A 144,179-nucleotide genomic window follows, 5' to 3' on the forward strand; every position below is an offset into this window, starting at 1 on the left:
TATTCCACTTATGACAAAGAGTTATATGCCTTAGTGAGAGTCTTGCACACTTGACAACATTATTTGCTTCCTAAGAAATTTGTAATTCATAGTGATCATGAGTCAACTAAATACATTAAAAGTCAAGGCAAAGTAATAAGAGACATGCCAAATTGGTAGAGTTTATTGAACAATTTCTTTATGTTATAAAGCATAACAAGGCAAAACAAGGCAAAACAAATGTTGTAACTAATGTCTTATCTAGGAGACATACCTTATTGTCCATGGTTGAAACTAAAGTGCTTGGCTTTGAAATGCTTAAGGAATTGTATGATGATGATCAAGATTTTAGCCAAATTTATAAAGATTGTGAAAAAAGAGCTTTTAATGATTCTTTCAGGCAAAATGACTTTCTTTTTAAGGGAACTAAGTTACGTGTGCCTAAAGGATCAATGAGAGAATTATTTGTCAAAGAAGCTCATGAAGGGGGGTTAATGGGACATTTTGGAAATCAAAAGACGTTGGATATATTACATGATCATTTCTTTTGGCCTTACATGAAACATGATGTGTTTTCCTTTTATAATAGATGCATTATGTAAGCATGCTAAATCTAAATCTATGCATCATGGAATGTTTATGCCATTACCTATTCTTGAATCTCCTTGGACCAATATTTCTATGGATTTTGTTTTGGGACTTCCACGATCCAAAGGAGGAATAAATTTTGTTTTTGTTGTGGTAGACAGGTTCTCAAAGATGACTCACTTCATTTCGTGCCATAAAACTAATGACGTCAACCATGTGGCTAATTTATTTTTCCGGGAAGTGGTGAGGCTACATGGTATTCTAAAGAGCATTGTGTCAAATAGAGATGTAAAATTTGTTAGCCATATTTGAAAGGTATTATGGGGTAAGCTAGGTACAAAACTTATCTTTTCTACGCGTGTCATCCCCAAGAGGATGGACAGATGAAAGTGGTAAATCGAACTCTTTCTCAACTCCTTATATGCTTTGTAAATAAAAATTTAAGAACTTGGGAGGAATGGATACCTCATTCTACTACTTACATGTCTCCATTTAAGGTAGTCTATGGTTTTAACCCTCTAACTTCCTTAGATTTGTTGCCTTTGCCTAATATTGATTTTATGACTAATGAAGATGGTCTTACCAAAACTACTTTTGTTAGGAACTTGCATAAGGAAGTGAAGACACAAATTGAAAAGAAGATAGAGAAAATGACTTTTAAGGCTAACTAAGGGATGAAGAAGATGACGTTTGAGCCCAAAGATTGGGTATGGGTACATCTTAGGAAGGAAATGTTTCTTTCCAAAAGGAAATTGAAGTTCCTACTTAGAGGAGATGTACTCTTTCAAGTTCTTAAGAAAATTAATAATAATGCTTACATTGTTGATTTACCTAATGATTAAGGAGTAAGTTCTACTTTCAACATTAATAATTTGTCTCCATTTAATGCAGGTACTAATTTGGGGACAAATTAGCTTCAAGAAAGAGGGAATGATAGAGGATTATCCCTTGATCCTATAGAAGACACTTACCTTCTCTACAGCGTGGCGAATCTTCACTTGACTTATCAATCTGCTAGACTGTAGTCTCCACATCCTTGTCCTATTCCACGTTCTTCTCTTATTTATTTTTATCATGCCCCTCGAGGATTCAATTTCATAAAAGATCGTATTCTTTCCTAAACAGGATTGTATAAAAAGTGATACTTCATTTTAACCATAAATATGTTACAACATCAATTCTAGTATTTATGAAACCTATTTGATTTATTGGATGAGTCATAGGTGCAACCAAATTAGAAAAATCATGTCAAATGTCAAAACTGATAGGGATAATCGATTATTTCAATCAGAATGTTGTTTTTTTATACAAAACTCTCTGAAATAATTGATTATAAGGTGTGATAATCGATTATTTCAATCAAAAGGTCATCTTTGTATGAATTTTCTATAGCTGCTTTTGTTTTTAAGTTCTTATATGTTTTCTTTGTTTTGGATTCTTTATTTGGGAAAGTTAGTTTATAAATTTGATATACCTAATTGATTTGAATAAATGGATATTTAAGGTTTGTGAACATGTTTATGTATTTGTTTTATGGTAGACGAATATGGTGGTATGCATGATGCTTCATGAAATGAAATATTGAATATTAATATGTATGGTAGTTGCTCACAAATATATGATGTCTTGAAGATGATGATTACGTCTTGATCATGTGCATGGTATATGGATGTAATTCCATGACGCTCATGGAAAGATTCCATGGTGGTGTCTTATAGTGTATGTATTATTGTAGGAACTCTAATTGTCATTCATTCTCAAGTAGAGAGGAGTATCATGTGGTGAGAGTAATAGGATGTCATAGTCTAGGGGCCAATACCATGAGCAAATGGCGCTTTAACGGACTAATCTTGTGCGGTAACTTAGGGACAGTTGTTCCACCACTACAAGTGTACAACCTGTCATAGTTCGACAATAACGCATGTATATGTATTTTGAGTATATATGTCTTACATGTTTAGGTGTTGTGTTTAGATTGAACTGAAAATATAATATGTTACTTTGTGAATGTTATGTGTTAGTCTTTCTATATTAACTTACTATTTTATCTTTGTCTGTGTTTTTGTTTTATCTTTTGCAATGATCACCTTAAATGGTGTGAGCTTAGGGGGAACGTCCTTTCAATTGATTCAACGCGGGGTGCGTAGCGGAAGCAGTGACATAGTTAAGTTTTAGTTGTCCAAGTATAAGTCTTCAAAATTAGATTTCTCAAGTTTTTCGTTAGTTATCATATTTGTAGCACTTATTTTAGTAGTTTTATATTAGTAAAATGGGATGTTACACATCATCTATTTTCATATTAGTTATTAATCACATTCAAACTTCATAGTTAAATATTTAATATAAAATAAATTTAATTTTTGAAGAATACTTGAATAAAAGCATGATTTTGTATTAATTAATGAATTTATACTATATAAATAGTTAACTAGAAAAATGTTTAATGTCTCCGTAGGTCCTTATTTTGGTTCGGAATCTCAATTAAGTCCCCTTTCTTTTTGCCGTCTCAATTGGGTCCTCATTTTTGTAAAATTGAAGCAATTAAAGGCCTGCCGTCAAATTGGACAAACGACCGTTTAATTGTGCGTTACGTGGCATGGACAGTGTTTTCACTAATAACACGTGGAATTAAAAAAGAGTTTTGTATTAAAAATTTGGACTGAATCAGATTTAGGGAAGGGCAAAGTGGAGAAAATGTAAAAAAAATTTAAGTGCAGCCCCAGGGTCGCGTAAGGGAAAACTCTTTCCCATCTCTTCTCTGTTCCAGTTAAAAGTAAAACTCCAGAAGCTTGAAGCTTCTTCCCTTTCTCCTTTGAAGCAAACAGACTCAACGTTGGGGAAGAGAATATTCTGCATTTTCAAGCACAGTGAGAGACCTTGTGGAGGGGCAGCGGAGGCGCGACGATAACAAATCGATGGAGCAGCAAGGTCGCGTCGACTGCACGAGCACATTGGTCCGTCCGCTTCGTGGTGCAAGGAGGGAGGGTTCGTTTCGGCATCTCAATGGCCGTTCTCGTGGGTGGTGCGGATCACGATCTAGGTTGAGTTTCAGATTAGGGTTTTTTTTTAAAATTGAAATTAGGGATTTGATTCATCTGTTTTCTCTGCAGATTGATTCATTTGGGAATTAGGGATTTGATTCATCTAGGAAAGGTCAGGACTTGGGATTGAACCAAGAGGCTTATGATGAGTCAACCATGCCATTGTCTGTATGTTCTTGTACCGGTGTCCTGAAGCAGTGTTACGAGAATTCCATTCATCTGTAATTAGTGGATTATTTGATTATCTTCCACATCATTGTAGCATTTGTGGCATTAGACTTAGATGGTAAGACTTGATTTCATGCAAATTTCTTATCAGATAACTTGATTTCAAGTGTCCCTGAGATGGTAAGACTTATTACTTAATATTCGTGGACAGAAACGGGTTTTGTTTAAGTTCAATGTAACACACCTTTCACTCACAGCATGATGATGGAACATCAGAAAAGCTTGGATGAGGGAGATAAATGCTCCAGAGATTAATTAACAATATAAAAACCATAACTTTAACGAATGAGTTTTCCCACTTTACCCTTCCCTAAATCTGATTCAATCCAAATTATTAATACAAAACTCTTTTTTAATTCCACGTATGATTAGTGAAAACACTGTTCATGCCACGTAACGCACAATCAAACGGTCGTTTGTCCAATTTGACGGCAAGCCTTTAATTGCTCCAATTTTACAAATATAAGGACCCAATTGAGACGGCAGAAAGAAAGGGGACTTAAATGAGATTCCGGACCAAAATAAGGACTTGAAGAGACATTAAACCTAAGAAAAATAATTTATAATTGCAAGATCTAAACATTTACAATAGAAATAACATCTTATGTATAATTGTAAACACCCTTTATGTTATGTTATCTTAATTCAAGTTTTTTATTTAAATATGTTCTTATAAGTAAATTGAGAAATTATGAAAAAAAATTTTGTAAAAATCTAAAGCATGATTTTGAAGTGCCAACTTGTTCCCATTCCTAAATTATCTCGACAAAATTGTGATAACAATCTCATGAACCATTGTATTAGACTGCAATTTTTATATTATTGAAATATAGTTATCCATTATGATCAGTGGGATTTACAAATGGAAGTTTATGGTATGAGAAATAGTTTCCATATTTCAATTTAAAAGTTAGGTTTCACATATTCTCTAGTTTTGAGTTGTCTTGGTAAAAAATTTATTCCTCTTTCAATAACAGTTAGATCTGGATGAAATTTTTATCTCGAGTTTATAAGACATAATGCTTCATTCTAATCGTTGGGATTTCCATTCAAAGGTTTGGGTTAGAGAAAAAAAAATTGTTGCTTGAACTAGCTGTGTAAGACCCTAAAAATTAGAAGAAATAGTAAGTTTTGGGTCATTAGGAGACTAAGAAACTCAAGATGTAACAAGTTGTAACAAAAGTACGAATTATAGTACAAAATACAATGCTGTCAACTTTGACACGGTTTAGTATTTTAATTATTAATTTTTGTTAAAATTAAATCTTGAATTGATTCTTCTTCCATTAGAAAGTAGACTCGAATAGCTTCGATTTGAGTACTCATACGCGTAATTCCGACATCGGGAAGGGGTTCAACCAGACTGACAAAGTTGTCCGAGTGAGTGTACACGTTTTTGACGCGTTTTTGACTGTTTAAACGCGTTTTACTGTTTAAACGCGTTTCTGGCCAAATGTTTGGCTATTTAAGGACGTCCCAGGGGCTGGAATGGTTCCTAAGTTGAACCAGAGGCTAGAGTACGAAGGTTTTGGAGCAGAGGGACTTTAGAGCTGTGATTTGAGTCGAGGGAACGTTCGCAAAGTGGTTTCGAAAAGCTAGCTAAGGAGAAAACAGTAAGGGGAGCTAACCTTGAGTCTTTTTTTGTTTCTGTATGATTTTAAATTTGGTATATGTTTAGGATTTTGATTCTCTTTATGATTTTAGAATGAAATTATGCTTTTGTTGTATCTTTTGAATTGATGTACGGTTTGAAATTAGGATATACTTCTGTTTTGAGGATTTTAAAGAGATCTTGTTTGTATTAAGTATTTTGAATCGGTGGAAGTTTTTAGGTATACGTATAGATCGAAGATTTTGAATCTGTTTATGGATTTAAAAGGAGACTAGGTTTTTGATAGTAAACTTTGGATTGTACTAATTATCTGCTGCCTTTTAATTATATGTTTAGTTTAGATGTTTATAAGATTTGGATGAATATGGGTTGTTGATAGGAGATAAGTTTTTGGATGTCTAGAAAGTCTGTATGATGAAAGGAATAGTCGTTATAGTCCGGGAAGTGAATTTTAGTGATTTTTGAATAGTAAATTCGCTTGAGTGAATGAGTTAACTCGCTGGAGCGAGTTATGCGTAACAAATTTAGTGTTTTGATGTTTTTGACGTTTTGGGAGTTCTGGATGTCCGTTCTATGTGGTGGAGAGTGGGAAATCCTTACCGAAGATCCACAATGGGATGGACAGAGTAGGAAGGATGTAGCTTCAGTGGTTTTATTCATATCCGAAGATCCAGTTTGGGGGACAGAGTAGGATAGAATAATTGAGTTAACGAATAAGTGCATCCATATCCGAAGATCCAATTTAGGGGACAGAGTAGGATAGGATGTAGCTGAGTAAAGTACCATTGTAAGTGTAGAACTAGCTAAGAGTTCAATATTCATACGATTATTCGAAGGAGTGAGTTTACGATGAGTATGGTATGTTCTTTGTATTATTGAGTAATTTAACTTTTAAATTGGAAATTTGGTTATCTATTTAATTTACCATAACATTTTATGTTGCATTAGCTCACCCTTGCTTTGTCTGTTGTGTGGTTGTTATTTGGTGTTATGTATTTTGTCTGGCGATGATCATCCGGTGGATGGGAGCAGAAGTTGGTGATGTGCCAGTGGAGCAAGCTTTAGATGGAGGATCGACAGAAGCTTAGTTATAAGATTGAGCCTTATAATTTTTGTCTTTGTTTTAAGTGTGAACTGTATTTTAGTTTGAATTTGAGTGAGGGTTTGTATAATAATGAGGAAAACTGTTATTCCTCCTCCTATCAACTGTTCTATTGTATCAATGATGTAAGAACTCTATTATAGTTTAATGCTATAATAATTTGGGATGTTACAAGTTGTGCCTATTTCCTATTTCAAATTACTTTAGTAACAATTCAATTATAGCTTTGTTAACCATTGTATCAAGCTCAAAGTTTTATAGCATGATCTTAAGATAATATTCTTTAGTATGACCATTCAAGTTTACATGAAGAGGTCTATAATAAGAAATATTATTTTCTCATTTGGGGTACGAAATAACTCTTCTAAAAAGTCAACAAGTTTTCTCCTAATTACCATAAGTTGTTAAATGTGAAACACTATTATAATATTTAATTATTCAATTATGGTTTTACTATTACATGTTTGAAAATGTATAGAAACAAAATAATATTAAAATAATTATATAAGAATAGGCTTAATTAGTGATTTAGTCATCTTATTTGTTAGTTTGGTTCAGTTCTGCTTATTATTTTTTGGTTAATTTAGTCATTCAATTTTTTAAAAAGGTTCGATTTAGTCATTGACATTAATGATGTTAAAATATTTAACACAAAGTAAGCTAGAGTGTTTATATGGAATCTATGTCTTTGCAATTACCTAATGTGGATTATTGGTTATAAATTTGTAATTAGGATGAAGATGAATAAGGAAGGACTCCTCATATGTTCAAGCCCAATTTTCTATTTTTCTTCCAAAACCCTAAGACACCAAAGGCTCCTCCTTCTTTCATCTCATGGTGCATTGGTTGGAGGAAGAAAAATGATGTTTGATGGTGGTTTGGGATGAATGGGAGAAGAAGATGAAAGTGAAGGGTGTGTAGGGAGTTGGTTTTTTGTGTAATGTTGTTGCAGTGAAAGATAAAAATGGAGTGTGGGGTTAATAAGAGGAATAGAGTGAGGTTCAATCTTTTGGGAAGATAAATTTGTGGTTTATAAAGTTTGTGATGGTTGAAGGTGAAGGTGTTGGGGATAGTGGTGATGATGAGGGCCTTGGGTCATGAGGAGAAAGATGGAGATGATGAGTGGTAGTGGAAGGAGAATGGGTATGAATAATGTAAAGATGGAGTCTGAAAATAAAGAAGATGAAAGAAAAATAATATATCCATAACGGGACGTTGTTGTTACTTCATCTCGTCCAATCGCATTCGAAAATTAATATATTTGTCATGTTTATACTCCTGTATGATAGATGAGCACCATCTAAACGACATTTACGCAAAATTAACTACAATGACCAAATTGAACATTTTTTAAAAATTGATTGACTAAATTGAATAAAAAATAAAAAGGAAACCAAAGCAATTAGTTATATTACTAAATCACTAATTAAGCCTATAATAATAATATAATTTTTTTATATAATGTTTAAAGGAGATGTGAAACAAAAAAGTTTTTATTCATCCATCTTTTTTTCTAATTCTTTTCCATTTATATTTTCTTTCTCTATTGATCAAGAGTTTAAAGTAGTTTGGAGAAATTACTCAATCTATAGAGAAGTAAAGTTTTACTTAAACAAGTTGTTTTGAGGTAAAGGAAGCAAAACATTTATCATTTTATATATTTTATTTATTTATTTTATTTTAGTGTTTTTATTTTTATTTTATTTTTGTATTTATTGCTTTTTAACATCGTGGTGATTAATTGTTGATGGTTAGACGCCATGTTCTCAATTAGTTGCCTTACATCAATTTGCGTTTTGTCTATCAACATCTTTCTACTCGTAGCATCTATCAATTACTTGTCCAAGAAATTCAATCCCTCATAAAAGTATTGAATGAGGAGTTACTCGTGTGTTTGGTGATGAGGGCAAGACTTTCTCTCCCAGTACACATGAAGACTTTCTCTTTCTTGTTGCCTTATCGTATAAATTTCTTAACAAATAGCAACCACCTTAGAAGCTGGGATTTAAAAAAAAATAATAATCTTTTTAGAGTTTCGCAAGTGTTAACAGATATTAGTATAAGGTAGTATAACCACTCTTTACAACATCTTGTAGTGAAAATGGAAAAGCTTTAAGCTTGATGTATTCCTCAATCATTGTTGTAGGCTCACGGATGAAAAAACAACATGAAATTCCTTTAAATGCTTGTGTAGGTCTTTTCCTACTAATCCATGGAACTTAGGTAAAAGGTGGATTAACCCAAATTTTAGCTCGCATTCTTCATATGGGTATTAGATGTACATGTTTGGTGTAGTCACATATGGTGCAACCAACTATCTCAATGTTCTTTCCGCCATTTTATTTTCTTGAATTTTCTGTTGGAGCGAAGGATCATAAGATATTGGTGGTACAATTTCATTGGTATCTTCAGATGTTGAGGTGCTCTCTAAGTAAAACACCCAAAATGAAATCTTCTACGAGCTTTATGCAAGTTCCTTTCAATTGTTGGATCAATTTGATGGAATTCACCCGGATTGGCGAAAGTCATACATTATGCAATTTATTGAGAGTTCTTTGTTTTTTTATTACTTTTTCTTGTTCTTGCTTTGGAGAAAAGTTTCTAAAAAGGAATAAGTTAAGAGGTGGTTATTAAGTTCACTCCCAAAAAGAGAGACAAATCTAAATATCAAGTCTTTCTTAGCAAAAGTATTACCCAACTAGTTTGAAATATTTTCGAAATTTTTTTTTAATGAAAGCAAAAACAATATTTTTTCTAGAAAATTTAAATAAATAAAGACTACAAAAACACAAACTAAATTAGATGCAATGTGTTAAAAGAATCAAATAAAATAAATAAATAAATAAAATTTTAACTCAAAGAAAATAAATAAGAATCAAAATACTAAAAATACTAAGTGTATTTGTTGACAACAATGTCAAATTTGATAAGGTGTTGTTTATATTATCAAATTAACATTACTTGACTAAAGCATGTTTAGTGTCAAACAAGTAGTTAACAATTTGATATGGTAAAGTTAATCATACATAGTTTTCCAATGAATACAAAATTGATTTTTATCAATTTGATTCTTATTAAAACCTATACAAATGGTTAGTTTATCAATTTGATTCTTATTAAAACCTATACAAATGGTTAGAATAATACGATACAAATAATAAAAGATAAATATAAAAATCTAACGTAATGCAATTAGTGTAAAACTCGTGAAAACTATTTATAATAGTAAATTTTAGGATTTTCTTAGTAATAATAATTTGATGGATAGAAAAAAATTAAATTTTTGGATATAAAATTATAGTAATTTTAGAAGGAGAGGTTCAAATTTTTGATAACTTATTTAGTTTTTTTTTTAAGAAAAGTGAATAGTAAATAGTGAATAGTGAATAGTAAAAAGTGAATAGTAAAAAAAAAAATAAAATAAAATAAAATTGTGAAAGGATAAGAATTCCTACGTAGCATGGAAGGAGTTGGGATCAGATTTGATCAAGTTGTTGATTAGAATATTATTTTTAAAATAATATTAAAATAATAAATAATATTAAAAAATTAATGAATAGTAAAATATTTTACCTATAAATAGAGATCAGAGGAATGGAGTTTTTGCACCAAGAAGTAGAGAGAATTATGAGAAAAGAAGAAATTAGGAAGTTTTTGGAGTAGGAAGAAATTTTAGAGTAGAGGTTCTGAAGAGTTTTCGGGAAAACAAATTAGGAGCAAGAAAAGTCTGGAATTGAGGTAGGGGAGCTAACCTTTCTAAGCTTTTATATTCTGATTTAGTATTGTTTTATTACTATTCATGTTTTGAAATTCTGCGTGAATACTGTAAATGCTTACTGTATATTTTTATATTGAATTTCTGTGTCAATATTATATGCTGTTATTTTGAATCTGTAAATAAGAAATTTGTTAAAACTAGTTGAGGAACACTTTGGCTAAGGAAAGACTTGGTACTTAAGTTGTCCATTGTGACGCACCTCTCTTTCCTAGAAGTCTACTCGACAAGCTTTTAACTTAAATCTTGTTGAACAGATTATGTACTGTTAAACTATTGTGCAATATATCTCGTTGGAATGAATTCATGTTATTGTGGTAGATACGAAATTATGAATTTTAATTGTGATGATTGTAATTTATTATATTGGATTTAAATTTATGCGTCTGAACATGATATGAGTATTATGGGGAGATTTCGTAATGGTATAATATGAGTTGAAGAATGTGAGCATTGTGTATATGTTGATGTTGAGGGTCTTGTAGTTGGAGGTTATCCTGATACTCTAATAATCATCTAGTCTCAAGTAGAGAGGGATGAATTATGTGGTGAGAGGAGCAGGAGGTCCTGGTCTATGTGCCGGTTTTGGACATAGTGAGGGGACTAACCTTGTGAATGGTATGAAGTATTTTGGAAGTATATTTGTAAGAAGAAATAGAAGTCATCACAAGTGCATAACCTCCCGTGACCGCTCATCAACGTATCATCCGGATGAGTGTCTTTTGGGTATTGTGGTGTTCATTGGGTATTGTGGAATGAGTGTCTAATAGGAATTATGATATGATGGTTTGAGGGTGTCTGACATAATTATTATATGATGTTAGTATCAAAGCAATTATGCATGTTTTATAAATGATTTGTTGCATGTTAGCTCACCCTACTTGTTTGTGTTTGGGTATGTACGATGATCGTATAATTCGTTATACAGGAGTAGATGAAGGAATGTCGTCTGATCTAGTACCAATGAAAAAAGAAATCGAAGAATAAGTTAGAAGAATTCGAGTTATATTTAGAAGTTTATAGTTGAAATCTGAGTTTAAAATATGTATAGACATATATCAACTGTAAATTTTTAAGTGTGAGATTACGGAATGTTACCGTAAATGTAATGTTACAATATATAAATTATAAATTATCCAGTGTGAAATATTGGGATGTTACAATTAGTTACTATGAATTATATTAAAAAGAAGAAGATAATATGTCTAAAAATCTATAAAAATGTATTTAAAACAATTCACATACAAATGCTTATGTATGATAACATGAAAGTGTCTAATACTTTTATAAAAAATAGATGAGGTTTTGATATGCAAAAAGTAAATGAAAGATTGTAAAAATAATAAGAGTAAAACAATTAAGTTTCACTCTCTTTTCAAAATATATTCATCATCCATTATTCAAAAGTTATTATTAAATTAATTTATTATTGAAGATTTGCAAATTAATCAATATAAAATCTCAATTAATTATTGTCATTCTTACTTTGAATCAAAGTACACTTTCAACTAATAATAATAATAATTTTTAGAATATTTAGAGTAATTTCAACCCAAGTATACTTTCATCATGACCGAACTAGAAAATATTTTCTTATTTATAATTTTATTACCACGTCAGTTATTATATCGATAAATCTCAATTGATATAAAAATTCATTATAAAAAATCAATTTTGTTACTAAGTGTTTTTTTTCTCATTTAAAGTTTTTTCAAATCTGCTTAATTACTGTTACGTATCTTTTAACTCCGGTAAAGTAACCTAGACTCTATTTGCAAAAAAAATAATTTAAAACACTATTTAGTTTCTCCTAGTATTTTCTTATGTTTCGTTACGAACATGTTTTTAAATCTTCGTAGCTTTATTTAATTATATTCATATTAAAGTTTCCATATAATGTAATGAACGAGTTAATTTTATCATTGAAGTTTGGTTTTGTCATTCTTATGGTATCATTAGTTTTATCATTAGGAAATTTTGTCATCTATATGTATAAGATGGTAAGATGATAATAAGATTCACCATGTTACGAAGGTGAGAATTGAGATTAGATAATTAAAATTGAAAAAACAACAATACAATTATATAATTGACATATAAAGAAAACTAGTAATTTTGATTTATCCACATAATTATTCTACATTAGTTATATCAAATTAATTACCAAACATTTATTACATATTTTATAATAACAACTTGTAAATCATTAAATATTAAATACATTATATCGAATATAGATATAGTAATTATTGGTTCATATTGAAGATAAAATTTAGTTACTATGAAAACATATTATCTCTACACAACAAATCAAAGTATTTTTTTTTTCTTTAATACAGATCAGCATTGAATTTTTCTTTATTATAACACATAACTTTTGTTGTTATTGTGTGTGATTAAAATTGGTTAATAGAATTTCTCGTGCCTCCAAAGGAGGAAACTTTGTTATAAATAAATGAAATGACCATCTTTTTTATATTTTTATAAGACTTTTATATTATTAATTTCTTATTCGAAATAATTTCCTTATTTGAAGTGATTTTATTATTATAAAATCTACTTTATAATTACCGCAAGATTATTATATATATATATATATATATATATATATATATATATATATATATATATATTAGTGGAAGCAATGTGTTAAGTATAAATGTTGTGTTTATTTTTTTCATAACAAAAAATAGTACAAATATAATTATTAAAATAAATATAAATAATTTTTATTTAATTTATAGATATATATTTTATCATTGATAATTATTTTAGTTTTATAAAATAATTAAATTTAAAAAAGAGTGAAATGAAATACAATTAATATCTATATTTATATATATAATTGCCTTTTTGATGTTGACATTTATTTTCTACTTTTACCTTTTGAATAATATTAAAATAATTATTTTTGTAATTTTTTGAGTGACTATTTTTTTTAATTTTAATTAGAGTTGTCAAAACGGGTAACTTGGTTAAACCCGATCCGGCTCATCATGGGTTGATTACTTAGTGAGTCAACCTAACCCAGCTTACTTATTAACGAGAGCTGAAAAAATTCGAATCCGACTCGACTTATCTCGGGTTGACTTATTGACTTATTTAATTATAAGTTTTTTTTAAAAATATAATAATTACAAATTTTTTTAATTCAATTCTAAATAAACCTCACACTAAAATAATGTTAAACTCCAAAGAAAATTTAAAATAAATACATATCATCCAAGAAACATATAGAAAAGACAAACAAATAAATTTTTAATATTGATAATTTTTGTATCAGTTCCATTTATATCAGTAGAGTCTTGAATAAATAAATCTATAATATTTTTCTTTTTTGAAACATCTTCTTCTTTATTACCATTTACAATGTAATAAAAAAATGCTAACTAATAATATTTAAACAAAAAGTAATAAATAATTAAATTAAATTAGGTCATCACGGGTTCAACCGTTGAGCGGGTTGAAATCTAGCTGCATAAAAAATATAATTTTTTTTCAAACCTAAGTTACATTCAATTTTGACAGCACTAATTTTAAATATTATTTTAATTTGACCTTTTTTAAAATTAAATGCTTTCTAAATAAAATAATTATCTACAAAATAAATAAAAAATATTTACAATCTCCTTTATATAATTACACACACACACACACACATATATATATATATATATATATATATATATATATATATTTCCATCAAATTATGATGTCTTAAATATTTATCAATTTAATATATATGCAACAAATAAAAAAAATAGTAACCATAAAAAAATGCACATTTAAAAGACCGTATGTACTGCTACTTCAACTTCAATAGAGTTCTATTTTTTTTCTCTGTTTATAGTAAATCTTTAATTTATATTGTTGTTTCTTTTAACACTATTTTTCACATGAATTATAAATTACGTATATACATGTGGAAAATAATAACTCATATTTCTGTTTAAATAAATATGTAAAATAAAAATAATTTAAATATGATATTTTAACTTAAGATAAGATGTATATGTAATTCCTTGTGTTTCACCTAATTCACTATAAAAGTATTTATTAAGCCACTTTATTTTAATGAAACAATATTTTTATTATAATTCATATATTGATATTTGAAGATATGTTTTATTTTTTGTGTGAATAACTTATGACACGTCGATAGTTCATTTAAATTACACTAATTTGTGGAGAATAAAAAATAAATTGCAATATTTGGATAAAAAGGTCTTCCCTTCATGTTACATAGTACAAGGATTATTAATTAGTAGCATCATTAATATTATTAATTAAGCAGATTATTATCATATAATAGAGGATGCGCCTGATCAAATAGAAAGAAAAAAATATAGAGTTTATCTGTAATTAATCATTTATGAAATTAGAAAAAGAAGGATATACTAATTTTTTATTGCTGTGTTATTTATTGGGAGTGGCTTATGCATTAGGAACCCCAAGTACAGTTTTTGACCTTTCGTTTTCCGGATCTAGGGTTTCCCTCTGTGATCATCATCATCTTCCACGCGCACACCCATCATCAAACCCTAGCTACCACCGAAACAATCGCATTTCTCACGCGTAAAGAAACCTTTTGCCGGCCTCTGCGTCGGAGATTCACGATCCACACACCCCAGCCAGAGTCGCGATTCGATTTTTTGGAATATTATTTTTTATCTACCATCACCTTCAATCACGGATCTAAAACTTTCTCCTGAAACAAAATGCCCTAATTTTCATTTTTGTGTTATTTTATATGTACATTCCCTTTCTGGTAATGCAAAAATCAGACGAATCTTTAAAGCGTTGTTGACACGGCCATGATGACGGTGATGATGATGATGTTGATGAATACTTTTTCCCTTACTTACACGGAATCTTGACAGAATTTTCATAGACTTTTGTGTGTTGTGGTGATTTGATTTGAAGGAACAAAAAAAGAGAATGTATAAATCGGTGGTGTACCAGGGGGAGTTGGTGTTGGGTGAGGTAGAGGTATACCCGGAAGAGAACAACTACAAGAACTTCCATTTGAAGGAAATCAGAATAAGCCACTTCTCGCAACCAAGTGAGAGGTGTCCCCCACTTGCTGTGCTTCACACTGTTACCTCATGTGGTGTTTGCTTCAAAATGGAGTCAAAGACTCAGCAGCAGGACGGCCTCTTTCAATTGCACTCCTTGTGTATCAGAGAGAACAAGGTATATAGTAACACTTCAAAAAATTAAGAGGGCACAAAATAAATTAACTATTAAAGCACTATCTTCCATGACAATTTGACTCTGGACTTAATTAATCTCAGAGGACTGCACTCAAATCTTTGGATAACCCACTTATGACATGTGTGTTAATTTTGTAATAATTTGCCTGGGCTTAATGAATCTGCTGTTTTGAACCCAGATGATGAAGGAACTGGCTAATTGGTTCCTTAACAGGGACCCATGATTAACATTACTTCTGAATTGAACTGAGTTTCATGATCTTCAATGAGACTCTTTTATGAAAGACTATTGTTTCTGGTTAATCTTATGACAATTGCTGCTAGGGTTGGTTTTCAAGAAATGTATGTGAACATAGTGAAATGTAGTATCTATGCTGACTTGGGTTTTAGTTGAAGAAAGGATCTTAAAATCTTTGAAGATTACAATTGTGGTCTAGAGTGTATAAAGACGACCTTTATATTTTGAACAGAGTTGCGAATATGTTAATGCACCATTAATTTAAGATGACATGTAGTTTTTTTATCTTTTTGTGAGCATTGACTATTCATGTTTATCTCTTAAATATGCCAGGTTAACAGTTGTATATTTTTGTTTCCTACTAGTTCTCTCTGGATTTTAACTATGTTATGATGTTGGACCCTGCAGACTGCTGTAATTCCACTAGGTGGGGAAGAAATACATTTGGTTGCTATGCATTCACGAAATGATGATAGACCATGCTTTTGGGGATTTATTGTTGCTTTGGGACTTTATGATTCATGCCTCGTTATGCTAAATCTTAGATGTTTGGGTATAGTGTTTGATCTGGATGAAACACTTATCGTAGCAAACACAATGCGGTCATTTGAGGATAGAATTGATGCACTCCAGAGAAAAATAAATTCTGAGGTAGATCCACAACGAATTTCTGGCATGCAGGCAGAGGTCAAGCGGTACTTAGATGATAAGAATATATTGAAGCAATATGCTGAAAATGATCAGGTTGTTGATAATGGGAGAGTGATAAAAGTTCAATCTGAGATTGTCCCGGCATTATCTGACAATCATCAGCCTATAGTTCGGCCACTTATACGGTTACATGATAAGAACATTATTTTGACACGCATCAATCCACAGGTATTTATTATTGTATCCACTACTTTTGTTGTATCTACTGCCACATACTAGGGTTTTGTATTTTCCTTTTAGATTTATTATTATACTTCAGACCTGTTTTAAAATGTTTTTTTCTAGACATTAACTGATTTCTTCATTATTGGTTCAAGTAAACACTTGATTGAGACACTTTCTCATTTTTAAGACTGCTGCCTGGTTTGGATGAGTAAAGTGATTTTCACATCAGAGTGCATTCATTATGCTATCCCCTGATGTTTAATTCTATGATATAGACATAGATAATCTGTTTTTATGTATTTTGTCTAATATATGCAAGCTGATAGATTTGTCAGGATCATCAAACTAACAAAATTTTGTGTTTGAAAAGATTCGAGATACAAGTGTTCTTGTGAGGTTGAGACCTGCATGGGAAGATCTTCGGAGCTACCTGACTGCAAGAGGGCGCAAGCGTTTTGAGGTTTATGTGTGCACGATGGCTGAAAGGGACTATGCACTAGAAATGTGGAGACTTCTTGATCCAGATTCAAATTTGATAAATTCTAAAGAACTGTTAGGTCGCATTGTATGTGTTAAGTCTGGTAAGTTGCATTGCATGGCTGTTTTCTGTACTATTAGTTTTTGTTTTCAATACAAGCAGCATATTTGTAATGAAGCACCTAAAAGAAGCAAACTGTGAAAGTGAGGACAGCTTGTATGTAAAAGTTAACATATCTGAGACTAATGTGCAGATTTAATTCACCGCTGTTTCATTTACTTGTAATACTTCTAATATGGTGTTTGAATAATGCAATATAGGTTTGAAGAAGTCATTGTTTAATGTCTTCCAAGATGGTTTATGCCATCCAAAGATGGCGTTGGTAATTGATGATCGCTTGAAAGTGTGGGATGAGAAGGATCAACCTCGAGTGCATGTTGTCCCTGCATTTGCTCCATATTATGCTCCTCAAGCGGAAGTAAGTTTTCTTTCTTGTGTAGTTGGAAGCCTAATACCTTCAATTGCATCAATGGAATTTTACCCTTTTTTTCACTATATGAACTTATTCAACCTGTTTGTCTTGTAGGCAAGCAATACTATCCCTGTCCTGTGTGTTGCAAGAAATGTTGCTTGCAATGTTAGGGGTGGCTTCTTTAAGTAAGTTAGAGTGTTAAACCTTCAGAAGTAATTTTGACTTGTTATCTCTACACCTTAAAGAAAGAGATTTGCACAGATTGACCATTTTTCTTTGCCTATCTGGGGGACAACTCTGTTTAATGGTTATAGGTTGCTCTTAGAGTAGTTTACTTATCTTAAATCAGTATAAAGTAAAATACTCAACTGGATTTTTGAACCTAATTAAGTTTTATGATTTGGTGCAGAGATTTTGATGATGGTCTTTTACAAAAGATTCCTCAAGTTGCCTATGAAGATGATATCAAAGATATACCTACTCCTCCTGATGTGAGCAATTATCTAGTCTCAGAGGTTAGTGTATATTGATGTACAGACATATTTGTTGCCTCTTATCAGTTAGGCAACTTGTTGATGTCGAAGTAATATTTGTATCATGTCATTGTGTTTTACTGTTTATGTTTTTCTTGAACTCAGGATGATGGTTCTAGTGCCATTTCCAATGGAAACAGAGATCCATTCTTGCTTGATGGCATGGCAGATGCTGAGGTAGAAAGAAAATTGAAGGTATCAACCCCAAACTCTGAATGAATACGTGAGAACTGTGATATATGTATGATTGAACTTGAAGCTTGTCTCATTATTTATTTCTTTTTTTTAATTGTTCTTGCTGCTAGGATGCACTATCAGCAGCTTCAACTATACCTGTGACAACTGCTAACCTAGACCCCAGACTCACTTCTCTTCAGTACACAATGTCTTCTGGTTCAGTTCCTCCTCCAACAGCACAGGCATCTATGATGCCATTTACCCATGTACAGTTTCCTCAACCTGCAGCACTAGTAAAGCCAATGGGTCAAGCTGCCCCTTCTGAATCTAGCTTGCATGGCTCTCCTGCCAGAGAAGAAGGTGAAGTACCTGAATCAGAATTAGATCCAGATACAAGGCGAAGGCTTCTCATATTGCAACATGGACAAGATACCAGGGATCATGCATCCACTGAGCCTACGTACCCTATCAGACATCCCATGCCAGTCTCTGCACCTCGTGTGTCATCACGAGGGGGTTGGTTTCCTGCAGAAGAGGATATTGGTTCGCAGCCACTAAACCGGGTAGTATCTAAGGAATTTTCGGTAGATTCTGGTCCATTGGGTATTGAAAAGCACCGGCCTCATCATCCATCCTTTTTCTCTAAGGTTGAAAGTTCCATTTCATCTGATAGAATTCTCCATGATAGCCACCAAAGATTACCAAAGGAGGTAATGGCTGTGTTTTGGTCTATCATTCTATCATTGAGGTTTTACAGTAGGATTAGACTTTTGGCTTATTTAGTCAATTAATTGTATTAAGATAATTTCTGTGCAGATGTATCATAGAGATGATCGCCCAAGATCAAACCATATGCTCTCAAGTTATCGATCTTTATCTGGTAAGGTTTTACATTTATGATTGTTTCTTTCTAGTCTGTCCCTCTCGTACTCTCTTGTAAGGATTAGTGTTTGGGGGCAGTTATTTGGATATCCCGAAATGTAATTTAGAACTTGAGTTTGTTTTTTTGTCTCACTATTTCTCTTCATAATAAACATATCTCTTGATATGATTTCCTTTGTCTCACTATTTGGATATCCCAAAATGTAATTTAGAACTTGAGTTTGTTTTTTTGTCTCACTATTTCTCTTCATAATAAACATATCTCTTGATATGATTTCCTTTGTCCTATTTCATTTACTTTTTAACTCCATATTTTTTATTAATGCTTCACAGATCTGTGTTTTTGGTTCCTATGTCTATTTTTTCTTCTTCCATAAAGTATCTCGAGAGGATTGCCTGTCTTCATTCATTTTCTATTTAACTGGACATAGTAAGCATTCAAAATGCATTATATGAATTAGAAAATGTTTTATTGGGAGTTGTTTGTCTCAAGATATATGGTTAGATTCCCAAGATCACTATAGGCAGGAATGTTATGACTGAACACCAATGGATATTTTAGAGAAAAGTAATATTAAATCACATAGAAGACACAAATAAAGCAGAATTTTCTGTCCGGAGTTATGGACTCCTGTAGAGAAGAGTTTTCTGTCCAAATTACTCAAAAACACGACACACATACCCCCATTCCTTGTTACACACATTTTTCAAAATATACAATTGCTCCTAACTTTCCGCCGTTGGCTGGCAACATGACATCACTATTCAACTAATTCAAATAATACTCTCTCTAATATTTATAGAAGACATTGGTAACTGATTTACACAAATCAGTAAATATAAGTCAGTTGGTTGGTTTTTTAAAGTTATAACTAATGTGCCAATTTTATCATTGTTAATTATCATTAATGTGAAGACATCTGAAAGTACCACTGTCAATAAAGGAAAACAGAGAAGATATAATAAATGCTTCTTAGCACTTGTAAAATACGTTAGACAAATGATCATTTATATCTTCTAAATGATGCCTTGTATTAAGGAGCGAAGGGAGGGTACAAATACTAATGACAGTTATTATTTATTACACCTATTTAATATCTAACTACTACTAGTTTCTGCCAATAACTACCTCTGATTCTCTGTTGCACTTATGTTATTATTGGGTTAATTACAAACTATGGGTTAGCATTTAATGTTCCAGAAATGTTTTCCTATTTTGATTAGTCAAAACAAAAAGGATAATTTGGTAGATGGAAACAGGGAGTTGAAGTTAATGGTTGTTGGGTTTCAGAGTGACTTCTGTTCCCCTTAGAAAGTAATATGTCTAGTGGGAGTAAAATGCTAGTAAAACATAGGCATAATAACGATCATGCATACCAACCATATTTTGCTACTTTTATTGGAGTTTTCCTACTAAACTTGAAACAAACATGCCTTCATTGTGCTTTTTGTTTTGGTATGAGGTTTATACAATTTTTTTTCGTGTTCTATTTGTTTTAGTTTAACATTTGAATTACATAATTTTATTGTTGTTGTGAAGGTGATGAACTCCCTTTTAGTAGATCATCTTCCAGCCACAGGGATCTTGACACTGAATCTGGCAATTCTGTTTTTCATGCGGATACTCCAGTTGTAGTGTTACAGGAAATTGCACTGAAGTGTGGAACTAAGGTGAGTACAAATGTGTTTATTTGATAGTAAATAATTAGAGGGGCATCATTGGAGATAGTAATTTCTCGGTGTGATGTTTCAAGTTTCTAAGGTTTAATGTGGACAGGTGGAATTTATGTCATCTTTGGTTGCAAGTGCAGAACTACAGTTCTCCATCGAGGTATCTTTCATCGTGACTATGATTCCTTGTTGATTATTATATTTGCATGCATTTTTCCATTTTATATTTTCTCCAGGGATTCCGATTTATGAGTTAGTTTAATTTTTCATTCATTGGATATAGTTTTTAGAATTGGTTACTGCGTGGGATTTCTATTTTCCCCTATTCTTTAATAACAAGACAAAATTGATTTTGCATGCAAAGTGTACGCATACCAATCTTTTGAAGTTTACTATTAAAACACAAGGTTGGGTAACCTTTGTGAATGGATGTTGTTTCTTCTAGAAACAAGTTTACAAATTTAACGTGATCTTTAGGTTAGAGACTCAGCTGATTTCATGTTGCTTGTTGTAGAGTGAAGTGACTTGTTGAATTATGTTTTTGGTTCTATTTTATCAGAATTTGATGATTTGTCTGTGTACTCGTAATTGTCATTTTTATTTCTAGGCATGGTTTTCTGGAAAAAAAATTGGTCATGGATTTGGAAGAACTAGAAAGGAAGCCCAACATAAGGCTGCTGAGGATTCTATCAAGCATCTGGCGGGTAAGATGTTCTAGTTTTTTTTAGTGACTTTATCAAAAAAAAATTTTGCATTGTATTTTTGGCGACCCCCCACCACTGCAAAATTGAAAGAAGAGCCTGCCTTCTTAGCAAGTGTGTTGGCTTGATATTGACCAACTCAATGGTGTATTAAGCTCGTCCATGGCCCTGCTATCAATAAAAGTTCGGCGTAAATCATGTCAGAGACAAATCATTTTAGGGTCTCCTCCTTTCAGTTTGAGAGTGTTGATCTTTTGAACCAAATGGTCAATAAGCCGTGTTGCCTGTTCTTTATTATTAACTTAAAATTCAGTATAAGGTGTGATGAGCCTATGCAGTATCCATGCTTCAAGCTTAGAAGGCTCTTGGATTAGGATATATTTAGTGATCTAAAATGGTAAAACCATTGTCCTTTCCAACAATTAAATCTTTTACAATAGTTGGTTCAAAAGATATTGTGTGAACAATCGTTTTATTTATGATGAAAGAAAGTTTGTTGGTTGCAGTACATGAATAAGAAATTATGATTTATAATTTGATTTAGAAATTTTAACCAGGTTCTAAACCGCCTAAAATCTCTTGCTAGATCCCAATGTCAGAAAAATAATAGCTGATAATGATTATACAAGTTTTTTTTCCTTTTTTCTCAATTTTGTTTTCATAATGTATATCTTGATCACTTTGGCTGTTTTTGTAGATATATATTTGTCTAGTGCTAAGGATGAGCCTGGTTCTACATATGGGGATGTGGGTGGGTTTCCTAATTCAAATGACAATGGTTACATGGTTATCGCCAGCTCTCTTAGTAATCAGTCATTGCCTAAAGAGGATTCAGCTTCCTTTTTAACTGCATCTGATCCATCAAGGGTTTTAGATCCTAGGTTGGAGGTCTCTAAGAGGCCAATGGGTTCAATCTCTGCCCTAAAAGAATTGGTAAGATTTTTTAAATTGACCTACCTATAGTTAAGTGCTTGTGTTATTGATATGCTTGCTATAACTTATGCACTCAATTTCTTCAGTGCATGATCGAGGGTCTTGGTGTCAATTTTCTATCTGCACCTGCTCCAGTGTCAACAAATTCACTTCAGAAAGACGAAGTACATGCACAGGTTTGTAATCAAATACTTTAGTGGTCTGAACCAGTTGAGTTAAAAATATTGGCTTCATTGCATTGCAAAAGGATTATACTTTGTTTCTGAACTGTCTTATTTATTTATTTATGTTTTAGTTCTTTGTTATTTTTTTATTTTTTTTATCAGCAAAAAATGAATTAATTAAAGTAGAGCACTTGGGGTACTCAACACTTGATGTTTTTTACTTAAAGAGATAGTTCAAGAAGAGACATTATTTTACACTTCCATTCTATTTATGTGGTTTATGCTTATACTTTCAAGGGAAGTTAAAGGATGTGTTGTGTAGTATTCTGAACATTTCTGTCACGTTGTTTGTCCCTGCATTTTGACCTTTCCTCTTTAATTCCGGCATTTTTTGAAATAGAAAAGCTACGGCAGTATCTGAATATTTCGTTTTTTATATTTAGGTCGAAATAGATGGCAAGGTCTTTGGTAAAGGTATCGGATTAACATGGGATGAAGCTAAAATGCAGGTCTGACAATTTTTTTAATTATGAAATAATATTTATGAATATATTTGTGTTCTTCCATTAACTTCTTAACATATGGTGTTGGAGCACTAAAGATGCATTCTTTTGTTTAGGCTGCCGAGAAGGCACTAGGAAGTCTAAGGTCAAAGCTTGGCCAAAGCATTCAGAAACGTCAGAGCTCTCCCAGGTCCGTTAGTTTATATTTAATATTCTTCACATTTTCTATTTCATAACGAATGGAGTTTAGTTTTGTTCAGCTTTCTTGATCAGTCGGGTTGTTTGCACCCATTTGATTTTTGGGGCTGGCTGCATCTTTACAAGCTACTATTGGTAATGAAAAACCTACCATAATATGAAGCCATATCCTCTTGCAAGCTTATTGGTTTCCTTAAAATTGATGTATATATGGTGCAGTGTGAGATGTCTTATCTGCTTTTGGTCAAAATCATAAAAAAAATAAAAAAAATAGACAAATCAAATACATGTGGAATTGGCCTCCATGTTCTAACAAAGTGTTGGTTTTCAAAATTCATTGTTTCTTACCCCCTTTCTTGGCTCCTTTTAATAACTTTTTCTTACATCACATCATTTTTGTTTTGTTAATCAGGTCACATCAAGGATTTTCAAATAAACGTTTGAAGCAAGAATACCCTAGAACAATGCAGCGGATTCCCTCTTCAACTCGATATCCCAGGAATGCTCCACCAATTCCTTGAAAAGAGTACTGGACTTAGATCCTGATATGACTGTTGTTGGGGCATGTGTATATGTTACTGATTCAACAATACGGAGAATGGTTGTTGGGTTGGACCATTTCCATTTAAGTGGGTGCTTGGCCTCAGTCATTATGATACTGAGCCCAAAGCCAAAATAGAAGGCCCACTTTTTGTACCAATAGAAGTTCCTCACTGAAGTGGGGTGCTATACTGGTCAAAGATGTTGTAAGAGTCTCTCATCTTGGTCCCTCCCAACTCCCAAGCAATGCAGTATTGGTTGTGTATCCTGGAAATGCTATGAGACCGGTTTCACAAGACGAGATGATGAGGCAAGTCCGATGGTCACTTGCATTTCTGTGGTTTATATACATGATGCAGCATACTCAGACAGAGTAGTAACCTTATTGAAATTGAGAATTGATTCACCTTTTTTCTAACTGAAGTAATGGTACAATGATTTAGTACAGGTCTTCTTTTTTTCTTTTCTTAATGCATGGAAGTCGGTTTTCGCTAACCTATCCGGCTAATAGTTTTTCATTGCACTAATTCTGTCACCATTCGCTCCTCCGAGGATTCTGTTATTTGCGGAGTCTGAGGTTGGCGAATTTGCATAGTATTGTAACTCACTGACGATGTAATACACAATTGTGATTATCTGTGAATTTTATTCCCACTCATTTGAGGAGAGTTGTGCTGCTATAAACATCTTTTTTAAAAGAAAAGTGTTATATATATACAACACAGAATAGAAATGGGGAAAGGTGTGTGATATGATGAGTCCTAGGATAAAGAGAGACAAATGTTGCATAAATGACAGTTCTTTGAAAGAAAACAGAGATGTGTGAGCTATCTGAATGGGATAATAAAGTATGCTAATATAAGAATAAATACTCTAGATTTAGGTGATGGTAGCTGTGGAGTCTCCACAGATTTTGCTTGCCTAAGAGTTGATGAACGATCAAAATCTTGAGATATTACCCTTTATTTTCTAATATAGTATTATGTCATAGATTTCACAAACTAGACATTAAATAAGAAGATTTAGATTTATACGAAATTTATCTAATAGTGGAATGTTTAAAAGAGGAGATCAAAGAATGTTGCACTTGTTTTCATTCACATGTATATATTTTTCACAATCACAGCGTGATGAGAGGACTAGGTAAGAATAGAAGAAAATAAAACGAATAAAATTCCTCTTGTAAACATGAGTGACCAATTAGCTCGGGATTCATAGAGTCTTAGTTCACTACAAAGGAAGAGAAGGGAAATAAATGAATAGAGTAATATTTGAATCTTTAGTGTTAAGTATCTTTGGTCAGAAATATCCATGAAAGATATTATTGATTAAGAATTTAACTGTTAACATTTTTTTTATCTTTTCTCAGATTAGATAAACGTATATATTTGTAATTTGTAGGATAGGTTTTGTTGTAGCTAAAAGTATCTGAATATGATTCTTAGTGTTTCTATCTAGAGTATTCATAATTGATTGAGTTTGTTCATGGTGAGAAGTGTATTTGTAAATTTTAGTTAGTTGCTAAGTTATTTTATATCTTAACCAATATCATGTAATCTTTAATTTTTCTTTTCAACCGATTCAAAAAGAGATAGTGTTCCGTTTTTAGATGTTTGACAATTCGTAACAAGACAAATCTATTTTTTGAAGTCTTTGTTTATTTGTAATGCAATAAGAGTTGAAGTATTCAAAATACCAATTTAAATTTAAAAACTAGGTAACAATAATCGAGAGTATCCATTTGATTTCACAAGACATGCATATCAGTTTCCTATCATTGTCGAATTGACGAATTTTACAAGATTATCAGATCATGTACTCATCACATGCTCTTTAATTTTGTGTCTATTCTCCTTCTACTACTAATTTATCCGTGTTTTCTTTCTTTCATTTTACTGGAACACAAACTTTTTTATTTAACAAATATTTGATGTAGATCAATGTTTATTTCAACATAAAATGTAATAGCCATGTGAAAAATTCTCGACAAAGCAATTTCTTATTGAATTTTTCTCATCCTTCACTTCACTCAACATATACTACAGTTATTTATCAAAAAGAAATCGATAACTACTATTATGGAAAAAAAATAAATAAGTACATGCATAAAGTCAGTTGCAATCTTAGTCATTGATTTTTAATTCCACTATAAGTATATTGATTTTCGTAAATTGACTTCACCAATTTATATATTTATACTATTATTTAAAATATTTTACAACTTATTTTGGATTTTAATTAGATAAATTTATTTTTTAATAAATATAAAGTAATTTCTTTATTTAATAAACTAAGCAATTCCATATTTTTTTTTGGTTTTTAAATAACTAAATAATTTTTTTTTAAATAACCATTACATAAGATTTTTTAATATTATTTTAACAATATATATAATATATATATATTTTTTAAATAAATTTAGGAAATAAGAATGTCCAAACATAATTTGTAACCTACTGTCCATTGTTGTTGGTTTCCTTGTACCAAGCCCTAGGAAATTGAGGATTAGTACAAAAATGAAGAAAACATAATAATAACGCGGTAACAATCTGTTTCTCCTTCGTGTTCTCTCACAGTCCACTCCATTGCAGTGCAGCAACTTGAATTGAGATTCTGAGACACCACCATGTTCTTGAGTGCTTGAAGTAACTACTTCGTGCAGAGATGATGCACCTCAAGAGCCTGCAAAGCAAGACCCTTCTGTTCGTTTTCTCATCCAATAGAACTCTCCACCCTCCTCACTACAGTCCCCACTACCCTCTGATCCCCCTTAGAAGATTCTTCTCCCCCAAAGATTCGATTTTGATCCCTCCCATGAAGACCCATCTCTACGCTTCTTTCTTCTGCACACTCATTCGCCTCTACTTGGCTTGTGGCAGGTTCTGCATTGCATCTCACGCTTTCTCTCGCATGCGTGCCCTTTCTCTCGTTCCCTCCTTGCCCTTGTGGAACGACCTTTTGTATGAATTCAATGCCTGTGGCTTGGTTTCCCAGGTAAAAGTGCTGTATTCTGAGATGGTTTTTTGTGGGGTTGTGCCTAATGTTTTCAGTGTTAATGTGTTGGTTCATTCGTTGTGTAAAGTGGGGGACTTGGGTTTGGCTTTAGGTTATCTCAGGAACAACAGTGTTTTTGATCATGTTACTTATAATACTGTTCTTTGGGGATTCTGTAAGCATGGATTGGCTGATCGGGGTTTTGGATTTTTGTCCGAAATGGTTAAGAAGGGTGTGTGTTTTGATTCAGTTACTTGTAATATACTTGTTAAGGGGTATTGTCAAGTTGGATTGGTTCAATATGCTGAGTGGATTTTGGACAACTTGGTTAGAGGGGGGGTTCCACTAGATGTTACAGGTTTGAACACCTTGGTTGATGGGTACTGTGAAGCGGGATTGATGAGTCGTGCGTTAGCATTGGTGGAGGATAGTTGGAAGAATGGTGTCAAGCCTGATATTGTTACTTATAATACTTTGCTTAATGCTTTTTGTAAGAACGGGGATCTTGCGAAGGCGGAGTCTCTTATCAATGATATTTTGGGCTTTCAGAGGGGTGAGGAATCTGGTGTATTAAATGACTGTGGTGTTGAAAGACAGGATGAGATAAGAGATTTGCAGCCAACAGTTGTTACGTGGACAACCTTAATTTCTGCTTACTGTAAGCATCGCGGAGTTGGAGAATTCCGTTCTCTGTATGGGCGGATGATTATGAGTGGAATCATGCCTGATGTGGTTACTTGTAGTTCTATTCTTTATGGACTTTGCAGGTATGGTAAATTACCTGAAGCGGCAGTAAGGCTGAGAGAGATGTATAAAATGGATTTAGATCCTAATCATGTTTCATACACTACAATTATTGATGCTTTATTAAAATCTGGGAGGGTGATGGAGGCTTTCAGTTTTCAAAGTCAAATGATGGTTCGAGGTATTTCTTTTGATCTAGTTTTGTGCACAACTATAATGGATGGACTTTTCAAAGTTGGGAAATCTAAAGATGCTGAGGAAATGTTCCAAAGTGTTTTAAAGCTCAACCTTGTCCCAAACTGTGTCACATATTCAGCATTGCTAGATGGTCATTCTAAGTTAGGAGACATGGAATCTGCGGAGTTGGTGTTGCAAAAAATGGAGAAAGAACATGTTCTTCCAAATGTTGTCACCTTTTCTTCTATTATAAGTGGATATGCCAAAAAAGGAATGCTAAATAAAGCGGTTGAAGTGTTAAGGAAGATGGTCCAAATGAATATTATGCCAAATGCTTTTATTTATGCTATTTTGATGGATGGCTATTTTAGGGCAGGTCAACATGAGGCTGCCGCTGGTTTTTATAAGGAAATGAAATCATGGGGATTGGAGGACAACAATATTATACTAGATATTTTTTTGAACAATTTGAAAAGATCTGGAAGCATGAAGGAAGCTAATTCATTAATTAAAGATATTTGCTCCAAGGGTATTTACCTAGACATTTTTAACTACACTTCTCTAATAGATGGCTACTTTAAAGAAGGAAATGATTCTGCTGCTCTTTCCTTAGTTCAGGAATTGACAGACAAAAACATTCAGTTTGATGTTGTTGCTTACAATGCTTTGATTAAGGGGCTCTTAAGGCCAGGAAAATATGAACCAAATTCCGTGTTTTCAAGAATGATGGAGTTGGGTTGGACTCCAGATTGTGTTACATATAACTCTGTAATCAATACGTACTTCATACAAGGTAAAAAGGAAAATGCCCTGGCTGTACTGAATGAGATGAAGAGCTACGGAGTAATACCAAATATGGTCACTTATAATATTCTTATTGGTGGTCTTTGTAAAACAGGTGCAATTGAAAAAGCGATGGATGTTTTGGATGAAATGTTGCTTATGGGGTATATTCCTACGCCAATTATTCACAAGTTTCTGCTTAAAGCATATTCAAGGGATAGAAAAGCAGATGCAATTTTTCAAATTCACAAGAAGCTTTTAGGTATGGGCCTCAAGCTTGACCAGATAGTGTATAACACGCTAATCACAGTATTATGCAGATTAGGGATGACTAAAAAAGCAAATGTGGTGCTTAGGGAAATGGTCACGATAGGAATTTCAGCTGACGTTGTTACTTATAATGCCCTTATTTTTGGTTATTGCACAGGCAGTCATGTAGAGAAGGCTCGTGATACTTATTCACAGATGTTGGCAGATGGAATCTCTCCTAATATTTCTACTTACAAGATCCTTTTAGAAGGTTTTTCAACTGCTGGTTTGATGAAAGATGCAGATAAATTAATTAGTGAGATGAGGGAAAGAGGACTTGTCCCAAATGCCAGTACTTATAACATACTAGTTTCTGGCCATGGTAGGATTGGAAATAGACAAGAGTCTATAAAACTATATTGTGAAATGGTAACCAAAGGTTTTATTCCTACAACAGGAACCTATAATGTGCTTATTCAAGATTATGCAAAAGCAGGAAAGATGCACCAAGCTAGAGAACTTTTGAACGAGATGTTGACAAGAGGAAGAATTCCTAACTCTTCAACATATGACATTCTAATCTGTGGATGGTGCAAATTATCTTGTGAGCCAGAGATGGACAGGGCACTTAAATTGTCATATCAGAACGAGGCAAAAAAATTGCTGAGAGATATGTGTGAAAAAGGACATGTGCCATCTGAGACCACTCTCTTATATGTCAGTACAAATTTTTCTTTGCCGGGAAAAAGGGCTGATGCCAAGAGGTTATTGAAGGTATTTACCCAGAAGAAGAACTTATGACAAATGCTCTAATGGATGATGAGATGATACAAAACTCAAACTCTGACCAATCCTATAAAAAGCGACTCTTCATGTCTTACAAAGTCCAATTGGGATGAGGAAATTAGTGGGGACTATAACCATCTTCTTTGTTTGGAAATGAAGGTTATGGTGTTTTAAGCAATAACACATAGGTTTAACAAAGACAATCCACATATTTATATGATAACTACTGTCTTGTGATGCTAAACTTTATGTGATTGGACTTGGAAATTATGGGTGAAGTTCTTATCGTAACAAATCCATTACATCACTGAAAGATTGGAACTCATGAGAAAAATCAAGGGTGAGATGGATCAACAATGAATTTTTAATGTGATGGTCGTCGTCAACTGCTACTTCTTTGCCAAGAATATATTGATGTAGCATACTCAATATGATCAAGTCATTGACAAACCCATCAATCTCAGACAGTCATTGGGATATATACACCACCTGAAGTAAGGGAGAAGAGAACACAATTCTGCTGCGAACAGTTTTTTAGGTATGTAACCTTTATCCATGTATTTGATTGTAATATTGTATATGCACTGGGATATCTTGAGGATTCTGTACCTTCTCCTGGAGTTATTATCCTAGGTTGATGTTGGTTTCTCTTAAATCATATACGTGTAGTTATTTCTTTATTTGGTGTAGGAAATATGTTTCAGTCTTTAGTTTCTTTTAGTGCAAAGTATGGCTTCATGGTTGTTCAGAAGAAGAGACTAGCTGAGCAGAGTGCTATTTCCATAATAGTTCTTTGTTGTCTTGTAATGACCTATTAATGTTTTCATAATAGTTCTTTGCTATTTCCTTGATGTCTGGTTAGATGTTGTAAATGATTTTATTTCTATCTGATTTCTTGACACTGACCTGTCTACTTTTACTTATTATTTGTTCAGGTACTTTTATGAGGCCAATTCTGGCATGGAAGTAAATGCTATAAGTAGATAAGGTTTATTTTATTCAAGTTACAGAAAGCGAGCTTTCGCCAGAAACTTAGGCATCTTTAAAGCTCAATTCTAATAGAAGTTACAAGGAAATGTCAGATAAAATTGTAGTGTCTAGTGTGGTAAGTGGTGTTCCTATTTTACCATCTCTTTTTCCTTTTGCATACATCAATGATGGAGCAAAAAAGTCATTGTTTAAAACCTGAAACAGATAATTAGTGTTAACCCCCACTCAATGATAAACAAAATTACAGACCTATGAAATCATGGTTATCACATTAAAAATATTTAAAATAGTAAAAGGGTTCTAAAGCAATATTTTGATATAATATTAGAATGTGAGCTTGGGCACGGATAGTGCTTACCCGCAACCCGACCCGATAAAAGAAAATACACCCGCTACTTGACCCGCTATCTGCACGGATATCCGCTTAAAAAATATCCCTGGGTATTTTAAAATCCGCGGATATCCGTGGATACTCACAAAAATGAAAAATCAAGAGTGTGTGTGCAGTCCAAGCCCATGAGAATAGGGGTGCAACAATGAATTTGTAGGAGTCCTGCCGGTGAATATTGGTCCAAGCCCAAGGCCCATTTTTTTGTTCAATTCAGATTAGAGTTTCTTATTTTCTTCATCCATCCAGAAATGAAAAGAGAACTTAGGTCTCTTCTTCATCTCCATATGCGGCCAGCCCTGCTCTTCTCTTGACCAGCGTCGCCGCGCCTCATCGTGGCTGGCCGAAAGCACCGTCGACGAGGTCAACTGTGCTGGAAGCGTCGCTGCTCTCCGCAACGTTCCTCCCTTTGCGCATTGCGACTACCAGACTGCGCCAACCTCCGCGACCAAGGCCTGCCACCAAACCGCCACACTACACCGCTGAGTGCTCATCGTCACGTTGCCACCGGGAACTCTGGCTGTCATCGAAGGTGTCACCTGTGAGGGCCAAAACGCACGAACCACCTCCCTTACGGTATGTGAAGATAAAATCATGTCAGCCTCTGCCCGAAATCCCCACTCGCCACCGACGATGCCGACGACGTTGCCGCCGGTGATCATCTTCCTTAGACGCGAAAGCCTCAAGTTTTCTTCTTCCCTCATCCAAACCCGCGAAGGCCACTCCTTCTTCTCCCCTCTCGACTTCTTTGCCTTTGTTTGAATAAATCTGAGAAAAAGACTTTGCCTTTGTTTGAATGAATCTGAGAAAAAGACTTCGCCTTTGTTTGAATGAATCTGAGAAAAAGACTTTGCCTTTGTTTGAATGTAATGGAGAAAAGAGGATGATGAACGAATGAGTGGTCTGAATCAATGTAATGGAGATGGAAAAATGAAGAAAATGATGGTTTATTTGTTTATTGTGTGTCTTAGTGGATGAAGGTGGTATTAGGGAACATAAATGGTGAATGTAGTAGGACGTGCGTTTTTGGTGATGGAGAAGAAGGTCCATGATGGTGGAATATGCTTCTTTGGTCCGTGAAAGAGGTGTTGGGATTGTGATTTTGAAGGAAGATCAAAGATGTGTAAAAAAAAAAAAAGAGCGTTGCCTAGGTTTAACTAAAATAAAATTTTAGTTAACTTAAATTAAAATTATTTTATAAATTAAAATTAAATTTTTATTTTTATTTTTTTCGGGTAGCAGATAATACTCGCACCTGATCCGTTTAGAAGTGGGTATTAAAATATCTGCTACCTGCAACCCGTAGGTAGTAAATATCCGCGAGTACTAACTATCCGTTGCGGATTTTATCCGTGGATATCCGCAGACGAGGATTTTTTTATCATCCCTAGTTCGTACCTTAACAAAACCATCCCGCCTCTATTCACACTCGTAACTATTATAAATTTGATACATATGCAAGATACATTTGTATTAGTTATTAGTTATGTCAAAATAGATTCAAATTCATGAACTAACTCGGTTCACCACGAATTCAAATCATATGTCAAAATGGATTGGAATTCATAAACTAATTCGGTTTACCATGAGTTCAGGTTATATTAATTTGAAAAAAAAAATTTGATATGAACCAACTTTTAGTTTGGTGAATTAATGGCTAATTTATCTAATTTTATTTTTTGTGTTTGTTTTTTAATTATATTTGAAGTTTATGACTATTTTTATTGTATTATATTTTTTTATTTTGAATTGTTGTTGGAGTTTAACATTATTTTATATTAAAATTTATTTAAATTTAAATTAAAAAAATTAATTTTTTTAATTGAAAAAATAATTTATAATTAAATGAGTTCGTTAGTCAACTTATTTAACTTATAAATCCATGGTGAGTAGAACGTTTAAAATTTTTTTAGGATGATCAATTTTGACGGTATTAGTATTATTATCTTTTTACACATTTTCACTCTAAAAATAAATCAGAAACTACCACATCCTTTATATTATTTTTTTTACATATAGCAAACACTTTTAATAGATTTTAAATTGGTAATATCCCATGCATGATTCATAATGTGAAAAAATGAAGCATTGTTAGTGGATAAAAAATAAAAGTCTTTATAATTTTTATTTGGGAGGAGGTGATCGTGTTTTAGTGTGTATATTTCACTTTAGTATTTGCATTGGAAATTATTTTCTTAATTAAACAAAGTTTAAATATGTTTTTCGTTCTTTAAGTATCACACGATTTTGGTTTTAGTTCTTACTCGAAACTTTGATGTTTTTAGTTCTCATAGTTTTGAAACTCTTATTATTAGTTCTTAAAATTGGACAACGTTAACTTTTAGTAGATGTGGCTAACGGTCAGCCCACGTGTGATGCCACCTTCCCTGACTACTTTTAATTGATGTGGCAGTAAAGGTATGGTGGTCGGTCAGCCTGGTGGGTTTTGGGCAAAGACCGAACGATGTTGGGTAAAGCCCGAACGGTTATAATGACGTGTGGAGTGCAATATATGAAAGATCGAATCGTGTTCCACAAAGACTGAGCGATGTTGGTCAAAGACCGAACGGTTATGGTGATGGGTGGAGTGCAATATGTGAAAGACTGAACGGTATTGGACACAGACCAAACAATTATGGTGACGGGTGGAGTGCAATACATGAAAGATCGAACCGTGTTGGGAAAAGGCTGAACGGTTATGGGCAAAGACCACTATGCCGACCACCAGACCGAGTGGTCGACCACCCACTAGGCCAACCGACCACCACACCTTTACTGTCACGTCAATTAAAAGTAGTCAGGTGGCATGACACGTGGGTTGGCCGTTAGTCATATCAAACAAAAGTTAACACCATTCAATTTTAAGGACTAATAGTAAGAATTTCAAAACCATCAAAGTTTCGAGTAGGAACTAAAATCAAAATCGTATGATACTTAAAGGACGAAAAACATATTTAATCCATTAAACAAACTCTGAACTTTTTAAAGGATTTAAGCAAACTATTTGTTTTACATGTAACACATGATATTAACTTTCGTATGCATTCAACTTTATTTTTCAATCTTTCATACTATAAATCAAAATATATTTTAAATTTTTTTTATAACTTTTCGGTTATATTATTTTATAATAATTATATTATTTTTTAAGATTTAAAAAATGGAAGATAATTATCATTACTTTTTAAAGTTATGCTCATATTAAAATTGGCGTGTCCAATCACGCTCTATTGAATAGGAGACTAGGAAATTCAATTTCATGTGAACTAATATAAATTTTTAGTAATGATTATAAAGGTTAATAAATTCATTAAATAACAATTTATAGTAAAAACAATAACTCATACTTTCTGTTAATTGAACGATAATATAATTGATAAAAAACATTTCAATTTAATTCCAGATTAAGGCAGATATTTTGGATACTTTTCTTTTCACCGTTAATTATTTGAAAAGTCAAGCAAAAGTAACAAAAGTGTTTGCTTCTCACTGATCTCTATCTATTCCGTTCAAAGCGCTTCACAGAACGGAGAAAAAGAAAATACCCATTTCTTCTGAGAGAAAAATCCACGAGACATGTCTTCCACCTTCGACGTTTTCACCGTCGACGACGACCACTTCGCCGCCCCCGCCGCCGCAGACACCTTCTCCGGCTACGGCGACTTCTCCACCTTCCCCGCCGAAGACGTCCCCATCGACCATGTGGCGGCGGCTTCGCCGGAGATCTTCGGCTTCAGCGATCCCGATCCAGGCTACACTCAGTCTCCCTTCGACGTAGTCGAGAATGGGAATGAAAATGGCTCCGAAAACGTCTATAGCAACGGCGTCTTTGTCTCCGACGGACCGGTGCTGCCGCCACCGGGAGAAATGGAGCCGGAGGAAGGCTACGTCCTTCGGGAGTGGCGCCGGTAACTCTCTCTTTGTCTAAACCTTTTTTAAGTTTTAAGAGTTCGGTTCGTTTTGTGAATTTCTCAGATCTTGTTTGCGCTCGCTTAGATCTATTCGGTTAGGATTGGGAATAGGAAGATGCAAATTGATGTAGTTGTTTAATCCAATTTTACTTGGAATGGTTACTTGAGTGATTGATTTGCATGATTCCTCTTAGTATAATTTTGTGCTTCGGTGGGAGTAAATGATTTGCATTCAACGGTTTTTATCTGGCATGGTCGCTTACTGGTAATGTGGACGTTGGATCTAAGTGGTTAGTGTTTTAAGAGTAAATTGTGTCGCATTAAAATATAAGTTGTTGGATGCTATGCAGCTTGGACTTCAGTCAGAGCTGATTCTACAGTTTGGCTGATCTGAATGGTGAGCTCATTTTCTTGCATTAATAAAATAGTGGAAGGATCGAGTATCTTTGTTGAGCGGTTGAAGTGATATGATCGTATTCCAGTTCACTACCTTGAGTGTTCCATTTTCCATTATCGTCTCTTCCCCAGGGAAACAATTTACAAATGACCTGATCTGATGATGATCAAACTTGGGGAGAATTGTGTCAAGTCGCCCCAAGCACATTTTTCTAGCGGAATTTATTTATTTTTCCCCATTTCCGTTTCTTCTGCTTGTGTAGTAGTTCAGGGAGTAATATAACCTAGTGTACATAAGATTCATCTTGTATGAATTTTGATACTTACGTAGGTTACATTGACACTGATTCTATCTATTTATAAGTCTGGTACATTATTTTGCATTTCTAATGTCTGATTTCTCTCTTTATGTCATGCATTGAGCGTCTACTGTAGTCTCAACGAAGATAAACTAACGATTTTTTGATTCATAAACTGCAGAATTCAAGTTTACCTTTAATATTAAGTAGCCGATGGTGAAATTAGGATTCTAATTTAATGTGAAATATTCATATTTGCGTTAATTTTTATGTGGTGAGTAACTTTACACGCAACTAAGGTTGGGGGTTCTTTTTCTAAAAGTTATTTCATAAACTGCTGTCATTTCAATTTCGTATAATTTCAAGTTCATATTCTTAAATAACCTGAATTTGAAGTTGGTAATTACTGAATAAAATCAGAGAACCAGATAATTGTTGACAATACAATTTTTCTTTTATGAATATTGGTATCGGATGTGTTTTATTTTGCATGGTGCATCCTGGAAGATGACAAACAAATAGAATGCATAAAAAGGAATTTTAAAATATAGTTATGTTATTAATTAATATACTCAATATAAAAATGTTAAATGTGTCCCTTATTGTTTGATTTTTTGACGAAAACTATTCTTGAATCTACGGTAACACTGTGTCTTGCTTGCACTTTGATCTTTTCCAATTAATATTTAAGATCTATTGCATGTTTCCCGAAATCGGTTAACAAAAGTGAATTCATTGCAGTCAAAATGCCATTCAGCTTGAGGAGAAGGAGAAAAGGGAAAAGGAGTCGAGAATAAAGATTTTTGAGGAAGCCGAGGAGTATAAGGTGGCTTTCTATGAGAAAAGGAAGCTTAATGTGGAAACCAACAAGGTTCAAAACAGAGAAAGGGAAAAGGTAATTTCTACACCCAACACATAGTATATATTCGCAATTATCATTTTATGTTCCTATAACTTCAGAAATAAACTTATGGAGCAGTTATACCTGGCTAATCAAGACAAATTCCACAAAGAGGCTGACAAAAATTACTGGAAAGCTATAGGGGAGATAATTCCTCGTGAGGTTCCCAACATTGAGAAGAAAAGAGGCAAAAAGGATCAGGATAAGAAGCCATCAATCACAGTTGTCCAAGGCCCAAAGCCTGGCAAACCCACAGATCTTTCTAGGTTGAGGCAGATATTGTTGAAGCTTAAGCATACACCACCACCTCACATGATTCCACCTCCCCCTGCACCAGCTAAAGACTCCAAAGATGGGAAAGATAAAAAAGAAACAGCACCTAAAACAAATGGATCTGCACAAGAAGGTACACCTGAATCACAACCAAAGGATGCCACCACTAATAACGGTTCTGCGGATTTGCCCCAGAAAGAAGCTTCACTATCCCCTGAGGATCAGGCTTCTACATAAGCCTGATTTTGCACACTACAGTCCTAACAGTCTTTCTTTTGCTATCCTTATTCACCTGGCAATTCGTTACGGATCCTAATGTCATGCTTCTGTGGCTTTTTTGGTGTGCAATTTGTTTTCAAGTTTGAGGTTTTGTATCAATTGTATCTTTTATTGACTATTATTTGACCTTGGAAATTCATATCTTGATGGGTTTAATACGTCATTTAAAAATAAAGAGTATTTTTTCTCTTTTATGATTATTGCTTCGTATTCTTATTTTTCATTGTTTGTGTGTTTGATCCCTATCTTCGTATAATTTTATTCTCGAGCTTAGATGTATTTTTCTTATCTTAGTTCTTCGTCGATAGTAAACAATTTTGACGAATATATTATATATAGATCAGCATTTGTTATATAAGGAATTCTATTTTGTTTGACTTCCATTGTCATGTGAAATTAAATGGCAAAATTCACAATTTCGTTAGTCTAATTCTGGTTTCACAATCGATTGGACTTTTCACAACTGAGCTTGACATTGTTTATAGCTTGAATATGAAAGATTTGGAAAATGTTCAACAAAAGAAGGAATAATTTCTTAAATTAATTAAACCAAACACTAAATATATATAATCAATTATTTTTCAGAATCAAGTTACCCAAACATTGATATTTTCTTATCGTAAGTCAAAAAAGCAATTGCTTCGAAATATCTATTACAAAAAAAAAATCATAAAACCCTATTTTCAAAAAAGAAAACTTATCCAAGCCCACCTTATAAATTAAAATACATTTATAAAAAATAATATACAAAATGGAGAAAAATGTAAAAAAAAAAAAATCCCTCTTTGTTCTCTTTCTTTCCTACTACTTTTTAACTCTGCAATTGACACATCAGACGTTTAGTTTATGGTTCAACGTGGGGCCAACTGAGTAATACTGGAAGGGTTAGAGCTAAATTGATAGCTGGTGGATTCAAAGGATGACTTCTTCTGAGAAGATGTTCCTGAATCCTGGAAAAACCCTGGTGCAGTTAGTTCCTTTTCATTCAGCCTCGTGTTCTTGGACAGCATATTCAGAACTTGGGACATCATTGGCCTTCTACTTGCTGCAGCTTGTGTGCAGAAAAAAGCAACCTTCATGTACCTAATTACCTCTTCCTCAGGGAATTCAACCATGTCTGGATCCACAAGTTCCAATAGTTTCCCATTTTCATACAGTTGCCAGGCCTGTGTTGTTGCAAAAATAAATATCATTAAGTCCACACCAAGTCACATTGAGAAGAATGAACACATAAGTTGCATATATGTGGGAAGATGAAATATACACACCCATTCCAAGAGGAATTTGTTGGACCCTCCCCAGTTTGTCCTTGCACTGCTTTTGCCACTGATTATTTCAAGAATAAGAACACCAAAACTATATACATCAGCCTTCAGGGTTAACTGGCCACCCATTGCATATTCTGGTGCTAAGTAACCACTGCATTTTCAATCCAAAGCAGGTCAGAACACTATTCAGATCCACTGTCCAAGTATAGGTTGAACAATTTTGAAAATGCATCTAACTGTCCTTCTTGGTTCTTTGTGAAAATTGTAGAACATTGAGTATAAACATAAAAGTTGATGTTGTAGAGCATATGTGGAGGAACCAGTGAGCAGTAATGCTCAGGTCTAGGAATGTTTTGACCTACATTTCCATTACAACTGTGAAGAAATTGGATATGCTATCAGAGTTTCTTGCCAATAATACCATCCAAGTTTTAGTTAATTCAAACAAATGAGGTTGTGAAGCTCTTCACTTTTCATAAAAACTACAAATAAATTTTTCCATGATCATATCTATTGAGATACAAGATCCTGTAAGGTTAGGATAAAATCTTTGTATATATTCAGATTATATTTATAAGGTTTAATTATATTTTTAATCCCTGAAAGTTGGGATAAATCCTTATTTAGTCCCTCAAATTAAAAAAAAAATAACTAATTTAAGTCTCTCAAATGTAGTAAAATATGTTTTTAGTCCCTAAACACTAAATTAAGAGACTAAAAACAGTTTTAAAAAAATTAATTTTAGTTTCTTATTTAGTGTTAAGGACTGAAATCATATTTTTTCCATTTTGAAAGACTAAAATGAACTTTTTAAATTTGGATGACCAAAATCAAAATTATCCTAAATTTCAAGAACTAGAAACATAATTAAGTCTATTTATAATAATTAGGATTTACTTTTCATATCTTTTGTCTTACCCTTAATAGGTTTAGCCTATTCATACTTTCCATCTTTCCCTTAATAAGTTTAGCCAATTCATAGTTTCTATCCTTCCTTTAATAATTTAGCTTTTAAACACGGATTAGATCTTGTATTGAGAAATCAACTAAAAATATTTAGTACTTCTCTTTTCCAGTTCCAGCTTTCAGTTTAGTGACTGATGTCAAGAATACAACATAGGCATCCAAGATCCATACTAACTTTATAGAACATGTGTCACTTGAATATTGTTTGAGTCATCTGCAACTAAATTCAACTGACTTACGAATATTCTATAACAAAAGTGGCACCTAGTAACGTTCAGAAAACATTAATTCAGATAACCTGATAGACCCTGAAGTTTTATCACTAACATTGCTAATTCTGCAGTCATATCCAGATGGTGATTGGTGAAGAATCACCAAATATGAAGAGTTTTTTCTACTTCTAATATCTTACTAATTAATATTATCTCCAGAAAACTAGATAGTAGCAAACAGAGAGAAAGAAAACTAGGTGATATCTTCCAATGCAACAGAAAATTAAAAAACATAAAATATAACCATGAATCTGAAATACAACATACGTTGTTCCAGCAATCCTTGTGCTAATGTGAGTGATGTCATCTGGAAATAATTTAGCCAACCCGAAATCTCCTATTTTTGGCTTGAAATGTTTGTCAAGTAGTATATTGCTTGCCTTGATGTCTCTATGCACAATGTGTGGCACAAGTTCTTCATGAAGAAACGCAAGACCTCTAGCAGTACCCATGCAAATATCAGATCTTTTTCTCCAGTCTAATCTGATATTTGAACCTCCACCTACAAAAAGTAGAATAAAAGAAAAACAAAAGGTTATTGTTTCATTCTATCATCTGCACATGGATTTCAATTAGTGATTCCATAATTCACACCAAAGCATTTGGAAATTTACCAATTAATGCACGATCAAGGCTGTTATTTTCCACATATTCATACACTAATATGCGATTAGTTTCTTGAACGCAGCAACCAACCAATTCAACAAGGTTTGGATGTTTAACATTTGATATAGTTTTAATTTCAGATAAAAATTCACGAACTCCCTGCTTTGACCCAGCAGAAAGTGTCTTCACTGCTACTTGTCTTCCATTTTTTAAGGTTCCCTGGCAAATTTCAACATGGCTATTTAGTACAGGCTTAACAATCAAGAGGAGAATAAAATAATAAAAATGTGATGTTATTTCTTGGTTCCTCAGCTTAACTAAGCTAAACTAGTAAAGAACCCTCATAAATTCTAAATTTGTCTTTCTATGACAAAGGAGGTTTCATAAGGCTTCCGATGAGGGAAAGGATAAGCTGAAGAAAAATCATTTCTTTTGTACCCAATTCTACACATCCTTCAGTTTTAAGATTTTAGCAAATATAAAAGAGTGGTAAGGTTTACGATTTAATGCTAAAGTAATATTTATTTCTGTTGAGTAAGCACAAAATAGAAGCATTGTTTGTACCCACATCAGAAAGCCTCTCTCACTGTCTCAGGGAAAATTGACAGTGCTCAAATCTTATAACTTATAGTACAAAGCATGAAAGCAAGATTCTATGATGTCAATAAAGGGGTACAAGAAAGAAATATGATGCAATGTGTGTGTGCCATAGTAAGTGGAGCATGTCAAGTGAGAGGAGCAAACAATTCCATTGGATCATGTGTGCGAGTTCAAGATAAGATACAAGTCACATGAATAGTAATGAATATCTAGATCATGGAAATGGGGTTTTGAACGTCATGATGGTTTTACTGCCACAAGAACTATCTAGTAATGTCTTCCTTTGGATAATACCCAGCTGGTTTAAGATTGGCACTTGTATAACAAATGAAATCTTATTTCAACATTACATAAAGATATAAGTGAAAAGAGAAAATTAAAATAGCCCTCTTGTACCACAGACACCTCTGAAAGAATTTTTTGGGTAATGTTACAACTGATGAACAGGCATATTACTTTAATTCGCATAATGGTACAACTTATACTAGAGTCTGTGAGTTAAATACCTGGTAAACAGTTCCAAAACCTCCTCGTCCTAGCTTTTTGCTTGGATGATAGTTATCAGTGGCCAGTCTCAGGTCTTTATCAGAAAAATTCTTAACATTATCAAGTGGAAAGCCTGAGAAACAAAATATTATGTATATCACAATCAAAATGGTGATAAATATAGGAAAAACAAAAAAATGTAGTTATAAAAGTATTCCTAAATATACACTAGAACTCTTAAACATCATTATTGTACCACATATCAAAACCAACCAAACTAGTAAAAATCCCCAAATTATGCCTGTGTTCCAACTTCTGAGATTAATTTGGACCTATGTATGAACTAAATGGACACATTTATCTTTTGAAGTCTACAACTTAACGAACTGTTGCTCTTGTCAGACCTGCCTACCATAGTGACCAAAACGCAACTATGCAAGATGGTTTGATTAATAAAACTCAAGCCGAACCAATATTAAATGTATCACTGTTCTATACATTAATGATCAAGGTAAATTGCCAGTCAGAAAGTGCAGGCTCAATGGTAAAGCTAAAGCCAATAAAAGGAACAGGAAACATGCAATCAATAGTGTCTAGCTTATCGAAAGGCTGCAAAATATCGAAACAAATAATCAACAACCACCCTCACCATCAATCTCATTAGGAGTACGAGAAGGATTGCTTTTCTTCTTGAGAGTTGAGGCTCCAAAGCAGCCACAACTCATAATGATCCTGGGATGTGACTGCTGCACTCTGCACTATTCACCATATTTCAACATAAGTGAAAAGTGCCATTTATACATTTTAATTGCAAAAACTATAGATATAGCAATGCAAAGGCATGGAAATCAAGCACACACTTTAACAAGCTAGAATAAATAACACGCTCAACTGAAATGATTCACGACTTTGTCCAACAACCTGACACCGATTGCTGAACTTGGTAAATATCACGAATAGGAATATTAAAATTCTCACAAACCGAACCGAATCGCATGGACTCAATAACAGAAATTTCAATAAAAATCAATTGCTTCAATTTTCATATCAATCGTTCCATTCTTATATTTCTTTTCTGCTGAATCGGTGATCAAACTTAGATCCTTCAGACGACTCTATACAGACAAAAAAAAAAAACACCGAACTATACTGAAGGATAATTCCAAGTTTGCAAAATTTTCCAATTTCACCAAACCAAAAAAAGAATAAAAGAACAGAAGAGAGAATGAACTCCCAAGATAAAACCCCATTTCCAGATCAGCTCATAATCGCAATCTGATTTGAGCATTCAGCTTATCATCGAGAAAGACTGCACCTTTAACATGTAAAAGACAGGAACTCCATTTGGGACAAGAACCCCTTTTGGGAAACAAAGGAGAAAAGTAAAAGAAAAAGTATGATCACCTTTGGGAGCCAAGAGAAAATGCTCAAGTCTAAGGAGAGTTAGGTAGCTAAATAGGAAGGAGTTGAAAATTAAAAAGATGGAGGGGAAAGAATGGTATTAAAAAGAAGTGGTTTATGTTGTGTGCTTGGTCTTGCGGCTATAGCGAGTAATGCGCGTTTGTGTGTTCGTGTTTCTTTTCTTTTCATGGTTGCGTTGTTGTGTTGTTTTGTATTGTATTGTATTGTATTCTCACTTGCTTTGGTCCAACTCCGTGCACACAAATGACCGTTTCTTCTTTCGGTTCCACCAGGCTGCCAAAGACTGTCTCCAACTAACACCAATCACTCTTTCTTTCTTTGCATCCAAATAAATGTGTTCCTCAATGCATTCCTTCTAGTATTCTATGTGGTCTTTTTTTAAGGATTTCTCCATCTCATGTGTTATGTTTGTTCAAAATGCTTAACTCAATAATCTAATTAAGGTTCTTAAATTAGTATCCTCTAACATTTATTTGCATGACTTTTTCATCATTCTTCTTAGTGTTTACTTTTTCACGTTTTAACCTTTTGGTTTTAAGTTATGGAAGAAAATTTGTCTCATTACATAATGCTTTCCTATTGGGTAGTATTTACAGTCATACAAACTTTTTTATTTACTTTCTAATTTAAAAGTTGTTCTTTTTATTGCCATGCTACTATTTTATCCTCTTTTAATCATTGTAGTTAAGAGTATTACTATTATAAAATTAAAAGTAACATAGATATTGACAAAAAGTTATATCATGAAAGTGGGTAGTTAAATAGGTGTATTTTATTTTAAAAAAAAAACAAAAGAACTAAAGAGCTCAATCTTATTCAACCAAACTATATGACTAATTAAGTAACATTATTTTTTTTTGTTTTATAAATAGTGATAATAAAACAAGATTTTTCAAGAAAAAATGAGTTTGTATATATAAATTAAAAATAGGGTTTTAGACAAGTTAATTTGAAAACGTCTGTCTGTCCCAATGGAATCATATATATAAATTAATTTAATGGTTGAGAAAAAAAAGTTTTTAGTAAGTCCCGTAAAGAAAATTATTAACAGGTCTTAACTTTTAAAAGGGTTATAGACTCAAAACTTGTTACATGTCAAACATATGTAATCTTATCTTAGTTTATTTGACCAAACTCTGTCAACTCTTTGAAATTATTTAAATTGTTATAGAATTTCAAATTTCTTATACTGTTCTTTTTTCTTTTAACAAGGTAATGATTAGCAAGATTTTGTATGTTAGTTACGTAAAAGAAGACAAAGCAGTCTTAACTAACTAGCTGTTAAATACTCTATTATAACACAATATTAACTTTTGCTGAAAAAAATATTAACTAAAAATAAGAAGAACTAATGTTCCATAAACAAAACAAAAAAAAAGCATTTCAAAAAGTTATTGTTTAATAGTTTGAATTGTGTTGATATAATATTCCGTAAGAGTTTAAAGTTATTTCCTTAACTAAACACTTACATTCATTCTTAAAAAAGTAATGGCAGACCCTGGAAAATTTAAGAATGTAAAATTATCAATTTTAAGGCATTAGACATTTACCATTGTTAGGTTATAAGTGAAGAAATTACTGCAAAATTCGATTCAAGTTAAATATTTAAGTAAACCACATTTAAATTAGAAAAATTAAGGAAAAAATATTTTGTTGGGTTAGTAAAATAATCACAAAAAGAAAATACAAAGAATAAAAAAAATGATTGTATCAAAACAAAATGTTATACATAGAATATGTTTTCATATAATGTTTCTTTTATTTATTTATATATATATATATATATATATATATATATATATATATATAAAAGAAATAATCCAAAACTCTAAGATAGTTGAAACAAATCATTATAAGATAATATATTATAGATAATTTAACTAATGAAATATTATTTGATATGTTTTATTAGATTGTTTGTTTATACGATTCATAGGGATATAGGGTTAATACATTACCATTATTCACCTTAATTTCAAATCATGAGAGAATTTTCTTATAATTTTTCTTTATTTTTAAATGAAAATTTAATTTGTTTCAATAATGTTTGAATCTCAATCTTGGCCAAGTCTTCATAAATGCTTCTCTTACTAAGTTACTTTCATAATTATGATTTTTCTATATATAATAACATCTCTAATGAAGTGTAATATAACACTGATGTGTTTAGTTCTCTCATCATATATCTATCTAATGATCAACTAGAAGTATGATATTTTGGCTAGCGCAAAAAGTAGTCACGTATGCTCAACTCTCTTGTCACCCCCTTTCATTCCTCACTTTCTCTAAACAATATTGTTTGATGAATGTTTTGGTTTCTTCCTTTACGCCTTCCTTTTATTCATACTCTTTGACTTTGAAACATTCAAACTCAACTTTTATCATTTATCTTAGATTATTGAAGCATATGAAGCTCCTTAATTTGAGGGTTATACCACATCTAAACTAATTACTTTTTCTTTCCTAGAAAATAAAATATCTTTAAAATGCCAAAGTTTCTTAGGCAAGACACTAAGAAGAAGTAAAGACTTATCTTCTTCTTTAAATTTCACGTCAATATTTTCAAGATCGTCTAGACTCTTGTTAAAATTTGTCAGTTGTTTTATCTCCAAGTCCCAAAATTATTGCATTTTTAACTTTATTGATCATGTTAGTCTTCTTTTTTTGAGACAAAGACAATAACATGTTTGTCTCATCCTTTTTGCATAAACACATCCTTATTTATCAAAAGAGATCATCATAATCTAAAGTACTTCTTATTAGAAAACTTCTCAATATCAAACTTAGTATCATATATTCAAATCTTACTCTTTTTTTACTATCATTCTCTTGCCTCCACACAAAAAAGTGTTAATTGAGATTCACATACCAATTACAACAACACAAATAAATAATAATAATTGTGTTATAATAGAAGACTCTACATACACGGTATAAGTTTTAATACAATGTATATCACATGCTCAAAAAGTTTCACATGTTCTCTGTATATAGAACTAAGGAAAAGGAATAACACAAAACATTAAGATAATTAACAAAACATTAAGATAATTAACAAAACATCATCTAATACAAGTAGTAAACAATAAATGATTACTTAAACTTTACACTATTAAATGTTTTCTAGTAGACTATTTTTTTACTCTTCATATTAAAAACATAATTTAGATTCAACACATCACATATTTTAATATTAATATTGAGTAATATTGCTTTAAATTATTAATTATACATGAAATTGTAAAATCTAAAAAATTAAAATAAATGAATTATTTAAATAATAATGTATTATGATTTTTTAATAGTATTAGTTTTTAAAAAAAAAACTTACAAATTAATGAGTTTTGTAGATGATTACTACTCAAATAAAAAAAATAAGAATAAATTTTTTGTTTTTAACTACTTTCTTCTAATTTAACTTTATTTCCACTATCAAGCCAATATATAATAAATATGATAATAAAAGAAAAAAAAAACAAAAGAAAAAAATTAAATGTGTCAAAAAAATAATGGATGACGTGACACGTTGTTGGTCACATAAAAAAGAAAAGTTGATACGACTAATAATTAATTGAGATTAGATTCAAACATTTTAAGGTTAAGGATATAAGTGGATCAAACTTACTTTGCTTTATAATTTAAGAAGAAAAAAACATAATTAATCCATAATAATTTAATGTCTGCAAAGATAACAAATTTGATTAAATTTTTTAATTTCATATAACTAGTAAAATTAGTTAAAAAGATACAATAAAGTTAAATTTTATGTTCATAAAGATAAGTATAGTTCTTTTATTTTTTTCTGTATTCTTCTTTTGACCTGTTCCTTATTTATTTTTTTACTTTTTTTTCATCTCTTTTATGTGACTTCTTTTTTTATTTCTAAAAAATGAAAATTTCATTTAGAATAAGTTTTCTTTTGTTTTAATTCTTTTAATCATAATTATTTAATTTTACTAATGAGTATTTTAAGGCTTTAATGATTCTCTCAATTGAGAAAGGTTATCAACTTATTTATCTTCTCTTGAATGTTTTAGTTATATTAGGTTCTTAAACATTTGGTATTTTTAATTCTTTTGTCGACATAACTAATTATTAGTAAAGAAAAATATTGAGTTATGTTTTCGATATGGGTTGAAATTTATTAAAGTACATGAAGTTGTTTTTAAGACCATATAGCTTTTTAGTGGTTCTTCATCATTTAAGTTACGTTGTTCGTTTTCCTTCCTTCTTGTCCAAACCGTGTGGGTGAGCACCTGTCATAAGCACTCTGACGCTCAAGTTAGTAATGTAAACGAACGGTTAGCACAAAATGTGATACATATATTATGCATAATAATCCTAAAGTCATACTTGAGACCTTTATTTATACTAGTTGTAATGGACTTTTACCTTTCGTGGGCCTAATGACGCCCAATAACACCTTAATCTACATTAGAGGCTTAATGAGTCATTACAGCTGATAATCTGACTATATTAGTAGGTCGTATTGGGCATAACCTATGCTAGGGTGGATGACCCGGGAGGACGACCTGGGTGGATGAACGGCATGGGAGGACGACCTAGGTGAACGGCCTGGGTGATGGGCCTGAGTGTTACTTGGTCCCTCGGCTAGACTGTACGGTACACACCAGACCGTACGGTACACAAGCCCCTCAAGCCCGAGCATGATGTTATTATGCGAAGGGGTTCTACAGATGTCATCTCGATAAGGACGGGTTCTCTAGTTGACCTTTGTCTTTGTGCCTTCTTTATTCGTCGATTAAGGTAAGTGGTTGGAAGACTAAAACAGGTTGTGCCTTTGACGCCCAAGCCAGATAGGCTATTGATCATGCTTAAGTGACATGTCGTGGAGATCTATAGTCATCAAATTTCAATGAGGCCAGCAAGGACTCCTTTAGTGAAGAAGATCCACGATCACCGACCTTCAATGAGGTCGACCGGGATTCCTTAGGTAAAGATCCAAGGTTTCTGACCTTTAGTGAGGTCGATAGGGACTCATTTGGTGAATATTCACCGTCGCCGACCTTCGGTGAGGCCGTACAGGATTCCTTAGGTGAAGATCCATTGTCGCTGACCTTCGATGAGGTCGGTCGAGATTCCTTTAGTGACAATCCACGGCCACCGACTTTCGGTGAGACTGGCCGAGATTCCTTTGAGACCTTGGGTGGCCGAGTAGTTGAGGCCAAGGAAAGGCCGAATGGTTGAAGCTGAACAGTTGAGGCCAAGTTTGGCATCAAGCAGTTGAGTCTAAGATATGGCTGAGCAGTTGAGGCCAAGGTATGGCTGAATGGTTGAGGCCATGGTTGGCCAAGTACCTATAAGGTTATGGTTGTTCAAGTAGCTCTAAGGCCATGGTTGGTCGAGCAGTTGAGGCCGAGGTATGGCCGAACAGTTGAGGCCAAGATATATTATTTTCATCAAATCAACAATCTCTACCATGAGTAAAATAAATACATCCTATACTAGCAATCACACTCCACCATAAAGAGTATACTCATTTGGAATTAAATCATCTCAATAGTTTCATTTTCACTGCACACTTGCATCAAAGTTAACCAAGGATAGGTATAATCATCACACACCCTACATCAATATTAGCCAATGTCCTTGCATAATTACCACACATCCTACATCAAAGCTAACCAATGCATGTGTATAATCATCATACACCCTACATCAATATTAGTCAGTGTTGTGTATAATTACCACATCCTGCTTAAAGTTAACCAATGCCCATGTATAATCACCACAAATCCTGCATCAATCTTAGTCAATACTCGTGTATTACTATTGCCAGAAAAGAGTCACTCTAACATTTAAAATCTACAAAACTAAGAGTTGTCACGTGTCACTATCCTCTACTTTCAAATTTGACCAACCAGGAGCTACCACATGTCACAATCTTACTTTTATATCTAACTAACTTGGAGATGCCACATCATCATCTTTTTCTTCTAGTAGATCAAGCAACACAGCTAGCATTCCTCCTTGTTGCTCGCCAGGAATCATTATCCACCACTAGACCATTATGCAATCATTGGAGCAGCCACAAAGACCTTATGCACCCTCGAAGCAATAACAACCACTGTGAACATTTTTTGACGACAAAAATCTCGCACCAACAACCTATGATGCAGATCTGCACTCACCGGAGTAACATATCACATGTTATTATAGCCTTACTATTTGACACTCGTTGGAAAACGCACAACAGCAAGATGAGCTAGATCTCATTAGCACAACACAAACCACTACAACTCTTCCCTACGCACTCGGTAAAAATTGTTGCACCTCACCGCAGCTCCATCTCCAACCTTCTTCTACTACGATACAACAACAAGGAAGAAGAATTGCGAGCCACAAAAAGTTGAAGATCCACAAACACGGTCGCTAGATAACATACGCGAGCTACCATAAGCTCAATCCAGTTGCCGATCCAAACTCAACAACCCACCAAACCTCCAAGCGCATCACTGGAACTTGCTACAACATGTAGAGTGCGATGACCATGAAAGCCCAAATTGCACACCATGAAATCATAGATCAATGAGCTACACCGCATAAGAACCGAAGCATATATGCAATCCGATAAACACCTCTTACATAGACCTACCGCAAATCGCCACACACAAATCATATTTCCATCGCGCCTCACATGACATAACAACATGAAGATCTTAAGTACGCCAACATAATGCAATCCACTGAGAGCACTCATTGAGACACATGAGCATCAACTACGACCTCCTCTATGACCTCCTCTACGGATCCAAGAGCACACTCGCCATAAAATGCGACCTCCACTACAAATCCAACATCACCATCTTTGCACTTCGTCGGACCTCCAGAAACCCTGCTACAACAATATTCCTTTAATCAAATTTCTCTATGTCACATTTGATAGAACTTTCAAATTTCATTGCAACTTCAATAGCCAAGGATGATTCTCCAAAAACAAGAAACTAATATTTTCTCATGTGGAAAATTAGACTAAGTTGCAACCATAAAGCATATTAAGAATATCCTATTAAATCATGAGCTCTTAATACCACTCTGATGAGAAAAAATACATCATCATGAAGAACATCAACGTCTTTTACCCTCGAAAATCACCTGACCAATAAAGAAATAAGATCAAAATAATCAACACAATAATATAACATGGAAACTATAAAACTGGAGAAAAACCTCAATCGTTATCTAATGACAACCAGATAATAATATTATGTGAAAATTTGCACAACGCATAGGTCACTCTTTCATGCTCTTTGATCCCAAGTACACCTACACTCTTCAAAACAAAAATTTAATCAAAATCACACAACACTTTACTACTAGAGTATAATGAAAGTTAAATACAAGCTTAAAGTGTCTTTGACTTGGGGCAACTAAAACTGTGAACTTAGAGTTCATTATATAGTCATTAACACTCACTTCATTGCTTATCCTATGTGATGTGAAACTTTTCAAGATGTATTATTTTCATTAACTCAACATGTTAGTGGTCGCTTTTCGTTCTCTTAGAGGTCGCTCTTGTCAGCTTTGGACCTTAATATGTTATTGTGTATATTGAGTCTATTATTGGTATTTATTGTGTTTCTTAGGTCAATATCATATTGTGTTTATTGTGTTAGATATGTCGAAATCGGAGTCTAAAGTCTTATTGGTGAAGAAGTGAATGATGATAGTGGTATTTGAGGCGAAGAAACGGTAAAAACGAAAACCTTGTAAACAAAGAAAAGAAAGTGAAATAGAAAGTGAATGGAGAAGAGGTGAAGAAAGTGGAGTAGAAAGTGAATACAACTGTAGTGAGCATGAAATTAAGATAAAGTATATTTTTTATGGTAAAATTAAGGTTTCTTTGAAAATTTTGGAAATGGAATAATAATGAGACTCTTCGTATCAATTATAGCATAATCGGCAAGTAAAAACTTTATATATAAACTGTATTTATATTAATTTGAGAATTAATATAGAAAACTTTTTATAACCGTGATAGAAAGTATCTGCTAGTAGTTTTTAGTTATATATGCTGATATATATTAATATATTTTTATTTATCTTTTAAATTACATTAATTTTAAATTCCTTTATTTGGATATGTCCTTGATACATTTTTATGTGTTGCATATATAAGTAAATAAAGGGTGTTATAAAATGGTTAGCCGAAACATATTCAGTAAAATTAGCTTCAAATTAAAAATAAAAATAAATATATAATAAATTATTTAATAAAATTTAATTATACATTTTTAATAGCTAATAATATATAAATTAAATTTTAAGTAATATTTGTGTAAAGTTTTTCTTACAATACATATGTTACATTTTAAAAAATAGTTACATATCAATTTGTTTATTGCAGTTTATAACATAGCGTAGGCATAAATTTCCATATCATATATAATTTTTTTTCTTGGTAAACAAAACAAACGTTATTTTTCTCATCAAGATTTAACGAAAACGTAAAATATTATAAATACTTGTGGGTACAATTATCTTTATATATATATATATATATATATATATATATATATATATATATATATATATATATATATATATATATATATATAGTTATATGTATTTATAGTGAAATTACATTCATTTGATTTTATTAAATTTAATAATTCAAATGAGTTCATTTAAAAGCAAGATTAAGAGAGGATGGATATATGATGTAGTTGATATTTTATATTTTTTTTTAAGTGAACTAGTTAAAGTATTAAATTTGAGAAAATTAATAGTTGAGATGTCTTAGGTAGATTCTGAGAAATATTAAATTTAATATTTTTCATATTAAATTATTGTAAGAATGTGTTAGTTCATTAATTAAGATGTGTCTAGAATTGAATATATGTCATGTTGGTCTTAATTTAAAGTATTCATGTGAAAAGTGGAAGATTAATGGAAATTTGAGGAAGGTGATGTTAGCATGACGCATATGCATCCAATAGTCATGGTCGGACAAAATCTAGAAGCTTCAATTCCTTCAAACTTTTCCTACAGATAGGAATCTTAAAATCTTCAAAAATTGACCAACTATTACTATTGAAGGTGAATTAATTAACATAAACATCTCGAATTTAAATACGTCATTTTGTATCAAATAGTTATATCTACTTCAACATTTTATAGTCATTGGATAACATAAATACGAGTTTCACGTCACTTTGTTAATAAAAAAATTAAACGTGAACACAATTAGTAAAAACTCAATTAATTTTTTTAAAAATTTATTATACTTTAAAACTTAATTATACCAATATTAAAATAAAACATGAAATTAATTAAAGTTATTTTAATTTAAAACCAGAATAAATATTATGATACGATCAATTTGTATAATCATCATAATTACATTGTATATCAAGGCAAAAAAAGAAATCCAGTGAATTTGAATTGATTTTTCCATTTTAAAGTCATTCAAAATTTGATTATATTCACTGGGTCAAATATATGTATGTGGACGGCAGATAGTGCTCGACAATACGTAATTTCCAAATTGAAAAGAGACAGCAAAGATAATTAAAGCTTCATAACTTCTAATCAAGAATGTTTAATAGTATTAAGCATGACTTGCTGCCACGTGTCAACACAATTACACTTTTGTCACCTAGTGAAGACTATAACTAATAATAATTTAACAATCATGCTTTTCTACCCCAATAACTATAGGTGTCCATGCATTTAGTTTAAATAAATTACTTAATAAATAATATTTACAGATAATTAAATAAAGTAAAAATAGATAAATTTCTTTGCAAAATACTTTTTATTCATATACATTTTTTTAATAATCTTTCTACTTTTAATATTATTTATATTTTTCTATAAATATATATACATGTTACGTATATACTACCGTATTTTATAATACTTTTAATTCGTGAACAGTTTTCAACAATTGTTATGTAATTAATAATAAATAAAATATTTATCTTTTACTTTTTGTTTTATAAATTTAAAATTGTTATTAATTTAATTGCGCGATTAAGTTAACTTTTCTCATACTAAACAAATGGATATTTTGAGTTACTCAAAACTAAGCATCTATTCAATCATATTAACAATTTATATTAATACTGTAATATTTTTATCATACTAAAAATATATATTAATATCTAATATACTAAATTATTTATTTAATTATTTATTTTTTATTTATTTTGCATATCACAATTAAGAATAATGTATAAATGAACAATTTTTGTGGTGGTGCATTAACACGTGTTTAAGGGATTACCTACAAGTTAGACTTTCTATTAAGTTTGACTTTCCATGACTTTGTAAGATGTAAGAAAAGTTGTGTACATTGAATTATTAAGCCATTTTATGTTGAAGTTCGTTAGTCTTAAGCTTAACAATGTTTGATAGATAGTTGTTATTTGAGGGAATAAAAATCCATTGAAGAAATTTCTCCCATTGAAGAAAAAAATAATTATTAAACTAAAATTAACTTTATGTATAGGTCTTCTTTATAACTTTTTTTGTACAACTTATTTAAATTTTTACTTTTAAATTATACGTAAATTAATCTTTAAGTTATAAAATGAGTTTTTTTTCTTAGATTTATTTTTGTACAAGTATTTATCAAGTTTTATAGATAAACTCATTTTGCAATAGCTTAATGCATATTCCAATCACGGGGATACTGAAATCCAACTTACATATTTTATAATTTGATAAAACATATATAAAGGTTTAAAATATTAAAAAGTATATTTATTATTAGAAAATATTTTAAATTTATGTTGTTGTCCTTTGCTTAAGACGATAAAAGTAGTTGTCATTAAAGTGGTTATTGCAATGATTTGGAAGATGAGAAATTATGATAGATTTCATGATACAATTTCTTTTTTTTCTACTATTTTTTAAATTAAGGAATTAATATTTGGAAATTAATTTAAAAACATATTAATAATATTATCTTTGATTTTTTGATATGCTAATTGGCTTAAGGTGACTAATTATGTTGCAGTTACATGCTATCCTGATTTAGTTTCATGTGCTAGTATATTTAGAAGAAGTCGAGGTGAATATGTTGATAGTTTTTCAACTTGTTTAGGGTTGTAGACTTCTATTTGTGTTAAATTTTTTAGGAGTCATTTATGTTTTAGAGCATGTTTGGAGGAAGGATTTTTATAGACTTTGGTTAAAGAGCGATTCTTCTTTAGTTTGTCATGATTTTTTGGATCAACGAGTGATTTCTTTGGAATAACATCGATGCTTGCATTTGTAAATATATATCATTCAAAGTTTCTTAGGCCTTTTGTGAGAGAAATTATTGTGATAATAAATTAACTAATTTAACTTTGATTGATATAGAATAATACAAGTGGTTTAATGTTTTATTTTTATATATTTATTTATATTTTTTTCGTAATAGATATATTTTACCTTTGTTTCATGAAATATAATTTTATTATGATTTTCGTGTGATTCTCATGTTTTAAATTCTTTTTTTTTTAATAAATTTTATATAATGATAAACTATTTATGGATTTTGATTTATCATAGTAGTTTAGATGTTAAAATTTATAATGATGACTGTATGGTATAGGCCCAGGACCGAACGGTCAATACTGGGAACTATTCGGTCCAAACCGCTATATCAATGTCGTCATAATTGGGCCAACATTTAAGATATTATTATTGGGTCACAGGTCCAACAAACGGTTAAAATAACCAAAAATATCTCATTAGAGATATTCATAACTAAAGATATCTGATTAAAGATATTGATAAAATCATTTATGAGTAACTGACCGAATCTTCATGTAAGTTTGTTTTTATTTGATTATGTACTTATAAATACAATAACAGGACCAAAAGCCAGGTACGTTCTACTCACACTCGACAATACTCCACAGTGATAACAAAATCACTTCCTTGAGAGCTAAGGCTCCATAACATACGCCTAACTTGAGCGTTGGAGTGCCTTTTGCAAGTACCTCCCCCTCTGTCAAGAAGGAGACCGAGCGGTTCGTGCCATTACCGAAAGGCCAACAGCAAGAGATTGAGCGGTCATGAGGACAAGCAAGCGGCCCAGACTGAAGGAAGACAAGCGTTTCAGGCAGACAAAGACAAGGAAGACACGTCAGAAAAGGATAGTCTCTCGGTCCTACAAATCCCTACTGAAACATTTTGGCGCCCACCGTGGGGCTAAGAGCTAGCTGAAGAAACCCAATGATGACCACGAAAAACACCGTGATACAATGAAAGCACGAAGGTCCAACATTCCCATCACACTAACCCGAACGGTTGGGAAAGGAGAGAACCAATACTCTAGCAAGTCATTCGATCTATCAACCAGAGTTTCCATTCGGCCATTCGGCCTCAGGTGCTCGGCCATTCGGTCTCAGGTATTCGGTCCTTCAACCTTGCACGTACTTTCGTCGTTCAGCCTCACAGGAATTCGGTCATTCGGCCTCACAAGTATTTGGGCGTTCGGCCTCACAGGAATTCGACCGTTCGACATCATATGTATTCGACCCTTCGGCCTCAACTATTAGGCCATTTGGCCTCATAGGTATATGGCCCTTCGGCCTCAACTGCTCGGCCTTCCATGGCTTCGAGTGTTCAACTATCAACCATTCAGCCTCACAGGTACTCGGTCACTTGGCCTCACAGGTATTCGGCCCCTTCGACCTCAACTACTCAATCATTCGGCCTTACGAGTACTCGGCCACTAGGTCTCATAGATGTTCAGCCCCTTCGGCCTCAACTGCTCGATCATTCGGCCTTATAGGTACTCAGTCACATGGCCTCAACTGCTCGACCATTCAGTCTCACAGGTACTTGGTCATTCGACCTCACAAGTATTCGGCCTTACAAGTATTCAGTCACTCGGCCTCACAAATGCTCGGCTATTCGACCTCACAAATGCTCGGTCACTCTAAGCGGTGAAGGCAGTCTCCGATGAACGGTCACTCTCGTCTACTAGGAAGTTCTATGTAACTCCTAGGTCGTAAAACCGAGTGGTGAAGGAAGTCCCCAATGGACGGTTACTCTCGTCCACTAGGAAGTTCTTCGTAACTCCTAGGTCGTAAAATCAAGCGGTGAAGGCAGTCCCCCATGGACGGTCACTCTCGTCCACTAGGAAGTTCTTTGTAACTCTTAGGTCGTAAAACCGAGTGGTGAAGGCAGTCCCTGATGGACGGTCACTCTCGTCCACTAGGAAGTTCTTCGTAACTCCTAGGTCATAAAACCGAACAGTGAAGGCAGTCCCCGATGGGCAGTCACTCTCGTTCCTTGGAAGTTCTTCGTAACTCTTAGGTCGTAAAACCGAACGGTGAAGGCAGTCCCCAATGGACGATCACTCTCATCCACTAGGAAGTTCTCCGTAACTCATAGGTCGTAAAACCGAGCAGTGAAGGTAGTCCTCGATGGACGATCACTCTCGTCCGCTAGGAAGTTCTCCGTAACTCCTAGGTCGTAAAATCGAGCAGTGAAGGTAGTCCCCGATGGATGATCACTCTCGTTCACTAAGAAGAATTTCTAGCTCAAAGCCGAGAGGTAAAGCCCTCTCACTAGGACGTTCTCCAGGAACTCCTAGTGCCAAACCAAACGGTCGAACCACTATCAACTTTGAGCAACTGCTTAGTGAGGAACGTTCTCCGTGAACTCTCACTCAAGTTTCATTGATCTACAGAATGTTCTAAGTTAACCCCTAAAGTCTGCCACCGCCCAAGGAGAAATGAAAGCTTAAGGAGCATCGAACACAGCCTCCCCAAATACCTCATCATAAGTCCTATAGTTAACCGGGGTTAACTTGGACTTGGGGGGCATATGTATGGTATAAGCCCAGGACCGAACGGTTAACACTAGGAACCGTTCGGTCCAAACCGCTATATCAATGTCGGGTCGTAATTGGGACAACATTTAAGATATTATTATTGGGCCACAGGTCCAGTAAATGGTTAAAATAACCAAACGGTTAAAATAACCAAAGATATCTCATTAGAGATATTCATTTATGAGTAACTGACTGAATCTTCAAGTAAGTTTGTTTTTATTTGATTATGTACTTATAAATACAACAACAGGGCCAAAAGCCAGGTACGTTCTACTCACACTCGAAAATACTCCACAGTGATAACAAAATCACTTTCTTGAGAGCTAAGGCTCCATAACATACGCCTAACTTGAGCGTCGGAGTGCCTTTTGCAGGTACCTCCCCCTCTGTCAAGAAGGAGACTGAGCGGTTCGCACCATTACCGAACGACCAACAGTAGGAGACTGAGTGGTTATGAGGACAAGCAAGCGGCCCAAACAGAAGGAAGACAGACGTTCTAGACAACCAAAGACAAAAAAGATACGACAGAAAATGATAGTATCTCGATCTTACAAATCCCTACTGAAACAATAACTAATATTATATTATTTATAATTGAAAAATGTGTAATCAAATATAATAATAACACAAATTTTATAGTTTCAATTAATTAAATGTTGTCTTAAATATGACTCTTGAAATAAATTATTAAAAAGAAAAATAAACGTATTTTATATCACAACTTATTTGAAAAAGTACAAAGTATATTATTACTCTAACTATTCTTTTATATATTTTAAAGTAATAAAATTTAATTTTAATCTTAATAAAAAAATAATTGTATATTTTAAATGATGATATATTCAATTATATTACATTGAATTAGTTTTATATTTAATTCGCACGCGTAATCTCCTTATCCCTCACTATGTTTTTGGTAAAAACTAATATATATATATATATATATATATATATGGCAATTATAAATTGAAATGATTAAAAGTTAATTAAATTTGAAAATTTGCAAGTTAGTTGATTGAATTAAAAAAATAATTTATACAAAAATGTTCCAATTGACTATTATAAAATATAAAGAGTCCTAAAATTGTCAATTTCACACCCATACAAAACTAAAGTTTCCAACTTATGAAATGTCTTCTGGTATAGACACAAGAATATTTCACACCCATAAAAAAATATGTATGAATACTTAGATTTATAAAATAAAAATATTTAAACTAAGATTGAAATATTTAAGTTAGATAAGTATGTGAAGTATGAAAATAAATTTAATTTCATATTGACAAAATTAATAAATTTGGTAAACTAGGTTTGTTTCTCTGTCGCTGTTTTCTTTCTGTTTTTTTGAGCAAACAAACTGAAAAATAATTCACTCAGTATCGGTGTTTTCTTTCTTATTTTTTAGAAAACAAACTAAAAAGTAATGAACTTTTTTAAACAAAAAATAAAGGTTTTGTTGTTTGACATGGTCATGCCAAATTCCAAACAACTGAAGGAGTTTTCAAACAGTAAGAAAGAACCAAACAGATTAATTACATGATTAATAATGTATTTAAAACAACACTTTAGACATTAATGTTGGCTCTTCATTTTTAACTAGTATTTAACGTGAGAACGGGTGATCAAGGTCTAGTATTTTTTTTTTCTTTTCTCTTTCTGTTTCTCTTTCACATTTCAATTTCTTTTTCTTTATTGTATCTGGTCCTACATTTGGTTACAAACACCGACAATCTTTTCTAATTTTTGTCTCCATGTATAATCGTTTTCAAGAATATATCTTAATAATTAAAAGATAACAGAATATAAAACAAGTCAATACTGATAGTTACCATATTCAGTTCATATGTACACTGTTCTTATAAGGATTAAGATGTTCTTGCAAAATCTAATTTCTATGCAGGAAAATGCTTACTTCTTCTCCAGCCGAAATGTTGAGATGGATGTTTTGACGTTAAGTAAATAATACATCGTATATATTAAATGCAATAATGAACATTTTTAACTCCTAAACAGTGCCTTCATTTATACTTATTTTGTGGGTTATCTGAGTTTTAAGCCAAGTAGGCTAAACCTAATCTAGGAGTATTTAGGACATCTTAATCTCATGGCAATTGCTTCATGTAGCCCATTATTGATGTGAAGTTTCAAAAGTAATTTTTTGGGTTATTTACTTTAACCCTTTTGTTTTTACATACCTTCCTTTTTCACTCTGCAAATGTGGTGGTTCTTCCTTGTGAGCATTCTGTTTTCTGGCTTCAACTATGGTACACATTGTTCTTCTGCATTCAGTAGATGGTGTTGCATGTTGTCCTTCCCCTCATTTTCACTTGGGAATGTATGCGGAGAGTAATGTAGAGGAAGCTTGATACCGCATTAGGTAAGCATGTGGAGTTGAAAAAGCCACTGAAATGAAAATCCCAAATGGGGAGGTGTTTAAAACTGATGACATACTTCCTAGTCATGACTAAATATTTTAAAGAAAAGTTGAAGTCATTTGTGGAAGATGAACATAAACTCTCTCTTTTAGATCATTTTGGATCATTATAAAGCTTATAGAGTCGGAATAATTTTGGGCCTAGTATTAAGTATATATGGTTTTTTGACCACTTGAGTCAACAAAGGCCAAGGCTCAATATTGAACTGAATGACCAAGGGGTCAAAATTTTCAATCTAACTTGGTGAGCAAGGGAGTGGGTCATCCAACCTTTGTGAGAATGACCATTTATCATGCTCAAATTGGAGGGAATTGCTTATATGTAGTGGTCACATGTCCTTTTCCTAAAGGATTTTTTATCTTGCTCTTCAAGCTAACCAAGTTTGACTTTTTAGGTCTTGTTTTTACTGAAGACAACCTTAGCTTATAAATAGATGTGTCTCCCATCTAATACTCACCTTTGAATTTTGAGTAAAGTCATGTTGTCATTTTTGTGTCATAATACTCACCTTAAGTCAACAAAGGCTAGAGCATCCCATGTGGTTTTCTCTAGCCACATTCCTCTAGAGTTGGCCTAACCTCTCTAAGAGCAACATCTAAACACCATCCATTTACCCACAAAGCACCAAGGCCGTGAGCCTAACCTACCAACATCCACCTTGCTTCTGCACCCTTTCACCTCACCATAGCATCTCTTCAAGTTTTGGTCCAATCTAGCTAGGAGGTTTGCTATCAAAAATTGTACCGGAACTGAAAATCTGAAGTACATCACCGGAAATAACTTTTCGAGAAGTCCCAGAATCATATTTTCGATATACAAAAGACCTATTTTGGAATTATCTTTCAAAGTACAATCTACTCAATTGTTAATGTTCTAACAGAACTGAATATATTTTGCAAAGAATCCAACTTCAAACATTCCTAACTCCAACTTCAAAATTCTTGTCCTCTCTAAAGGTACTCGTCATCTCCTAAGTTAATGCGATTGTGCTTGTAGAAGACACTTCAACGCTCAAGTTAGCCAAACATATCAAATAATAGTAAATGAAGTAATTAATGAATATAATCAATGTACCTCGTGTGTTGTGTTACTCATACTTATGTCGGAACAATCGGTACCGATATAGAGTTGCGCAGCGGAATAAAATATAGATAGCGGAAAGCGTGTAACGATCACAACACAAGTTAAAATAGTCGGTTTCAAAAATTGATTTTCTTAGCGAACTTTTATCGAACAGTTGATGTGCTAAGAGTTTAGGGATCAAGAAATCAACACAGAATTTTTATCCTGGTTCGAATCAAAAGATTCTACGTCCAGTCGTTAATCACTATAAATAGTGATTAACCTTTTTCACTAAAAATATAGTTGTACAGATTACAAGATAATGAAATGAGCAAAGAATAGAAAACACCTTCCTTCGACAAACGAACCAGAAGAGTGCAACAAGTAACTTCCTTTGACAAACGAACCAGAAGAACTTCCTTCCACGGACGAACCGGAAGCAACAGCTCTGCCAACTTGAAGAGAACTGCTCTGACCTTTGACACACAAAGCGCGAGCTTCTCCTATTCACAAGACCAGACAAGAGCACTCTATCACTTTGAGAACTTCCTCAGATAAACTGTATTCTCAAAATGGCATAGATCATTTTCACTCACAGAGAGCTTACCTTAGGCACAAAGCTCTAATACTTTCAATTGAAATTTTTTTTTCTAAGAGCTGTGAAGACCTCTATTTATAAGCCTAGTTTCGTGCAGGGACAAAAACTGAAAAGACATCTCCCAACTGCCACTGATAATCGATTATCATAAGTGATAGTCAATTATTTGTGTCCGTTATGGGGTTTTCAAAATGTGATATTCGATTATCCTGAACAATAATCGATTATTCCATAGACTTGGACAATATTAAATGAAACAGTGATAATCGATTATTCTGTGTAATAATCGATTATTTGCGTGATGACTCACTAAATACGAAAAATTGTAACAATTTTTACATCATTACAATTTATCCTATACATTTGTTTATACAAAATGCGTTTAACAAAGATGCATTTAGAGTCTTCAATTCTTCAGCTTTTATCATCATCAAAACTTTACAGTAGCTTTCAAGATACCAATGCTCCTCATTGGTAACAACTTATGCCATAGTGCACAATCATGTCATGACATTTAAGTACATATAGGCACAAGTGGTCGAGATGTCTTCAAACAGACATGGTATAATCGTGGTTGGCCGATATGTAATCCACCAAGCTTTCATAATGTATGGCTAAGTACATCTAAGCAAGAGAGGCCTAGGTGTCCTCAAATGCATATTGTAAACTCATTAAGAAGTAACAGGACATGGATTTGTGTAAAAAAGACCATTTATACATAGAAGAAATCCTCTTTGTACCCTTCTCGACTATAACATACATTGTCTATGACACAAACACTCCCCAAAGATATTGTATCCTTTACATTCTCATCCTCGAATATATACATACATACATATATATATATATATATATATATATATATATATATATATATATATATATATATATATATATACTATTTAGTCATGAGTTTAGAATGGTTGACCACCTAAATTTGAAAAAATGTTTTTTCACCAAGGGATCTACCCATTTGTATCCCTCTAAAGGCAACCCATTCTCAGCAACCTCCTCAGGAGGCTCTTCCTGATTCTTTATAATTATCTCTTGAACTATCCCTCGAACCTTAAATGGTGTTGCACTAGAGGACAACAAAGTATGCTACTATCACTACTTATCCCCTTACTGCAACACATATTAGATCCACTATGTGACATACTTGTTGCTAGTCGACTATAGAGTATTGAACTTCTCTTAAAGGTATTGGCAGTAAAGGAAGCTCTTAAGGCTCACGGTGCTCAATTAACATAAATGAGTCCTCTATTTATAGCAAAGTAATGTCAACCTTTCACTTCCCCATCCCTCATCTTTACCCTTAAATCTTCTCAAATATCAAAGGTTGTGACTTTTTACCTCGTTGGCATCGTTTTGCAACCTAACAACTTTTCATCTCTCACGTCTAGTTAGGCTTGACATCTCATTATTAAAACATCTTCATTAACATGCTTATTAAGGGTGAGGGCTATTATACCTATAGGATGAGACCAAAGAAATACAAATTTTCTCTATATATGATGGCATAAGATGCAAGCATCATAGCCACAACATAAAGAATAAAGTACATGCAATATCGAGTCTAGAGGCTAGTGTACCATATGCGTTTGAGGACATCTCGGCCACCTTGCCTGTATGTACTCAACTCTTATGGTGTGACCATACATTATGATTACTTGGCCGACTACATATCAGCCAACAATGAGCTTACCATGTACGTATGAAGATATCTCGACCACTTGTGCCTGGATGTATTTGATCGTCATGACATGACGATGCACTATGGAGGTTTAGTTAGCTACATATCAGCCAACGGACCAATATATGGAAAGCGTTAATTGGGTTCATTAACTCAAGATTATGATTAATGTATAATTAAGCAAATTGTTTAACCAAAGACTAATCAAGTTAATTAGCTAGATGAATCATGCCTATTTAGGTAAAAAGCCCATAAGCATAAGTATAAATAGCACACTACATTGATCACCTTCATCAATTATTGTATTTACTACTATCTAATGTGCTTGACTAACTTGAACATTAGAGTGTCTTTTGTAAGTACAACCTTGTTTACCTAGGAGTGGACGAGTACCTTCAAAGAAGACGAGTACTCTCAAGTTGGAGATAAGAATGCTTGAAATTGAATTCTTTGTAGAATATATTCAACTTCGTAAGAATAATTACAAAATTAATTTTCCATAACCATATATTACAACTCCGAAAATGAAAATCTGGAAACGAGTTTTACCTCCCATCCCTATTTTGGATCATGTTTTTCGAAAGCGTGTTTTTGTTTTTCGATAACTAGAACGACCACGAAAATGACAATTTAATGAAACAAGAAGATTATTCTTGTTTTTTTAACGGAAATGCTTCAATACTATGAAATTTGATAAAAGGAATACAATATAATACAAAAATGAAATTGGTTCTCAAAAGAAAGACCAAAAGGAACCGAAAAATTAAATAAGAGAGAAGAGAAATGCCAACCACTTTCTCTCTATCACTAAACGGTTATTACATTTATACTAACGAATAGCTCAGTCATATTCCTTCAACCTTGTACTTATGCTCTTGGATCATGCGTCTTTTTCTCTCATCATACTTTTTGTGCCTTCCACCATGTGTCCATTCGTGGTTATTCCCTATAGTCCCACACACAAGTAAACTTTCTGGGTTGTTGCATCCATTTTTATTATAGACAATCGTGCCTCAATTGCACAAATCGTCTCTACCTCTCCACCAACAGCTCAACAACACATTCACCAAAGTTTTTGGGGACTCCACACCACAACACATGTAATTTGCGCACGGGAAATTCTCCACGAAGGAGACAATTCAAATAAAACCAGGAGGGTAGGAATGCAATTAAAAGAAATAATGAGGTGTAGGAAGAAATTGATGGTGGAAGGAAGCAATTGCCTAACCTGATTTGTTAATCTCCTTATTACTTTAACAACATTATTCTTAATCATGGCCGAGTTTATGTCTACCAAATGGAATGACAACATATTATTCCGTACATATACAATCAAATACATACAAGATTTAACATTCAATTGGATAAGGATAATCACTTGCAAACCTCATTAATAGTCTTTCATAATTTGTCTGAAGAGCTTCTTTGGTGCTGCAAATTCAAAATACCATCAAAGAAATACAAGATTTCAAAATCAAATGGATCAATTAATACATGAAACTTTCTTCAATTAAATTTTTATATTCAGCTTACCAGGCAATCCAGTGAAATTCTCAAACTGCCCATATGCTTGCCCTATAAACATCTCAAATCCTGTCACAATGGTGACTCCTGCTTCTTCTGCTTCTTTCAACAGTCTAGTCATCTTGGGTGTATACACAACATCAAAAACTAGGGAGTAATGTTTCAAAGCATGCTACATAAAAAACAAAAGGGAAGTTATCATATTGGTCATAATTTTTTTTGAGATCAAGAAATGAAATAAGCATTTTCAGACACCAATAAACATATTTCCTCTGAATAGAAAACCAACTTCATCAGCAAATGGAAGAAGATATGATTGGCAATAACATATCCAATTGAAAACTTACACCAACAATATTTCAAGGTCCTAATTGGTATGGCACATCTACATTACAGGAGCAAACCTTAGAAATAGGCGTCTCGTCAACTTTTGGTATCATTCCAATTGATGTTGTGTTTGCAAGAATCATATCATCCTCCAAATGGAAATTATCCAAATCAGCAAGGGGCAAAGCTTCTCCTCCAATTGCATCAGCAAGTTCTCTGGCCCGATCTATATATAAACAGTGCAGTACATATGTAATATGTCATTAAATATGTTTCAAATTGACCAGAAATAATAGTTGTGATTGTTTCTGCTAAAAAAGCTACACATTCTTGTTAGAGGACCAAGCAACATCACACCATAAACAATGTTGTTTCGTAAGTACTGATGTTTGAAGGTTATCCACACGTAAAATAAAAATTTGGGACCATAGAAAATACCATTTGAAGAAAGGAACTCTGAAAGGAAAAAGCACAGTAGTGTATACAGCGTAAACAAAAGAGGAAAACTGAGACAGATTTGACATTTCCATTAACTAAATCCAAGTTTTCTTAAACTCGCTATCAAGATATCAAGAGAAATATAATCCAAAAGAAAAACAACTGATGCTTCAAACCACTGATTTTGTACCCAAAACTTGAACACCATATAAATTTTTACTAAAATTGTTGTTCTCTTCTGTACCTAGAGACATTTCTCATCCAAAACAATATTAAGAATTGAGCACATTATCAGTTATCTCCTACATAGGATGTTTTGTCAGAAACATCCGAGAAGTAACTTTGAAAGTTTAACACGCTTTAACTTTAAGAAAGGAAAAAGCAAATCATGAAGTTTACCGTAGGTACGATTCGCGATCACAACCCTTGCTCCTTTCTCTTTCGCACCATAAGCAACTGCTTTCCCAGCACCACCAGCCCCAATTACAACAAACAACTTACCGGCTAATGGAGAAACAACTGTGCTACTACCATTATGTTTACCTGGCCAAGAAGTAATTGAAGAACAAACACACAACATCTTGAGAATAACAGTTACCAAGAACAATGATTGAACATTGGTTAGCTACTGAAGATGACAACTACCTCGTAACCCATCCTCAATTGCAGAAATAGCACCAATGTAGTCTGTGTTATACCCAATTAATTTCCCATCAGTTGGTCTTCTGATAATGCAATTCACAGCCCCTATAGACTGTGCTCACAACCAATTGGAAGAATTTAGATAAACGAAATAAAATCATTTCCAATTATCAATCCAAAATTGTGAATAGTAAATCATTTTACCTTAGCCACTGGATCAACTTCATCACATAACTTAACTGCCGTCTCCTTGTGAGGAATGGTAACACTGATATACAAATGTTAAATATCAATTTCTATTTCGAAAATCATCTAACGTTAGATTATATAAATTGAAAATTTCTTATAAGAAGTTGGAACCTGAATCCCATAAAATCTGTAGAAGAGTAAGTTCTGAGAAAATTGGCAATGTTATCCACCAATAGAATTATATAAACACCGTTAAAACCAACTGACTTGAAGGCTTCATTCAGTAACATGGGCGATTTACTATGACTGACAGGCTTTCCAATAAGCCCATATACTTTTGTATCAGGTGCCAGTGCTCTGAAATTGTATAGATGCAATAGATCCTTAAGTGAAGGTTGACCAGGAGCTGAAACTACTCCTGACTCAAGGGTGCCGAAAGTCAGATATCCACCAAATTTCGCACAAAGTACACGAGAAATCAACCCCCTATCATCCATAACAATTCCAATCAACGGAACCTATAAATTAGAACAATAGTTATCTTTACAATAACACAAATTAAAGTCAGTAATGGATAAAATCAACAATGAGGTTTAGAAAAGTTGAAAAAACGTGCATATGGGGTTAAAATTTCTTGTAAAATTTCCATTTCTAGACATACATGCCTTACTTGAGAATGCACCATTATTTGAAACATGCGTGCCACATCGGCAATGTCCACAGCAGTTGTTGCAATTTTCACAATGTCTGCTCCCGTTGCTTGTATTCTTGCTACAAGGTTGCTTAGATCCTCAGTTGAAGGAGTAAGTTCAAAGTTGTGAGATGAAACAACGACCCTGGTTTGATTGTATGTCTTCCCACGTATAGAGTCATAGAACTGATGCGCCACCTTTAGAGATATATGACATATAGGAAATGTTTCATCTAAGTTTCATAGTTCAAACATTATATAATCTGGATTTCATCAAATGGGGCAAAACATTAAACGAAAGCGAAAAACAACCTTAAGTTCAACGTCGATGTAATCAGCTCCCAACTCCATTGCTACCCTTAGTGCATCCAACCGTTTGTTTTCGTCGCCATCATACATACCACCCTCCCATTTGGGCCTTAGAAAAGCATTGAATTTTCATCATTCAAAGAGATAAAATCTTTCGATTTCAAATCACATCATAGCTAATGGTCAACAGATTCAAAATATTCAAAATATTTCAATCTGATAAATTTAAAACAAGACTCGTCCATCCAAAAAGCTTTAAAACATTGTAATTATTTCTCTATCAATTCTGCATATAGCTCGTTTCGGTCAATATAAAATTTTCAACTTTACTCTTCAAAATTTTTTCGTGTGAATAACTTCGTATTTGAATTACTCATATGGGAGAAAATAAGTTGATTGACTTGTATATTCTATTATGGTTATGTTCTTTGTAGAAAGAATAACGGTTTTGAAGTGTTATATGTTATTATCATTTGTAGGTGTTTTGTTTTTGTTTTTGTTTTCGTTATTATAATGATAAATAATTAAAGTTAATAAATAAAAGGATTATATTCTATTTCATCTTACTTAAAATGTTATTTTATTTTTTCTTACTTTTTTTTTATTTCCTCACTTTTTCATGTCCAAATTAAATACTACGTTGGATAGATTGTTGCCATTTTAATATTACAATATTTTTATTTTTTTTTACTTCACATTTCAACGCGAAGCATTTATTGGGTGAGGCTGACCATAGTCTCTTTGCTAAACTAGTAAAAGGTATAATAATAATTCATATAGAGACTAAGTTCATTCAGAAATAGAATAATTTCACTTTTTCTTAAGAAAAAATAAAACTAAATCATTTAGGAAAGGGAAAATATGTATTATTCAAGAAGCTCATTTATACCATTTTATATAAGAAGATACACCTTTTTATAAGCATTTATTATTTTTAATTAAATAATTTTATCTTTTATTAAACAAAAGTATTTCTTTTATTTAATTAAATATGTAGTCCTTCAATTTCATAACTTCTTTATTTAAAGATAATTATATAACTTTTTTACATAAAAAAAAGAACCGCATACATTTTTTTAAACATTTTACAAAATTATATCTTTTAAATATTGTGTATTAATATTTATTAAAAATATTTTTCTAATAAATACTTGTATTTAGAAAAGAATAACAAGTTTTATGATACATGTTATGATAAAACATATTAAAGAGTAATAATAAAATTTACGGTGTGTTTTAGAATTGATAGTAGGATTAAAATGTAAGATTTGATTATTTTAATATTAAAAATTTAAAATATAAACATAGATTTTATAAATGAATTTTATTATTTAAAAACATAATTTTTTTTTAAAAAAATTCTCTTTAGAATTCTTTTTCTTCTCTTTTAAGTTTTTCATCTTTTATTCATTTATTTGAAGATAGAAGATCACTCGAGTTATTTTTGAACCCGAGCTTTTCATTTATATTTGATCAATTTTTCCAATAAAGTTATTAATATTGTTGTTATGAATGAATTATGTGATATCATCTTTATTCCTATTTTATGAATGGTTTTTCTTACATTAGTTTACTATTTCTTTTGTGTTGTTTTGTTTTTGGTTTTTTTTTTCTTTTATAATGAACATCATAGATGATCAGATGATAAGGTAGCAGTTTATCCGGATTAAGATTATGCAACAATTTAGTTATTAAATGGATCTAGTTGTATTTAATTTTTTTTTTAAAGAACTTTACTGTTTTTTCTTTTCTTTGTTGTGGATCTCTTAGTTGCATAAAAATATTATATATATTTTTATATTTTAGTTATTCTAATATCATTAAATATTTTAAATGATTTGTTCTTAAATATTAAATATATAATATTTGTTTTAATAGGCGTATACTATTAATATAATGTTAAGTTTAATACATCATTTAAATATTTAGTATTTGATACCAAACAACATGTAAAATTCAGGTTGCTTAGATATTTTTTTCATAAATAATTAAAAAAATAAAAATCAATCTTTTTCATAAGCTAAACTTCGTTTATGTATTTCTAGAAATTCTCTTATGTAACTTTTATACATTTTTATTTTTAAATTATATATAAGTTAAGTTTAGTTTCCAGAAAACTTCACTTTGTTTTTTCCATTTTATAAATACTTGTGAGAAAACTTGTTGGAAAGATACCTGAATCATATATTCTAGAGATTTTGTTAAACCTAAAATTTTAAAAATATTTTGACTGAAATTATTTTAATTTAATTTTAAAATATTCTTGCTGCACAATGGTATTTACATTTGAATTTTAATTTTCTTTTGCTGTTAAATAGAGTAAAAAGTGAATCCAAAGTTAAAATTAATGTGTGGTCCAAGCACAAATTTGTTAGAAGGAGGGTGCAATTATACAAGCATAATAATTTTTTTTTCTTATATATCGAAACAATATATATATTGTTTTAGTTTTATTAATTCATATTTCTTTTATTTTTAGGTGTCATTTATCCTTTTATTTTTTATTTAATAATAACATATTTATTAAAATACAAATAAAAAAGATTATGAAATAGGAATAATGTTTTAAATTATTAAAAGATAAATATATTTTTATGCATAAAAACTTGAATTATTTAATTTAAAGTCTCCAAGTTAATTAATAATGAAAGTAGTCTTCAATATGATATTTTGTGTTAAAATAGGCATGTATTTCTCTTCTATTATTAATAAAAATATTTTTATACTCTTATTTTTTTTATAATTATATTTACCCTTTTTACAATTATATTTACTTGTTTAAAAAATCATATGCAATAATAAAAAGTAGTCAATATAGTTATTAATTTATTTTTATAAGACAATTTATAATTAAATATAACATCATTTTAATATTATGAGCGAGGTGAACTTTAAAAATAGTCCATTCAAAAATAAAACCCATTTAAGTCTCATCTTATAAACAGATACATTTATTAAGAAAAGAGGATCTGAGACAAAAAAATAAATGCAAATTTTTTTTTTCTTGTTTTCTTGAACTAACACACAGAAATTGTGAATGATGAGAAAACACAGAGGAAGAGAGAGAGAGGAATTTCAACCTGTATGTGAACAACAATGGCAACGGACGGTGGTGAATGAGAGTGTTAATATCTTGAAAGGGATCGAAGGTGTTCAACGAGTCCAATCGAAGTTCGACGAGGTCTGCACCTTCAGCTTTGGCTTTGTGCATATGGATCTTCATTTTTTCAACTGATTCCGCTATTACAGGGACGCAGATTAAGGTTGCATTCTTCCTACCTACTGATGGAGCCGTGATCTGAAGAATGCAATGCAAAAGCAAACAAAAATTAGGGTTGGAATTGAAGCAGGGGAAGAGAAACGAGGAAAATAAGAGAGTGAGTTACGAGAACGTTGGGACAATCCATCTGAAAAATTGAGGTGAGAATGGAATTTTGGAAGAATTATTTTGTTTTGTTATTGTTAGGATAGACTTCACAGCCCATGCGTTACTGTACTTAGCCAATCAAACTGATCTGTTTATCCTTTTCTTTATTTTTTTTCACCAAAAAACAACCATTAATGAGTGAAAAAGACTAACATATCCAAAAGATATTTGTGGACTCATGAATAAGTTGGATGAAAATATTGATTTTATTTTACAGTAATGGGATGATCTGAAAAGCTTTATAGTACAATGCATTCAATAATATAGTCCTTTTGCATTCTTGATTGAAATGGTGGGACAAGATTAATTAATAAGAAGACAATCCATATTAATATTCATTTAATATACATTGGATAAAATTGTTATAAAAAATTAAATTTTTTATATTTTTTAAATGATAAATAAATAAATAAAAATAATATCAAATGTAAAAAATATGTATTAAAATATAATTTATCTCTTTATAGAGCATAAACATTCCATGTTCACATCATATGACTATGATACATAAAAGTTATCACCGTATTAATAAAAAAGACAATCATAATCGTTGCATAATCAATTATCACCCTTTGTAGTTTATGTAGTTTGTTGTGTATAAGTAAATTATTTAAAATTTTGTTTGAATAATTTTGGTTATGATTATGTACATTATAAGATTAATTTATGTTATTTATTTATTCTGTCACTGATTTTAAGTATTGTTGTAACATTCCAAAAATACAGTCCAAAACTATATAAGAGAATAATCACATTAAATAATATTACGGATCAGTCTTATATTAAAAGAGAATTAAGCTTATAGTCGAACGACCTTACAGAACGAACTAAAACTAAAACTGTATAAGGTAAGCTATTCTGACCGAACGGTTTACAAAAGCCAACACCGGACGGGCATTCAAAAACAAAGAGAAGAGGTGATCGAACGATCACCTTGCTATCCAACTAAACTACTGACCGAACGGTTCTACTGTTCGGTCTTAACTTCTACCTCTACTAAGTTATCTTCTTCCAACGCTTCCTCTAGCAGCTCGTCTCCTTCTACTCACATCCACATAGATGATCATTGCAACAGAAAGACAACCGAACGTACAAAACAGACAAGACAGGAAACATAGGGTAAGTTTATATAATTTAATTCATGTATAAACAACATATTTCACACAATCAAAACCAAACAAGATAATTCATCACTCGTTCAAACCAATCCTAGTACTAGACTGATTGGCCGGACTGTATGAATTCTGTGTAGCTATGACGTTCGTGCACCCGGGTGATGTAGTAACTGGGATGCCCTCAACAGCTGCCACCTGAGGTTAATCCTATATGTCGAAATTAACCATAAGGACTAGGACCTCCTGTCGTTCTCACACATGACTTACCCTCCTCTACATGAGGATGAGTAATCACGGAACATCAAGATGAACCGCCAGCTTAGCATGCCCACATTCATACTTTACCAAATTCCAATATACATTCATGAGCTATTCCTCCCCGGAACGCTCGTTCATAATTCCAATACATTTCAAATGAATTATATTCCATCATCTTTCATTTTCAAACTTCCATTTTAACTAAAATCACTTAAAATAAAAAATAACGAACGCTCACCCTAAACTCAGAATGAGACCGAACCCTTGGAGCGAGACCGAGAGGTCTCCAGTTCCAGAAAAGATTAAGACAGAGAAGGTTTACTATCGAGCTGAGAAGAACTATAGTACAATCATATATTACAAGGACGAATAGAACGAATGTTATTTACAAAGTGAGCCAATTAAATGAATTGACTCCTGAGAGCTCAAATCGAACACCGAAAAACCCATGCCAGGTACTAAGGCTCTAGGCCGAACCCAATGGGGACAGACACTTCAAGACGTTCAAAGACTAGTACCTCGAATAATCACATGAAGAAACCGAACGCTTATAAATACTTAGCTTATTTGAATTTAACATCAGGAAATCGAATGTCAGTCAAAGACCGAACACGGTAGAAAGAGTATAATATTGAATTTAGACGAACGCTATTTTCATCAAGGTAGTTTATAGAAAAGAGAATGAGCGCTTGGTGTAAGACTCAACACTAAATAGTACGAACGCTTGGTGAAAGACCTAGCTCTAATTCGTACGAGCGCTTAGTGAAAGACCTATCATTAAATAATACGAGCGCTTGGTGAAAGACCTAACACAGAATAGTACGAACGTTTGGTGAATATAAGATATCATTGGACTAATGTTCGAGAACGAACAAACGTACTACTACTCAGGTAGACTTAATTTTATTTTAAAATACCAAGGAAAGGATATCCTTGGTGGAACGTCTGTACACAAATTGTACTAGACGAAGACACTCGTCCTCAACATAAATTCTTTCCAAATGAAAGAATCCAGTTCTAAACGAGTCCTCTATAAAAACCGAACAGTCAAAGACCATTCAATAACGAACACACATTATCTTAGGGAGATTTCATACTTCTAAATCATTTATCTCAACTCATTTCTCAACATTTATTTTCATAAGATCAAACACCCATAACATAGCAAATAATCATACTTCATATAGTCAAACATATCAAAAATGATACTTCATATAGTCAAACATATCAAATACCATACTTCATATTAATTCATCAACTCAACGAACGTACATGCAATTCAAACATCATACAAATTAAATCATATAAGCTTCCCTTACCTTTGATGTGAGCGAACGTTCACAAATGGACCACTGATTCCTCTAAGAATCCTTCTACCCTCAACGCTAAAAAATTCTCCAAAACTAAACTAAACAAAATGCCAGAATTGGACTCAGAATGAGATTATGAACTCATGCAAACAGAACTTGGTTTGCATGTTCCAAAAAAATGCACGACTGAAAGAAGAAAGAACTTACCAGCTCAGCTTCACAAACCGAACGGTTTAACTGGAAGCTCTTGACGCCGGAAGTGCTTCTGCGGTGCCTGAATGGTGATCGGAGAAGAGAAAGTGAGTGTTTTCTTAGAGAGGAGATGAAGGAGATGTAGAGAGAATGAGGAGAGAATGAAGTTTCGGAGTTTTGGAAGAGAGGTTGCATGCAGAGAGTGGCGTGAGTTTTCCTGAAAATCAAAGTTTTGCGTTCCACATCAAAAATGGACGTTCGCTCATCTGCCAACACCTGCCCTCTACCAGCTGAGCGTCGAGCCCCTCTCTTGACACGTGCAATCCACTAAAGCGAATCCTGAGTGGATTTTAATGGCTCTGACAATTGTTATCAACATGCGTGATGTTGTTGTTCGGATTTAAAAAAAAAAGTAATTTATGAAAAATGATGGTGTCATACTTTTAAGAGTTTAGATTGACACACTTTACAAAGAATATTTATCAATTGTTCATGAATGCATGAAGAAGGTAAGAGTTATTCTCCTTCCTTTTTCTTTTATATTTCCAAACGTAACCCTCTTAGAGAATCTTTCCTTTGTCCATTTGATATTTATAAATCTTTCACCTCTTTCTTTTCTCATCCTCCTCTTTGTCCCATTTCATTTTTGAAACTCTACACCCTTTTTCTTTCTCTATCTCTATTGGCGCTTCTCCCTTCCTCCCCTCCTCCCCTCCTCCTTCACTTTTGACCATTTCTTTTCAAGGTCATCAAGTCAGGCATTTTCGACATAGAAAACTACTACTTCGCCGCACTCACCATCACCACCTCCATCAATTCACATCGCCATATCAACCCCCAACTCTCTCGCCAGGTTAGCACCCGTTTTCAATTTTCATTTAATGTTAACTTGTTCTAGTGTTTTTTTTTGCGGCATTTTGAAGGCAATTAGAATGTTTTGTTAAATGTGGGATTTTTTTGGAACAAGTTATGAGGACGGGATGCCGGAGAGAGGCGGTGGGGTTGGAGGAGGAGAATAGGGCGTTGATGGAGATGCGGATTCAGCCCTTGTCGTTGCGGTTGGAGTCGATTGAGTCGAAGCTGATTCAATAATTTTGTTGTACGATTTGGTTTATTCTGATGTTGTGGGTTATGAAGGGTGCTTGTTTCTGGGATCAACGTTCATGATGTTGAGGCGAGGTTGCAGTAGCGGGTGGCGGCAGAGATCGAGCATATGGGAAGTGCGGTTGAGAGGGCTGCGGTTGATGGGAAGTCATACTTGGAGCTGTGGTTCATCTTCGTCGCACGTGGAGTTGTGTTCGTCTTCACTGCACGTGGAGTTGCGGTTCGTCTTCTCCGCACGTGGAGCTGCGTTCGTCTTCTCCGCACTTGGAGCTGCGGTTTTTCTTCTCCGCACTTAGAGTTGTGGTTCGTCTTCTCCACATTTAGAGCTGCGGGTAGTTGGAATTGGGGTTTAGGGTTTTTTTATTGCTTTTCTTTTTTCTTTGTTATATTTAATTAAATTTTTATTTGATTTGTTTTAAATTTAGATTTTGTATTTTAGATATTATATATTATTTAGTATTTTTGATATTTATTTTTAATATTAAATTTGTTTAAAAAATATATGTATGAAATATTATTTTAGTATATTAAATTTAATTTTGTTAATAAGATGAGGTGCATACGGCAGCTAAAATATAGAGTTAAGGATTGTTGATGGTTAAAAAATTATTATTTTATTAAATAAAGAAGTGCAGTGGTGAGATATAGGGAGCAACGTTTAGAAGGTAAATATGATCAAGTACATGTCCCATATGATTTTTATTATCAACCCTAATTAGTATTTATTTTACTATTAATTTAATAAATTACATAATTAGTAGTATATTTTATTTATTAAAGAGACTTATATAATTCATATGCATATAAAGTTCTTTTCCAAAAGAAAACTTGTAAATTTAAGAAATTATACTTCATACAAAATTAATTAAGTTAGAGTTTTTTTATTCTAATACTATGATCATGGATTTGTTAAAAGATGATTTAGTGAAGCAAAGTTGTCTCTTTCCTTTTGTGAGGCTAAGAAAATCATCAACAAACTTAATCTTAACTATACCAAAATATATGCATGTTCAGATGACTCAATGTTATATTTAAGAGATGATGAAAAATATTTTCAAACATTATGATACATTTAGATGGAACCCAAAGAAGAAAAAAAAGCAACTTGCAAAAGTTGTTACTTTCCATTGAAATCAAAATTGTAAATATTGTTTATGTGTTGTAAGACCGCAAAGCATATGAGATTGCATTCTTTAGAGAACAAGGACGAGTTTATAAGGCATTCAAGGGATGATGAGGCATGGAAGACATTTAGTTTAATGCATCATGAGTTTGCTTCAGATCCTCAAAATTTTGGCTTAGGTCTCACTAGTGATGATTTTAATCCTTTTGGCACTATGAGTTCTACTTAGAGTATTTGATCAGTGTTTTTAATTCCATAAAATCTTCCACCTTAGATATATATGAAGCACACTTCATTGATCCTATCCATGATCATTCTAGGCAAGTAGATGCCTAAAAATAATAATAATGTGTACTTACAATCCCTTGTGGATGAGTTATATGAGTTATGGAGTGATGGTTTGGAGACCTTTGATTTTTTATTAAATGAAAAATTTAGAATGTGAGTAGCACTTATATGAACTGGCCTTAGTATTTTATCTAGTTGGAACACACACATGTTTAGCTTGCCTTACTTGTAACCTTGATGTAGAACATTGTCATCTTCCTCATAGTAAGAAGTGGTGTTTTATGGGACATTGTCGCTTTTTAATTAGAAACCATATATTTAGATTGAATCATGTTCACTTTGATGGAAGCACTGAAGAACTAAATCCGCCATTAAAATTATCAGGATCTGACATCTTTAGGCAAATGTAAAATATTAATGTTACATTTGAGAGAGGAATACATTTGGGTGGTAGAGGAAAAATATGTAGATAAGAAGTTTAACAATTTAATAAAAGATACATTTTCTTTGAACTTCCATATTGGGAGTCTAATTTGTTATGCCAAAATTTAGATTTTATGTATATTGAACAAAATGTATTTGATAATATGATATATACTTTGTTGAATGAAAAGCTTAAATTCAAAGACAATCTTAATGTTAGGAAAGATTTAAAGAAAATTGGCATAAGAGAGAATCTTTGGTCACATGATAATGGAAGATATCACATTGTTTTGTTTCCACTAACTTGTGATATCAAAAAGTTGTTTCTCAAAACTTTGAAAAATGTTTTAATACCAGATGATCACTCAAATAACATTTCTAGATGTGTTGAAGAGGTGCAACAAAAAATATTAAAACTATAAATTCACGATTACTATATTATTATAAAGTAATTTCTATCGTTGATAATACATAATTTGTTACCAAACCATGTCATTGCAACTTTGGTGGAGTGTTTCATTCTCTAAAGTCCTTTACAGTAAAAACTTAAATATACAAGAACTTAAAATGTTTCAAAATCGCATTATGGTTACACTTTGCGAGTTAGAAATGTTATCCTCACTGTCATTCTTCACCATCCCGGAGACAAGATAAGATAGCTAAATAGAAAGAAAACAAACCCAATTTTCCAACTAAAAAAAGTCAAGCATAATACACATCTCACATTTTATTGCCACTGTTTCAACTATATCTACTATTTCAACTAAATCTACTACTTCAACAAATACGACTTCATTTGAAATTTGAAATTTTAATAGTTAATTTTTAATTTATTTTAGTCCATATAATTAGTTTTACTTAATTCAAATATTTAATTAGTAATTTGATCTTAATATTTTTCTTTTAACTCAATTAAGTTTTTGTATTTTTTTTATAAGAACTCTATTTTTTTATAAGGAGATAATGTGATAACTTTTCGTTAACATTCTTTACAAATCTTAAAAAGAATATAAAAAACTTAATCGATTTTATATATTTATCTTTGACAATGTAATAGACAATAATAAGAATTTTAGGTATGTGATAATATGAAGTAAACAATATGAGATTTGAAGGAACGATCTTAACGAAATTGTGTTACTAAAAAGGAAGGAATTAAAGAGAAAAAATAATGTTTAAACTCACATATAATCATCTCATAACCATGTCAACATTGATATCTGAAAAAAAAATCACATTATCTTTATTAAAACAATATAAGAACTTAATGTTATAATAAAAATAAAATTTTACATTATCAAAATCTAAAATGAAAAGTTTGATATTATTTTACTAACAAAATTTACCAACAATAAATATATTAATAATAGAATTATTAATTACTGATATATTAATTATAAATTCTAATTTACTGACAGTACAATAAATTTATTATCAATAAATTTACTTTTATTCACAAATTTGGTTACATAAAAAAAAATTTGTTGATAATTATAAACATTCACGTAAGGTTTATTTTAAAATTAAAACTCAATCGAATAAAAATAAATTTAGAAACTAAAACAAAGAAAAAAACTTAAATATAGAAAAACAAGCTACTAATTAATTCTTTAACAAATTTATACATGAGATTAGTTGATATAAACATGATAGGTATTTCGTAATTTATTTAAAACTCAGTTATTATTTACTTTTGTTATATTTTATATTTTAATATGTTTTCTAATGATTAACAAAAGAGTGAAGACAACGAAGAAATTAAGAATGTTTAATCTTATTGTGCAAATGAAACGACGAGAAATTCAAGAAATCATTCTTCCAAATGTTTGAAAAATATAACTAAACTCACTGGTACAAAAAGGAAAAGAAAAATTCAGACAGATTATCCTCTTCAGATTCAAAAGTCCAGAAATAAAGTATAGGAACAACAAACCCTGAGTTTCTAAGATTTCTGGAAATTTCTTTATTGAAGAAGAGAAACTCACTCTTTTAAGCAGCAGCCCACACAGACACCATCAAAAACATCTCATTCAATCGTTGTTTATCTCACAACAGAGACAACCTCAATCAACACCCGAAAAGGTAAAAAAGCAAAAAGTTGCCGCCACCATAACTCGGAAGAAAAAACAAAAGAAAAACAATTTCTTTCTTTCTTTCTATGTTACTTGCTTTCTTTGTTACTCTGGAGAATCACCGGGTTTGCTTTGTCCACCACATGCCCAGCACAAAAACCCTAACCCCAGATCACTCACCCTATCACAATCTCCCTTTATTAAACAAATCAAAATCCCAAACTCTCTCCCTCTGTTTCTTCCCCTTTTCCCACTAACCCCACTCTCTCCACATTTCTCTCTCTACATTTCCAACAGTGCTATCTGTCGCCTTCAATTGCGACTTTCTACCACTAACCCAACTCTCATTTCTTTCTCTCTCATATAAAAATTAGGGCTTTTCCTAATGAATCAAATTGCTGGGACAAAGGACCCAGAGGCCGAGCCCGTCGCTCAGTCTCTGCCCCAACCCCAAGACACGCCCAAGCCTCCCGACAAAACTGATTCCGCCGCCGTGGTCGTCGCTGCCACCACCACCACCGAAGAGAAAGAGGTTGGACCAGAGGAAAAACGACCGGTCCCCATGGAGGAGGATTCGCTCAACCCCGCCATCGTTTTCTCCATCAGGCTTAAGCAACCTAGGTCCAATTTGCTGCATAAGATGAGCGTTCCTGAACTGTGTCGCAATTTTAGGTCAGTGATTCGAAATTCAACTGGTTTTAGTTCGAATTAGTGTTTTGGTTGATTCTTTTATTTGGCTAGGGGATGCTGTGAATGGGAGGCTTACTTTTTTAGTGTGATAGTGATCTGTAAGCACTTGTGAGAAATGAAAAATAAGGAGGATGTGTTGACTGAACTTCTCCCACAATCAACTTTAAGAGAATTATATGAGTGGTTCTATGGAAGTTAAGTGCGTAAGTTGATTTTAATTTCCGGGGAAATTTAATTTGCTCTACCTTCTTTTTCCTCATGAAAGTGATCGTGGAAAAGTTTTCTTTTCAAACGTAGTGCATGATAGGGAGTTGGGGGTAAAAACACGGTTACTGATGTAGCTCGTAGTCACCTCTTCTGTTGATTTTTTCATGCATGTGCTGATGGATGGGCCGTGGGCGTATTATATCACAACATCCTTGTGCTAACATTTTTTCTTTTTTCTTACTTGTTTTTCTGCAGTGCTGTTTCCTGGTGTGGAAAACTTAATGCTATAGCTTGTGCAGCAGAAACGTGTGCAAGAATTCCAAGGTTTCTTGATTTTTTTCCTCATATGAACATGTTTCCAAATCATTGGGTGTGTTCTATACATTAAATCAAGGACAGGACTTTCTGTTCATATGGATGACAGGAACACGAGCAGAACTGCTGAAGAATCAATAGAATTGATAAGATTGTGAGACTTGTTTTGGAGATTTATTTTATTGTTAAAGTCAACTAGACTTAGCGTGTGGGTAAATAGCTTAGTTAAAGTACTTATTGAATAAGTAGTTGGCATAAAAACACTTAGGTACAAGTTGTCTTAATAATCAAAGAGAAATTATGGTTAAACTGTTTTTATTGAAGTTGTAAATTTTTTTTGTAAGCTATTATGGAGCTTATTGAAATATGCTGAAAACAATGTATAAGCATATCATAAGTTCTCTAAAACACTTAAACAAGTATTTCTATCTTACAACAAGTCTGAATAAGTTGTAATAAACACATTAGTTTAGCTGACAGACATCTCAAAACTTTCTGATCTACTTGTTTCTTTGTTGATTATGGATACCTAAATGTACTTAGCAGATATGTTGTGAATTTATCTTTTAACATTTTTAACAGTGTCTTTGAACATGTTTCTATAGTGGGCTTATATAATATCTTTCTCTGCTCATCTAGTTTCCTTATTTGTTGGCTGGCAAATTTGGCAATGAAAGACTGGAAAAATTCACAGCCAACATTTAATGAAGACTCCTAATGCAATAAAAATACTAAATTTCTAAAATTGCATTATTGAAAAAAAAATGAAAAAATAGTCTTCATAAACCATAGCTTCTAATAAGCATACAAAATTAGTAAAAGAAAAAAAGCTCTGAACAGACCATTTTGTTTAAATGACCTGAATTTCGAATGTACCCTGAAATGCATGTCTCATTCAAGTTCTTGGTTAGGTTCACTTAATTTTCCCATATCATTTATTAAAAGGTTCATCTATAGTTTTCCTTAGCTCAAACATAACTTTATTTTTACAAACTAGAACAGATGTTCTCTTGCCTGCTCATTCATGAATTTTTTGCTCATTTCATTGGTTTGCTGGCACTTGTGTGTTTGGTTTTATGTCTAATTTGTAGTGCTTATTAGTGTTTTTCTTTTTAATGTAGTTCAACGACTAATCCACCATTTTGGATCCCTATACATATTGTGATCCCAGAGAGGCCGACTGAATGTGCAGTGTTCAATGTCATAGCAGGTATTTTGATGTCATTGCTTCATTTGGTAACCTTGGATCCTTCAGCTTTGCCGCATGATGTATCTAATACCAAAGCAGCCTGAGCAACTGTGAAGTCTTAGACTGGTGAATTTTTTGAAGTTCTTGTGCGTTCCTAGCATATAGCTTATACTATACAAGGCTATGCACTATTATTTGGCGTCAACTAATAGTAACACAATTTTTTTTATTTTATACAGTTTGAGTTAAGATCGTCACGTTTACCTCTCGTAATTTTTAGTTATTGTAGCACTTTAATAAGTGAAATTAAACCAGTAACGGGAGATCCTTGATCTGGATAATCTTTTCAAAATCACTTTTTTTGACATTTGATCACTCTTTTAATTTTCTCGTTGTTGTAATAGTTATTAATGGCTAGTCTCTGAAATTGTCTCTCTTGGACATGATTTCAAAGGGTAATTTAGGATAGACCTTGATACCATTGTAGGACTATAATGTAACATACGGTTAGGTTCTTTAGTAGGAAACCTAATTAACCATGATCACAGTAGGCAGAAAAGATAACGAAAGAATGAATTTCTCTTATTGATGGTAATAGAATTCTGTAAACAAAGGATATTTGGGAGCATAACCTCCCTCACAAAACAAGGATAGTTGGGAGCATAACCTCCCTCACAGAACTGTAACCGCCTGTTAACAAACTCAATAATCAAAACATAACCCTAACAATAGCATCTAGTTTTATTTATATTAAATATTTCCCTAGAATATAGCTCTACTTACTATAATTATCTTATACTGAATATTTCCCTAGAATATAGCTCTATTTTCTATAATTATCTTATACTGAATATATAGCTCTATTTACTATAATTATCTTATATTGAATATTTCCCTAGGATATAGCTATATTTACTATAATTATTACTAAATATTTCCCGCCCATCCTAACTGCTACAACAGTTAGGATAGTAACTCTTCAACCGAGTAACTCTTCAACCGAGTAACTCTTCAACTGATCGACTCCAATTCTTCACCTCTTTCCACTGTTCGGCTCGAGCCCTCACCACCTTCAGCCGTTCGGTGCCCTTCTTCTTCTCCCTCATCGCCTTCCACCTTTCGGCTTGACCTCTCTTCGCCTTCCACCGTTCGGTGCCCTTCTTCTCCCTCACTGCCTTCCACCGTTTGGCTCAACCTCTGCCTGCCTTCCACCGTTCGGTGCCCTTCTTCTTCTCTCATATACTTTCTTCTTCTCTCGTATACCTTCCAACCCCTAACAACATCTGTAACCTTATATCCTATCACATACTGTTGTGACATGATACCATTTTAGGAGTATTATGTAATATACTGTTATGTGTCCTTCCAGTTTGCTGCACATGTCCAAATCACCTTAACCATCTTTCTATGATATTTTCTTCAATTAGTGTCACACGTTTTCTTTTCCTTCCATTTTTTTCTCTCTTGACTCTGAGGTCCAGCGTTCACTACCATGGAGTATGGTTGAACATATAGTAATATGATAAAATTTTCCATTAAGCTTAATTTGTACTTTATGATAACAAATAAATCCTATCTTTTCCCCATAATTTTGTAATATTAATCATAGATATTAAGCTGAGAAAACAATGCTATGACATATTTTCCCATCTGTACTTCCACTTTCCTCTTGTTGCTTGCTAGAATGGCAATGCATGTACTCTGTTATCCTCCTAGTCAAGTTAAACCCTTTGGTTTCAAAGTTTATATACACGGCTAATATTTGGAGTGAATTTCATCTCCTGACTCCTCAATTAAAATTGTGTATACTTCTATACTGTTATATAAAGGGGATTCACCCTTTGGTGTACACATTTCGTTTTTCAATTTTACCCTTAATAACTTTTAAAAAAAAAATTAAAGTAATTATCTTACCAATTTTACCATTTAAGTGAGTGTTTTTAAAATTTGGCCGTTTTTTATTTGGATTTTTTTTAACTTAATCATTTTTTGAAACTAAAAGAACTATTTATAATAAAGAAATTCTTATGAAATAAATAAAAATTATTTTTTATAATAATAATTATTTGCATTTACTTTTATAACACATGTTTTAACAATATGTTTGTAAAAAGAATGCATTTAGGAATAATGTTTGAGATATGAATTGATTGTGTTAGAAATATGATTTAGTTACACTAAATAGGGAGATATGATAGTACCCACCACATGAAGTGCATTATATTCCTTCTCAGTTTCTCTCTTCTCAACATGGTACCAAAGAGATATCATCCTCTGTGATTTGTTGTTACTATTTCTCTCAACATTGTATCAAGAACCTAACAAGAAAGTGCTTCCCCTACGGACCCAATGCTCATAGGAGTATATTTTTAGAAACTAGGTATGTTTATGCTTTCTGTCTTTTTCCTTGCCTTCCTTTGATCGAGTCAACTCAATACCAAGAAAGTATTATGGGCAACTAAGATCTTTGGTTTGAAAGTGGTTGAATACATGCATTTCCAATTGTGAAAATTTTATTGGCATCATTCCTTGTAATCACTATGTCATTAACATAAACAACTAGGTAGACACATTACCTGGGAGAAGCATGCCAATAGAACATTGAATGATTTGCTTCACTTTGTCATGGCCCAAAATCTGTACCACATGACTAAAATTCCCAAACCAAGCTCGAGGAAATTGTTTGAGTTCATGGAGAGATCTTGACAATTTGCAAGCTAAGCGAGGTTCTCCTTGAGCAACAATGTAGGAGATTTCTCCATTTAAATATCCTCTAAAAGCTTTCCATAAAGAGCGACTGTTTTAATTTCAAGTTGATAAAATGGCCAGTGACGAATGACAATCATGGCAATAAAAGCTAAACAATGGTGATTTTGTTCACATGATAGAAGGTATCACCATAATCAAGGCCAAAGATGTGAGTGCATCCCTTAGCCACCAACCTAGCTTTGAGATGATCAACTTTTATTAGGCCCAACTTTAATGGTTTAAACGCATTGACAAAATATGTTTGATTGTGAGGAGGAAGAGGAGCTAGATCCTATATACCACTGTGCTCAAGAGCCTGTATTTCATCAATCATGGCTTGTTGCCATCTAGGATGATGAATTGATGCATTCACATTTATAGCCACAATGGGAAAAAGATAGATAGAAAAGAAAGGAGAAATTGGAAGGAGATAAATGGTGATAACTCAATAAATTGAAAATAGGAATGATTTTTTTATTAGATTGAATACCTATCCTAAGGGCAATGGGCTAGTCAACAATTACCATTACCAGGCTTTGCAATAAGGTTGTCTAATGGTGAAGGACATGAGTAAGGAGAGTTTTTAGGTGCTAGAATAGGTTCATAGTAGGCTAAGTAGAATAGCTTCAAAGTAGGCTTGTAAGCTTTATTCAAAAGCTGTTTTTAGTACCTCTATGTACCCAGGACTACTTGTTTTGTACACTTTTCCATTCTCATTATTGTGTCACACATGTGCTCTATATAAATGAACCACCTAAGGGAGACCTTTTCAAGCTCTCAATATGTTTTCTCTTGTTCTTTATTTTCTTAAGTGTTGGATCATTTCTTTGTATATGTAGTTGAGATATACTAGGGGAGGGGATGGAACAACTGCAGGAGGACTACTTGTAGGAGAATTAGGTTGATTTTCTTCTGGGGTGTATAACACAAATTGGAAAGAAGGAACATGTAGCACCTTCTGGAGGGAGACAACTTCTTGTGTGGAGGTAAAGAAGAAAGCAGGCTCTTCAAAAAGAGGCAACATTAACAAACATGAAATACCTTATTGACTTTGGAGAGTAACATTTATAGCCTTTCTGAAGATGGGAGTATCCTTAGAAAATATATTTAATAGCTCTAGCACATAACTTATCCAATCTTGGGGGAATATGGAATAGCTGTTCATTAGGAAAAATAATGGAGTGTGGGATTTGATTGTTAAGCGAACAAGCTTTTTGCTGGATTTGAAAATCAGCGTGTCCTCACACTTCACTGATCTTTTTACACACACATATGAGGAATTGAAAATACAACTCTGAGAAATCAGAAAAAAGGCTGTTGCCTATGACATATACTAGGTACAACAGAAGCAGTTTTATGAACTCATTAAACAGAGAAATATTATATGATTTGATGGGAAATTATCGTACCCAATATCTCTCATTAGATGTCAATTTTTTTCCTTACAATTTTACATCTTCATTATCAGTATATTTCATTCTGTTTTTCTCTTCTCAACATGATACCAAAGTAATACCATCTATCGTGACCTGTTTTTGTCACTAATCCTTTTGATGGATAATCTCTTTTGCATCTCAGGCAAGCACATGCAAAGATTGGATTATATATGTGTATGCTTAGCCACTCTCTTTGTATATTATGTGACATTTCCATTTATTTCTCCATTATTTGGTAGTATCAATCCCGTATATTTAAACTTAGAAACTTGTTGTATGACATCTCCTGTTTTCTATTTTATAGTCGTATTCGTTTTCTATGTAAAATTGCAACACATACATACTGTCTTAGTGAAGGCTTCTTTGATTCCTCCAAAGGGATAATCTTTTTATGTCCCTGATCAGCTTATCCTAGACTAGATTAAAAAAAGACTTAGAGCTATGCCTTAACGTGATCTTTTTTGTTTGTATTCTTTTGGAATTTTAATTATTTGTATTTATGACTTCTGTAGATTCGCCTCGTGATTCTGTCCAGTTCATCGAATGGTCCCCAACCTCTTGTCCACGTGCATTGCTGATTGCAAATTTCCATGGGAGGGTAACTATTTGGACTCAACCTTCTCAAGTAAGTGAGCTTTATCCTAGGGCTTCTCAATTTATGTGCCTATCACGCATTCTTGAGTATTTGAATCCTCTAAAGTGGGAAAGTTTGGGAGTATCCACCACTGATTTGGAGTGGGGTAATTTGAAAGGTACTTCAGTTATAATCAATTGTGGATACACTTTTACTTTCTTACATATACCCACTTTCTCACTTTGGAGATGTTGTAGCACCTCTTTCAATTTATTATATTTCATCAGCCATTTGCCCACCTCTGCCTGTTCATCGTTTCTCTATTTTTTCACATATTTGCTTATGTTGGATATTTGTTTCTGACATTGTTTTTCCATTCAGGGGCCAGCTAATCTTGTCCATGATACTAGCTGTTGGCAGCGTGAGCATGAGTGGCGGCAAGATATTGCAGTTGTAACAAAGTGGTTATCAGGGGTGTCTCCGGTATAATGTTAGCTAGTCTTCTACTGATATGTTCAAATTCCATGTACATTTCTTTTGATAAAGTCTAGTTCTATTTTTATTTATCTAATTTTATCCTCAAATTTATTTAGTTATTCAAAGGATAGGGATTCTCTCTCTATCTATCTTTCTGGTTTGGTTGTTTTGAAACATGGTTTTTCAATGATTGAACTTCTGAGCAAGTTGTTTCCATATGTGTGTCTCCTATCATTTTTCAGTAAGATAGACCATAGTTTCAAATTATAACATGGATCCATTTTTTTTTTCGGAAAAGAACTCAAGCATTGTTTGTCAGACTATTAGAACCATGTCTGTTCAATTTATTATTGGTTACTTTATTTTTAATCTGAATCAATTACTTTTTGAATTAATAGTATAGGTGGCTATCATCTAAATCAAGTGCTCCCGCCAATGCGAAGTCGACGTTTGAGGAAAAGTTTCTTTCACAGCAATCTCAAACTTCAGGTCAGTTATTCTCTTTTCGTTCTATTTGGTTTAACTTCTCTTGTATAAATTGGAAGTCTAAGCACAGGAGTAGGGGGATAGTTGCTCTGCTAGATGGTTGAACTGTTGACATCATGCCCAAGCCACAAAATTCAGGCTATTTCCAATCGAGCTACATGCTTATTGGCTCTGATTGATTTTTTGTTTTTTGTTCCAGAACAATTTTGTTTGTTGCTAGTGGTAATATATATATATATATATATATATATATATATATATATATATATATATATATATTTATAGATAGATAGATAGATGTAGCTTTTTCATATTGTTTGACTTTTTGCCAATAAGTTTTCCCTGCTTAGTGATAGAATTGAAATGTGAAATTGAGAAAGGGAGAGGGAGAAGATAATCTGGCGTCATGAGAAGTTGTTACAAACTGTTACAAGAGGCCCATATGCAGACCTCACAGAAACAGCTGTCTTAGTAACTGATTTACTGGTCTAACTACCTAATAATGTCTAAAGTAATTCACTCTAGTAGGCGAGTGAAGCTTGGTGAAAATATCAGCTCATTGCACTTATGCAGAGACACTCTTCTCAAAGAGATGTTTAGATAGAACTTACTTTCTCACAAACAAAAAAGAAATCAATTTCCATTTGCTGTGTTCAGGCATTTAAGAAAGGATTGTGAGCAAGTCTTCCATATTTGTTGCTTATTCATTTGATATTGTTTTAAATTATTGTAAGATTTATGTATTAAATAGTCCTATGCTTATGCAACTAATGTGTGCTATTGTTTTTTCCCCCAGCTAGATGGCCCAATTTTCTGTGTGTTTGTTCAGTGTTCTCATCGGGCTCAGTTCAACTTCACTGGTCCCAGTGGCCTCCTAGTAAGAATGACACTACACCAAAGTGGTTTTGCACTAGTAAAGGACTTTTGGGTTGTGGGCCCAGTGGGATTATGGCTGGTGATGCTATCATTACAGACAGTGGTGCCATGCATGTAGCAGGTGTACCAATTGTTAATCCGTCCACCATTGTAGTTTGGGAGGTCACACCTGGGCCTGGAAATGGTTTCCAGGTAGCTCCAAAGACAAGTACCACTTGTGCCGTCCCACCTCTTAGCCCACCCAACTGGGCTGGTTTTGCACCTTTAGCTGCATATTTATTTAGCTGGCAGGATTATCTATTATCTGAAGCTAAGCAAGGGAAAAAACAGACAGACCAAAACCTTCTTGATGCTGTACCTCTCTATTGCTCACCAGTTTCAAATTTTTCAGCGTATGTGAGTCCTGAAGCTGCAGCTCAATCTGCAGCAACTACTACATGGGGTTCTGGTGTAACAGCAGTAGCCTTTGATCCAACTCGTGCTGGTTCAGTGATAGCTGTTGTGATAGTTGAGGGTATGAAGATGATTCTGATGTGAATATATACAATGATAATGTTTCAATCCCTTATATTTCTGTTGTATACTTTTTGGTTTAAGGCTTCCTTTCAATAATATTGTGGTCTTTGTTGAAGTGAAAATTCTTACTCTATGCATTTTAAAGATTACAGTTGTTTGACCAAGTCAGCTCTTACAGTGTGGGATTTGAAAGTAAAGCACATTTAAGTTTTCTTTTATTGTCGTTAAAGTCATATTTTGTCATTTAAAATCTACTTAATCTGGTGTGAATCAAAATAAGCATCCCTAATTTAAAAGAAAAGAAATGTTACATAAAATGATAATGGACTGGATAAAGCATTATCAAGTTCCTTCCTTCTAACAGTGTTTCCAATGTATCATTGTTCATGCCTGGGCAACCTTAGCTTAGATCCGCCTAAAATTGCACCTATACCTGTCTTACCTTCTTGGTCCTCTATGGTGTGACAATACTGGCTGTGATTGAAAAGTTTGTCAGGATTTTACAGTAAGGGTTTTATGTGCTGCTTAGATAATTGAACTAAAAAATTGATGTATATCTGATTTTACCTGTACAGGGCAATACATGTCCCCATATGATCCAGACGAGGGCCCATCAATTACAGGGTGGAGAGTGCAACGTTGGGAATCATCTCTACAGCATGTTGTTCTCCATCCTATATTTGGAAACCCTACTTCTAGTATGGGTGGTCAATCACCTATGCAAACTGTTTGGCAGTCCAAAGTGGACCTGAGTATAACTCCAACAAATGATTTCAAGAGCCATCAATCACCTGCAACTGGAATGGCTTCTGATGTGCAAAAGGTGTCTGAGTCTGGTTCTGACAAATCAACAAGGGTGAATTTTGATCCGTTTGATCTTCCAAGTGATGTCAGGACACTTGCCCGGGTTGTTTACTCTGCTCACGGTGGTGAAATTGCTATTGCTTTTCTTCGTGGTGGTGTCCATGTTTTTTCTGGTCCAAATTTTACACCTGTAGACAACTATCAGATTAACGTTGGTTCTGCAATTGCTGCTCCGGCTTTTTCTTCAACAAGCTGTTGTTCAGCTTCTGTTTGGCACGACTCTAGCAAAAATTGTACAATATTGAGAATAATAAGAGTTCTCCCTCCTTCTATTCCCATTAGTCAAGTAAACGCCAATTCATCAACTTGGGAACGTGCAATTGCTGAAAGGTTATTTCCTTAATCCCTTCTAGTATATGATATATTAACTGTTTCTTAATATTCTTATTAAGTTGCAGCGGCTTCAATTATAAATACTGTGTCTGGTTGTGGAAGTTGTGATTTTTTGTCAATGTTTTACATGATTGCCTGGTGCTAATATCTGTTACAAAAACAGGTTTTGGTGGAGCCTTTTAGTAGGAGTTGATTGGTGGGATGCTGTGGGCTGCACCCAGAGTGCTGCTGAGGATGGTATTGGTAAGGCAGCTCTCCTTGTCAAGATCTTTTGCTATTTTTTGGTCTAGTTTTTGCCAGAGAAAGGAGAATATAGCTTACTGTTTCATATTTGTACTCTATTAGCAAGTGACCCTTTTTTTTACCTGGTTTCAGTTTCACTTAACAGCGTTATTGCAGTTTTGGATGCGGATTTCCATTCTCTCCCTTCTATTCAGCACAGGCAACAGTATGGTCCTGTATGTTACTGTTGAACCATCACCTTTTCAACATTTTTGACATTGGTTTTAATAGTTTTACTAAAATTTCCTCTTTTGAATTTCTCATTTTTAGTTTCAGAGGGGGTTCATTCTTTTCCAATTAACTGTAGTGAGAGAGAAATTGTTCCGTATTAACTGTGGGTGGAATCTTTCTGGGATACTACGTAAGATGGAATTTTGGACCCAGCAGCAAGTGTTTGTTAGGTTTCTTGGCGACAAGAAACCATTTTTCAAATTCAGTTTAAGAAATTATCACACAAATCGTACTGCACAATGTATGATCACACTTTAATTAGGAAAAACATAGTACAGAAAACATCCAATAACTTCCAAGGGAAGAAAATCCCTTCTACACAGGACAAGTCCTGTTCTAAAACGAAAAATACCCACCAGCCAGGAGGGACATTTCCTCCTTTAAAGATAACCCCTACTAAACAACTTCCGCTAACCACCTACCTATAAACTGGCTAACTAATGCTAACATGTTTTGTAACTTTTATTTTCGAACTTTTTTTCTAACTTTTTTTCTAACATACACCTTAAGAGCCTTATCAATACTCTTCAGATTCCGACAAACCTTGTTCTCAAGGTGAAAATCTGGAAATTGATCATGAATGGTCCCTTCATCTTTGATCCTTATCTTCTTTTTCAGGTTCCTCTTCCTCTTCATTCTCCTCTAAAATTAACACCCGAAGGTTCTTATTGGGACATTTATGATGAGGACTATATGGTCCTCCACAATGAAAACATAGGCCTTCTTCTCTTCGCTTAATATATTCAGGGTCGGGTAAATTCTGCCATCCCCTTGTTCTGTTTTCTCCTGGATGCTAACTGCTCACCTTGCTAATATGACTAGAACTCCCCAATTCAGTTTGAGTCCTCTTTAACGTTTCTACCCAAGAAACCACTCCCCCACTCCCTTAAAAACGTCCTTGATACAAATTACTTCTAGTTGTTATCCTCTCATATGACCTTACGTCACTAGAAACTCCTTCCACATCTCCAGCAATCTCCATGGCTCTCAATAGATCCTTGGAATTGTGCGGGCGAATCTGGTTTCTAATATTAACATGCAATCCCGCAAAAAAGTATCCCATCAGTTGATCATATGTCGCGTCCACTGCTTGTCCCACCACTAACATCTCAAATTCTTGTATGTACTCTTCCACTTCACCTTTTTGTCTGACAGCCGCCAATTTTTCAAACACCAATGCCTCAAAACCTTCTTTATTAATGCTTCCGTCAATTCCTCCCATGTAGGAGTTTTGGTTTTCTTCTTCCAAAATCTGAACCAATGACTGCCTCCACCTTCCATACTGATGAAGGCCAACATAATCCGCTCGCAGGGTGAAACCTCCTAGACTTCAAAAATACTTTTCAGCCCTAGATATCCACCCAATTGGATCCCCTCCTTCAAACGAAGGAAGTTCCACTTTTTTCATCCACCCCCGCTGGTATTCTCTTTTTGTCTTCCTCCCATTCGTCATCAATCTCTTCTCTTCTTCCCACTCTATCCCCGTTTACAGAACCTTTGCTTCCTTCAGTCCCCGTTTCAATATTCTTAAGTTTGAGCATAACATCTTCCATCATATCACTGAGCCTTTGAAAGTTGGCTCTAGATTCTTCCCTCATTTCCTCAATTACCCTCTCTACCGTGCTCACTCTACTCTTCATGATTCTCTTGGTGATTTTGATCTAGCAAGTCGGAACAATTGTTAGGTTTCTTGGAGACAAGAAATCGGAATTCAAATTCAGTTTAAGAAATTATCACACAAATCTTACTGCACAATGTATGATCACACTTTAATTAGGAAAAAACATAATACATAAAACATCCAATAACTTCCAAGGAAAAAAATCCCTTATACACAAGACAAGCCCTGTTCTAAAACGAAAAATACCCACCAGCCAGGAGGGACAGTTTCCTCCTTAAAAGATAAACCCTACCTACTAAATAACTTCCGCTAACCACCAATAAACTGCCTACTATTGCTAACTTGTTTTGTAACTTCTACCTTTGAACTTTTTTTCTAACATACACCTTAAGAGCCTTATCAGTTTGGTAGTGGAAATTTTGTATTTCATGTTCAAACTTTGACTTCCACCATTTATTCGGCTTAACCTTTATATGCGAAGATTATACTTGGTGACTTGTCAATGGGAACGTGCTGGTGTTGAAAGGGTTGGTTCACTGCCATAAATTTAAAATTTTGATTGTCCATGTGGATTTCAGTCTGAATGATTTTTAAGCTTCCTAAAGTTCTGCTTTGGATCCGCTTTTATTGTGTTTAATATGGGAGAATTATTATTATTATTATTATAATTATTATTATTATAATCTAAACAATATTGACTTTTGTTTTTTGGCTAACTGAACTTTGTCCTAAACGATTGCAGAGTCTAGACAGGATAAAGTGTAGGCTGCTGGAAGGATCAAATGCCCAAGAGGTGAGGGCAATGGTTCTGGATATGCAAGCTAGGTTGTTATTGGATATGCTTGGGAAAGGAATAGAGTCTGCCTTGATAAATTCTTCAGCTTTAGTTCCTGAGCCGTGGCAAGCATCAGGTGAAACATTATCCAGCATTGACCCTGAAACAATGGCTGTTGAACCTGCGCTAATTCCTAGTATTCAGGTGTGCTTTAGTTACAATTTGGAACTTGCTTACTTGATTTGCTTTATCAGATTATATAGTTTGTAATTTGGTTGTGTTTCTCTTGTCTTTTTGCACACATCATTTTGCTATGCTTGGTCTTTGCTAGGTTTGTCAATTCTAGATAGTGTTGCTGAATACCCAACCTTCAGGATGCTAGTAGGATATACATTTTGCACAACACAAATATGAATGCTTATAAACCAAAAATAATACTGAAAAATTATAAGGCATATCATTGGTAATAAAAAAAATAACAGTCTTGACATACAATAATCATCAATATGGCACAATTAACTAGTCAATAATCACGAGAACTGACTGAAACGGAGGCTGTGATCAAGGAGGTGCTCTGTTGGGTTAACTGTGATTGAGATGATGCCATGGTAGTACCAAAGAGGGGTTGAAATTGATTATCAGCAGCAGAAAGAGCAAGAACACCAGAAAAGATGATGTATCTCACAGCAAACAAAAAGGATGGCTGTAGAATTGAGAGGAAAATTCTAGGAACTAGCCTTGTTTGCAGCAGCCATCCAACAATTCCCTAGACATTGTATACCCTCCCTCATTCGCCCTGCCCTCCTTGCTACCCATCTCTCGATTCTTATATCTCCCTTTTCCCTCTTCTGCTGACATGTTTCATATGTTATGTCCCTGCATAACAGGATGCCCGCCCCTCCCCCCCCCCCCCCCCCCCCCCCCCCCCCCCCCCTCTCCAACATCAGTTACTTATTAACATAGAGTCTAGAAGAAGCAGACTCAACATAGATTATGTGATTGTAGAAAATGGTGTTTGGCAGTTGGAAAGGGCTTTACTGGAAAATGCATTTACTGTTGGAGATGGATGGTTCAAAGGAATAAAGCACTAACCATGTGTGTCACTCTTTGAAGAATTAAGGTGCTGGATCTACATCTTCATTTTGACGTAGGAAAAGTTATAAAAATTTAAAAATTACTTAAAAAATCTGAGTAATGCAGAAGAGTGGCTGAATGGGGATTTAATTGTCTTCTGCAATAGTGCAAATTGTCTGATTTCTGCATATGAATCAAGCTGATCACCCACAGAAAAAGTTTACTGTGTCTGCATATGCTATTAGTTTCTCTTGTGATAGCTATGTGTACTATTATGTTGTCACAGACAAGCACAGATGCTTGCATATAATTATGCATCTTGTAGAGCTGCTTGGCAACCTACTTGAATGTGTCTGTATACGGTTTTCTTACTCTTGCTCTTCTTTCAGATGTTATTGTTTCATATCTATGACAATTAATGATGGAGATTAGTTTTTGTAACTGGTTTTTTTCATGTACTTATTTTTTTTACCTCTTTTATCCTTCTTAACCTTATATTTGTTAACCTACTTTTTAGTTTCTATGATCTACAAGAAATTCCCCATAACGAAGAGTCATACTGAGAGATTGAAAGTGGTTTTATGGTACAAATATAACAATTAGTAATAAGTAAATTATTTTTATAACATTTTTTGTGTACATATTTTATTACAATTTTACTTTTTATATTTGAGAAATTATTTTTCATTGTAGTAACAGTTATATGAAATTTTTTAATTGTATTCATTATTTCTTATTTTTAATAAAAATGTAGACATACAAGCGTGATAGTGCCTGTATTTCTACTATGAATTTGAATGTATTTGTTTCTTTAAATCCGTTTTCTTATTTGTTTCAATGCTTTGCAGGCTTATGTGGATTCAGTTCTAGATTTGGCTTCACATTTTATTACCCGTTTGAGACGTTACGCTAGTTTCTGTCGCACATTGGCAAGTCATGCTGTGACTGCAGGTACTGGGAGCAACCGAAATATGGTTGCTAGTCCTACCCAAAGTTCGGCAACACCTGCAACAAGTCAGGGTCAGTATACACTTATAAATTGATAATTTTGTTTTAAATTGATCTGCATATCCATTTGTATTTATGAATCTTAAAATTGGTTCTCATGATTTAAAAACTATGAATGCACTCCTGTAGGTTCATTATTCTTAATTTTCAGCTCATTCTCTGATTGATAAAGTTTTTAAAATATAGGGACTAATAGTTTTTTTAACTTTGACGATAGAAATAAATCTTATTTTCTAATTTTGTTTGAGTGAGCTTACCGCGGGGCTGGTTGTCTATATATGATAATGATGATTTCAAAGGTACTAAATAGCTACTATCTAGAACTATTAAAATATCACTATTTCCTATAAGTTATCCAAACACAGTAGCTAAGCTACTTCTTAATCATTGAATGTTCCTATTTCCAGCAAAACTATGAGGACTGTTTACAAAATCACAAAACATACAAGGATCAATATTGTGCCTCCATATAGATATTTTGTTACAGTTATGCGTGTTGAGTAACCTCCTTCAACGGAGAGGGTGAAAAGAACTTTTAGGCAACCCTCTTGGTTGTTTTTGCTTAACCTCTGGGGTGTCTTTTTACCAAGATTGCTATGGTGCCTTTGGAGTAACCTATTCTTTCTGCTTATTCAATTAACTGAAAAAAATGTATAGATCCGTACTTGTATATTTTAAGCTAGTTCAATGTGGCGTAATTATGGATCTACTTTAGAAGTGGTAAAATTATGGTGGTTTTGGTAATGAGGAAGGAAAATGAGAGGTTATAAACTTTTCGCTGTGTATTAATTTGATCTAAGTTGATAGAAAAGACAACACTATTTCATATTTATACTCATTCTAGATTCTATATTCCTAAATGAAATCCACTAAAGAAACAAATTAAGGAATATATATAAATAGGGAAACTATTATGAATTAATCCCAGGTACTCTAAATTACTCTGCCGAAGCAGTCTGGATATAATTGGATATTTTTCATACATTCTAACAAGAAGCATAGCTTCTGTGCTTTTCTTCAAATGGTTATAGAATATGATCAACTATACTACCCTGACATGCTTTAAAAAAATTTCCACTAGCTTGATCATTGTTGTTTTTCATTTTATGTCTCTAATTGAAATAAATAAAATATTTCCAGGAGGTCAAAATGGGACCAGCAGCTCTATGGGAAGTGCCCAGTTGCAAACCTGGGTGCAAGGGGCTATTGCCAAAATTAGCAACACAACTGAGGGAGGTTCCAATCCAACTCCCAATCCCATCAGTGGCCCTTCAACATTTATGCCTATTAGCATCAATACAGGAACATTTCCTGGAACACCAGCAGTTAGACTTATTGGGGATTGTCATTTCCTTCACAGACTATGCCAACTTTTACTCTTCTGCTTTTTCTTTCGTCGAACACAACTTCCTCGTTATATGGGGTCTGCAAATAGAACTTCTGATGCAAATACACAAAAGCCTCAATCTAATACTCCTGCCCCTGGCAAGGTGGAGGAGATTGCAAAACCTGCTGTGGTGAAGTCTGATGATGGTCAGAGTGGTCGAGCTGGGCCAAAAGGAGCTGAAGAAGTACCTTCTGGTCGTTCCAGATTGGGTAGTGGGAATGCTGGCCAGGGATATACGTTTGAAGAGGTATAAATTAATAAACACTGCAACTTGTATGAAGACTCCTGTCTGTGTGTAATTTTGTGTCTTACACGATGTATATTTATAGGTTGTTATTTTATTTTTCTGATGCATGTACTGTGCAGGTCAAGGTGCTTTTTATGATGCTTATGGATCTTTGCCGCAGAACAGCTGGGCTGCAACACCCATTGCCAGTCTCTCAAGTGGGGAGCATCAACATTCAGGTTCGGCTGCATTATATTGATGGAAACTATACTGTACTGCCAGAGGTTGTGGAAGCATCCCTTGGTCCTCATATGCAGGTACATAATGGTTTTCTGTTTCTTCTAAATTTCTTATTTCTCCGAGACAATGTAAGCTAGTTATACTTGATATATCATGAAATAACCTCATTCTTTTTATGCTACTTAATGAATTTCTTTGACAATATAAAAGTTAATAATTAAGTTGGGCTTCCATGTGGCATCGCTACCTTGTTTTACACGAGAATTCCTGTATAGAATGAAATTTTATAACTGATTTACGGATAAAGCTAAGTTGATTAGAGTATGTAGGTACTGTTGATTATCAGAAGTTAATCTTTTATATCTTGATCCTTTTTTATTTCATTTGCATGTGTAACCTTTCTGCCTATGCTCCCTGCAAACAAATGTAATTTGCAGAATATGCCTCGTCCTAGAGGTGCAGATGCTGCTGGTCTTCTTCTACGTGAACTAGAACTCCACCCTCCAGCAGAAGAGTGGCATAGACGGAATATGTTTGGTGGACCTTGGTCTGATCAGGAAGATGTAGATTGTGCAAATGATGCACCTAAACTCGTTAATTCTGACCCACTTGATTTCAGCTCAATGGAGCATTCTGATGTCTATTATGGAACTCATCGTTTATGGCCTAGGAAGCGCAGAATGTCTGAAAGAGATGCAGCTTTTGGCTTGAATACTTCTGTGGGCCTGGGAGGTTATCTGGGCATAATGGGATCACGAAGAGATGTTGTTACTGCTACATGGAAGACTGGCCTTGAAGGGGTCTGGTACAAGGTTGGGAAATAAATCTTGTTCATTTGTTGATATGGTTTCTCTCTAATGCGTATAAAGGTTACATAACTTATAAATGCTTGTTATTTGGGCGGTTTGTGTTTTATACAGGCCCAAGAAAATTTCTTCTAAAATCTTTGGATCAATTAAGGAATTCAAAAGATTATTGCATTAATTTTTATGTGAATTAAAAGATCGAGCATTCATTATTCTTAGAAGTGTGTTGTCCATATATCCCATGCTGCAATACATTTAATGTTCATGGATGTGCCTAAGACATTACGATGGTTATCGTAATCCTACTGAATGGTCTCCTCAAAGTCTATCTATCAACTCTAAAATTCTTCTACCTGGTCTTTCATTTTTTCTTCATCTTCTATTCGTGATTTTGTTTACTTACGTGGTGCAGTGTGTGAGATGTCAGCGGCAGACCTCTGCTTTTTCTTCACCAGATGCTCCTCCTTCTCTTAGTCCAACTGACCGGGAAGTCTGGTGGATCAGCCGCTGGGTACATGGCTGTCCAATGTGTGGTGGAACATGGGCTCGGGTTGTATAAATGGCTTACGTTATTATAATGTGAGTTTCACGTTGTGGAAAAGGATACATTTGTGGCTATGAAATGGATCAGATAGTATACTTACGGGAGTTGTACAGGAAGAAAGGCGTAGATTTGCGTAGTTTGACATGGTGGTTTTCAGCATTTGTTATCATCGACGTGACCATACTATCTTGGACTTGACTTGTTATACTTCTGATCACTCGGCTGGTTTTCCATTGTTTTAAGAATCAGTTTCTGATCTCTTTTTTTGGGGGTGATTTATTGTCTAGTCACTCCACAAACAGGTGTTAGTTTGTCCATGGAGTGTTAATAGTTAACTCCTTGCAGGTATGTAATATCTCATTTAGTTTTTTGTACCTTAAATAACTGTAGTATCCCATCACGAATGCATTTGGAATTTTACATTTTTCTTTTAAGAAAAAAATTGCACTAAATGAAGATTGTTCAACGACAACATTAATAGCCATGTCTCATTTGGTGAAGTTGACATGGATCATGCGATACCATGTGATTCACTTAACACCATATTTTTATATATATTATTTGCTATAGGATCCCTTTTGATAATTTCATCTCATTTTTCTTAGTTTCCTTGTACCTTTTATCGTAGGGCTAAAGGACACGTGATCTATTATCCTCACTGATTTCTCCAATTGTTTTCTTTGCACTTCTATTTTTTTCTTCAACTTTTATTATTATTATTTTTTCATATTAGGAGTGTCTAAATTTTCTTGCAACCTGCTCCTTACCAAATAACAATGGCTTTTATAAATTGTTCATTTGATAATGCAGATTGTCAATCCTCTGTAAAAACTATCCGGCTTGCTGTGTCATGCATGCATGCTGTGATGCCTTGGCTGTAAGAATGAGTGAGAAGTTGCTGCTGATGAATCAGAGATTAAGAGCCGATATTAGTTGTCAATCATTAAGTCTGCATAAATTTCTTCAACTATCTTCAGTTGTATGTTGTAAATGTTGCTCCCGATGACATGCTCAACGCTAGTGAGCAAATAGTCTTTTGTCCATCTGCCCAACACCAGCCATGTAATAGTTAGATTAGCTTAATTATCCTCTCATGATCCCTGTAAATTGATGAACTTTTGATATTTTATATTGTGATGCATCAAAAGAATATATAATTCAATGTACTGGACTGATTTATATTTAATCTGAATTTATTCTAGTCCTTGTACATGACTAAGAATGTGATACTCACCTGTCTGTGAACCAAAGATGTTACTCCATGAACTTGCTTACTGCCAAACCATCCTTCGAGTCAAACATGGCTTGTTTTTCAATGATTCAAAATTCACTGACAACCTTTTGTAGGGAAAATTTTCGTACTGTTGTTTTTTACTTGTGGGAATTCTTATTATAAGAAATGGAAATTACAAATATAGATTAATAACTCTTTAACATGGCCATTTAGCAACTATTTTCTAATTTTAGTTATTTATTTGTGGTTCTATAGTTTGATGACACAGGTGATTGATTCTTGGTTATATTATTCCTCAAAATATATATTATTGTTTTAATCAATTTGAAATGATCATCTATTTTAATATATGGTAGGGTTCTTGTATTGTTATCTTTCACTTGATGTGAATCTTTTCTCGATGTCTAGAGCATAAATCGCTTTTGAATATACTATGGAAAGAACAATACTGATTACATACTTCCCAGAAAGTACATTATGTTAGTTAAAGATATATAAATTTCTCTCCTTTCCCATTTCATGCTTCATTTTTAATATTGCCTCTCCACCCTTAGCGTCCACAAACATCTTTGACATTCGCCTTCATGTAAAAACCATTTCCTTCAGAAGGTAATTTTTCATTTCAACACATGTTCAACCATCCCCCTTTCTTTCTCCTCTAACTACCTTCATATTCTAATGTCTTGGACCACTCAAATTCAGCCAGCTTACAATTGGTTATTTTAGGCATATCGCTGCACCTTTTTGTTTAATTGCTTGTCACGTGTCCCTTTTCTTTGGTCCCATTATTCTCTTGAATCAACCTCTTTGCAGCTACATTTGTTACATTACTTCTCCTTTAAAAGAAACCTTGTCATCAAGGTTGAATTTTGGAAAAGCCTGCATTATGGCAGTGACATCCTCCCAAGTTGCTTGACTATCTTCCAAACCTTCCCACTTGATTAAATGTTATTGCACTTGTTAATTCCTGAACTCTTGTTTGTAATATGGCTTCTGGCTGTAACACCGATCCAGTATCTGAATTTGTAATGGGAAATGGTACATATGGCTGAGCATGATCACCCTTACACAATTTGAGCTGTGAACGATGAAAGACTTGGTGAATTTTTGCAGACGAAGGCAAGAGAAGTTTATAAGCTATTTCCCCAGTCATCTCAATTATAGGAAAAGGTCCAAAATAGCGAAGACTGAGTTTCTGCTTTTTCCTTAGCAACATGAAATGTTGTCCATGGGGCTGAAGTTATACGAGTACCATATCACCAATCTCTAACAGCATCAGCTTTCTTTTTTAATCTGCCACTTCATGTGCTGTTGTGCCTTTTGTAAATTTAACTCCAGTCTGTTGGTTGTTGCATCCCTTTGGATGAATTGTTTCTGCAGACTCAAGAGGTCTTGGCTGCTGCTAGTATAAAATCCATGTCATTTGGAAATTAATATAAAATTACATAAATTGATAAAAGAATCTAAAGAACTATCATTGTCGGTGACTTTCAATATCTTCAAAGAATTTAGATTCACTAACGATTCTCTCGTGGCCAAAAATGTCTTCAACAACTTCATCTATCATAACCAATTGAAATATAATCAAATATAGTCTATAGTTAATCATTTAATGTAAAATAATTTTAAAAATAATAACATATAAACTTACGGTTAGGATTTTCAAAAAATCCATATAGCCAATTTTGAGTATAAATCAACATTTGCACACGCTCAAGAAAAACGAAGCTTTTATACTTCAAAAGTACACACCCACCTTTGCTAAAAGCTAACTCTAATCTCACATGGGAAAACTAAACACATCTCAAGCCATAATACATTATATTTTTCTCATTAGTTTTCAAATATTTGAGCACAACAAAATCTTCCCTATCTTCATCCTCATCTATTGTTGGTTCATCTAAATAGGCATATATCTTGTTCTTGCCAAGTATAGATTTGAATTCATTCTGATACATTTTAAAATCTTACAATACATATCACTTATCAAAACGAAACTAGAAAAAATGAAAACAATAAATACTAGGTAAAAAATGTTTACCGAAATAATCATTGATCTCTTCACCTCTTTCTTTCGGTATTGGATTGAGACATCAAGATGGATTCAGTAGGTGATTGGAAAAGAGAAACACTAGGAATAGACAAGAACTTTACATATTTTTTAAACAACATCTTGAACTTTTCTAATACTTTCTTTGTTTTCTCTACATAGGTCAGAGTATCCAATTTTTTATAATCCATTATAAAATCAACCTTTAGTTGTGGGTCAAGAATAACTCCAAAAACTAACTTCGTACTGTACTCCTTCCACTAAATTTCTCTTTCATATTACAAGTCATATCTTTTAAGGTGACATCTTCATTCAACAAATTCTCTTCAATGATTACTTGAATTTTCCAAATTTGCATAAAATACAAGTTTGAAGTGGGATAAGATGATCTATACATCATATTTGTAATCTTATAAAATGGTTATAAGAATTAACATATTTTCTCTCCCCTATTCCATTCCTGATAAGATGGACAACTTTTATCAATTCAAAAGCTTCTTTATATTTGATTTCACTTTCAAGAATTAAATAGGTCGAATTTCATCTTGTAGTCACATTTAATCTCAAACAAATGCATATTTATGCCAACATCACTAACACATTCTTTGAATTTGAGAGTTCTTACATCCAATGATTTAACATAATTAATACTCTCTCTAATACTATGAAGTGCTTTGCCAAGAACTTTTAAACCATCTTGAACAATCACATTAAGAGTGTGAGCACAACATCATACATGGAAAAACTCACCATCACATAATAAATTTCTATGAACACAAAGATGACTTTTCATAATGTCTTGCAAATTATTATTGGCAGAAGCATTGTCCAGGGTAATTAATAAATTTTCTTATCAATACCTCATTGTCTTAAGCAATCAAACACAATGTTTTCTTGTTCAACACCCGTGGGTGGTGGTTTTGTTCGACAAAAGTTAAAAATCTTATTAATTTCTAGTTTTCATCAATAAAGTGTGTAGTTAGACAAATGTATCCCTCAAAAGTAATTGCAGTCCAAACATCAGAGGTTAAACAAATTCTATTAGGAATCTTAGACATGTTTTGCTTAACTTTATCCTAATGTTCAATGTATTCCCTTTCCACATCTGCAATAGTGTTTATACATTTCATGTCAACATTAGGATTAATGTATTTTATCCATCTCTTATTCCTTCATATTCTACAAAATTATAAAGAAAACTATGTTTAGTTATGGTTGTCGCAAGAAACTTATGATGAATCTTTTGGTTGATTTTTCGTATCCCAAACTTTCCTTCTTGATAAAGATTCATATCCACATCTATGTTTGCAATACTTCTACACGCAATGACATGCCGACTTAAATGTGAAGTTCCATAATTGTTTTTAGTAATAGGGTATTTTCTAACTTTGGAGATTTTGTCACAATACTTGCTTGTAGCCTTTTCAATATCATCCTCGTTTTTCCTACTTTTGTGAAAAAAATCCAAACATTGAGACTTTTTTTTATTTGTGGTAACACTTTCAGATGTACCAAGAGTTTTAGATGCAAGATCATCAACCAAAATGAAAGGATTACTCTTAGTGTGGTCCATATTTAAAAGCTATTGCACATAGCTATTGTTTGGCAAATTTAAAAACCATTGCGCATGGAAATGTTTGGAAAACAACCATCCCACATTCATCACTCAAAAAACTCCCTAACATTCAGCAAAACTCCCATCTGCAATGGTTTTTAAATTTGTCAATCAATAGCTATGTGTAATAGCTTTTAAATATGAAGCACACTAAGAGTAATCCTTTGATTTTGGTTGATGATCTTACATCTGAAACTCCTAGTACATCTGAAAATGCTACCACAAATAAAAAAAGTCTCAAATGTTTGGAACTTTCTAATAGGAAAAGGCGAGGATGACATTGAAAAGGCTACAAGTAAGTATTGTGGCAAAAACTACAAAGTTGGAAAACACCCTATTACTAAAAACAATTATGGAACTTTACATTTAAGTCAGCATGTCAATAAGTGTAAAGTATTGCAAACTTAGATGTGGATCTGAATCTTTCTAAAAAAGAAAAGTTTGGGACACGAAAAATTAATCAAAAGATTCATCATAAGTTACTTACGAGAGCCATAATTAAACATGGTCTTCTTTATAATTTTGTAGAATATGAAGGAATCATAAGGTGGATAAAATACATTAATCCTAATGTTGACATGAAATGTAGGAAGAATACTGCTTTAGATGTGAAAAAGGAATGCATCCAATAGAAGATAAAGTTAAGCAAATCATGTCTAGGATTCCTAATAGAATTTGTTTAACCTTTGATGTTTGGACTAGAATTACTTCTGAGGGATATATTTGTTTAACTACATACTTAGTTGATGAAAATTGTAAATTAATAAGATTCTTAACTTTTGTCGAATGAAACCACCACCTACATGTGTTGAACTAGAAAACATTATGGTTGATTGCCTAAAACAATGAGGTATTGATAAGAAAATTTTCTTAATTATCCTGGACAATGCTTCTGCCAATAATAATTTGTAAGACATTCTAAAAAGTCATCTTTGTGTTCATAAAAATTTATTATGTGATGGTGAGTTTTTCCATGTATGATGTTGTGCTCACACTCTTAATGTGATGGTTCAAGGTGGTTTAAAGGTGTTTAACAAAACACTTCATAGTATTGGAGAGTATTAAGTATGTTAAATCATTGGATGGTAGCACTCTCGAATTCAAAAGATGTGTTAGTGATGTGAGCATAAATATGAGCATTTGTTTGAGATTAGATGTGACTACAAGATGAAATTCAACCTATTTTAATTCTTGAAAGTGCAATCAAATATAGAAAAACTTTTGAAATTCTCAAGGTGGTTGATAGAAATTATAAAAATTGTCCATCTTATGAAAAATGGAACTGGGGAGAGAAAATATGTCAATTCTTAGAACCATTTTATGAGATTACAAACATGATGTCTGGTTCATCTTATCCCACTTCAAACTTGTATTTTATGCAAATTTGGAAAATTCAACTTATCATTCAAGAGAATTTGTTGAATGAAGATGTCACCTTAAAGGATATGACTTGTAATATGAAAGAGAAGTTTCAAAAGTATTGGGAGGAGTAGAGTATTGGTTAGCTTTTGAAGCTATTCTTGACTCACGACTAAAGGTTGGTTTTATAGCATATTTTTATAAGAAATGAGATCATCTGACCTATGCAAAGAAAGAAAAAAAAGAAAAAGTGTTAGAGAGGTTCAAGAGGTTGTTTAAAGAATATGTAAAGAACTTGTATATCTCAGTGTTTCTCTTTCCCAATCACCTACTAAATCCATATGTCTCAGTCCAACCAAAGGGAAAAAGTTGAAGAGAGGATTATTTCAGTAAACATTTTATACTAATGTTCATTGTTTCACTTTTTTCTCATTTTCATAATTAATATGTAATGCATTGTAGGATCTTAAAATGTATCGAAATAAATCAAAATCTATCATTTGCAAGAACAAGATAGATGGTTATTTATGTGAACTAACCATAGATGAAGATGTAGACAGTGAAGATTTTGATGTGCCCAAACATTGGAAGACTGATGAGAATAGATTTGCTATATTGTCTATAATGGCTTGTGATGTGTTTAGTATTTCCTTTATTACAGTGGCATCAAAGTCAGTTTTTAGAAAAGGTGGGCGTGTACTTTCGAAATATAGAAGCTCCCTTCTTACTAAGCGTGTGCAAATGTTGATTTGTACTCAAAATTGACTATATGAATTTTTTGAAAATCCTGGCAATAAGTTTATATGTTATTATATTTAAAATTACTTTACACTAAATGATTAACTATAGACTAGTTGTTTGATTGTATTTCAATTGGTTATGATAGATGAAGTTGTTGAAAATATTTTTGGCCAAGAGGGAATCATTGGTGAGTCTAACATTTTTGAAGATGTTGAAAGTCTCCAACAATGATACTTCTTCAGGTTGTGTTATACAATTTATGCAATTTTATATTAATTTCCAAGTGACGTGGATTTTATGAATTGATTATCTTGAGAATTAAGATAGGAGATGGCATATAATATTGGGTTATGGGAATATTAATGCTAATTCATACATTCATAGTAGTAATGTTATCTGGACTGATTAAAAAATAATAATTCTAAGTTTTTGAATTCTCTGCATTTGATCACAAACATTTGAATTGGTGGTGAGGGACAAGTTCCTAATGGTAAATTTCAGATTGAGAAATACTGAAGTGGGTACAAGCTTGTGTTCTGCGTCAATAATGGCATACAAAGTTGTTTGGATATTGGGAAATTTGATGCAGAGAAGGGTGAGGATGCAAGATGCTTGACTACGAGTGCGCGGCAGCCCTTCAATATTGTGTTCGGAGAGGCTTTTGAAGATAATAAGGTTATTAAGTCAGTAGTTTGAATCAAATATCTCAACATGTTGAGTTAACGCAATCATTCTCTCTTTCTCTTGTGATTTGCATCACCTGAGTGAATAAAAGAGATATTAATGACTATGCTTTCTTCTGTTAGTTCTTTTTCTCTTTCGTTTCTTACAAACTTTTCGAAAGAAAAATATTAGGTTTAAAATTCTATCTCTACAATACATTGATACCACAATTCACGAGTGCAACAAAATGAAATACACAGTGTAGAAAAAAACAATTGCCATATGTTTATCTGTAGAAGTGTTTCTACTATGCAGTTCAAGTTGGGTTTATTGATGTAGAAGTGACTATTTTTTGTTTCTCCTTTTCTTTTATTATATTTTTCTCATGCTAAAATGGAAGACTCATGGACTGATCCCGACCTATAGAACTTTGGCAATATTTGGCCATGTAGGCTTTGTTAATGATAGATTTTTTTTTTCATTTTGTGAGCTTTTTTGATTCCAACCTACCTAAGGTTAGGGTCAAATCCTATTAAATGGACTGCTTTAACAGGTCTACTAATTACCATATCATTGACTAACTTCACATCAATATCCATATTTTCACTTCTCTTAAAATGCTTAGTATTGCATCTTTTCATTCGTTAATAGGTAAACAATTCGCACGAGTCCAGTTTTGCAATTCTGAAGAAAAAATCACCATTGAAATTTTACATACCTCAGTGTTTGGGATTTAGTTAGTATTCAACTCTGTTATGCTTCGTGGCATTTTCTGTCTCTGTTGATTCTACTTCAGGACTGGAACTTATTACAACATATCAGTTTAGCATAAGATCAAAGCAATATAAGGTTGTTTGAGAATAGGTTAGGATTAAGCCAAAAAAAGAAGTAAATTGAATACCTTTAGGCCTCTCCAGGTGGAGAAGTTGAAGTGGGGACTGAAAATGGATGCAAACGCAACACAGCTTCTTCCGTCTCAACTGGGTCGGATCTGAGTATCTGAAACAGAAGAAGAAAGGTTAAGAATGAAGAAATAATGAAAGTGTAAGCACAAAGAAATCAAAGAAAGATTAGTCTTGAAACACAGCTTGGTGTCATCCGCTTGTAGAGTGCTGCTGTCGAGAAAGAAATATTTTCATTTGGGGCACGGGAGTTAACCCAACCCTACTCCTATCCCAATCCACTCCATGGGAGCTTTGGGAGCAGGACCTTTTGAAAAGCTTCCTAATATGTGGGTCAAAAAAAATGGAACCTAACCCTAAAAATCTTTTGGAGCTTTGGGAGCAGGAACTTAATTTTTGGAGTATATTTTTCTTCATATAGCTTGGCCGATTGAGCTTCAGATCCGTCAAAGCGAGGAAAATCCAGCTTCACATTTCTCACCTGAAATGGTGGGTGGTTCGTATTGTCGCCAGCGGAGATAGATGCTTGGCCATTTTGATGGAGGTTTCTTCCAGCCTCCCAGTTCTGCTTTAGCTACGCATCCACCGTATTTTCCGATATCGAAGAGTGTTCTAGTTGCTTCTCTATCCTCTTTCACCATCTCCCACAAGACATGTTTTCTCTGCCATGTTCGCCGCACTAGAGCTCCAATGTAACAGTAATAGTATTCAGGAAACACAAAATATGAACGATAGAATGTTTTCTTAGTACACTTTCCTTGAATTTCTTTTCTAAGAATTTTTAATTCACCCAGGAAACTTTTTATTTAAAAACAAATTAATATACATCTCAAATTGATCGCAAACATAGTATATTTAGATTTTCTTTTTAATAAATTCTTTTATTTTATTTATGTCACCTAAACCTTATTTAAATTACTGCTTTACTGTTCAAAGTATTATCTTAAGTAATTAAAAAAAATTATTGAAAAAGAGTTAATTTTTATATAAGGAAAAAAAATCGACAATTTAATAGGGTAAAAAAAAATGTAAACTTGATAGAAAAATATATTTTTTATTAAAACCACGGAGTGAGTAAGAGTGTAAGGAAACAAACAGAGTGTAAGGTAGGGAAAAGGGGGTATCCATGCCCACCCGCATAGCAGAGTCAGTCGTGGTGATCTGATTTGAAGCCTTTGAATTGAAATTGAAATTGAAATTGAATGAATGGTAGAATTGAAGTGAAGAATCTTTCTGCATTTTGGAAGTGAATAAGAAGAAGAAGAGATGAGTCAGGGTCAAGGTCAGGGCCAGGGAGGAGGATCGCATTCCCTTGCGTTTCGTGTGATGCGTCTCTGCCGCCCTTCCTTCAACGTCGACCCTCCCCTCCGCCTCGACCTCACCGACATCTTCGTCGGTGAGGACCTTTTCGACGATCCTTCCGCCGCCCCCGCCCCCTCTCTTTACGCCGGCGCCAACGACAACTCCGATCCCAACTACCGCGACCGCTTCCTCCTCCACCACTTCTCCGACGCCATGGGCCTCTCTGGCCTCCTCGTTCTGCCTCAGTCATTCGGGTACTCTCTCTCCCTCTCTCTTTCTCTCTCTCTCTTTCTCTCTCTCTCTCTCTCTCTCTCTCTATTTCTTCAATTCAACTCGATCCATTCATTATTACTCACTCATACTCCCCATTTGTAGAGCTATTTATTTGGGAGAGACTTTCTGCAGCTATATAAGTATTAACAACAGCTCCAATTTTGAAGTCAGAGAAGTCATTATCAAGGTCCTCTTTCTAAATCTTCAATTCTTCTAATCCACTGTCATTCATGAATCAATTTTGTCACTCCCTGAGCTTACTGGAACTCCCTTGACACAAGTTTTAATGTTGGTTATATTGCAATATGTTACCTACCGTAGGAGGTTAATTAAAGCATTCTAAGGAATGTGGAAAGGAGATGGAATGTTCGTGTGATGCTTGAGAATCTCTCCATGTGTTGTTTAGCTCTTTCTCTAGTTCCAAGCCCCAGTTACTCTGTTTGATTAGCTGATATTATATAAATGAACTCTCTAACGATAACAGCTAAAAAATAGTCCTTCGTAGATATCACTATGGGAAGACTTTGTAATACATGTCTTCTTTTACTTTCTCATTCTGGAATGATCTTTCACTTGTACATTCTCTACTGATGATACCCTCCCACGGAATGCTTTAGCACAAGGCTGAAGGATATTGAGTGGGGTATTCGTTAGTTTAAAAAGCAGTAACCTTTTAGAGAGAGAAGGAAGGGGAGGAGGGTGCCGGGGGATGTATTAAAATTCTTTCTCCCTCTGATTCTGTTTTGTCTGCTCTTTTGTTTGATATCCTTCCTGCACTTGTAGACAGTGCTGGAATTAAATAAAATAAAATTCCTGAGCTCTCATAATTTCCATTCCTAGCTAGAAATATTTTCTCTGCTTCGTCACTATTCCATTGATATACCAATCATTCCAAGCTGATAGGCATTTATATGCATATGAGAGACTGATTTGCAGCAGAGTTTTGTGTTAATTTCTGGGTATCATATCCACATCTTTTTTATGTTTAATTTTATCTATGTTGCATGGATGGATTCGAAGAAGATTCTCTTACAGGCGTTGTAGTTGAATTTGAGCACCAAAATGTACATGTATTCATAATAGTTATAGTTCTGAATTTTTTTTTTAATCCTTTTGAGAAATTAATTTAAATAGTTATTCAAAACTTTGTAACTGACAGGCTGAAATTCAAACAGAAAGACAGAGAATACTTCTTTTAGACACATCAAAATCACCAGTTGAATCTATCCGTGCTGGTGGGCGTTATGATTTTATTGTAGAACATGATGTGAAAGAGCTTGGGCCTCACACGTAAGTTGTGACCCTCTATGTCCTTGTTTCAGTATGTTCATGCTTCCATATAATTTTATTTGGATTTACTAAGTTTCTTTTTTGTCTCATTTTTAATTTCTTACAATTTTGTGTGTGCAAATGCCCTTAGGCTTGTCTGCACTGCATTGTATAATGATGGTGATGGTGAGCGTAAATATCTTCCCCAATTTTTCAAGTTCATTGTTGCTAATCCACTTTCCGTTAGAACAAAGGTATTATTCTCTTTGATAATGATATTTGTTGAATTTGAAGTAAATTATGTTCTCCAATAAAACAATTATCGAGTACTTGGGTTACTAATGCTCACTATATGATCTTTCAATATTCGTATGACTTACATGTGTGTTGAAAACTTTTTTGCAGGTCCGTGTTATCAAGGTATGTCAATGATTTGTATATACTATTCAAGTGTAAGTGGATACTGTTTTCCTGGATAAACATGCTGTCAATGCAGTGAAATGATCTAATCATGTTCAGTGTGTAGTATATTTTTGTTAATGTTCAAAATTTTCAGATTACACCATTTAAAATATTGGGATTAGTATTATTTACTTGTCTATCGAAGGAAAGCATGATGAAACTTCTCTTTCTACAACTCGTTAGTATTAAAACAAACAATAAAATCCTTAATAGCACTATAGATGCAGTTTCCTTTTTAATTTTGGGTTTGTTTCAAGTACATTGTCATCCAATATACTTGATATCAGTTAGAAATTAAGAATCAATCAAAAGAAAATAGGCTATAATGAATGTGTATAATCTGTCTGTTCGTGTCATTTCATCTTTGTACTCTTTTAAACAATCAAATTTTGAAGTTTATTGCTTGTCCTATTTACATTTTTTTTAGATGCTATCAGCAATGAATCTAGCATAGCCAATCATAAAACAACATGAACTTACTATCTACAGCCCTATCCATTTATAATATATCCTTTACATTTTAGAAAAACCATTGGTAAATCATTACTACATGTTATAGGAAAAGAACAAACATTGAGCTGAAACCTTGTGTTTGAAACATGTACTAAATGAAAACATTCCTAATAATACATATATAATCTAGATATTCTTAATTATATAGGATCTACTCCTTATTTCTATAATTATAACGATACTCTTGGTTGTTGCAAAAAGTTATTGTCTCTCTCTGTAAGGTGGAGAAGGAATCTAGTAATCCTATAGCACTCTTTCGTGAAGAGCAATGATGCAGAAAAGCCTACAACCTTAAAATCTAATTATTGTTGCTTTTTTGTGATTTTTTATTTATTGATACATGATGGATCTTGTGTTACATATTTTTTTATTATTTTATACAAAAAAATCCATACATAATCTGATTATTTGATCGCTCAAGTTAAGTATGTGAAGTACTTTCAACTTACAAAATTTCTTGAACATAATTTATGTGTTCATTTGTTGAAAGCCTTCAGGCTGTCAAGGTTCTAGTCCTCAATATTGGATTGATGTCTAATCATCCCTACTCTTTTTAAACAAATCTTCATAATCAATAAAAATACCATCCATCAGGGTGATTGGTTTTGTTTTTATTTTTTCATTTTCAATTGATGTAATTTTACTAACAATTACACACAAAAAAAAACCACCTTCGTTTTGTTTTACAGTGTAAAAAATTTGTGAAGGAGATGGTAGAATCTGCATATACATTCTGTTGTTTTCATTTAATTTCCTTCACAAATTGCTGAAAAAATAGTAAATAAAACGAAAAAAAGAAATATCAATGAACACACAGTAATAAAAAATGAGAATGGAAACTAACCAACCACCTTCCAAGTTCTTCAATCTTTATGCTTGAAGAAATTGTCTTATGCTCTAATTCAATGTTGTGCGTCAATCTTAATCTGTTTCAGGAAACTACCTTTCTGGAAGCTTGTATTGAAAACCATACAAAATCGAACCTTTTCATGGACCAAGTTGATTTTGAACCTGCTCAGCATTATAGCGCAACAGTTCTTAAAGGTGATGGGCACCATTCTGAGAAAGATAGTCCTACAAGGTTAGTGCCATAGCATTTCTTTAGGGGTGAACCAAACTAGAATCAACAAATGCCAAACTAATGCATTTTATTATTGCTATTGATTATAAACCAAATTAAATTTTCAGGGAGACATTTAAGCCACCAATACTGATTAGATCTGGTGGAGGAATTTACAACTATCTCTATCAATTGACAACACCATCAGATGCTTTGGCTCAAACAAAAGCTGAAGGAAGTAATGTTCTTGGTAAACTCCAGATAACATGGCGAACAAATTTGGGTGAACCTGGTCGCCTGCAAACCCAACAAATATTGGGGACTGTAAGTGTTGTTTGTTCAATAATGATTAGTGTTGGAAGTCTCGTATTAACTAGTGATAAGACTAATTTAAAGTAATAAGTAGCTGAAAACCTCTCCTTATAAGCCAGTTTTGTAGGGTTGAGTTGGATTTAAAGTCCATTTCTTAACATGATATCAAAGCCAAGTTAGAGCTTATCCTAGTGAGATATGTGGTTTGTTAAACATATTATTTCACTTGTTATCGGATCACCCATTAATATCAAGTCTCACGCTCAAGATGTATATACGTTAGCATGAGGGGGTGTGTTAGAAATCTCACATCAACTAGAGATAAGGCTAATTTAGAGTATATAAGTGAGTGCAAACCTCACATTATAAGTTGGTTTTGTAAAATTGAGTTAGACTTAAAATTCACTTCTTAACAATTAGTTAATAAATGAAGTAGCTATCTGGTATGTTGAATGTTAAATTTCACTAAACATGACAAAGTTGATGGCCGAACCTCTTTGTTTCTGCATAACATGCATACGAATCTAGCATGACATGTTTACTTTATCCCTCTCACTTTTCAAAAATAATAATTGATGATAACATTATAGTGTTCAAATACTGATGGATGCATGGTAAATTGTTAAATTAGTAAATTTAATGCTTTAAAATTATGATCGTTTTTGTTTTCTGAATAAATTATGCCTCTGCTTCATTTTTCTGAATTATGCTTTCAAATTTAATATTCATGTTTAATGCTTTTCCTTCACTTTTCTGAATTATGGTAATTTAATTTTCTCATACACCAATATTTTTGTCTGGAAATTTTTCTTTGCAGCCAGCAACAAAGAAGGAAATTGAGTTGCAGGTTGTAGAGGTTCCATCTATAATTAACCTTCAAGAACCGTTTAGGGTAATTCTTTATATCTTATGCAGATCTCATGCTCATTATAAACTAGAAGCTGCATTTTTAATAACCTAGGTTTCTTCTGGGCTATGGGTCATTTTAAACCCTATGTAGCAGGCTAGCAGTTGGTGGTGGTCTATATACTAAGGGAATAGGATAGCTATTTCTAATTTCGTTGTACTTTTAATCGTTGAGTTTATTGTTCTAGAAGGGACAAACAAAAATTTGGAAGCTAAAGTTTTGTGTGTTGTTTGCAGATAAAGCTGAATCTTACAAATCAGACTGACAAAGAGCTGGGTCCATTTGAAGTAAGCTTATCTCAAAATGGTTCATATGGGGAGAGAGTAGTTACGATTAGTGGCCTTCAATCAATGGTAATACCTTTATCTGGATGTTCTGTCTTAGATTGTCAGTATTATACCTTTATTTTTCCCTGGTACATGGTGCCCCTTTATAAAAATTTATGATTTGGAGTATGATATTGCCATTGTGCACAATTCTAGTGCTTGAATTTTTCTTGCCGTTAACTGACCTAAGATGTTGGAAACCATTACAGGTTTTATCTCCGATTCAGGCTTTAGGATCAACAGATTTCCACCTGGTATGACTTTAAGAATTCTTGTGTAATATTTTTGGCAGTGGAGTCGAAATTTTGGAATCATTTACTTGACGAAATTTAGTCAGCTCCCATCCTACTTGATAAGTCATTCATTGATAATCATCAGTTTTCTTCACATGTGATAAAATAATGTTTTAAATGTAATACAATATATTTAATTATGAAATATGTATATATAATTCGGGACCTCTATTTATTATTTTGTTTTGGATCTATAAAATCGTGGGACCAGGCCTGTTTCGAGTGTTTTATTTATCCATATTAAGTTTGATAGTTCTTTGATACTGACTTCCCTCCGAGATTAGTGGGTAGATAATAAGTTAATAAAACAATCGCTATTCAATATTTGTTTGTATCATAATCAACTTTGGCAATTGCTTAACAACTGATTTATCTATTTAGGCCTCATTTTCCAGGATGTGACAAGACGCGTAGAAGTTAAAAATATTATGAAGAAAAACAAACGTTACAAGTTACAATATGGATTACTTCTTACTATCTTCAAATAAAGAGTAGTAATAAAAAAGTAGTGGTGAACGATACTATGAAGAAGAAAAGTAAAGTTTTAAATTACAATTCAGTGCATGGCATGGATTAATCTCACTACTTTTTACAAATATGCAGAATCTCATAGCTACTAAACCTGGAATTCAGAGAATTTCGGGAATTACTGTTTTTGATACTAGGGAGATGAAATCTTATGAACCACTTCCTGATTTAGAGGTTAGTTCAAGCTGTATGATTTGCTTCTGTTTCATGGGAAGCTACATGTTCCTTGTATCAAATTTCTATATCACACTTGACGTGTTCTTTGCCCTTCAAACCCCAAAAGTTAGTGCAACGTTCTGACTTCTTTAGTTAATGCAGATTTTTGTGGACACGGATTAAATTGTGGCTATTCCAGTTTGGTCAGAAGTGGTTGACAGTAACTTTGATCCGAGTTAAACGTTCCGTGTCATCAATGCGCCTAATATCAGACCTACCAAGTTCCCAATTGGCGATTCTTTGATGCCAGGAGTAGATTCTCTTCCAGTTAGGGCTTCATGATCATCAAAGCTTTATTGGACTAATTACAAGGTGCTGTAACTAAATTGGAGTAATGAGTGGTTGATTACTTGATGAGAGAATCACCAAGTCCGTATTTTTATTGGTTCAAGAGGCTCGGTTATTTTGATTATCATTGAAAACCAATCCATTGTTACGATGCAGTTATCCAACATCATCTCCTGTAGATGGTCTACTTTGCAGTTTTATACTAATGTATCTTAAGTACTGTGAATTATACTAATTATTAAAAGACTAAAATTTATTATCGAACTGCATTACTCTTTGCAAAGCTGAAGCGTGGGTAACTGTATAGTGCTTACATAAAAATATACTATTATCCTTTTATACGTTGATTAAGATAAAGCACACAAAGCAATTTATCATTTAGTTCTACGATGAAATAATTTTAATTGACTAAATAATATAGTGGACACTTATTATTCATTATTATTGCATCCACTTTTTAAGGATATTATTGAAAAAAGTAATACATATTTTTTTTATATTCCAAATTCATAAATACGAGTCAAATTAGAAATTGTAGGAATGAATAAATAATATAAAATATCTGTGGTCACTTTTTTTTAAAAAAAAATTGCTTTTGGTATATGATGAATAACTTCAAAGTAAACCTATAGCATGGAATTTTGAGTAATTTGTATAGGACTTTAAATTCAAATTTCATTGCAACCATTCTATATAAAACAACGTATTTACTTTTTCTGAGTTATATAAGACCAATATTATATATATTTTGACTATGGTTCCTTGTGAATTCATTTCGGCACATGAACCATATAAAGATAACAAATTACTTAATGAGACAAAATTCGAAACTACTTGTTTTCAACTTTCAATAATACAAGTTAAAAAGAATACAAAAGAAGGTTTAACATATTAATTTTTGTTGGATTGTCATTAGTTTCATTTCATTTTTTTAATTATATTTTTTACTATATCGTAACAAGGTGACCTTTTGGTTAAATTGACCATAAATCGTGAGTTCCAAAATGAGAAATAAGGTAACATTCTTTACCCGAATATATATCAATGACTAATTTTTAAATGTAAATAATTCTATTATTCTAATATCTAAAAAAATATTTTAGTTTGACAACGATATTGTTTGATTGTGATTGGAAAAGTGAGGCATTGGAGTGAGGGATTTGGTGTTTGCATTGTGTGTGTGGTTTTGTAGTGAAGTGAGTGTCAATTTCATTATATTGTCGGTTCTTGTTGAAGCCAATGGTGCCATCCTTTTGAAGTTTTTGTAGTTCCATTACAAGGTTAATCTACTCGTTATCATGGATAGAATAAAGGGCTGCTATTTGCTTCAGTGATTTTATTTTCTTGGATTATTATTATTATTATTATTATTATTATTATTATTATTATTATTGGATTATTATTTTGTTTGTTTTTCTTATACATTCAAATGTTTTGTCTCACTATTATTACATTGTTTTGGTCACCTGCTTCCTTACATCACCGATGGAAAAAATATATCCTACCGCTTTTTCATCATTATATATAAAAAATAATAATTTTCATCATTATATATAAAAAATAATAATTAAATATATTTTTAGTTCTTAAATTTTAATTTTAAAAATTAACAGATTAAAATTATTATATTCATTTATTTATAAAATTTAAAAACAAAATGTATCAAAAGTTTAAAGACGAATTTTAATTTTTAATCAAAATTTATAAATTAAAAACATATTTAATCTTAATTTAGAAACACAATTACAATACATGTAGTTATAATAACTTTAAAATTATTGTTTTTAATTCTTGAATGGAAAACTAAACATTAATGAGTTTAATAACCATAGCAAAAGAAACAATATATCTAAAAATAATAAACTTCGCTAAAATATATAAATTCTAATATGTAACTTTAATGTCATATAAGATAAAAAGAAAAATATACATAAATAGATAGAAGGATAATATTATGTAATAGATATAAAAAACTACGTATCTTATATATTAATAAGTGTTAGAAGGCATTACATTTCCTTAGTAATATTTAAATTTGCATATTTAGAGAAATTCGGAAAAGGATTTACTAATGTAGTAAAAATTGTTCCATCTTTCATGTCACAGATCACAAATGTCAAAAGTTCTTCGAGGACCTAATCAGTTCGGTGTGAACCAATCTTTAGTTATTGTTTAGTTCTCAATTTTTAGATCCAATCAAATCTACAAATTAACTTGAATAGTTTAATTATTTATCTCATATATAACCAAAACTAAATATATATCAAATATTGTTTATGCTAATTAGATGTTTATCTTATTTTACTCTATTGAATTCTTCATGTTCGAATGCTATTGCAATCTGATTGTTTTTTTTTTGTTAAGTAAAATCCGTATGATTTTTGTGTTATTAGAGTTACAGAGCCAACAACATATGACAGTGATGTGAGTCAGCATGTAAATTCTAATGTTTTCATTCCTCAAAACGTCGAAACCTCGTTCACTTTAGCCATTGATATTGTGCTATTGTTCTGTCCCCCACATTATCGTCTCCACTTTTTTTTATTGGTCTATGGTGAATTTTGTATCCTCTAAAAGTGGGAGGGTAGAATTTTGTTGTCGGAAACTATTATTAAGTAATGAGTGAGATATACAAAAAAAATTTCTTTAATCTCAAAATAATAAGTGTGCATGTTTGTGTGTAGTGGTTGAAAATTTAAAATGTAAATGTAAATTTCATCTTGACTAGATATAAGAAATTAAATAATATATAAAATAATTATATAGGTTAAGCTTATGTTTAATAGAGTGCATATTTAGTTAAGGTTTAATACTTAATTTTGTCCCAGTTTGGTTCGGAAATCTCAATTTAGTCCCTCTTTATAAAACTAATTGTAATGGATCCTTACTTGTAATTATGTGAGTCAAATTAGTCCCTTCTGTTAAATATAGGCAAACGGAGTTAATGGGCTGATGATGTGGCAGTAGTCACTGGTTAGGTGTCTAACACGTAATTGTGTGCGTGCTTATGTGGTGTTAGGGCAGCTGATTTTAAAATTGGGTTTTAATTAGAAATTGGGTTTATTTAATTGGGTTTATCTACAACACCATCTCCATCATCTTCTTCTTTGATTGACCTGAAACACTTAGTCTAAAACACCTCATAACCACAGCCCAAGGGCACTGGTTCCCTCGTTACTACTCACCCGTAACCGCCCCTCTCTGCTCATCATCCCCAACCACACTTCCCTTTCGCTCCCGATTCACCATTCTTCTCCGATGGCTGCCACCACAATCCCCAATCCCAACCCCCACAGATGCTGAGACGCTAACAATGGTCCACTCAAATGCACAACCAAGCACCCTCATCGTCAAGGGTTGTCGCCTCCGTCGCCTCTAATCAACGCCATCAGTAGCAGGTCCCCGCTCCTCTCGCCACTAGCCCAACTCCGATCGCCATCACTCCACTCTGAAGCCACCGAACCACCATCTTCTACCTCTGCGTATCTCTGTCCCCGCCGCTCCTTCCTCCAGCCCTCCACCGTCCTCCGTCGCACTCTCTCTACCACAACTCACCGCCGCCCTCACCATGGCTCTCGCCTCCCTCAGCAACAGCGCCCCCAAGCAATTAAATAAACCCAATTTCTAATTAAAACCCAATCTCTCGCCTCCCTCAGCAACAACAGACAAATCCAACGGAACCTCTCACCCGTGCAAAGGTTTCTCTCAATTCCCTCTTTGCGGATTCGGAGTTCGACGAACGTGCGAAGGTAGTAAAGGTTCTCTCTTTGGAAACGTTTCTTCTTTTAATTTCATCAGTGTGCTCACGGAGCTTAGGGTTTTGTCTCTCCCCTTCAACGCGTTGGAGGGGGAAATTCCCGAAGCAATTTGTGTAACATCCCAATTATTATAGCATTAAACTATAATAGAGTTCTTACATCATTGATACAATAGAACAGTTGATAGGAGGAGGAATAACAGTTTTCCTCATTATTATACAAACCCTCACTCATATTCAAACGAAAATATAGTTCACACTTAAAACATAGACTAAAATTATAAGGCTCAATCTTATAACTAAGCTTCCGTCGATCCTCCATCTAAAGCTTGCTCCACCGGCATATCGACAACTTCTGCTCCCATCCACCGGATGATCATCGCCAGACAAAATACATAACACAAAATAGCAACCACACAACAGACAAAGCAAGGGTAAGCTAATGCAACATAAAAGTTTATGGTAAATTACATAAATAACTAATTTTCCAACTTACAAGTTAAATTACTCAATAATACAATAAACATACCATACTCATCATAAATTCACTCATCCAGATAATCGTATGAATATTGAACTCTTAGCTAGTTCTATACTTACAGTGGTACTTTACTCAGCTACATCTCATCCTACTCTGTCCCCCAAACTAGATCTTCGGATATGGATGCACTTATTCGCTAGCTCAATTATTCTATCCTACTCTGTCCCCCAAACTAGATCTTCGGATATGAATAAAACCACTGAAGCTACATCCTTCCTACTCTGTCCACCCCACTGTAGATCTTCGGTAAGGATTTCCCACTCTCCACCACATAGCTTTCTCTCTAAGTGAGATCGAGACTATTGAGAGCATAAGAATGAACCCCTAAGTCGGAGTTCCTATATTCATACGTACAGTACTTAACACAAAATCAACAAGGAGTTCCTCCTTGGAACTCTATTATACACTTTCCATTCATAAATACACATGTCAACATATTATCATCTTTAGTCATATCTCAAGAAAATAATTCTCACATACTCAGACATTCCACATCCTCACAGAAACATCACTTATTAACACATAACTCTTTATGTTCTATTAATTTGAACCATTAAGTAGTTCAAACAGCTTGGATACCCTCACCAATGGCTCTGGAAGGGTCAAAAACCCCCATATCGACCTAAAGAACGTCTAAAACGGACATCCAAAACTCCCAAAACGTCAAAAATATCAAAACACTAAATTTGTTACGCATAACTCGCTTCAGCGAGTTAACTCATTCACTCAAGCGAATTTACTATTCCAAAATTACGAAAATTCACTTCCCGGACTATAACGACTATTCCTTCCATCATACAGATTTTCTAGACATCCAAAAACTTATCTCCCATCAACAACCCATATTCATCCAAATCTTATAAACATCTAAACTAAACATATAATTAAAAAGGCAGCGGATAATTAGTACAATCCAAAAATTTCCGATCAAGACCTAGTCTCCTTTTAAATCCATAAACAGATTCAAAATCTTCGATCTATATGTATACCTAAAAACTTCCACCGATTCAAAATGCTTAATATGAACAAGATCTCTTCAAAACCATCAAAACAGAAACATCCCAATTCCAAACCGTACATCAATTCAAAAGATACAATAGAAGTAGAATTTCATTCTAAAATCATAAAGAGAATCAAAATCCTAAACATATACCAAATTTAAAATCATACAGAAACAAAAAGACTCAAGGTTAGCTCCCCTTACGGTTTTCTCCTAAGCTTGCTTTCAAACGGTTCCCCGACGTTCCTCTGCCTTAGAATTCCTTCTCGTGGCTCCAAACTTAGCTCTAAAACTTCTCTGATCCAATGCTTTTAGGTAACAGTTCTCAGATTCAACTTAGGAATTCTCTCAGCCCCAAAACCCTCTTAAATAACCAGAAAAACGTGTTTAAATAGTAAAACGCGTTTACTGAGTCAAAACGCGTTCAAAACGCGTCCAAAACGCGTTCAAAACGCGTCCAAAACGCGTTCAAAACGCGTCCAAAACGCGTTCAAAACGCGTCCAAAACGCGTACAGCGAGTGAGTTTGATTTTGACAACTTTGCCAGTACGGTTGAACCCCTTCCCGATGTCGGAATTACGCGTATAAGTACTCAAATCGAAGCTATTCGAATCTAATTTCTAATGGAAGAAGAATCAACTCAATATCTAATTTATAAAAAAAGTTATAATTGAAATACTAAACCTTGTCAAGGTCGACAACATTGTATTTTGTACTATATTTCGTACTTTTGTTACAACTTATTACATCTTGAGTTTCTTAGTCTCCTAATGACCCAAACTTACTATTTCTTCTAATTTTCAGGGTCTTACATTCTTCCCACCTTTAAAATTTTTCGTCCCCGAAAAATGCACTTGTTAATCAAACAGATGAGGATAGAAGGTCTTCATTTCTTCTTCCAATTCCCATGTCATCTCTTGGGTCTTCTCATTCCACAATACTTTGACTGTACGAATATCCTTTCCTCTTAGTTGTTTCGCCTGAACATCAAGAATCCGTACTGGTTTTGCGTCTAATGACAAATCTTCTCTGACTTGAACGTCATCCACTTCGAGTACATGATCAGGACTTGACACATATTTCCTCAATTGAGATACGTGAAATACATTGTGCAAGTTTGCCAGTTGAGGAGGTAGTGCAATCTCATATGCTACTGGTCCAATTCTCTTGATAACTTGGAATGGACCAAGAAACTTCGGAGATAACTTCTTGGATCTGATAGCTCTCCCTACTCCAGTCATCTGAGAAACTCGTAGAAACACGTGACTTCCCACTTCAAACTCAAGAGGCCTTCGCCTATGGTCTGCATAAGACTTCTGTCTGCTCTGTGATGCCTTCATCCTTTCCTGTATCAGTTTCACCTTTTCTGTTGTTTGCTGAATCAATTCTGGTCCTAACATCACTGTTTCTCCTTCTTGGTACCAACATAGGGGTGTCTTACATCTCCTACCATACAGTGCTTCATATGGTGCCATGCCAATGCTTGCATAATAGCTGTTGTTGTAAGTGAATTCAATCAATGGTAAGACCTCATCCCAAATACCCAAGTGATCTAAAACACAAGTCCTCAACAGGTCTTCTAAGGATTGAATCGTCCTCTCAGACTGTCCATCAGTTTGTGGATGATACGCAGAGCTCATATGTAATTTGCTACCCAACTCACGTTGTAAAGACTGCCAGAATTTTGATGTAAATCGCGGATCCCTGTCTGACACTATGCTCGATGGTATTCCATGTAGTCTCACTACTTCTTTTATATACAGTTGGGCAAGCTTCATCATAGACATCCTCAAATTCATCGCCAAGAAGTGAACGCTCTTTGTCAACCTATCTATCACAACCCAGATAGCATCATGCCCCTTTCCTGTCCGTGGTAAATGTGTTACAAAATCCATGGCAATACTGTCCCATTTCCACTCAGGTACCTCAAGCGGTTGCAACATACCCTCAGGTCGTTGATGTTCCACTTTAGCCTTTTGACATGTCAAACATGTTGATACAAATTGTGCCACATCTCTTTTCATTCCAGACCACCAGAAAGACTCCTTGAGATCTTGATACATCTTGGTCATACCAGGATGCATGCTAAGACGACTTTTATGTCCTTCTTCGAGAATCAACTTTTTCAGCTCAATATCATCTGGAATACAGACTCTACCTCTAAATCTCAAAATACCATCAGCTCCTAACATAAATTCTCTGGCTTGATTTGTACCCAATAAACCCACCGTCTTTTGTAGCTCGGCATCTAATAATTGTTTATCTCTGACCAAACTCAACAAATCACTTGATATCACTAAGTTATTACAACTGATGAAATCGGACTTCAACTCAACATACAACTTCATATCCCTGAATTTCTCGATCAATTCTAACTCCTTTACCATCATAGTAGATACATGCACCGTGTTTCTGCTCAGAGCATCTGCTACTACATTAGCCTTACCGGGATGATATAGAAGTTCAAACTCATAATCCTTCAAAAACTCCATCCATCTTCTCTGTCTCATGTTCAAATCCTTTTGATCAAAAAGATATTTCAAACTTTTATGATCGCTGAACACTTGGAACTGTGCGCCATAAAGGTAATGTCTCCAAATCTTCAAAGCAAAAACGACAGCTGCCAACTCTAAATCATGAGTGGGGTAATTCTTCTCATGATTCTTAAGTTGTCTCGAAGCATAAGCTACCACTTTCTTTTCTTGCATAAGTACACAGCCCAGTCCTTGATATGAAGCATCACAATATACTTCGAAAGATCTTCTTGGGTCAGGGATCACTAATACAGGAGCACTTGTCAACCTCTGCTTTAGTTCTTGAAAACTAGCTTCACATCGGTCTGTCCAAGCAAAGGGACGATCTTTACGAGTTAATTGCGTCAATGGTGACACAATCTTAGAGAATCCTTCTATGAATCTACGGTAGTACCCTGCTAATCCTACGAAGCTCCTGATCTCCGTTACGGACTTGGGTCTCTCCCATTGAAGCACAGCTTCGACCTTAGACGGATCCACCGATATTCCACCATCCGATATGACATGTCCCAAAAATTGCACCTCTTTCATCCAAAACTCACATTTGGACAACTTGGCATACAACTTTTTATCTCTTAACACCTTAAGAACTGTTCGAAGGTGATCCACATGTTCTTCCCGAGTCTTGGAGTATATAAGAATGTCGTCTATGAAGACCACGACAAACTTATCTAAGAAAGGTCTGAATATCCTATTCATATAGTCCATGAATACAGCAGGAGCATTGGTTACACCAAAAGGCATAACCACGTATTCATAATGTCCATATCTGGACCTGAAAGCAGTCTTTTGTACATCCTCTGCCTTTACTAAAATCTGATGATAACCTGATCGTAGATCAATTTTCGAAAACACTTTTGCTCCATATAACTGATCCATCAAGTCGTCGATTCTTGGCAACGGATATTTGTTCTTGATAGTCAACTTATTCAGCTGCCTGTAATCCACACACAATCTGGAACTCCCATCCTTCTTCTTGACCAACAACACTGGCGCACCCCAAGGTGAAACACTTGGTCTGATAAATTGTTTTTCAAGCAAGTCTTCTATCTGCTTTTTCAATTCTACTAATTCAGCTGGAGCCATCCGATACGGAGCAATTGATACTGGTCCTGTGCCTGGTACGAGATCAATTGAGAACTCGATCTCTCTTTGAGGAGGCAGTCCCGGTACTTCTTCAGGAAACACATCCATGAAATCACTTACCACTGAGTGATCTATGCTCCTTCCACTCTGGTTAATCTCCATGTGTGTCAACACAAGGAAGCAACACGACCCTTCCTATACTTCGCGCAACAGATTCCTCGAAGATAATATCTTCGATTCCTCCTCTTGAGGAAATAACAATTTCTTTGCACCACAGTCTAAGAGAATGTGATTGGAAGTTAGCCAATCCATTCCTAAAATTACCTCTAAACCTTGTAGAGGTAAGCAGATGAGATTAACTTTAAACTGACGTCCCTCTACTACTACAGGACATCTAGTACATGCTAGAGATGTCTTAACTAAGCCAGAAGCTGGAGTAGATACTATTAGGTCATACTGTAGCTCACTCACAAGCAATCCCAACTCTCGCACACAAACATCAGACACAAAGGAGTGTGTAGCTCCAGAATCAAACAAAACACAACAAGCTTTCCCAAATAATAAACAATTTCCGTTGATAAGATTACCTGGCCTAGTTGCCTCTGCTCCGGTCATTGCATATACTCTGCCCACAGCCTGCGGTTTGACATCTGCCGTCTGTTGAGACTGACTAGTCGGTTGCTGAACCCTTGGTCTTCCAGATGTGGGACAATTCCTGGCAAAGTGTCCCTCCTTCCCGCAGGCATTACACTTCATATGACCAACTAATTGAGGGCAAACGGACCTATAATGTGGTCCTCCACAATTAAAGCACTTCACCACTCCAGGTTGTCCTGCTTGGCCAGATTGATGAAATGAAGGTCCTTTAAGCCCCTGAAAAGGAGGTTTAGAATAGGGCTTTCTCCTGTCTCCATGCCGGAATTTGGACCCAGATGGTCCACCAATCCTCTGGGGTGGTCTCTGCTGAAATTGCATTTCATTCTTGGTCTTTTCTAAAACTTTGGCCCTCTCCACTAATGTAGGAAACTCCTTAATACATAAACCTTTTACTAGCAATTTGATATCTCCTCGAAGGCCATTTTCAAACTTCCTACATTGCCATTCTTCATCCATATCCAGAGTGTGGAAGCGGATCAGATGTTTAAACTTATCAGCATATTCCGTCACGGACATTCCTCCTTGCACTAACTGAAGAAACTCCACTTCTTTGGTAAACCTTACACTGTCAGGGAAGTATTCAGCATAGAACCTCTTCTTGAATAAGTTCCAGGTGATCGGGGTACCACTTCTTTCCAACAATGTCCTTGTACTGGTCCACCAGTGACTGGCCTCTGCTGATAATAAATATTCAGTATAAGCCAATCTATTCTCTTCTGGGAAGTTTTTGGTATTGAAAATCCTCTCCATGTCTCTAAACCATTGGTCTGCTTCATCTGCACTAGTATTGCCACAGAATTTAGCTGGATGGTGTTGAAGAAAATTCTCCAGGCTCCATTCATGTATTGGAGTAGGGGGAATATAAAAATGGTCAGTGGAAATTCTTGCACCACCATTCATTAATTCCACATATTGCCTCTGTTGTTCCTCAGCTGACACCCTAGCAGCTTCCAATTGTTGTAACGCAATTGTGTTTTGTTGCGTCAAGGATGCATTCTGCTGCTGCATCGCCACCACAAATGATTCCATTACTCTCACCAAATTAGAAACATCAGACTGTGCAGGTGAAGGAGAAGAAGATGGTCTGGATGCCATGGTTCTGTCCAAAGAGAGGAACCATTAGTCTAAAACTTAATTCCTATAATCGGAAGACATAACTAAGATCACACAACTAAAACATGATATCTTCATAACCTACCACCAGGCTTTCTAGTGTGCTTTGTCCTCACTCGCACACTTTCCGGGAAAACTTCCCGGAAGGTCACCCATCCCATAATTGCTCCAGGCTAAGCACGCTTAACCATGGAGTTCTTATGAGTCAGGCTACCGAAAAGCAAATGCATTTTGGTGATATGAGTAGTCAAATCAATTCCTTTAAGCTATCCTTCAACTGTATAGTCCCATACCTATACAGTCTCCAAATCCCTCTCATTCCGATGTATGCTCGATTCGTCCATGTACCCCTTCCACCCGAAGCTGCCAGGAGCCGCTCCTTGTCCGTGCCCCCTGCACCATGCCTCTTGCACCGACGTCACTCCCCGCCCTCGTCTCCGTGCCCGGGTGTCACAGAAAGGAACTGCTCTGATACCATTAATGTAACATCCCAATTATTATAGCATTAAACTATAATAGAGTTCTTACATCATTGATACAATAGAACAGTTGATAGGAGGAGGAATAACAGTTTTCCTCATTATTATACAAACCCTCACTCATATTCAAACGAAAATATAGTTCACACTTAAAACATAGACTAAAATTATAAGGCTCAATCTTATAACTAAGCTTCCGTCGATCCTCCATCTAAAGCTTGCTCCACCGGCATATCGGCAACTTCTGCTCCCATCCACCGGATGATCATCGCCAGACAAAATACATAACACAAAATAGCAACCACACAACAGACAAAGCAAGGGTAAGCTAATGCAACATAAAAGTTTATGGTAAATTACATAAATAACTAATTTTCCAACTTACAAGTTAAATTACTCAATAATACAATAAACATACCATACTCATCATAAATTCACTCATCCAGATAATCGTATGAATATTGAACTCTTAGCTAGTTCTATACTTACAGTGGTACTTTACTCAGCTACATCTCATCCTACTCTGTCCCCCAAACTGGATCTTCGGATATGGATGCACTTATTCGCTAGCTCAATTATTCTATCCTACTCTGTCCCCCAAACTAGATCTTCGGATATGAATAAAACCACTGAAGCTACATCCTTCCTACTCTGTCCACCCCACTGTAGATCTTCGGTAAGGATTTCCCACTCTCCACCACATAGCTTTCTCTCTAAGTGAGATCGAGACTATTGAGAGCATAAGAATGAACCCCTAAGTCGGAGTTCCTATATTCATACGTACAATACTTAACACAAAATCAACAAGGAGTTCCTCCTTGGAACTCTATTATACACTTTCCATTCATAAATACACATGTCAACATATTATCATCTTTAGTCATATCTCAAGAAAATAATTCTCACATACTCAGACATTCCACATCCTCATAGAAACATCACTTATTAACACATAACTCTTTATGGTCTATTAATTTGAACCATTAAGTAGTTCAAACAGCTTGGATACCCTCACCAATGGCTCTGGAAGGGTCAAAAACCCCCATATCGACCTAAAGAACGTCTAAAACGGACATCCAAAACTCCCAAAACGTCAAAAATATCAAAACACTAAATTTGTTACGCATAACTCGCTTCAGCGAGTTAACTCATTCACTCAAGCGAATTTACTATTCCAAAATTACGAAAATTCACTTCCCGGACTATAACGACTATTCCTTCCATCATACAGATTTTCTAGACATCCAAAAACTTATCTCCCATCAACAACCCATATTCATCCAAATCTTATAAACATCTAAACTAAACATATAATTAAAAAGGCAGCGGATAATTAGTACAATCCAAAAATTTCCGATCAAGACCTAGTCTCCTTTTAAATCCATAAACAGATTCAAAATCTTCGATCTATATGTATACCTAAAAACTTCCACCGATTCAAAATGCTTAATATGAACAAGATCTCTTCAAAACCATCAAAACAGAAACATCCCAATTCCAAACCGTACATCAATTCAAAAGATACAATAGAAGTAGAATTTCATTCTAAAATCATAAAGAGAATCAAAATCCTAAACATATACCAAATTTAAAATCATACAGAAACAAAAAGACTCAAGGTTAGCTCCCCTTACGGTTTTCTCCTAAGCTTGCTTTCAAACGGTTCCCCGACGTTCCTCTGCCTTAGAATTCCTTCTCGTGGCTCCAAACTTAGCTCTAAAACTTCTCTGATCCAATGCTTTTAGGTAACAGTTCTCAGATTCAACTTAGGAATTCTCTCAGCCCCAAAACCCTCTTAAATAACCAGAAAAACGTGTTTAAATAGTAAAACGCGTTTACTGAGTCAAAACGCGTTCAAAACGCGTCCAAAACGCGTTCAAAACGCGTCCAAAACGCGTACAGCGAGTGAGTTTGATTTTGACAACTTTGCCAGTACGGTTGAACCCCTTCCCGATGTCGGAATTACGCGTATAAGTACTCAAATCGAAGCTATTCGAATCTACTTTCTAATGGAAGAAGAATCAACTCAATATCTAATTTATAAAAAAAGTTATAATTGAAATACTAAACCTTGTCAAGGTCGACAGCATTGTATTTTGTACTATATTTCGTACTTTTGTTACAACTTATTACATCTTGAGTTTCTTAGTCTCCTAATGACCCAAACTTACTATTTCTTCTAATTTTCAGGGTCTTACAATTTGGGGCTTGGAAAAGCTAGAGGTTCTCGATTTAGAAGGGAATCTAATAAGTGGATATCTTCCGTTTAGAATTAACGGCTTGAGGAAGTTGAGGGTTTTGAATCTTGGGTTTAATAGGATTGTGGGGGAGATTCCTGGTTTAATTTCATCTCTTGAGAGTTTGGAGGTTTTGAATTTGGCTGGTAAAGGATTGAATGGTTCTGTGCCTGGTTTTGTTGGAGGGCTTAGAGGGGTGTATCTTTCGTTTAATCAGTTCAATGGGGTTGTTCCGCGAGAGATTGGGGAGAATTGTTGGAAGCTTGAGCATTTGGATTTGTCTGTTGTTGCTGAGGGAGGCGAGAGATTGGGGAGATGGTGTTGTAGATAAACCCAATTAAATAAACCCAATTTCTAATTAAAACCCAATTTTAAAATCAGCTGTCCTAACACCACGTAAGCACGCACACAATTACGTGTTAGACACCTAACCAGTGACTACTGCCACATAATCAGCCCATTAACTCCGTTTGCCTATATTTAACGGAAGGGACTAATTTGACTCACATAATTACAAGTAAGGATCCATTACAATTAGTTTTATAAAAATGGACTAAATTGAGATTTCCAAACCAAACTGGGGATAAAATTGGGTATTAAACCTTTAGTTAAACTCATATTTCATTAATACTATGTTTTCTTTATGAATCATCTTTACTCATTAACGTAATACTTGATTATGTTACTCCCTTCTTCAACTGTGAGGTATAAATGAGTGTATGCAAAAGAATAATATATATATATATATATATATATATATATATATATATATATATATATATATATATATATATATTTCATTTGCTAAAGTTAATATTCGTAAAAAGAAAGATATTATGCAAAGTTGTATACGAGAATCTCTTATAGAGTTTAGAAGGTCGATTGGAGTCTATTTAACAGACATGCTCAAAACAAAATTTATGCGTGAAAAAAAAATAGAGATAATAATATACTATCACAATTTTATAAATGTAACTTAAAAGAATAAGTAACATTATAAAAAAAATCACTGCATAATGAGTGTAAAAGTATTGTCTGTTAGACTTTTTCAACAACTATTTTTAAAATTTTGTGGTCTAGAAAACACGCGATTGCCTATTAGTATATACCATGACCACACAGGTCATGACTTCAAATTCATTTTCTAAAGTTTAGGTAAAAAAATTTCACCATAACAGTTTTCCATTATTATCTAAAATCATATAACATTATAGTTTATAACACAACGTACAACCACATCATATAATCCTAAACATATAAGTATAACCACGTCATATCCTTCTAAAATTACTCAAACGTCACTTTGACTTGTAATAAAAATAAAAAACGTTTTTAATATTGTGGTTAATTTTAAAAAAAGTTAGAGCATTAAATACATTTTGGAAAATATTTTTAATGAACTATTTATACATTGAATTTTTTTAACCAAAAGAGCATGCGGATAATCTCCTTTTTCTTTTTATCATCATGTTCATAATTTAATCAAAATTGATTAAATTCCTCGTCAATCTTACTCCAACAAAGGGTTGATGAAACTTAGACTTTTTCCTTTAGTAGGAAGGGTTCAATATGTTCAGCGAATGGTTAGAGAGCGATTATGGTGTACAACTTTTCAAGACATAATGCAATAGGTTAAACAGTTAACACTCTTGACACTTCATGATGTATTCGTGGACATTTCTTACATAGGTTAGTAGTATTTGACTCTTAATACTCATGTATCAGACTCCGAAGTGCATGTTGCATATGTCGCAATGCATCTCGACAAGCACATATTAGGCATGTTCCTAATTCAGGCACTTGAGTAGAGATATGACAAACCCTCTTTTGAAGAGTTTTTCATTCTGAAATCGTTTTGTTGGGATTTTGGTTGAGTTACCTATGTTGTGAAAGGGTGGATATCCTCAATGTTAGGTGGACATAAGAAGTCGATCCTATCTTAGAAATTTTGAGGGTACGTACTCGGGGAAGCCTGGCATTTTTATGGATTTACCCATTTGTCGAGATGTTTAGTAGAATTTTGAGACGTCTCTAACTCTCCATCCTAGTAGGGGTCGTGATGTCTTTGTTTGTTGTGATCTTGCTTTGAGTAGCGGGATCAGCCACAAATCTCTCTAGTTTTGCATCGGGTTGACCTTTCAATCTCTTTAGAATTTGCGTCGAACTGATCAAGGGTTACGCTCTGCCTAAGAGTTGGGCAGGCCTTCCTCCTGAAGGTTTTCGTAGTGCGTAAAGACCCAACCTTTTCCGCGATGCCCTATTGGGGGACTCCCTACTAGCCGACGAGTATCATATCTATATTACTAGTGGACAAGTCCTTTGTCGAGGACGTGGAAGGGACTTTCCGTTTTTCAGGGCGGTCAACTTCTAGTTTAGCGCTCGGAAGTCCACCTGATGTTGGATCTAGATTAAAATTTAGTTGATCAATTAAAATGGATATGGATCAAAATCTAGATCCATTTTAAATGACTTTAACTATATTTAATTATATAAACTAAGTTTGGATTTCTTTTTAATCAAATTTAAATTGGAAGAAAACTATATTTAATCCCCTTTATTGATGAGATTAAATTGTTGAGGTTGACTCGGTTTTTGGCATTGGCTGACTCGATTGAATTTTGACTGAGGTCGACTCAACCAAATTTAATTATATAAACTAAGTTTGGATTTCTTTTTAATCAAATTTAAATTGGATGAAAACTATATTTAATCCACTTTGTTGATGAGATTAAGTTGTTGAGGCCGACTCGATTTTTGGCATTGACTGACTCGATTGAATTTTGGCTGAGGTCGACTCAACCAAATTTATGTCATGTCTCACTCTTTCGATTTTGGTCATGCTTAACTTTGTCGAATTCCAACCAAGACTAACTCAACTTAATTCTAGTCGAAGTTGACTCGATCAAATTTTGGTTGAGCCTGATTAGTTGAATTTTAGTTCAAGCCAACGTAATTGAATTTCGATAAAACTCGACTCAGTAAAATTTCGAGTAAAAAGAACTAATTAACCTTTGATCGAGAATGAGTCAAACTTATCTTCAGCTAGGATCCTTGTACGTACCTTGATTTTGGATTAAAAAAATAATAATAATATAATATCCAAACTAAATTCAATTAAATCGATTGAGTATTAGATTTTCTAAATCAAAAAATTATTCAATTCAAATATAATGAATTGAATTTAGAATCCAAAATTACAAATTTAAATTTAAAATAAATCTATTTAAATGGAGTAAATTATATATATATATATATATATATATATATATATATATATATATATATATATATATATATATATATATATATATATAATTACTATGGATTGATATCTAAAGATTAAAGGTTTTGAAGTGAAACCCTCTTCTTTCACAGTAACATGCGGTGTCATTATACAAATGGGAAATGCTTGAAGCCCAAAACCCTAGCCAAATAATGATTATAAAGTGATAATTTAATTGATAAATATGTCTTTTTACTTTTTTAAATTTATTGTTGTTGTTAATATTTCTGTATATAGTTTTTAAATATTTATCAATACAGATTTTTAATGCTTTTAATTAATCTTAGATAAAAGGCTGAATTTGAGTAGGGTGAGTTGAATTATGAAATTTTTTGATAAATGAATGATGGTTCTTTTTTTCTAAATTAGAATTGTTTAGAAGAAAATATGTTTTTTAATAAATAGTGATGTTAGTTTTAATTATCTTTAATTCTTATTAAGAATAAATTGTTAAAAATATAATGAATGAGAGATTATTTAAAAGAGGAAAATATCAACATCAAATTAGTTTCATTTCATTAATAAAAGAGTTGTATTTACTTCCACTCATACCCTAAGTCAATTAACTATTTTCTAAATCTTTACAAAATAAGGAAACAGAAAATACTAGACTTAGAAATCAAAATATTGAATTCTATAAGACCTCAACACAACAATTTGTGAAACTATATCATAATAACACTTTGATTATTCTGATATAAAAAATCAACAATATAAAAGGATATTGAAAAGAAATAATATCGCTTTAGAAGAATAATTAATAGTAAAAGAGAGATGATTAGGTTCTTCAATATGTTTTTCTCAATCTAGGAATTTAGAATCATCTATCTAATAAATAAAGACTCCAAAAGCTAACTAAACAACTTATTAAGGAAAGAATTTAACCGTAGTCTAAGTAATAAAAAATGGTTGAAAGTATAATATCAGTCAATGCAATATAAAAAGTGAAAAACTATATTAGAGAAATTATTTAAACTATAAAAGTATAATATGAACATTATATAGTAAATGAATAAAAAAAATGAAAAGAAATGCATTAAATATGAGAGTGTATGAGTCTGCGATAGAAGGCAAAGTTTGGGTTTAATTTGGCTTCTGAAAATGAAAGAAAATTTGACATGAAAGTTTGAATAAAATGAAAAGGTAACAAAGACTAGTGCCAAATTTGCTTCGAGTAGTACAAAATAGACTTTCTTCTATAGGTAGTTTTCTTGTTTCGAATAATTTGTTAAGAAAATGATGATGGGATGAAAACCAAAACGACTATGGTATTTTCATCTTGTTAGGGAATTTCAACACTATCATAATTTATTTTTTATGGGACTTTTTGTGGAAAATTTATGTACAAATTCAACAATAATGAGTTTTTAATCAAATTGAAATAAAGAGATTAACGTGATTTCTTATTTTAAATCTTAAGAAATTAAGTTTTTTTTTGTATGTTATTTAACATTTTTATATTTATTGAATATGAGATCTTGATTTATTTTTAAATTTCTTTAATAGTTTTACTTTTAAATCAATAATAGTTGTTAATATTTTATTGATGAAGAAAATTGAATTTATAATCTCTTACATTCTCTTTTCAACTTTTACAATTAAGTTAATTTTATATCTCTATATAAAATTTCTTAGTGGTTAATCACTGAATTCACTGTAAGTTTGTTTTCAACTCTTAGTGTATATGAAGGGTTTCAAAAGTTTATGATTCATGTTATATATATATATATATATATATATATATATATATATATATATATATATCATAGTAACAATAATAGAAGTTAGATAAGTAGTATCTCTTTACTACTCATCCTATTTAAAATCTGATTTGTTATTTATTGAGTATTCATAAAAATAAAGATATTTTTTTATATTTTTGTATGTAAATATTTTCATATTTTATTATTTAAAAAATTTAAAATAAAAGTATTTAAAAAAAATCATTGAAATATAAAGATAGAATAAAAAAAAGTTAAGTTTGAAATATAATGCAAATCAAATTAATTTCTAAAATATTAATAGAAAAAAATTAGTCTTTTTAAAATACAAATTTAAATGAATTGAGTTAAAATAAATTTATAAAAATATTAATCCTATAACTTCAATAAGTCAAATTTTAAATTATTAAGTAATTATTTTTTTTTTCTTATTTTTTTAGTATTCATAAAAAAACTGTAAATATCCATTCATACAAATTTTTTTATCATCTCCAATTAATGCTTTGTAAATTTTAAAATTTATTAATTATTTTTTCTCAACGTCTTTAAAACAATAACATCGATAACTACATATTAAATAAGGATGTTTTAAAGTTCAACAGAACAGTAATCTTTACTTATTTAGATATAATCTTAATCTACATGTACAAATCTTACACATCAATAATTTTGGAACGCAAAGGAGTAAGCATTTAGTCAATTAAGCCAATCATTAATCACTAATCTCTAATTATTAAGCCTCTCTATGTTATTATCAATTCCAATTAACAAAAAGGTTAGTAATTATAAATTAGTGGAACTAGGTAAGTGGTTGATTGTTGGATGTTGCAGCAACAAAATCATGGGATCAATTTTCAGTTATTCATAGTATTTTACAAAAACAACATAGAAAAAAATGAAAAGGTGGTGGCTCTGTTCTATCATGAATGATAAATCTTAATTACTGGCAGAGAAAGAAAGGATGGTAGATCTGAATGTAGTTGCAACTGCAGCTATGCATTTATGAACAATTAATTTATTACATTATAAAGCCCTTTTTGTGGTCCCTTACAAAAGGAAAAACCTTACACATTTATTACTCTTTTAAAACCATATCAATACTAACTTCATTTTTAGTGTAACCCCAGAATTGTAAATAATAAGGTTTCTTTCATTTTCCATCACTAATTTATATTCATTACTTTTATTTGATTTTTTTAATCAAAATTCTGTTGCAGATTTTGTTTTATTTCATCTCATCTGTTTAGTCTTTTTCCTCTTACCTTTTTAGGTAGGAATATTTAAATATTTACTTCAATTGGTACATCTTTAGGTCCCAAAACTCAATAGTATAAATAAACTGTACTAAAATCTAAGAAAGTAACAAGTAAGAGTATTTAAAGAAATTTTTTTTATTCTCACCAAAAAGAAAAATAGTGATAAGATTTTTAAAATATTTATTACAAAAAGTTAGCAAATTTATCACACATGATTAATTCGTTTGGAGTTAAATGAAAGTAGAAAAAGTTTTATACTATTAATACATAAATTATTTTGTCATTTGAAAAACCATCGAATTTTATTCAAAACTTAAAATCAACAATATATACATACCTATTATGAGTACGTCTGAGTTAATTTTTTTGTAAACGCTTTTTAAAATAAGAAAATATGAAAAATATTAAATGAATTTTTATAAATTAATAGTGTGAGATCTCGAAAATTTAAGCATAATTAAAATGTCAAATCCGTAATTGATTACACTGCTGAGTCACCTGGCAGCTTCATTAAATGCGTCTCGTCACACGTTCAGTGCATTAAAAACGCACTCACCGCTGCATGCACGAGCGCCACTTGTCACGATTGGAAGGTTCTGAAGTCAGAGTGAGTGTGCAGGTGTCGGATCGGGAGACGTTCGTCCGCACGAACGTGGATTGAACAAAATGAGTTTTCGAAAAACCCTTCCTCTCACCTGAACCTCTCATCTTCTTCCTCAGAACCTCAACTCTTCATCTTCTCCAACTTCTCTCTAGAACATCCCAAACTTCTCTCTTCTGTAACTCACCGTTTCCTTCTCCGATCACATTTCAGAACCGTAGGAACGTTCGTCTAGCTGTGATCTTCCTTTTGGACCGAACAGAATTTGGATCGGAACTGGTAAGTTTTCGTCGTCAACCGTTTATCTTTTCTGGTTTCATGCGAACCCTAGTTTGGTTGCATGCATGGGTTATAGGTCTGAGTTATTCTGATTTTTTTGGTGTTTTAGACTAAGTGGAAGTTGTTGAGTGAACCTGGGTGTAGAACGCTGTTAGAGGTCAAACCAAAAACCTTGCATTTGGGAGTACACTGTTATCCAGGTAAGGGAAGCTTAATAATTTGATCCATACGTATATGATTGGGTGCGAGCATGATAGAAATAGAATGTATGAGATGTATGCTGTGTTTGATTATGTTTGAACGATCGCTGTGATGCATGAATGAGTATGGTATGCGCTGGCTGATATTCATGAATTGAATACTGAACAATTTTTGTATAGTATAATTTAATGTGAAATCCATATAGTATGGGAATTAAATGATGAAACAGAAGTTATAAGATTATGAATCGTATGAGAAATGTTGAACTTAGATAAAGATGAAAATATGAAATATAATGATCCTGTCATATGATAAAATACGTTCGTTATCGTACGGTCATATACCGTTTGGTTTCTCTGAAAATGATTTAGAGTGAAATTCTTTCATTTGGAAAGAATTCTGTCTTAGAACGAGCGTCCCCATTTGAAATGCTATTTGAGCGTTCGTCCTAATAAGCGCTCGGTTTATACCAAGCGTTCGTCTTAAAGTAGCGTTCAGTCTTATACTGAGCGTTCGTCCAATTAGCGCTCGGTTTTATACTTAGCGTTCGTTCTAAGAAGTGTACGGTCTTCTACCGAACGCTCGTCAATATCCTTGATTCCAGAACGTACGTAAATAGCGTTCGTCTCATATTTTTAGTAAATGAAGATTCGCTTGCGGTCATTGACTGGAGGTCGATCCTGTTAAACAAATGTCCTCAGAGTACTAAATAAATCATCTGGTTATATCCTTATCCTTTTGAATTTAGATCAAAGTCTTTAAATTTAAATTATCCTGAAACACTTACATTATATCGCTATGAGTCGGTTCATTCAACTGATTCTAGCAAAAGTAACGTTCGTCATGTTCAGCGCGTCAATTTTATTGTTTTGAAAAGAAACCCCACGGTCTCACTCCTGACGTTCGTCCTCGCAGAGGATTGAACGCTCGTCTTTTTATGGAAGTGGAACATAGAATGAAAATGTGAATAAAAGGAAGTATTAAGGTGTGCGAACACTATAAGAAGTGAAATTATGATTTTGGTATTTGAACGAGCGTTCCATGGAGGAACGACTCTGATGTATATCGATTATTGAATTTGGTAAAGTATGACTGTGGATAAGTTAAGACTCGCTGTCCATCCTGATGTTCCGTGAATACTATCTTCATGTAGAGGAAGTATGTCATGTGTGGGAACGACAGGAGGTCCTTAGTCCATAAGTTAACATGGGCGACGTAAGAACGGACTGACCTCGAGTGGCAGCTGTTTGGTGTATCCCAGTTACTACACCACTCGGGTGCAAGGACGCTTGTAACTACACAGATTCATACAGTCCGGACGGTCGGTCTAGTCTTTATATATTTATGTGATGGATGATGTTATATGTATTGAAGTTATGTGTTTTGTTTGAATATAAATGTTGAAGTATGAATTTAAATTACTTAAGCTTACCCTTTCGTTCTTCTTTGCGTTGTCATCTTGTTATGTACGTTCGTCCTGTCCTTGCAATGATCATCCGTGTGGATGTGAGCAGATGGTGGTGCGTCCCTTGAAGAAATGCTAGAAGAAGAAAATTTGGAGGACGCAACTCTGGTGGATGTTGAAGTTAAAGCCGAGCCTTAGAGCGCTCGCTATTGTGTTTTAGTTTTGTTAAGTTTATTTTTGTGGACGTTCGGTTATAGTTTTGTAAAGCCGTTCGTCCTTGAACTCTTGTATGATTTAACGTTCGTTATATTATGTATCTTATGGCCGTTCGGCTTTTAACGCTCGTTCGGTTTTTTGTAAGACTGCACTGTTTATTTGCTTAATGTAATTAATTCTGATTATGGTAATTACTATATTTTGGGATGTTACAAATAGTAATTTACATATAACAGAAAAAAAACTAAAATTAAAGCTAAATAAGAGATATTGTATAAGTTAATTTATACATAATTTAAATTTAATTGGTAGAGAATTTATTTCTTTTTGTCTTTTCTCTTATGATGGAAAATTGAAGTATGATAAAAAAATCCATTACATAAACTTAAACTGATTGAGCCCTAAGAATGACAAAATTTCTTATATTCATTCATTTTTTAGTTTATTTAAAGGAGGGAATGAGATGGAAAAAACAAATATTGTCTCATTTGGTGAAGGGCAATAATAAATAATAGTATAAACTATTTTCTTCTTATCATTTTGGCTTTCTCAAATTTTTTTCATTTTCCTCTAAAATGTAAGGTTTTTCTTTTTTTAATTCTCTCTTTTCTTTTCTCATACGACTATAACCAAATGGGCATATTTATTGTCACATTATGATTTAAAAATAGGGCATTTTAAATAAAATATAAAGATGGATTATATTTAATGCTCAAGCTTCTGTCCTGCATTATATATAGTTGACATTATTAAATGAATCATGAAGAAAAAATGAATTAAAAATGGCTGAAAAAGATGCTATGAACTATAGTATGGTATTACTCTATTGTGAATATTCTTTCTTCTCTCCGAATGGTTATTAAATTAAGGCGTTGGATAGTTTTGATGAAGTCATACATACCTACTACACTAATAAAGAGGATCATAACTTTAGTTTCTCATGCATTTTTCCACTATTCAAAGCATTACGTAATAACCTAACTAACATCTTTGCCTTTTACTTTTAGGGTAAATTCAAAATAGTATCAAAATTTCTTATAATAAAATTTATTGAATCACATAATATTATGTATTTATTAATAGATTTCTTCCTATTTTTATGTTCAAAATATTTATTTTTATAATAAAAGAGTGTGTTAGAAATTTTACGTCAATTAAAAATATAATGAAATTACAATACATAAAATTCATTTTTTTCAAAGAAATATATTAAGAATAAAAAGTTAATAAATATAAATCTATTCTTAATTTTTCTTGAACTATAAAGTTTGTAATTTTGTGATGTGAGATATTTCTAATTTTTATTTCGAAATTACAAATCGAATGACATTAGAGATTTTGTCATATTTTAACCTTTAAATTATAGTTTTTGTTTAAAATAATTTAAACGAAGGATTTATTTAGACCAATCTCAATTGAATTTAATCGACATTTTAATTGGCTCAAAGGGGCAGAAACCCCAATAATAAAATTTTGTTTTGAAAATATAAACAAAGTTTCTAAATAAAGGAATTTTTTGTAATGACCTTAGTGGACTTCTTAAGAGATTGTTTATTCTTAATTAATTAAAAATAAAAAATAAAAGTAAAGTACATAATCCAATAACGAAGGAGTGGTATGTAATTAAAGGTATCACGTAAACTTTAATAGTTGTTATATGATTAAGATAGTATAAATTGAGTTAACATATCACAATCGAGTTAATAAAGTAGAAATTAAAGTTACATACTATAGCCGTTAGAGTAAAGGAATTTGCCGTATTCTATTTAAGTATAATCTTAAAACCCAAAATAATTGTATCCCATACTTTCTTCCTACTATAACATTTAAACATCTCTTGCTTACAAGATATCAAAAACTAATTCCATCTTCTACGATAATTATTATAATATATTTCTAATCATTAAATATGTTTTTAGATAAATATGTATGTTAAAATTTATAATCATTTATTTGAACATAATTAAATTGATATAAATGTGGAAGTGGAGGCACTCACCCCAAAAGCGCGTGCGTGGAGGCAAAGCTACCAAAAACATGAAAGGTAAAGTGGCAAACAAAACATTGAAAGAGAGAGAAAGAGGTGCAAATTTGGATAAGGCACCCATTATTATTCATCACTCCTTTCTCTCTCTCATAATTTCTTTCATCAAATAAATAATCACTTTTAGCATAATTTTTAACTTTCACACTATTTCTTTTTAAATTTATACACATTAACCAAGTCAAGATACACATTATCATCTTAAATATACGTTTTAATAATACGTATAAAAAATGATTTACTGAATATATTACATATTATGATGATAAAACTTTTAAAAACTTACTAAAAAACAACATAAAGTATACAATTATTAAATATAATTTTGTTGAGAAAATTAAATATAAAGTTATAGATATAAAGAATTTATAATTTTTATTTGGACTTGGACATTACAGAATAGAGGAGTATAAACTAAAGTGTGGTGGAGAGTCTCAATATATATTTTATGCTACTTGTGTGTTGAACTTATTAGATATTTTAATAGTATAATTAATTAACAAGATAAATAGTACTCATAAAAAAAATATTTTTTTTATGAATAATGGAAGGGCGACGGTGCTGATGCGTACACGTGTCCTGACAATCCCACCGTCTTGGCTTTCAAGAACAGCATAGAAGCAACACGAAGCACTCTCTTTCTCTCTCTTCTCTCCTCTCTCTTCTACCTTCTCTTCACTCTGTGACTCTAACAGAAACTAGAGCCAGAAATATAGCCCAGAAGGGTTTCATTCACCCAACCAATCTCTCTCTTCGTCTCTTCTTCCATTTCACAGACTTTTCCTTTTTTGTTGTTTTTTTGTGGTGTGATCGCTGCGATGTACGTAGCTTCCATGCGTAAGTCTTTCAAGGACTCCTTGAAAGTCCTTGAAGCTGACATCCAGCACGCCAACACCCTGTGGGTTTTCTCCTCTCACCTTTTTTTCTGGGTTTTGTTTTAACTGTCATGTTCTTTCCTATGTTAAATTTTTCATTTTTTTTATTTGAATTTAAGGTGATCACTGCTGCAAAAGGTTGGTGGCCTGTCATTGGCTGTTACCTTTCCTCCTTTCTTTTTTTTATGAAAATTCTTTTTTTTATCTCTTCGGGGTAAGTGGTTGGTGATTGCTAAGTGAGGGTTTTTCAGGGTACGATGATGATCTTCTTCTGGGTTTAGCCCCGTTTTTTTTTTCTCATTTGTTTGGTTTTTCCTTCTGGACTCTGGTTAGTTATAATCCTTGAATATTTATTTCCTTTATAAATAGGGTACATTAAATTTACTGATAAAGCGTGGATAATTTGATTTTCAGTGTTGATTATTCCTATCTGTGTCTTTGTGTGCGTGCCTGGTGTGGGGAAATTTGTGTGTGAAAATGTCAAAACGTTTAGGGAGTGAATTCCCTGAGTACTTGTTTCGTTGTCCGATGATTTTGATGTGGTTTCTTAATCTCTGAACGCTATTGCGTTATTATATCTTTAATACCTGCTACACTATATGGTGACAGGCTACATAACATTTATTGGTTTGGTAACATGTAGTGCTTTTGATGTGCTTGTCGCGAAATATCTTTAGAGGAGCAAGCTGAATGCAATGTTGTCATTTGTAAATATTGCATTGATATTTCTGTCTCAAATTGTCATCAAGTATCAATATACTAGTTGGTGTTGTAAAAGCTAATTTACTGCAGTTAGTTATTGGTTGATCATGAAAAAAAATTCGGATGTGCAGGGCGTCAGATTTTCCAAGGGAATATGATGGTGCGTGCCTTCAGATGAGAATGTCATACAGTCCGGCAGCGCACTTGTTTCTTTTTCTGGTGCAATGGACAGATTGTCATCTTGCTGGAGCCCTTGGACTGTTAAGAATCCTAATTTACAAGGTAAGGTGTTTTGATTTTTAGGTGTGGATATTGAAATGAGGGACTTGGACCAGATGAAGAATTTGCCTCATGTTGTAGGTCTATGTGGATGGGACAACCACCATGTCTACACATGAAAGAAAAGCAAGTATTAGAGAATTCTATGGTATATCTGTCCTTGTTTTTTAATCTAAATTAAGCTAGTTTGCATATTAGTTTTTGTTTGTTGCTGACACGTTGAGTTGAATTTCTTCTCTGAGCAGCGGTCATTTATCCCTCTTTATTGCAACTTCAGAAAGGTATCACTGACACTGAGGATAAGAAGCAAAAGGCTGTATGCATGGAGAGGTATCGCAGAAGAGATGATGAGGATTATAGACAGTCTTCGGACATAGACATTGAAAGAGAAGATGAATGTGGAATATGCATGGACATGAATACTAAGATTGTGTTACCCAACTGCAACCATGCCATGTGCCTGAAATGTTACCGAGAATGGTACTTCATCCAACAAATAATCTCTGTATCTCTCTCTCTCTCTCTCTCTGTTAATATGTGGCACTTCCCATTCTTTTACCAGCATGTAGATGTATAGCTGTTTGACTTGTTTCTATACGGTTTGATTCTTTGTGTTCTCTAACAATAAACTCTATGTTTATGGTTTGTTTATTAGATTTTCTGACTTCATGGATTATAAACACAGTCACTACAAAATGACTACAATATTTCAGCCATAGTAAAATTTCAATTGTCGAAGGTTTTGGGTTTGTTCAGTTCGTTTTGGTAGTAATTGTTTATAACCTTGTTTAGTGTCTTTTTGCGAATGGAGGCTTTAAGTGGTGGAAGTTACAAGTCTCACTATGAACGTTCTGTGCTTGATTGCAGGTGCAATTACACGGCACTGTGCATATGAAGGTTTGATTGTCGCTTGTTATTACTGCTTGAATGTGAATATTTAATGTAGTAAAACAAAATTAGTATGGTGGTGTAAAATTATTTATTAGAAGAAAACTATTTATTTGAATTGATATAGTTAGCTTAAGTAGTTGGTGGAGGAATGTGTCTTGCGTTTATGTCTTCTGAATGCCACTTGGCTGATTGGCACTTGGTGTAATTTTATACTATGATGATATTAACTCTTCAGTCTGTTGTAGTTTGTAAGGCTTAAAAAGTTAGTTATATTTGTTTCTGGATTTTGTGTGTTTTCGTTTCTTGAATATCCATGTTGCGAATGAAAACGTCCAGTAACCAATTTTGCCTTCTGCAATCATCTCTTTAATGAAGTCTGTTGTTCTTATATGTGAATGTGCAAGCACAAAAGGTCTTCCTAAATCATAGAAATTAAATTTTTCTTAATTATTGTACCTCGATTTACGAGAAAGACAATTTGTTTTGCCGTTTTCCTGTGGAACTATTATGGGCTATTTGTTGTTTGTGTGGTGGTTGAAAATGAAAGAGTAGAAGTGGGTTTCAGGGTCTGGCTATGAAACCAGACTCTGGTCATTTTTATTGAATATTGGTTGATGGGATCATGCACTGTCAACTTGGGATGACTATTCATCTTTTTACTTGGTCATACATTTCTGACCGGGTTGAAGACCTTTTTCCAGGTTCTTGGTGAACCGAAAGTCTGCGCTAAAGTTTCTATGAGCTAATCTGCCTATACTGTGCTAGTTTGCTGACAGCTAACAAAATGGTTACTTGCAAATGACCTATAACAATGGACACCTGGAGGATTTGAAGCCAAGACCCTTTGGTGGATAGTATTCAATCCTACCAGTTATTGAGTAAACGTCATATGTGTCTGTTTCTAGTTTGAAACAGAACACTAGGACTGTCACATGTATATGTCATTGTTTTGGTGTAGATTTAGCTACCCTTTATTTTAAATTGCTATCTTGATGCACCCAGCAACATGTTGTCGAAGTATTTTGTAGGTTTAGTTGAAGGTTGAAGTGATCTGATAATTTTTGCAGGCGAACTATATCACAATCATGCCCATTTTGCCGTGACAGTCTGAAGAGAGTGAACTCAGGTGATCTGTGGGTATTCACTGATAGGAGGGATGTGGTAGACATGGCAACAGTGACAAGGGAGAATCTGAGAAGGCTTTTCATGTACATAGATAAGTTGCCTTTGATTGTTCCAGACTCCCTTTTTGATGCTTATGACTCTCACATACGGTAAGTGATTGCAACAGACAGATTTTAATGTATGCTGTTGTTGTCTTGGATCCCTTGTTCCAGTTGAAGTTAGTGACATAAAAGCCAGAAGCGGAGTCGGCTAATTGAGTTGTTATTATAGAGTTGCAGTACTTGCTTCCCACTTCTGGTGGCAGAAGTATCCAGCCCTTGTGATATTGTGGACTGGTGGTGAAGTTGAGATGGTAAATTGTATCTATCTAGTTAGCTCATTTGTATATCCCTGTACAGATCAAATCAATCACTTATTAACAAGAGATTTGCACATTCCGTTCTTGTCATTTAGGTGTGAATCTCTTGAGAAACTCTTTTATTTTTCATCATCAATGAATGTATTTAACGGAATGTCTGTAATGTGTTCTGTAGCTTATGTATATGCATTAAGGCCACCTTATAACAACTGCCTATCATTACTTAATAGAAAGCACCATGGTTTATATAAATATTTTTATTTCCTTCATTCTCATACAATAATCTGCATAGTAGTTTAAAATATCAGTGATTTGACTTTTGCTTAAATGTATATTCTTGAAGGAGATGATGGCAACTAGTTTCAGTTGAAGAGCTCTCTCTAACTATGAATTTGAGTTCATTGTCTTGTGTTATAAATGAGTGTAGATATTAACAAGCTAAAAGCCCTACTCACGGTTGGCAAGGAGTATTAATGAACAGTGCTGGGGTGTTATATAAGAAAGGTATAATTACTTGGTGGGAAAGTTTCAAATTGTGGTTTTTTTTTAAAAAGAAATTATTAATACTATTTACGGTATATCATGTTTTAATCTGATACGGTATTTTAAAAAAAAAAATTATTATTCACGTGTCATGCATAGTATTATTAACATGTGACATGGAAAAAATTATTATTCACGTGTCATGCATAGTATTATTAGCATGTGACAAGATAATTCTATGGGTCGACTGTCATTATTTTTGATTTAATTTCTTTCTGATTTAATTTAATTTAATTTAATTTTAAATTATATAATATTATTTTTACTTATTATTTATAAAAATATTATATTAATACTTTATTTAAAAATAAAATTTTAATATAAATATTAGTATAAAATGTTATAAATAATAAGTTTGGTTTAATAAATTTTAATATAAATATTAGTATAAAATTTATATAAATAATAAATTTAATTTCAATTAAAAAAAATAATATTGTTTTATTTTGAAAAAAATTAAATTAAATCAAAGTGATTGATAAATTAAAATTAAAACAATAATATTTGATATATGATATGATTTTGTCACGTGATGCTGATAATTTAATATGTGAACAACATGACATATTATTAACGTTATTCTAACTTTAATTTTATAGTAACTTAATTCTTTTAAAATTGTGATAAAATTAAAACAAAAAATTAAATGAATAAACTCAAATTTTTTTAACCAAATAGGAGATCAAATAAGTATATAAATATAAAATAAAATTACAAAACTAGAAGCTCATATCAAGTTTGACCATTTCAGAAAATAAAACAAACTTTAAGGCTTTTATAGATTGGTTTTAAAAAATGTTATGTACAAGCATTAATATAAATTGTTAGAATTAAGGTAGGGAAGTAGGAATGGTAAAGGACAGGAGTAAGTTTGACAAAAATTCATGTATGTTTTCATCATATGAAATTTAATTTTTGTCTCATCTTTAGCAGGTATATTTATATTAATATCCATATTTGTTTTTTTTATATCTCAAATGTTAGTTAAATATTTCTTAAAATAATATAAATCATAATAAAGAAAACCTTTTTTTTATAAGCAGACATGATCAATATTTGTTTTTATCTCAAATACTAGTTAAATATCTCTTTAAAAAAAATAAAAACCTTAATAAAGAAAACATGAATGATCTAGTTGTTAAATTTCAAAAACGAAGTTATAAATATCAAATAATACTACATACATAATAGTATTCAAATGTTAAGTAAATATAAAAATATTAATAATAATACAATTAAAATTTCATAATAATTATAATATACATTATTTCTACAAATATAGAGAAAAAAATTTAAATGAATTTGGTAAATATTGAATAAGTTGAACTAATAAATGATTAAGAGTGTGTAGAAAAATAAAACTTCTTTAAATAAAATTAAATTAAGGAGAAAAAGGAGAAAATTAGTTGTTTAGTTCATCTAATAAATTATGAAATATTTATACGATTAAACATTTTAAAATGTATGTGTTATGAAATATAATACATTATGTATAGTATGATATCCAAAATGATTATCAACCAAGATCGGACGTTCTATCCACTGTAGAAACGCTCGCCAACTCTATCAAACACTCGTCAATTCAACTAAAGTTAAAAGCGCTCGTCAAACCACGATAATCAGGTCAGCGCACGAGCGACACTCAATCAATCCACCAAACCGGGTTCAACGGACACTCAATTCAGTCAAACGATATTGGGCCAATTAGTTCAAAATTTAAGTAATTGGACCAATAGTCCAGCAAAAGAAGAAATAGTCAAAAATATCTGACGTTAATAACGCGGATTACGCGAGCAGCTAACCGGATTTTAAGGCAATCAGTTTTGTTTTACATTTTGTTTACGTTAAATACAACAGAAACCAAGGAAAAAATGTACGTTTTCCTCCAAGACTAAAAAGACCATATTATGAGAAAAGATTATTGGTTTTGAGAACTGAGGTTCCATAGCTAATATCTGACTTTAGCATTGGAGTATCTTCGCAGGTACTCCCCCGTCCCCCCCCCCCCCCCCCCCCCCCCCCACTTCCATTGAGGAGGACGTTTTACACCAGTGAGAGGAGTG

General features: G+C 33.2%; 9 protein-coding genes and 1 long non-coding RNA gene across 30 annotated transcripts; 6 read left to right on the forward strand and 4 right to left on the reverse strand.

The window, feature by feature from the left end:
- The first annotated feature begins 14,756 nt into the window (after nucleotides 1–14,756).
- On the forward strand, nucleotides 14,757–24,562 carry LOC108346128 (RNA polymerase II C-terminal domain phosphatase-like 1). Of its 2 annotated transcripts, none has more exons than XM_017585124.2 (17): nucleotides 14,757–15,518; nucleotides 16,185–16,655; nucleotides 17,023–17,233; nucleotides 17,451–17,608; nucleotides 17,717–17,787; nucleotides 18,012–18,117; nucleotides 18,241–18,330; nucleotides 18,441–19,022; nucleotides 19,129–19,192; nucleotides 20,735–20,865; nucleotides 20,972–21,025; nucleotides 21,473–21,569; nucleotides 22,264–22,499; nucleotides 22,586–22,675; nucleotides 23,107–23,172; nucleotides 23,283–23,356; nucleotides 23,777–24,562. In XM_017585124.2, the coding sequence occupies exons 1-17, from the start codon at nucleotides 15,264–15,266 to the stop codon at nucleotides 23,883–23,885; spliced, it is 2,865 nt and encodes a 954-aa protein (XP_017440613.1). In that variant the 5' UTR covers nucleotides 14,757–15,263; the 3' UTR covers nucleotides 23,886–24,562. The 2 variants fall into 2 exon arrangements, with proteins under 2 accessions (XP_017440613.1, XP_052733621.1); XM_052877661.1 differs by having other exon boundaries at nucleotides 16,458–16,655.
- Nucleotides 24,563–26,366: 1,804 nt separating this feature from the next.
- LOC108321918 (pentatricopeptide repeat-containing protein At5g14770, mitochondrial) lies at nucleotides 26,367–31,971 on the forward strand. 5 transcript variants are annotated; one of them, XM_052880638.1, is made up of 3 exons: nucleotides 26,367–29,233; nucleotides 29,309–30,175; nucleotides 30,573–31,971. In XM_052880638.1, exons 1-2 carry the CDS (start codon nucleotides 26,569–26,571, stop codon nucleotides 29,650–29,652), a joined length of 3,009 nt encoding a protein of 1,002 aa, XP_052736598.1. In that variant the 5' UTR covers nucleotides 26,367–26,568; the 3' UTR covers nucleotides 29,653–30,175; nucleotides 30,573–31,971. The 5 variants fall into 5 exon arrangements, with proteins under 5 accessions (XP_052736598.1, XP_052736602.1, XP_052736601.1 ...); XM_052880642.1 differs by having other exon boundaries at nucleotides 26,367–28,864; nucleotides 29,030–30,175; XM_052880641.1 differs by having other exon boundaries at nucleotides 26,367–28,612; nucleotides 28,718–30,175.
- Nucleotides 31,972–34,461: 2,490 nt separating this feature from the next.
- LOC108327866 (clathrin light chain 1) lies at nucleotides 34,462–37,268 on the forward strand. The gene is made up of 3 exons (XM_017561627.2): nucleotides 34,462–34,923; nucleotides 36,363–36,516; nucleotides 36,601–37,268. The coding sequence occupies exons 1-3, from the start codon at nucleotides 34,592–34,594 to the stop codon at nucleotides 37,030–37,032; spliced, it is 918 nt and encodes a 305-aa protein (XP_017417116.1). The 5' UTR covers nucleotides 34,462–34,591; the 3' UTR covers nucleotides 37,033–37,268.
- Nucleotides 37,269–37,651: 383 nt separating this feature from the next.
- On the reverse strand, nucleotides 37,652–42,976 carry LOC108324746 (cold-responsive protein kinase 1). 3 transcript variants are annotated; one of them, XM_017557680.2, is made up of 7 exons: nucleotides 42,677–42,976; nucleotides 41,922–42,025; nucleotides 41,293–41,405; nucleotides 40,195–40,405; nucleotides 39,848–40,082; nucleotides 38,343–38,493; nucleotides 37,652–38,240 (listed from the first exon to the last, which is right to left on the reverse strand). In XM_017557680.2, the coding sequence occupies exons 2-7, from the start codon at nucleotides 41,995–41,997 to the stop codon at nucleotides 37,926–37,928; spliced, it is 1,101 nt and encodes a 366-aa protein (XP_017413169.1). In that variant the 5' UTR covers nucleotides 41,998–42,025; nucleotides 42,677–42,976; the 3' UTR covers nucleotides 37,652–37,925. The 3 variants fall into 3 exon arrangements, with proteins under 3 accessions (XP_017413169.1, XP_017413175.1, XP_017413183.1); XM_017557686.2 differs by having other exon boundaries at nucleotides 41,922–42,030; XM_017557694.2 differs by having other exon boundaries at nucleotides 42,588–42,976.
- A 15,451-nt stretch (nucleotides 42,977–58,427) lies between these two features.
- On the reverse strand, nucleotides 58,428–69,881 carry LOC108336703 (bifunctional 3-dehydroquinate dehydratase/shikimate dehydrogenase, chloroplastic). Of its 4 annotated transcripts, none has more exons than XM_017573174.2 (12): nucleotides 69,790–69,881; nucleotides 69,484–69,701; nucleotides 66,407–66,512; nucleotides 66,065–66,292; nucleotides 65,575–65,921; nucleotides 65,419–65,482; nucleotides 65,218–65,326; nucleotides 64,972–65,115; nucleotides 64,212–64,360; nucleotides 63,817–63,979; nucleotides 63,670–63,714; nucleotides 58,428–58,898 (listed from the first exon to the last, which is right to left on the reverse strand). In XM_017573174.2, exons 1-11 carry the CDS (start codon nucleotides 69,808–69,810, stop codon nucleotides 63,674–63,676), a joined length of 1,590 nt encoding a protein of 529 aa, XP_017428663.1. In that variant the 5' UTR covers nucleotides 69,811–69,881; the 3' UTR covers nucleotides 58,428–58,898; nucleotides 63,670–63,673. The 4 variants fall into 4 exon arrangements, with proteins under 4 accessions (XP_017428663.1, XP_017428668.1, XP_017428672.1 ...); XM_017573179.2 differs by lacking the exon at nucleotides 58,428–58,898 and adding an exon at nucleotides 63,503–63,573; XM_017573183.2 differs by lacking the exon at nucleotides 58,428–58,898 and having other exon boundaries at nucleotides 63,503–63,714; nucleotides 66,074–66,292.
- Nucleotides 69,882–77,709: 7,828 nt separating this feature from the next.
- Nucleotides 77,710–97,832, forward strand: LOC108342412 (mediator of RNA polymerase II transcription subunit 16). Of its 2 annotated transcripts, XM_017580187.2 has the most exons (17): nucleotides 77,710–78,387; nucleotides 78,868–78,936; nucleotides 80,049–80,137; nucleotides 84,813–84,925; nucleotides 85,256–85,357; nucleotides 85,750–85,840; nucleotides 86,634–87,227; nucleotides 87,805–88,423; nucleotides 88,590–88,669; nucleotides 88,802–88,884; nucleotides 91,303–91,539; nucleotides 93,258–93,429; nucleotides 94,558–95,051; nucleotides 95,171–95,347; nucleotides 95,708–96,082; nucleotides 96,489–96,965; nucleotides 97,431–97,832. In XM_017580187.2, the coding sequence occupies exons 1-16, from the start codon at nucleotides 78,101–78,103 to the stop codon at nucleotides 96,633–96,635; spliced, it is 3,729 nt and encodes a 1,242-aa protein (XP_017435676.1). In that variant the 5' UTR covers nucleotides 77,710–78,100; the 3' UTR covers nucleotides 96,636–96,965; nucleotides 97,431–97,832. The 2 variants fall into 2 exon arrangements, with proteins under 2 accessions (XP_017435676.1, XP_052727972.1); XM_052872012.1 differs by lacking the exons at nucleotides 77,710–78,387; nucleotides 78,868–78,936; nucleotides 80,049–80,137 and adding an exon at nucleotides 84,456–84,474.
- A 402-nt stretch (nucleotides 97,833–98,234) lies between these two features.
- Nucleotides 98,235–105,946, reverse strand: LOC108342421 (uncharacterized). Of its 3 annotated transcripts, none has more exons than XR_008246603.1 (4): nucleotides 105,666–105,946; nucleotides 105,184–105,281; nucleotides 105,001–105,086; nucleotides 98,235–104,379 (listed from the first exon to the last, which is right to left on the reverse strand). It is a non-coding gene; the product is annotated as an uncharacterized LOC108342421 (long non-coding RNA). The 3 variants fall into 3 exon arrangements; XR_008246604.1 differs by having other exon boundaries at nucleotides 98,235–99,253; nucleotides 105,001–105,080; nucleotides 105,666–105,945; XR_001833382.2 differs by having other exon boundaries at nucleotides 105,001–105,080; nucleotides 105,666–105,945.
- A 329-nt stretch (nucleotides 105,947–106,275) lies between these two features.
- On the forward strand, nucleotides 106,276–113,197 carry LOC108322202 (uncharacterized). The gene is made up of 12 exons (XM_017554228.2): nucleotides 106,276–106,740; nucleotides 106,862–106,946; nucleotides 107,919–108,049; nucleotides 108,180–108,282; nucleotides 108,434–108,448; nucleotides 109,939–110,084; nucleotides 110,192–110,387; nucleotides 111,193–111,267; nucleotides 111,519–111,635; nucleotides 111,818–111,862; nucleotides 112,505–112,603; nucleotides 112,748–113,197. Exons 1-12 carry the CDS (start codon nucleotides 106,451–106,453, stop codon nucleotides 112,766–112,768), a joined length of 1,323 nt encoding a protein of 440 aa, XP_017409717.1. The 5' UTR covers nucleotides 106,276–106,450; the 3' UTR covers nucleotides 112,769–113,197.
- Nucleotides 113,198–122,046: 8,849 nt separating this feature from the next.
- On the reverse strand, nucleotides 122,047–123,603 carry LOC128195271 (uncharacterized). Its single transcript, XM_052872506.1, has one exon. The coding sequence runs from the start codon at nucleotides 123,601–123,603 to the stop codon at nucleotides 122,047–122,049; it is 1,557 nt and encodes a 518-aa protein (XP_052728466.1).
- Nucleotides 123,604–137,970: 14,367 nt separating this feature from the next.
- On the forward strand, nucleotides 137,971–141,825 carry LOC108323187 (E3 ubiquitin-protein ligase AIRP2). Of its 8 annotated transcripts, XR_008244650.1 has the most exons (7): nucleotides 137,971–138,241; nucleotides 139,052–139,202; nucleotides 139,281–139,347; nucleotides 139,445–139,704; nucleotides 140,067–140,096; nucleotides 141,158–141,298; nucleotides 141,428–141,825. XR_008244650.1 is itself a non-coding variant. In XM_052866677.1 (6 exons), exons 1-6 carry the CDS (start codon nucleotides 138,162–138,164, stop codon nucleotides 141,191–141,193), a joined length of 624 nt encoding a protein of 207 aa, XP_052722637.1. In that variant the 5' UTR covers nucleotides 137,971–138,161; the 3' UTR covers nucleotides 141,194–141,336. The 8 variants fall into 8 exon arrangements, 7 of the variants coding, with proteins under 7 accessions (XP_052722637.1, XP_017411052.1, XP_052722639.1 ...); XM_052866677.1 differs by lacking the exon at nucleotides 141,428–141,825 and having other exon boundaries at nucleotides 141,158–141,336; XM_017555563.2 differs by lacking the exon at nucleotides 141,428–141,825 and having other exon boundaries at nucleotides 137,972–138,241; nucleotides 139,445–139,679; nucleotides 141,158–141,296.
- The last annotated feature ends 2,354 nt before the right edge of the window (nucleotides 141,826–144,179 follow it).

The sequence above is a fragment of the Vigna angularis genome, chromosome 1, assembly GCF_016808095.1.
Source record: "Vigna angularis cultivar LongXiaoDou No.4 chromosome 1, ASM1680809v1, whole genome shotgun sequence".
Classification (NCBI taxonomy): Eukaryota; Viridiplantae; Streptophyta; class Magnoliopsida; order Fabales; family Fabaceae; genus Vigna; species Vigna angularis.

What these genes read in the sequence shown, in the direction of transcription:
- LOC108342412 (XM_017580187.2), top strand. Translation starts at nt 78,101, where the DNA reads ATGAATCAAATTGCTGGGACAAAGGACCCAGAGGCCGAGCCCGTCGCT. An exon ending in CGCTAATTCCTAGTATTCAG is followed by an intron (nt 91,540 to 93,257) that starts GTGTGCTTTAGT and finishes AATGCTTTGCAG; the next exon opens with GCTTATGTGGATTCAGTTCT. An exon ending in CCCTTGGTCCTCATATGCAG is followed by an intron (nt 95,348 to 95,707) that starts GTACATAATGGT and finishes TGTAATTTGCAG; the next exon opens with AATATGCCTCGTCCTAGAGG.
- LOC108327866 (XM_017561627.2), top strand. Translation starts at nt 34,592, where the DNA reads ATGTCTTCCACCTTCGACGTTTTCACCGTCGACGACGACCACTTCGCC. An exon ending in GTCCTTCGGGAGTGGCGCCG is followed by an intron (nt 34,924 to 36,362) that starts GTAACTCTCTCT and finishes AATTCATTGCAG; the next exon opens with TCAAAATGCCATTCAGCTTG. An exon ending in AAAACAGAGAAAGGGAAAAG is followed by an intron (nt 36,517 to 36,600) that starts GTAATTTCTACA and finishes CTTATGGAGCAG; the next exon opens with TTATACCTGGCTAATCAAGA.
- LOC108323187 (XM_017555555.2), top strand. Translation starts at nt 138,162, where the DNA reads ATGTACGTAGCTTCCATGCGTAAGTCTTTCAAGGACTCCTTGAAAGTC. An exon ending in ATCCAGCACGCCAACACCCT is followed by an intron (nt 138,242 to 139,051) that starts GTGGGTTTTCTC and finishes TCGGATGTGCAG; the next exon opens with GGCGTCAGATTTTCCAAGGG. An exon ending in CTGAAATGTTACCGAGAATG is followed by an intron (nt 139,680 to 141,157) that starts GTACTTCATCCA and finishes TAATTTTTGCAG; the next exon opens with GCGAACTATATCACAATCAT.
- LOC128195271 (XM_052872506.1), bottom strand. Translation starts at nt 123,603, where the DNA reads ATGGCATCCAGACCATCTTCTTCTCCTTCACCTGCACAGTCTGATGTT.
- LOC108346128 (XM_017585124.2), top strand. Translation starts at nt 15,264, where the DNA reads ATGTATAAATCGGTGGTGTACCAGGGGGAGTTGGTGTTGGGTGAGGTA. An exon ending in GCAATTATCTAGTCTCAGAG is followed by an intron (nt 18,118 to 18,240) that starts GTTAGTGTATAT and finishes TCTTGAACTCAG; the next exon opens with GATGATGGTTCTAGTGCCAT. An exon ending in AACTACAGTTCTCCATCGAG is followed by an intron (nt 21,026 to 21,472) that starts GTATCTTTCATC and finishes TTTTATTTCTAG; the next exon opens with GCATGGTTTTCTGGAAAAAA.
- LOC108322202 (XM_017554228.2), top strand. Translation starts at nt 106,451, where the DNA reads ATGAGTCAGGGTCAAGGTCAGGGCCAGGGAGGAGGATCGCATTCCCTT. An exon ending in GTTCTGCCTCAGTCATTCGG is followed by an intron (nt 106,741 to 106,861) that starts GTACTCTCTCTC and finishes CCCCATTTGTAG; the next exon opens with AGCTATTTATTTGGGAGAGA. An exon ending in ACCTTCAAGAACCGTTTAGG is followed by an intron (nt 111,268 to 111,518) that starts GTAATTCTTTAT and finishes TGTTGTTTGCAG; the next exon opens with ATAAAGCTGAATCTTACAAA.
- LOC108321918 (XM_052880635.1), top strand. Translation starts at nt 26,569, where the DNA reads ATGATGCACCTCAAGAGCCTGCAAAGCAAGACCCTTCTGTTCGTTTTC.
- LOC108324746 (XM_017557680.2), bottom strand. Translation starts at nt 41,997, where the DNA reads ATGAGTTGTGGCTGCTTTGGAGCCTCAACTCTCAAGAAGAAAAGCAAT. An exon ending in TACTCCTAATGAGATTGATG is followed by an intron (nt 41,406 to 41,921) that starts GTGAGGGTGGTT and finishes TTTGTTTCTCAG; the next exon opens with GCTTTCCACTTGATAATGTT. An exon ending in ACAAATTCCTCTTGGAATGG is followed by an intron (nt 38,241 to 38,342) that starts GTGTGTATATTT and finishes GCAACAACACAG; the next exon opens with GCCTGGCAACTGTATGAAAA.
- LOC108336703 (XM_017573174.2), bottom strand. Translation starts at nt 69,810, where the DNA reads ATGGATTGTCCCAACGTTCTC. An exon ending in ACAGATTTTATGGGATTCAG is followed by an intron (nt 65,483 to 65,574) that starts GTTCCAACTTCT and finishes TTTGTATATCAG; the next exon opens with TGTTACCATTCCTCACAAGG. An exon ending in AATTGAGGATGGGTTACGAG is followed by an intron (nt 65,116 to 65,217) that starts GTAGTTGTCATC and finishes CTTCTTGGCCAG; the next exon opens with GTAAACATAATGGTAGTAGC.